The sequence below is a fragment of the Zootoca vivipara genome, chromosome 5 (assembly GCF_965207765.1).
Source record: "Zootoca vivipara chromosome 5, rZooViv2.hap1.1, whole genome shotgun sequence".
Lineage (NCBI taxonomy): Eukaryota > Metazoa > Chordata > Lepidosauria > Squamata > Lacertidae > Zootoca > Zootoca vivipara.
Genome location: NC_142588.1, coordinates 42,218,862 through 42,363,040, shown reverse-complemented (window position 1 = coordinate 42,363,040; position 144,179 = coordinate 42,218,862). Strand labels below are relative to the sequence as shown.

Genomic DNA, 144,179 nt, shown 5'->3' with positions numbered 1-144,179 from the left:
TGCTTGTTTGCACAAAACAAAAGACAACCCCCAAAAAACATCCTCAAAGCGGTTTACATAAAGATAAAAGAATAAAATCAAGAAAAATGGACAAAACTTTAAAACATACAAACATTTAAAATACTGAAACAGACACAAATTCACATCAGCATTTCTAAGTATCTGGGTAGGCTTTTACCTAATAATGTTTTTAGCAGGTGCCAAAAAGAATACAGTGGAGGTGCCTGGTTGATATCAATAGGCAAGGGAAATTACTATAATTGACAAATACGGGGAGATTACTATCAATTTCTGCCTGCCACCATCTGAACTTGCTGCAAAGATGGCTGGCAGCAAGGTCTGGTTCTTCAGTTTGTAAGTGGGGGAAGCGAGTCCTTAAGCAGTGAGAATCCCAGGCTCTGCAAAGCTTTAAAAGCCCGAAGAAGCATCTTACATTAGTCATAGGTTTGAATCTAGAAGAACTGCCTTGGATGAAGTAGTTTGCTGAACTGGAAGAAGTACTTTCCTCAGATGAAACAATCTCCTCTGAATTTTTCTTTTCTGTTCAATTCACCATAAATTTATTTATTTAAAATGTCCAAATCCTATGGATATCAACTTAGAAGTAAAGACCAAGGATTCTTACTCCCAGGTATGCTCTCTCTACATATCTGCTCTCCCTCACCAGAGGCTTCACAATAGGACATGTTCAGGTAATTGTTACTGCTCTCAGTTCTGGCTAGAGCCTAATAGCCCAATCCTATTCACAGGTATACCAGAAAAGTAGCCTTCAAAGCTCTAATCCCAGAACTGGCAATAATATAGGTGCAGACATCCCTGCTCATTACCTTAGTTACAGTGCAGTAATACACATGGCTAGAGAGCTACTCACCTTGCTAGCTCAAACCTATACTTAAAGGCTTTGCCAAGCTGAAGGAATAAGGTCATTTTGAGCCTCAGCTTTTTGAGTTTCTGAAGGTTTTTATAATAACTGACCACCTTGATTTGTGTTCCAGCACTTTAAAGTTCACATATTTCTTATTTGAACTTTGCTAGGTGCAGTAATTTTATTCTCACTCAGACTGGATTGGATCTGCTTATTCAGAGCTCATTAATTACAGGAAACCGGGCTGCAGCTCACATATCCTCTTCCACATCTTCCCCTTAGGCTAGTCAATTTATCTGGCATTTAATGAGGAGTTTTAGATTTTTGCAAGTTATCAGAAGTGGGGCTTGAGTGTGTTAGCTTGAGAATTCTAAATAAATGGTCTACTCTCAGACTTGTTTGAGGGCAAAGCATCTTGTCAAATTAAGGATATCTCTATTATTTTTACCTCTCCTACTAGTACTGTGAAAGGACAATAAGACCTGATTCCCTCCTTATTCCTATATCAATACCTTATTTGTGTTTATTATTGTCTGAAATGAAAAGTGACTTTCAGTTGTGGGTTTCAGTGTGCTTATCTTTCTCTCTTAAGTAAGTATTGATGATAATTGGGCATAGTTTCAGAGTAGTGTAGCCATTTTGATTTCCCAAAAGCACAGCCATCATTTTTCTAATGAGAAGAACAGTATAATTGGCAGTGCTCATCATTTGATCTATCTAGGTTACCATAGATCAATTATAAACTGCTTTAAATGGTCTTACTCCCAGAAGCTGCCTAACAATGAGTTAGGACTTCTTTTGTGCAATGAGCTATCAATTTCAGTGGCAAATGTATTTTTTCAGAAGAGATGACAGTCAGTGACAAATCATATTAAGGGCCTTTCTCATTGGTTATTGAGCATAATGGCTGCTGATTCTTAAAATAGAGTCAAATATGTTGTACATAATCACTTTAAGCCAGCAGTTTATCATATGTGCCTGCAGCATTTTTGTGCCTTGCATAGACTGGGATTGTATTCAGCATTTGCTGAGAAAATATAGGTATTTCGGAATAACAACAGCAATATAACCCCACTTTACCCATCTCCTCTGGTAGAAAGTGTGATTCACATAAATATATAGTGAGGTTGCAGTTCTGTACCCAGTTACTTAGGAGCAAGTCCTGTTTAAACCAATGGTACTTACTTCTGCATAGATATATAGAACTGTGTTGCTAATCACATCTGAATCCACTTGAAGGCAAATTAAAACACAGTCTTGGTTGGCAGAGTAGGCTGGCATCACTTACATGATCTCCCATCACTGCAGTTTCTGTGGCATATCTGTGGTAAGGTCAGTGTGGTGCAAACCAGTGAGTGAAGGCAATCCAGTGTACCTCCCAGTACATTCACGTCACACTGACCTCACCCCCATCTCACAAAACCATATGCAAAGTCCTGAACTTTCCACTTTATTCAATTATACTATATCCCGATGGTAATAATAGCCAAAACAGAGTAAATATCAAATAACACATTTTTGTCCCCAGTATAGAGTACCAAAGTACTTGTGAGATGTGGTAAAGATTAGGATTGTATGCAACTGAATAGTTGCACAACCAGAAGGAAGCAGAACAATGTCTGCTTGTACAATGGGACTTTCTACCATTCCTACCCAGGTGTCCAGAGGGCTGCAAGAAGCTCCAGAACAGTATGCAGAAGGAGGAGACTGGAGATAATTCCCTGATGGAACAATCTCCATGGTGCTACTTTGAATACAACCCTAGACTTCCATGCATTGACTCACCTATACCTCTAGATCAGGCATCCCCAAACCGCGGCCCTCCAGATGTTTTGGCCTACAACTCCCATGATCCCTAGCTAACAGGACCAGTGGTCAGGGATGATGACAATTGTAGTCCAAAACATCTGGAGGGCCGAAGTTTGGGGATGCCTGCTCTAGATTGTGGTTAATGTGAAGTGAATGGAGAAGAGAATTTGTATAAACACCAGCCATTGTAAGCATGCACCAAAGAGCCTGTGGAGAATGAGCAAAACTGAACAATATAAAGAGTGGATTTTGCATATTGCTCAATCAAAATTCATAGTCTTCAAATGGGGAATGTGCACAGCTTGGTTGCTTAAACACATACATTGCGGACTTAATATATTGCCTGCTCACTATGCAAATTTATCAGTTGGACTCTAAAGTGCACTCACTGACCTGTACATGAAATCTGTCCAACACCACTTGAAAGTTGCACATACAGATGGAGATGCAATATTCCCTGTTCTTGATGCTAAAATGTGCACATTTTCCAAGATGTTCAGTTTATGAGCACAGCCATTACTATTTAATAATATTCTCTAGTTAACAATACACAGAAAAATGGGTATTCTAGAATACCACACACACACACACACACACACACACACACCCCAAGTCGAGAATCATTAAGACTATAAGGACATAGCTTGAAACTTATAGTGCCATCCTATGCATGTCTGCCCAGAAGTAAATTTCATTTGATTTAATGGAACTTACCCAGGAAGTGTGCATAGCATGAATCACCAAACTAGCATTCTCTAGATGTTGTTGGACTCCAATTCCCATCAACCTCTGCAGGTCAGGATTGATGTGAGTTGTTGTTTACAGCATGGCGAGCATCACACTGGAAATTCCTGATATATATATAGGTCTATATTATTAGACTTGTATATTCAGCTCCATTGAATTCAAGGCTCTCTTCTCTGCTTCTGGAGGTTGCTAGGAGGAAGAGGGTGACTGCTAACAAAGAAAAAGAAAATAATATGGAGATACTGCCTTGAAATGAAATGAAATGCATTGTCTGTAATGCTATTTGTTCATTAGACCCACTTTGAATTTTCAGTGAGCTCCTTGATGTCCTCCTTGTCTTGTAGATGTTGTAAATGGACCATCCAGCATCTGCCCAGGTAAAAGGTGACAACTCTAGAATGCCATCAGATCTTTGGTTGTGTCAAGTGTAGGATGATATAGATATATGAATTGAAGGTGTGCTATTCAGATTTGGGGGGAAATGAATAGGAATTTCACTGTTGCCTTCAGTTTAATAGTATAGAATTAAGAACCTATATTATAAAGCCAGAAATTTTACCTTAAATGCAATTAATATATCTAAGATTGCAATCCTTTGTACACTTAAATGAGAGTAAGTTCTGCAACAGTGGTGTAAACATACATAGGATTATTTTATAAAATGGTGCTCATTATAAAATAGTCTACAAGACAGCATGTCTTCTTAACTCTTTTGTTTCCTGAGACAAAATAGCAGATGAAACTCTGAAAGAGCCCAGAACAATTTAATTTGCAAGGTCTGTTATTTTATCTCTTCTATCAAATGTTTCTTTCAATGACCGTGGCTATACATATTCTTTATACCACACATAAGATTTTAATGTGCAGCACATAAGATTGTTGCACAGATTTTTCACAGCATTAATTTTATGGTTAGGCCTGCTCAAAAGAATGTTCCTGCTTGTCTACATTTTATTGAAGCTTGCTCACTTAAGAAGGGGGGGGGGGAAAGCTGCATAAAACCTAATTACACATAGATAATTCATACATACAAATTCCTGACAAACTAGATTGACTTAAGCTAGCACAGAAACCCATCTTGATCAGGGGGATGCAAATTTCCCTCCATGGATGTTCTTTATAGCACAGGTTTTGCCATCATGGAGTATCAGAATGGTCAAAAACGGACTGTAAGTGTGTGAGTTAAATGCACCACTATTAAAACAGTGAAGAATCTTATGGTATTCTAAATAAGGGTGATTTCCAATGTTACTCAGAGGAAGCACATTTGAATCCTACTTTGAGTACAACTTAGTTTGAAATCACCCTAGGAAATTTACTAAGGCATAAGCTAATTTTGTTAGTCTTTAAGGTGCCAGAAAACCTTTTTGTTTTGCTATAATAAGCTTTCATGACCATGCCATTGAAGTTTGAAACCCTATGGCTTTTGCCCAACAGTGGGATTCAATATGCAGGCTATATTGTGTGTAGGCTTGCTTGAAAAATGTGTGTGTGGAATTCCTCAATATTATACTTTTCCACAAATTAGTTCATTTTAAACATATATTTATTTTACTTAAGACCAGAGTGGGTGCCAGCATCCCAAAAACCATGGGTGGTATTCAGCTAAGTTTTACTTAGAATAGATCCACTGAAATTAATGGACATAATTAGTAATGCTCATTAACTTTCATTAGTCTTCTCTCAGTAAAGCTTAGTTGACTAACACCCCATATATTTCAAAAAGCTTAACCAAACTTAATCAAATAGCTGTATTTTTGTTTGGGTGTATTTTTAAGCATTTTTACACATTTTTACAGTTAACTCAGTTTTCACCTTCTTTAATTAGGTTTTTTTTGGGGGGGCAGTGATGTGTTGAATCACATGACCTGAACTACAGAGGTATAATCTTGATCGGTTCAATTTGCCATTTCCTGGTGTTTCAATTGGCTTGTTTGTTCCACACCTCTAAAAAGGGCAAAACGGTTTTATGTTCAGATTTTGCCATTTCGGACCAGTGACATTTATTGGCTATTAATAATGCTGTGAATCTTGAGTACAGCTGTCATAAATCACAACTTTCTCACTTTGTTCCAAATATGTGTAACCTTCACAGTGCTGGGTCTTATAAAAATGCGCACATGTACTTGAAGACAGTGAACTAAATGGATATTCAGCTTGTGTCACCAGGTGTAACTACAAAGAGGATACTTCTTTACCTCAGGTCAGGTCCTGTAATTCTTTTTAGCTGACAAATCATGCCTTTGAGCAGGCAGGGATATAGGTAATCTTACCAGCACGTTCATATTGATCAGGTTTCTCCATTTCAAGCAACAGAAGGATGTCCAACATTACAGCTTAGTTTGGCTAGTTTTTATTTACACCCTAATGGTGGCTCAGCTAAACTTTTTTCCTCTTTTGCTGAGCAATGGACCCTTGCCAAGTATTGTAATAAACAGGGAATTATTGAAAGTTATCCACTGCGGTGCTAGGTCATTTCAGATGAAGGGATCAGTCAGAATTTCATAAAGTATTTATTTAACTGCCAAAAGAATTCCCAACCTCCCTTTCATGTATGTCCGAATTGATGGTAAGTTTCCGAGACAAGGCTGCGATTGTGGCTGTCACCAAACAATGACATATTTCTTTTCTTCTCTTAAATTCTCTGTATCATTCTCTATAAGAGGGCAATTTGTCTGTCATGCAGCTAAAACAGGGCCCAATCACTGCCCTCATTAAACTGACAGCACAGTTATTAGCAGTAAACGAAGCCAACGGGCAATGAATTTAGCCACTGTTTTATGGCGAGCGCCAGTGAGATTTTTTCAGTAATTAATTTGATAAATATATTAATTATGAATTGAGTTGACAGTACAATCAGATTGTCAGCCTTCCAGACAGGCTCTTGTGATAAGTAGCTTTGTGATGAAGTGGTCGAATTTCAGTACCTGTCATCCTCCAGTGTCAGTTTCTTATCTCTGTCCTAGCCATTCACTCTGTAATTTCCTGTGTGTTGTAATTAAATGGTGGCTTTCTGATTGGAAGTGACTCCTCAGCCTTAATCTCTCGTTCTCTCAGAATATATTGTTTTCTCTCCCCCCCACCCCCAGCCCTTTGTTTCAGCAGCTTTTAATGTCAGAAGAGGATTTTTCTTCATATTTATATATTTGTTGTGATGCCAGCATTTTTTCTCTCCATTTTTCTTTGTAAATTGCCTTCCAAAGTTTTGCTGAGGTACGACAAAAGCAACTGCAAATCTGTTCTACTTGTGTTTATGGTACAACCACTTCTTCAAAGCCCAAGTTAAAGAAACAAAACAAAACAAAAATCCATTGAAACGTACCCTTTTAGATCTGAGCTCCATTTCTGGCATGTTTTAAAGGACTTGAAGAAGGCATGGGGGCGCTATATTTTAGATGGCAAAGGGTCATTGTGCGTACTTTCTTTTCTTTTCTTTTTTACACAAAATGGAATTAATTAGGAACAGAGCCTGAGGTTATCTAGCTTCGGAGATACATGTCAAGATAAAATATATCAGAAACACTTCTTTAATAATTTAATAAGGCAGTTGAGATGTCGTAGCAACCTAAGAATTTCTTTTCTTCCTATTTCCCCCCCCTCTTTTTTGGCTGTTGTTCAGTCATTGCAAATTTAAACATGAAAGACGAATAAGGAAAAATATTATCAACAGCAGTATTATTATTTACGTGCTAAAACTCAGAGGAGGCGGAAGCAGCGTCCAATGATATTCACTACCTGTCATTATAGACCAATGTTTCCCAAACTTGGGTCTCCAGCTGTTTTTGGACTACAACTCCTATCATCCCTAGCTAGCAGGACCAGTGGTCATGGATGATGGAATTGTAGTCTAAAAACTGCTGGAGACCCAAGTTTGAGAAAGAGTGTCTGTCCTTGAACTAGATGGAACCATGGCTTGACTCAGGGTAAGGTACCGTACTTTCCTTTGCCTCTGCTTTCTAACTTCCATACCTGTAGGCAGAATTGGTTATGGCAGCTACACCATGCAATCCTGCTGATTATGTAGCACAGTTCACATAGCACAAGCAGCTGCTTGCAGCACAAGTTTCAAAAGCATGTTACAATGTGGCACAGAGGCTATTTTGTTCATTTATTTGATTTTGACCCCGGATTTCTGCTGGGCATTACATTGGCTATGCTCTAATAGCATGTAAACCCCACGTAGGATCTAAATTGCTACTTTTAGTCACACTATAAGACGTTGAGAGGCCCAGTGGGATATTGGGGGTGTTGTTATTGTCTTTGAACAGCACAGGCTTCCTTTGAAAGCCCCGAAGATTTATTTGCTACGTGGTGTGGAGGACAGGAGTTTGAAGCACACAAGTCCGAAGCCCCTTTGGATATGCAGAACTATGTGTCCAGTTGTTTAGATGCTGTTTATAACAAACAAATAGTTGTACAAGCAAATACCTGTCCACCAGCTTTCCCAACTCCTATCCAAGCACCAAAGAGAAGTTCTTAGCATGTTAACACCTGCCTGTCCACTCCACTCTGCTATATTTGTGCCAATTAGATACTTCCCAAAAGGAGGAGGAGGAAGAGAAGGAGAGAGAGAGAGATAATCTCATTCCTCAAACGACAACAAAGGTAAAACGGGGAGGGGAGATCAAAGAATAATCTTGTTGTGCAAATACTTCGGATGCCCCCCAAAGCAATTGAACAAAAGAAGTAACAATTATTTGGTTTCCTTTCTACATTCCTGTGTTTCCATTAAGATCCTTAGCAACAGCAAACATTAAACAAAGCATACTCAGGCTTTGCCTTTTTACTTCGGCCTGGATCTCACCTGGCATCGTGTAACATTAATACTGAAGACAGTACTGAGAGTTTTGCAGAGATTCGAGCAAGGAAAATGTTTCTGTTTGAAATTGTTGATGCCTTGCAAGCTCCAAGGGAACACTATGGAGCTTTTGTGCATCTGTCAAACATCACCGCTTATTACAGAAGAAGGAATGAAAAATATGCAGAATGCTTTGATGTTAATATCAACTTGAACTCCTGCAGTATCTGACTAGTTGATTCTCTTGTTTTCATTCTCAGTAAAGCTTTAACAGAGGGTTGAAGAAGAGTTTTGTTAACTGTATCGTAGGCTCCAGATTCAAATATATTTGTTATTCCTTTCATTTACTTATTCTTTTTTCTGCTGTCATGAAATGCATAGGATGACATATACTGTGATGTATATAATTACATCTAATATAATTAAACCCCAGACTTGGAGCCGTAAAACTACGTTGCATAAGAACATAACCAGAGCTGGTTGTATGAGGCCAGTGGTCCAGCTTCCTTTTCTCAGTGCCCATCCAGTTGTCCATGGGGACCTCAGTCCAACAGCACTTTCCCCTTTGGTGGCTTCCAGAAAGTGGTAACCAGAAGCATCCTGCCTCACAGTGGAGGGAAAGCATAGCCATCATGGTTAGTAGCCACTCATAGCCTTAACTTTCATGAATTTGTTGAATCCTCTTTTAAGTTAGTGGCCATCACTGCTGCCACTGGGAGCAAATTTCATAGTTTAGCTATACATTGTGTAAAGAAGTACTTTAGTTGGTCTGTCCTGAATCCTCTAACACTCAGCTTCATTGGATGTCCCCTAATTCTAGCGCTATGAGAGAGGAAGAAAAACATTTCTCTCTCCGCTTTCTCCACAACATGTGCAATTGGGGGCACTTCTATCATGTCCCTTCTTATTCACTCTTTCTCTTTAGCTTTTCCTTCGGTGAGTCAGCATGGCTGGGTAGGAATTTTTAGTGCTGGTTGTTTTGTATGTTTTAATTGATGTACGTGCACACACGGAGTTATTTTTTCTGGCGGAATACTCCAGAATGAAGCACTCAAGTCTTTACAGTGGTACCTCTGGTTGCAAACGGGATCCGTTCCGGAGGCCCGTTCGCAACATGAAAAGACCGCATCCTGAAGCACAGAATTTGCGCATGCGCATGACGCAATTTAGCGCTTCTGCGCATGTGCAAAGCGCGGATTAGTGCTTATGCGCATGCGCACGCACCAAACCCAGAGGTAACCCGTTTCAGGAGTAACCCGTTCGGCGCGGGATGCAACCTGAAAAGACGTAACCCACAGCGGATGTAACATGAGGTATGACTGTATTCTGGTACAAATGGTGCCCCATTGTGGGGCTTGCTTTAAATAAAAGAGGTTGGGAAGGAAGTAATGGCCCTAACTGGCTTCAGTGGGACTATAAGGAGTGGGATCGTGGCTTTATAACTATAGCAGTCTAGAAAACTAACAATTAAATTGCTATTTAAATATGAAGAAGAGGAAGAGGCAGATGTTGCTGTGGTAAACATTCAGTTTAGGTACGTGGTGCTGCATTTTCTCAGAGGGAAGAGAAGATCTCTTGATTGAGAGACATCATTCAGTTTCCCAAAATGCTCCAGAGCAACATCATGTCAGGCAGTCTGTCATAGTTCAATGCTTCCAGCAGTTGCCCAGATATGACACTTGCTAACTGCAAGGCATCCCAACCTCTGAATAGTTGAAGGTACAGTTAAATGGCAGCTGAATCTCAGTCTTAAACCTTGGAATTTTCAGTTGGCAAACTTTGCATTCCCAGATAAAATAGCCCATTAACACAATGCTGCAGCCCTGGTAAGGCTATAGAATACAGGGTAACCTCAAAGTGCTAGCATGTGAGAATAAACACCAGCTTTTGTAATTCCAAGTGGGCCTGGAGCTCCTTCTCTCTTCAAGTCCCAGAGCTGGGGAGGAACAAATCTGTCACAGTGCTATAACAAGCACTTCACTCAGCATAACTGATGCTTGCACTAAGGCTGAAAACTAGGGTAGACTTTCTTTCTTCACTTGCATGCCAGAAAAAAAAAGTAAACCAGAAGGTCAATTTCTTGAAATGAATCCCTGCTTCCTGAATACTGAGCTCCTAGGTATTTAGCTACAAACCTGTTTAATGGATCATTTCCAATTTTTCAGCAACAAGTCTTTAGAATGACCTCCCCACTGAAGTGTGTCTCACACACCCTTGTATTATATTAGATGTCATGTAGAAACCCAGCTTTTTGTTGGACTTTCAGAGATGCGTTAAGTCTTTTAAAAAACAAAAACCCACCTATGTATTATCTTTTATATGACCTTATTTTTGAAGAGTGGCAAAGGAATCTTTTGAATAAATAACTGGGCATTTTTCATTTGGGCTGGCTTGGTTCATGTAGCAATTAAAGGAACAGAGAGAGAGAAAAATTCAATGTGGTTCTGTGTTTGCTATTTTACAGGAACTTTGTTTGTCTCCATTGACAGAATTTTTCTCCTGGTCTGGCCAAATAGTGATAATCTTTGTTATATTGTTCTGCAGACAAGCATAGCATTAATCAAGCCAAACACAATTGAACATTGTTTCTTCACAATAAAAAGTCTTTAACTTGAAGTCTAGAGCATTCAAAATAGAGTTTACTTAACGGTGTTTGTTCAAAATGAAAATAAGACAAACAGAAAGGTTTCAATTTGCATACAAAACTAGTCAGGGAAACAGTTGTTTAAAAAAAGAATACTGCATTGCATGACAGCTCTTACTGATGACAGTTAACAGTAATAGTTTTCTCTGTAAATAATAATTAGCTAATAAGCTACCAATTCCAACCAGGCCACCTTTTTCATTTTGTGTCCCATAGAAGATGTTGCAAATTATTTTTCCAAAAAACACCACTCAAATGTTAAATCAAAAATTTGCAGGCCCTTGCATGAACGAATCCCAAAGTTCATATTTGTAGCAAAGCATAACTGCAGGCCAGTTTCCTGATTGTTTTCAAACAAAGGTAAGAAATGTTCCTGCAGTTGGCAGTAACACATAACTACATCTGCCAACACAGCTAGGTGCAAATATTGTATGTTAAAACTTTAATAAGAATTTGCTTCAGACAAGCTTTGTGCTGTTGCTGGTAAAGAAGGACAAATAATAAAGTATTTCATAGTAAAGAGGAAGAGGCATCATTCAGGAAAAAAATCTAGCTATATTTTTGAACTTCATGTCTTTCCATGAACTTTAATATGTCCGTCTATCATCTATCATCTTTCTATCTAATATTTGTTGATTTTGTTACTATGAAGGGAAAATAATCATTACATATATACATGTTGTCATCTGTCTGTCTCAAGAGACAATGGGGTGCACCTCCACTGGAGAATCAAAGTGCTTGCTGTGGCTGCAGAGACAAGTAATTCATAACTGCTGCCTCCCTTGAGTGAAGTATACCTGAAGGAGCGTCTCCACCCCCATTGTTTCTGCCCGGACACTGAGGTCCAGTGCCTTCTGGTGGTTCCCTCATTGCGAGAAGCCAAGTTGCAGGGAACCAGGCAGAGGGCCTTCTCAATAGTGGCGCCCGCCCTGTGGAACGCCCTCCCATCAGATGTCAAAGAGAAAAACAGCTACCAGATTTTTAGAAGACATCTGAAGGCAGTCCTGTTTAGGGATGCTTTTAATGTTTACTCAATTATTTTATTTTATTTTTCTGTTAGAAGCCACCCAGAGTGGCTGGGGAAACCCAGCCAGATGGGCGGGATATAAATAATATATTATTATTATTATTATTATTATTATTATTATTATTATTATTATTCATTGATCTGGTAGGTCGGCAGTGAAGTTCAGGCACAGCAGGCACACCAGTGGAGCCAATCTTATGCTCCTATTGTTGTGTCCAAGGTGCCCTGATCTTGCCACCCACAGGGCCTCCATCTTGACAGGTATTAGTCTCAGTTTAGTGACCCTCATCTAGCCTATCACTGTGTCCAAACATTGGCCTAGAACTTGTGCAACAGCATCTGATTCAGATGTTAGAGAAATGGACTTGGAGGTCATCAGCATATTGATGATAAGGTAAAGGTAAAGGGACCCCTGACCATTAGGTCCAGTCGTGACCGACTCTGGGGTTGCGCGCTCATCTCGCATTATTGGCTGAGGGAGCCGGCGTATAGCTTCCAGGTCATGTGGCCAGCATGACAAAGTCACTTCTGGAGAACCAGAGCAGCACACGGAAATGCCTTCTCGCTTGGAGCAGTACCTATTTATCTACTTGCACTTTGACGTGCTTTGGAACTGCTAGGTTGGCAGGAGCTGGGACCGAGCAACGGGAGCTCACCCCGTCACAGGGATTCGAACCGCTGACCTTCTGATCAGCAAGCCGTAGGCTCAGTGGTTTAACCCACAGTGCCACCTGGGTCCCTGATATTGATGATATTATGTTCCAAATCCCCCCATACTGTCCCCAAACAGCTTCATATAGATATTAAGTAGCACTGAGGACAAAATGGTACCTTGCAGCACTGTACAACACAACTGTGGGGCTAAAAAAGATCACCCAATGCTGTTCTCTGAAACAGACCCCATGGGAACAAATGGAAGCACTGAAGTACAGCATCTCCAATACCTAACCCACAGACGGAGGGATAGCATAGATGATGGGATAAAAAGCCAATGGTATGAAGCATGAAAACAAAGGCATTTTGGGAAACCTGACAGGGGATTGTGCAAAATGGGGTTTTAAAGGCAAGGAACATGAGTTAAGAGAAGGCACACTATAAGCATCCTATGTGAAGGTAAACTTCACATACCTAAGGAGCAATAACTCATGAGACCCTAAAGAGGATGGTATTAAGGCTAAAATGGTTACTTCGCCTCCCTTAGTGTACATTGATAATTACAATATTAAATAGACTTGTGGCTCCAAAAGAGTGTAAAATTTGTGGTTGGTCAGAGCTCAGGTTGATGATCACTATGAGACTGGCCCCAATAAATGCACTTCATAATTTGTTACCCGCCCTTCTAAATCTTATTTGGCTCTGGGTTATCAAAATCTAGCACATGGAAACATCCTGCCAGAATCTGTGATGCTATTTGCACCAGTCTCACTTAAAGAAGGCTTAGAAATCTGGCAAGGGAAGGTGTCTTGCTTTGATCATTTACTCTCCCTAGTTCAGTGATTGTTGTTGTTTAGTCATGTCCGGCTCTTCATGATAATAAAAGTAATTTGCTGACTTACATTACATGTCTTATCAAGTCCAGGGACAGCAAATCTAGTTATGTAGAATGTAAAAATCTAGTTCTACCTAAATAGGACAACAATATTCACTATGATGTTGGATTTTGTTATTTTTTTGCTAAAATGTTTTTTGCTAACAGGGCAGTCTCGAGCAGGTTGCGCGCCCTGGTGCTGAGGGGTGGAGATCGCTCTGGCACCCCCGCCCTCGCAGGGCACAGCATGGCTTCCGCGCGGCTTTGCCGCGTGGCGCCCACCCTACCAGCCCGGCGCCCTGGCACACCGCGCCACCGGGGGGTCTACCTAGAGCCGGCCCTGTTTGCTAAAATATTTCTTGTAGGGGATCTGCCATTGCTGAATTTTCTATCCTTTTAATTAGTAGCATAATCTGGCAATTTCTCTCCCCATTGCCATCATTTGAAGCTTATATCCCTACTTCACTAAACTGCTTTTTAAGACTATCTTGTGGCTTCAGCTAATAACCCAATTATTACTCCTTTAAGTTCAAACTTTCTTTAAACGATAGACAAAAATGCAGTGTCTCTGGTTTTGTTATGCTCTTGTAAATTGTTGGGGTTTTTTTTGCTCAGTTTGCAAATTCTAGATGTAAGTACAAAGATAGTACAACTGTTTCATTTGTTCCTGCTGAGCATGTGCTGATACCAAATGTTGAAAAACATGCCTGGGAGGCAATAAAGAATGAATTATGGTGGGCAATTAGACCTCTGGATTCCTCTGTGATCCACCTCTGAACCTCCAGTTTTCACTCTGGCTCTGCCCTCTGCTTCTACAAAAGCATCCAGGATTTTTTAAAAACATGGGCTGACACATTTCATCTTCTTGATCGTGATTAAATCAGGTTTAAGGATAGTGTGAGAAGCCCCACACAAGCTGGCTGGAAGGCAAGAGTCCTCATGAGCCAGTGAACCTTGCAATGATCTCTTACACCAAGAGATGAAGAGGTGGAGGACAAGGTTTGTGAAAGAACCCAGTTGCAAGTGGAGTGAGGGCCTGAGTCCTTGGGAAAGAAACACCACAGGGGTGCAGAAGTGAGACACTGTTTACGGCAGCCATGGCCAAACCTAGCCCTCCAGCTGCTTTGGGACTACAACTCCCACCATCCCTAGCCAACAGGACCAGTGGTCAGGGATGATGGGAATTGTAGTCCCAAAACAACTGGAGGGCCAGGTTTGGCCATGCCTGGTTTAGGGGGATCTGGTAAATTTAGAGGATGAGCCTCAACACTTCTTGTTGTAATTTTGAGAAATGCTACATGAAGACATCTTGATTGACAGACTTTCCCTCATAGGTGGATAGATAGAACTTTATTGTGCACAACTTTAAAAACTAGCAATAAGCTGTTCAACATGCAGACAAGTTCTTTGAGGTCCTTGGTTGCAAGTAGCCTGAAAATGTTGTAATTCAAGGTTATGGCTGTTCTTTAAGCCAAACATTGCCTTTTAATAGTTCCCAGTTGAAAGGCCTTCTTTCACTAACTTGTTACATTCCCTCTGCACGTGTGTCCACACGGGCATTTGTAATTGTCCGGTTTCTCAAATGTACTCTACCTTTTAAACTCACCAGGCCTCGTTGCTTGTCTTACCTGCTGTAGAGCACAAAGAATGGAGCCAGAGTGGGTGGAGGTGATGACAGTGGTGTTTTATCTGAGAATCTCTATGGGGATAAGGTTGCATGGTTTGCAATTAGACAACCAGGTACTGTGGCATGGTACATCATTTCCTTCAGCAGGTTATCATTTTGAAAAAATCAGAAACCTTTTAATATACAGTATAGGTAGCTGAATCTATTGTGCCTCCCCCCACCCCCACCCCCTTTAGCCAGCTTAAAAGATTGGACATGGTAGCATTTAACTCTTTAGACAGAAACAAGGACTTAAATTAAGCTCTTTTAGGCCCTGCTGCATATATACCTTGTAGCACTGATGTATGCAATCTGCTCAGCAAGGCAAGTGCTTTAAGTATTACTTAACCTGCTTGATTTAGAGAAAGTCATCTGGATTCATGACACAGTGCTTGAGTAAGATGCTTTGATTAGGGTCACTGAGTATATTAGTACTGTACACACAGCCTCTCAGATTGGTATTTTTGTCCTTCAGCATGTTTTCAGCCAAGGAGTTCAGGGCTGCATGCAGTGTCTCCCCTCCATACACAACCACACAAAGGCTATCCTTTGAATAGCCCTGTGAGGTAGGCTAAGCTGAGAGATAGAAACTGGCCCAAGGTCACCCAGTGAACATGGAGTTTATCGTCTCTTGACACCAGCATGTTCCTATGAAGATAAAACAACGACACTAATATCTTTGTTAAACAAATGCATCAGCATTTAAGTGTGAATGCACAGATCTTTTGTATGCAATTTTGCTAATTGCACGCATTTCTGCAATCAGCTACTCCTAGTATAATGCACCTGCATATGTTATTTACACTAATGTATGCATCTCTATTCACACTTTATCTAGTTTTTGTACATGTCACCTGGTTGAAGTAAGGGGTAAAGGTAAAGGTACCCCTGACCATTAGGTCCAGTCATGACCGACTCTGGGGTTGCACACTCATCTCGCATTATTGGCCGAGGGAGCTGGCGTACAGCTTCCAGGTCATGTGGCCAGCATGACAAAGCCGCTTCTGGCGAACCAGAGCAGCACACGGAAATGTTGTTTACCTTCCCGCTGTAGGGGTCCCTATTTATCTACTTGTACTTTGACATGCTTTCAAACTGCTAGGTTGGCAGGAGCTGGGACTGAGCAACGGGAGCTCACCCCGTCGCAGGGATTCGAACCGCCGATCTTCTGATCGGCAAACTCTAGGCTCAGTGGTTTAACCCACAGCGCCACCTGCGACCCTTAACAGGGTAAAGGGAAAGGGGTAAAGGTTATTTACATTAATGTATGCATCTCTATTCACACTTTACCTAGTTTTTGTACATGTCACCTGGTTGAAGTACCACACTGCAAAATTCAGAGAAGTCCGAATTTTAAAGGATGATTGCAATTCACTTTGCTTATTGTTTCAGGAAGTGTGAATTGAGTAGATTTGCCTTTAAGTGAAAACTGAACTGCATTTCTGCCCCATCCTTTTCCCTGACTACTGGCTGGGACTGGTGGGAGTTATAGTCCAAAACATATGGAGGGCACCAGTTTGGAAGACTGGCTTAGAGGGAAACAGAAATAAGACAGATGTCTGTCTCTGTGCAAGAGCAGAATCCCAGTGCAAGTGCAGAATCCTAAAAGGAGGACCAGGATAGTCATCTCATTTACTTTGATGGTGGTGTTTGGGCTGTAATCAGTTCACACAGTAGAAAGTGTGTTAAGACAGAGACTTTGTTCCCTTCACTCATTGACATCAAAATGTTGATTTTGTGTCCGATGGAGGTGGATGGAGGTGGGGGAGCAGAGGAGTAACCCAGGAGAGGGGACCAGTGATATTTGGGGTTTGGCACCGCCCACAAGGCAGTAGCCTGGGCAGAGTTGGGGGGGAGGGAAGGCACATAGTGTGGTAGAAGAAGATGCTGTTCTGGTGACTGTTGAGTCAGTAGACTCCCCATCTTTCCCCGCCCTGCTGTCTCCTAGAACCAGGAAGGGCTTGAAGAGGGAAGAGAAGTGGTGACTTCCATGCAGGGGAAGTCTAGGGTTACAAGTATGCAACCCATCAGAGGAAGGTATATAAGCTGGCAGAGCAGTGGGGTCTCCCTGTTGCTGCAACCACTCTTCAGGGCATAGATCTGAGGGACAGCTTCCTTTATGGCTAGAAGCATCCTTGAGTGCATGTGAATCCACAGCACCATGGGTGTTGCTGTAAGTGCTTCTTAGCTATCAGACATGTGTCTTCCTTAGCTGGGGTGGGCCAGGACAAGGCTGTTACCCAGGGTCTGTGCTGCCTTTTGTAATGAGGCCCAGCCAAGACTGTGCTGTCTTTATGGCATTTGATTTGTTTACACATATATACAACCTGAGCCTATGGTGGACTGGTTCACAGCATTAACACCCCCAAATGGCCTTGTTTCTCCCATAGCCACAGGCTTAGATTCAAACAGAAATAGAACATTACTCTCAAACTTTTCTCTGACTCTCTGGTTTGCTGCTCTACTTCTAGATCACATTACTCCCACTTTCAATTCCAATCTATGGCTTCTTCTGTTGAGCCCCCCCCCCCATTTGCCATTTCACACTGAACCCCTTAATCCCCCTTAATGCCCCATCACTCAGGCTATCAACCCACCAGGAGGCTAGCCTGGCTATTCCAAGAATTAGAAGCCTTTATTAAATTCTAACATTTACTGGCTTTAGGGATTAGAGGGGTCTCTGCATAAAGCCTACTTCCTGCCACCCCAAACTCAAAACAGTACATTGTCACCCAGAACTACTATGCCACTTCAGACTAAAACAAACATGAACCAGTGTCATCTATTCACATGCCACTTTGAATTCATTGCCCTTAATGACTTCGGTCGTATTTAAATAAAACAAATTCCCATTTGAAATCAAACAGAAACATCTTTAACAGTGCAGCCCCACATAAATCAATAAGCAATTGCAAGTTACGTAACCAGAATATGTATGTACATACAACTTGCCTTCTACAGGCATATATTGCTGCTATTGCAGTGTATGTTTTCACTTAGCCCTCACTTAGTCTTGCCCCAGACTTCTACCAGTAAAAGAACATTGCAATTTAGTGGGACTTCAGAAATTATCTGGTGGATGAAACTCATAGGGTGGGTCTAGTGGAGACACCTGCTTATGCAGGGGTAAGGGGACCCTTTTGGTCTGGCAGGTCCAATGTTTATCTCCCCCATGCTGGTGAGCCCACTTTGACAGCTGGGTGGGACCACCTCCCTTTCAATCATCTGACACACTATTGACAGCAGGCGTTTGAGAGGTGGGTTGCCCTGCTCATCTGACAAAACTGGCTCTCTGAATAAAGCAGGATTGAATTCCCTCATTTCAGGCAAGCTTTCTGAAGGAGTGGCTTTCTGTACCCCACACCTGACATCACATATGATGTCAGATGTGGGGCAGGTGGCTGAGGTTTCAGAAATAAATGTCCCATGGGCCAAATAGGGAGGCCTGGCGGGCCAAGTTTGGCCCATGAGCCACACCTACATGAATGGAATTTTCTCCGATTCCCTCTTCCTGCTGTAGCTCCTTTATGTCTCAGAATCCCCCACCCCAGGGGGCTATTTCCTTCCAGAACAGTGTGGAAGGTGGCATGATAACATGTGGCAGAGGTAACACAGGATTAGAGAAATTCCTCTTCCATCAGTGGATGCTTCTGCTGGTTCAAAAGCTGTTCCGTGAATGGAACAGCAGCATTAGATCGCACCCATTATAGTCATCCATTGGTTATCTATTTTCACGTTTTCTGTATGGTACCATCCACGTTATTCCATGTTTGTTTTATATGATCCAGGCCATGGGGACATGAGGACAAAAAATATCCTGATACATTTGTGCTTCCACAGACTGCCGCAGGATTCAAAGACAGACTCTTGTGCAAAAATAAAAATAACACCACTGCCTGAATTCTGCCTCTCTGGATATCTTTGATCTTAGTGCAATTTTTGTCTCGAGTGCTGGATGTGTCTTATCTCCTGTTTATCTGACTTCCTGTCAATTATGTCCGCTGTACCTGTCTATTGTAGGCTTTGTTTTTCAGATGCTATTCTTTGGTTGGTGCTTGAGTTACACTACTGCTGCATAAAGCATGATGGATTGATGACATTGCGTCCAACACTCACCATGGATGTCAGAGTCGTATCTTGTCTTGCATGCATGCTTATTGAATAAAATGGAATCTCACTCATTTAACTGTAGAAAGAATACAAAGCTAAGTGAAGCACTCTGTCTCCATTTAAAACCCATTTAACAGAATTGCACCTTAGCAAACAATGGCTTTTAAAAGGAAGCATTTTCATCTATATCAAACGTGCCCTACTGATTCCTAACTAAAGCTATGCTATTTATACATAGCAAAGTCAGAAGCTCTAAATCACATTGATGGGATTTAACTCAAATTTCAGGGGTTATTTTTTTATATTTTTGGTGGTAATCTAACTCGTTTTCAGTCTTTAATAGGATAGAAGGGCTGTACTTTTTTTTTTTTTAAAAAAAGAGAAATATATAGCATATACTTGTGTCAGTGAGTGTGCAACAATGAAGAAGCCATTTCTTTCAGGTTTTTTAATCTCTTCAGAGAGTGAAACCAGTATTTGCTGAAATAAAAGCACATTTTGCCAGAAATGTGATGCTAATCCTCTTAGTTTTAATGGTTTTGAAATGGTTTGTATAAGAAGGTAAACAGTGTAGTTGATTAATAGGAAGGAAGTCAATTGGCCATGTAGCAAATGTTATATGCTGCACCGTACAATAGCTCTTTATTTATACAAAGCGAGAAAACAGACCGGTCTCCTTTTTATGTTCTTATTTGAAAACCGATACATTGCCTTATACTGTACAGTTCATAAGCGTTTGATTCTACTATCCACAAAAAAGGCAAATGGTGCGCATTTCAAATAGAAGTCAAAGTCAAACAAATACCACTGATAACTGGTGTCATATCAATGTCTTATCTTCTCTCTCTATTGAAAATATTCAGATAATAATGAGGTGCTTCACATTTAAAAGTCTTAAATCTTCAAAAGCTCAAGGCCTAGATGGTCTTGATATGGGCTTATTAAACTTGCCGAGAGAAAGAGAGAGAGAGAGAGAGAGAGAGAGAACAAACACCATGGTTATCAATGTCATTTAACCTTTTAATAACCAGAAAGAATTTTCTTATGTGATTTGTTAACCCATGTTGTCCTTGTAAAACTCTGGGGACATTCCAGCGTCTCTCTTTTTTTCCTCATTCTGCTGCACAATGTACAGTATACTTAAACCAAACATAATTTTCTTAATCATTTACATGTGCTGTAAGTACGCAGGCCAGAGATCGCACACCATTTGCATGTGTTGACAGCAAAAACACAGTTATCTGAACTTGGCTGCATGAAACAATGGAGCCATCTATAATACAAATAAATGTTAACAGATGCATTCTGCCGGTTGAATTCTATCATCCAATGACTAGCTTTGTTTATTAGCAGAATTAAAATATTTATATACTACCTATTATGAAAACATATCAGGGAGCTTTACAGTAAAAGTCATTAAAAATACAATAACAGCAATAAAAGAAATCTGGTAGCATTAATAGGCAGTGCAAGGTGTAACTTAAAAAGTATGTTAAATGGCTGACATCAGTAGCCAACCATGGCCTGAATAAACAGGTAAGTTTTCATCATGCAAGTTTAATAAACAATAATAATGGTGATGAGCCAAAAGTGCTGGCCGTGCAATGGAGGTACTGAAGATGTAATGGAACTATGAAGCATTTGAAGGTCTGAGAAATAACACAGTGGGTAACCTTAAAGAGAAGTGGTCTTTTTGGACAGAAAGACAGGAGGCTTCCCACTCCAAGTACTGGCATTTTTACAATCTATCTCGGTGAAACTGGAATGGGGCAGGACACTGGCAAGATCAGGGCTCCATGGAAACACCAGCAGGAGCTCCAGATTGGCTTCACCACTGCATCTGAGCAGCCACATCACTGCCGCCACATTGCTGCCACTCTGATCCGCCCAGCACCGCGAGATGCAGTGATGCCAGTGTTCAGAGGGCAGCTCTGCGGCTTTGCCTCACCTCATCCCATTGGTCATTACTGGAATCAAAGCAAGGGGCATGGAATTCTCTGAGTGGAATGCTTACCCCAACTCAATGAGGAGTTGACTACAAAGATCACTAAGGCCACTTCATGGGTTCATGTCAGCAGCGAGCTCTGAAAATGTAATTTCATGATTCACAGTACACTTGCTTAACTACCATGCTGCATTAGTACAATGCTGCTGTGATTCCCATAGTACTGCTAGGCACAGGACCGGCTCTAGGTATAGTCTAGGAAGCCATGCTGCGCACTGTGAGGGCAGGGGTGCCGGAGTGATCTCCACGCCTCAGCGTCAGGGCGCCTGACCTGCTCGAGACTGCCCTGGCTAGGCATTGGGATTGTGAGACAATGGCTTGTCTAGAACCAGTCAGCTGACTGACCGTACCCAAAGGGTGCTCATCAATGGCTCCTCTTCATCCTGGAGAGAAGTGACTAGTGGGGTGCCACAGGGTTCTGTCTTGGGCCCAGTCTTATTCAACATCTTTATTAATGACTTGGATGATGGGCTTGAGGGCATCCTGAGCAAGTTTGCGGATGACACCAAATCGGGAGGGGTGGCTAATACCCCAGAGGACAGGATCACACTTCATAATGACCTTAACAGATTAGACAACTGGGCCAAAGCAAACAAGATGAATTTTAACAAGGAGAAATGTAAAGTACTACACTTGGGCAAAATAAAAATAAAAATGAAAGGCACAAATACAGGATGTGAAAAGGATCGAGGAGTCTTGGTAGACCACAAACTTGACATAAGTCAACAGTGTGATGCAGCAGCTAAAAAAGCCAATGCACTTCTGGGCTGCATCAATAGGAGTATAGCATCTAGATCAAGGGAAGTAATAGTACCACTGTATTCTGCTCTGGTCAGACCTCACCTGGAGTACTATGTCCAGTTCTGGGCACCACAGTCCAAGAAGGATACTGACAAGCTGGAACGTGTCCAGAGGAGGGCAACCAAAATGGTCAAAGGCCTGGAAATGATGCCTTATGAGGAACGGCTTAGGGAGCTGGGTATGTTTAGCCTGGAGAAGAGAAGGTTAAGGGGAGATATGATAGCCATGTTCAAATATATAAAAGGATGTCATATAGAGGAGGGAGAAAGGTTGTTTTCTGCTGCTCCAGAGAAGCAGACACGGAGCAATGGATTCAAACTACAAAAAAGAAGATTCCACCTAAACATTAGGAAGAAATTCCTAACAGTGAGAGCTGTTCAGCAGTGGAATCTCCTTCTTTGGAGGTCTTTAAGCAGAGGCTTGACAGCCATATGTCAGGAATGCTTTGATGGTGTTTCCTGCTTGGCAGGGGGTTGGACTGGATGGCCCTTGTGGTCTCTTCCAACTCTATGATTCTTTGGTAAAATTCAGGGATAAGGTGAGATTTAGGCCAAGGCATGGGTGCCAACTTGAGTAAAATATTGGGAGGGGGGTAGGTAAGCTCTGCCCCGCATAATTGATCCCAGGACACAGCATACACACCCCGTTTGAATGGCAATGCCTATCAACTGGGGGGGGGTGCGCCTAAAATATTTTTATGGGGGGGGGGGCAAGGGGCCTCAGCCCCTAGGAGTTGGCTCCTATGGGTTGAGGATTGTGTGACTCCTCTTCAACATGTTGCAGTAGCTTCACTGTAAGTATAGTCTGCTGGGTTATGCAAATCAATTCCATTCAAATATATATTTCTGCTTTTAGCATAGGCACAAGAATCCTTGATCCTCAGCACAACTGATGTTAAGGCTGCAATGCTGGCGTCCTTTGAGTAGGGAGTAAGTCCCATCAATTTTAGAGATACATTTCTGCGTAAACATACTTAGTCCTGCATGAGAAAGTGTTAAATATATTTGTGCGGATGTTACAACAACTGTCATTTTGTTTCATGGGAGTTTCGTTGCACCGCTTTACTCTAGCATTATTTTATTTTTTTATGTGCCATTCCTACAGACTTGAACTATGCAGGTGTTTGCCCTACACTTGACATTTTTGAGCCAAAGAGCATCTCAAATGACTAAGCAGTGATCCATTTAAACTCTGTGTCATGTGGGGTTTGGAGTGGTCTTTGAATTCAAGGAGAGCAAAAGCTAATCCTTCCATTTCTTCACCCACCGTTCTAAGGCATAAGTTCAGTCAATTTTTTTCTGGAGAATAATAATGTTTAACTTAGGCATACATTCTTTTAAATAGCCAGAGCCCCCTGGGTCCTCTAGTTAGTAAAGAGGGCTAGAGATCTCTAGCAAAAGTCTCACAGTGACCATTACCAAACTGTGATTTCCAGCATTTGGGAGGGAGGGAGGGAGGGAGGGAGGGAGGTGTAGACCCATGAAATGGTATAACATTGATACAAGTTTATAGAGTGGCTGTCCCAAACTAAGCTTGCACACACACTAGACATTTAAGGCACATTTGAAACAGCCCATCTCCACTAAGAACCCTAGACCAGGGGTGTCAAACTCAAATTCACCGGGGGCCGCATCAGCAGTTTGGTCACCCTCAAAGGGCCGGTTGTGTCTGTAGGACTATGTGTCCACTCTTTATTATCATAAATTATTGTCACTGCATTCAATTATTACTGTTTTTTGTAATAATGTAAGCTCATTCCCGCCCCCACGCGGATCACATTCCTGCGTCGTGGCGCGTGTGTGGGAGGGGATGTAAACGAGGGAAATTTGAACAAAAGGTGGGGATTGACGGCTTCGGGGGGAGGCTCAACTAATCCTTCGCAGGAAGGAGAAAGCCACTGCTGGGATTAAAAACCTGCAGATGGAAAGAGGGCTTCCCTCTCCTGCCCTGTGCACACCCAAACCCCGCTAGGCAGGATGCCACACGCTGCAACCCACCCCATGCTTTGGAGAGGGGCAGGAACATGCGGTGCAGCGCCAACTCCCTGCTTTGCTTTTGCATCCTCCCTCCTCAGCGCCAGAGTCCCTTCCCCTGGTGCTGAGGGAGGGCAGCGGATTTCCCGAGGAGGAAGGCGGCGGCAGCCCCAGCGGACGTGCATCTTCGCCTCAGAGCTGCTCTTCCCCCCACCCGCGCTGTTGTCGTCTTCGCCGCCGCCTCTCCCTACCGGGACTGCAGGCAGAGGAGGCTTGAAAACCTCCCCCCCCAAAAAAAATTCCCCTCCCACCTACTCAAACCGTGAGGCGACTCCATCTGGAGCCCTACATCACGAGGGGCTGAGAGGAGGAGGCGGCAGAGCGGGAAGAGCAGGAACCCGTGCCGTCGCCGCCTCCTCCCTCCCGGCCGCCCCCTGGGGAGCAGCTCCGCCGGAACTGAGAAGCCAAAGGGCGGCTCGGGGGTGGGGGGCAGAGCAAAAGCCAGGCACCCTCCCGAGTGTCTATGAGGAGAAAACGGGGGAAGAGGGAAGAGAAACCCAGCTCCATCAAGAGAGCGGCTGTTGCGCTTCGCCTACTTCCCTCTCAGGCTCACTCTGCGTCCCTTTCGCCCGCCCACCTCCCGGATGCAGCCGAGGAGAGGAAGGGAAGCGGCGGGCGACGGCTCCCCAGTGCCGCCTCACTCGCTCTCGGAGACAACAGCAAAGCCCGCCAAAAAAAAATCCAGCGCTGCTCCATCCCGGCACCAACTTTGCCGGCGGCGCCTGTAGGGCTTTCCTACCTCCTCGGCGGGCTTCCTCCTCCTCCTCCTGCATCTCACTTCCCCATCTGGCCGCTGTGCCACCGCCTCCCTCAGCCTCATTCGAAATTGAAATTCCCTGGCCAAGGCCGTCAGCGTGGCTCCAGCGCCCTGGCCTCCGCCTGCAGCCCCGCCCCCGGTTTTGACCCTTGGCCAATCGCAGGCTCCAGAACTACTGTCAGCGGCTACTGTCGACGGCTACGCGGGCCACATGACGAGGTCTGGCGGGCCGGATTAGGCCCCCGGGCCTTGTGTTTGACACCCGTGCCCTAGACTGTCTGGTTTACCCCTCACAGAGCTACAGTTACCAGAACCGTTAACAAACGACACTACCCAGGATTCTTTGGAAGTTATCTGGTGCATATGAAAACAAGAATGAAAATGAGAGTTTGCCATCATAGTTGTGAGATGTCTCGTACCTCAGATGTCCTTCATCACCCAATAATGTGAGGGCAGCTGTGTGCCATAAGGCTATCAGTGAGCCTCATGTGTTGCATTTTCTCATCTGGGGGTTTCTCACATCCCTTCAACTCAGGTATTTATTTGGACACTGTGGGGATGGACGGGAATAGTGCCCCTTTCGAGCATTAAGATCTTGTGAAAGTAGTGGTGGAACATCCAGGCATTTGGGCTGTGACTGCATTATGTTGACAAGTGATTACTGCCAAATACACACATCACCATGACGATGGGGTCCTCACTGCTGGGAATGAGAAATAAAGATATATGACCTTATGTTTGACATAGAGCAGGCATAGGCAAACTCGCCCCTCCAGATGTTTTGGGACTACAATTCCCATCATCCCTGACCACTGGTCCTGTTAGCTAGGGATGGTGAGAGTTGTAGTCCCAAAACATCTGGAGGGCTGAGTTTGCCTATGCCTGACAGCTAGTAGTCTTAGCATATTTGTACACCAATGATCTTAGGAACTATAGTTTAGAGATCCTGGAAACTACATTTAGCTTACTTGATAGGAATCTGCTTCATAGCCTTCATAGCAGAGATGTTTCAGATATGCTACCCATTCCAATAATAATAATAATAATAATAATAATAATAATAATAATAATAATAATAAATTATTTGGGTGGCTTCCAGCAAAGATTAAAATACATTAAAATGTCACACATTCAAAACTTCCCTAAACAGGGCTGCCTTCAGATGTTTTCTAAATGTGAGGTAGTTGTTTATCTCTTTCACATCTGATGGGAGGGCATTCCACAGGGCGGACGCCACTACCGAGAAGGCCCACTGCCTGGTTCCCTGTATAGGACTAGCTCAGTAAACAACTGGGGATAACTATGGCATCACTATGACCTCCTTCCTGCAAACTTCTTAGTGGCTGCTGGAGAAAATAGTAGATGGTCTGATTCAGGAATGGGTTTATGGACCACATTCTGTATGAGAATTATTAACTCATGACCTGTTAATCATAGATGATACCTTGGAAAACCACTTGGGGAAGAGGGTGGGATGTGCTGCAGATAACATTTGCTTCTGAATTGCTGTGCTGCACCTCAACTCACTTTTAGAACACTTACCCCAACCATGGCCTGGGCCCATAACAGAGCTCTCAATATCTGTTTACTATGAGCAATTGGTAATCCAGCCAGGAAGTAAAAGTGGCCCACCATGCCCTCAACAGGCAGTGTTCTATGGATTGGTTTGCAGTGCAATCAACTAATTAAAAATATGAAGGACAAATCTCTACAAGCTTACTGAAGCTTGGCTGCAAGTCAAATATCCCCATTCTGTAATTTCAACCAAACAGTGAAGTAACTGAAGAGTTTTCTAGCACTCAAGTTTCCTGTCATCTCTCCCCTGTTTCCTGAAATGCAACGAACTTTCTGCTGGATAGTAAGTCACTTGTCTTATTCCCTTAGGTGAAAGTCATTCTGCTCGTCTTCAATGTATATTTGAATAGCCTCTTCCTGTGTGAAAGGCTTCTGGGTCCTCCTTTAGGCATGAACAGCATCAAGTGGCATTCTGGTGCTACTTATCTTGCTCACCTGCCAATTAGCTATAAATTGTAAGAAGCATTGTACACACACAAAGCTGGACTGATTTCAGCTTTAATTACAAAAAAATAATTTAAAAAATCAGTATAGTGTTGCATCCTCCAACAAAAAAACAAAAAAAGGATCTGAATCCTTAATCCTCTTTGAAGTTGCTCTTAAAGATATATCCCATCGATTATTTTAATGCAGGTGATGATCTTCAGAGAGGGAGAAATCAGCACCTTATCTCTAAGCTCAGATAAGATGGGAAACATGTTTGATGGTTCTGTTCTAGCTTGTTAAAATGGCTTACTAAGAACACCACCCCCAACTTATAATGTGCACTTTTATGGTTCTGTCTTAAATGGTAGGCAATAAAGTATAATCATTTTGAAATTACATTAATGAATTGTCAGATTAATATACACTCACTGATTAGATGCCATTCATTATGAATCTCTTAGAAAATATTTGACTGCAGAGAGCTGGGGAGCTGGAAAATATACACTACAATACAATTTATGTGATGGGTTTTGGTCTTGTGGTAGACAGAGTTGTGTACGTACTCAAATTTTGCATGAAACAAAGATTGTTCGCTGGGGTTTGGCTGGATTAATTTATTTTGCAATAGGAGGCTAGCAGTTGCAGAAAATGGAGGCTTATTTGTTTGCAGAGATTGTCACTAGCATTGCAAGTAGTATTGCAATAGAGCATCGAAAGGGAGAACAGAGCGATCAGAAGAAGGCCAAAAAGTCAGCGCAGCAATGCTTGCCATCAGAACAAGTTTGACTCTGAAATAATGGGCTGGCTGGTGGCTGGCTGACGAATTAATGAGAATATCCAAACAAGTCAGAACTACTGAGGCTCATCTGCCCTTTGTTTTTAGTAGCATGTTCAATGTCCTAAACCTGAGCCAAAATGGAGAATGAATTCCCCTGGTCATTTCTGCACTCCCAAACCCTTGAAAATGAGCCAAGATTCATCTTAGTTCTACTGTGCTGTGTATCACTCGTTCTTTGTGACACAGTAATTTGAATGAGATGGGGACAATCTGTTCGGAGCGTTTTGTGCAAACCGTCTTTGGGTTGCCCTGAAAATAATTTGGGCTTTTGCAGCATTCCAGTAGAATGCTTGATAACGAAAGAAAATTAATACTGTGCCATATGAATACTTGAAAAGTGGTCGCTTGCCAAACCCTCCTAGTCCTTCTCTTTCCCAAGCTAAAAAACAAACAAATAAAATTACACTTTAACTTTGGGGAAAGGGAGTGGGTAGCAGATGGTAGAGGGTCCCCATCAACTTAGGAGAAATCCCACAGGACCCCTCCTGTAAATTATGTGTGGAATATCATTTATTGCCAGGAATCATGGGGCTTGTAGGAAATATACCTGCAAGGCCACTTCTGTGTCAATGAGAGTTTTCCATTGCCTGTTACCCACTCTCCCCCAAAGAATCTCTCTCTCTCTCTAGCTGGGAGAACATAGTGGCAGGGGAGGCCATGCCATCCTTAACTTGAGCTGGAAGATCGAGACTTTTGAATTGCAAGATCCATGGAAACTATAAAATGCTTGATACCTGCCCTATTCAGACATTCAGACATCAGCACAGACATTGAGGAGAAGCACACACTGGACCCTTCTCCTCCGCTTCCAAACTTTCTGTGTTAAGTGGGAAGGTCCAAAGGGGGATGGTAAACATATTTGATTACAGTCCTCCCTGTGGTTGGGTCCCCCGCAGGGGTTCAATGCTGTCCTGCTGTAACTTTTTGACAGTAAGGTTTAGATGCAGTGGGGTAAGCATGGAGAGCCCTCCATGGATACAATTAGTGAACAGCTGGAAAGGACTTATGCAGTTGTTAAGACCAGCCACAAACATGGGTCACCATGCCTTTTCTTCGAAGCATTGGAATAGCCCACTGGATTCTTATTGCATTTTGATACTATGTACTAACTTTTTACGTAGTAAAAGGGACGCTGGTGGTGCTGTGGGTTAAACCACAGAGCCTAGGGCTTGCCAATCAGAAGGTTGGCGGTTCGAATCCCCGTGATGGGGTGAGCTCCCGTTGCTTGGTCCCAGCTCCTGCCAACCTAGCAGTTCGAAAGCACATCAAAGTGCAAGCAGATTAATAGGTAACACTCCGGCGGGAAGGTAAACGACGTTTCCGTGTGCTGCTCTGGTTCGCCAGAAGCGGCTTTGTCATGCTGGCCACATGACCTGGAAGCTGTACGCCGGCTCCCTCGGCCAATAACACGAGATGAGCACTGTTGTGTACTGAGTCAACTTTAATAAAGAAGTGTTACTAGAGAACTGTCTTCAGCATATTATGTCAAGAGAGCTGAAATTACGAACCCCACGCCACAACAAGCGTTGCAACCCCAGAGTCGGTCATGACTGGCCCTAATAGCCAGGGGTCCCTTTACCTATACCTTACTGACTTTTTACTTGTGGTGTTATGACCGCAATTTGTGCGAGCCACTTAAATATATGGCTGTATTAAGCAGTATATAAAATGAATGAATGAAATGAGATGTCTTGCTATTCCATTTCTGTATCTTTGCGTGTTGTTGTCAATGTGCTCTGTACTTTCAGTGTTAGTGCTCCACACCTATGCATACAGACATCAATATACATGATTGCTGCAGTAAAATAACAATAATCAAGTTGTTGTTCCTTTGTTGCACTAGATCTTGCATCATTGCCATCTGTTTTACTCGTGTGGGGAGGTTAAATATTTTGCTATTCAAACTTACAAACCCAAAGTGCTCATTGGCTTGAGACTAAAAGCAAAATGTCAGAAAGACTTACCATTGACCTTCACTCATGCATTGTTGGCTCACTTGTATAACATCCTTGGTGAAAGATTACAGCATAGAAAATAATCTCCTTCTAAAGGACACCGCTCCTGGCTCCTTACAATCACTAATTCATACGGCAATAGCTGCTCATTGATGGCGATGCATGCATGCATACATAGGGGACCTGTGGTAAGAGGAACTCGCTGAAAGAAGGGGATTAAAATGTTAGCCTTGCCTAGTACACTCTTGAGTGGTCGGAGGTTGCCCTCTACAGACTGATTACAGTGATGCATGCAAAACTGAGAAGGAAGTTAGCAGAATTCCCATCTCATTTTACTCCTACATAGTTTGCTGCGAGTTATAAGAATATAAGGTGCAGAAGCAACACATGAGAGAGTCTTTCCTAGGTGCGTGGGTTTTTTGTTTGGCATCCGATATGGGAGAGACATGTTTTGTTGCATCTGGAGCACCTCATCTTTCATCTCATCTTTCAGGCCGAGGGAGCTGGTGTTTGTCCGCAGGCAGTTTTCTGGGTCATGAGGCCAGCATTACTAAATCACTTCTGGCGCATAAAACACTGTGATGAGTGCCAGAGCGCATGGAAACAACGTTTACCTCCCCACTGCAGTGGTACCTGTTTATCTACTCACACTGGTATGCTTTTGAATTGCTAGGTTGGCAGGAGCTGGGACAAAGCAACAAGAGCTTACCCTGTCGTGGGGGTTTGAACTGCCGACCTTATGATCGGTTCAGGCCTCAGTGCCACCTGTACAATGGAACTTCTGAGTAGACAGAACAAGATTGTGCTGCATTCCCTAATAGGAGCATTTCCCTAACCAGCATTGTCAGGGATGATGGAAGTTGCAGTCCACAACTTCTGGAAGGTTCCCACCATGTTGCGCATCCCTGATTTAAACAACATGGGGCATACTTAATTAGGGCATTAACCTCATTTAATTTAGTTGGAAGTACCTCTTAGGATTGGGACGCAGGTGCTGCTGTGGTCTAAATCACGGAGCCTAGGGCTTGCCAATCGAAAGGTTGGCGGTTCGAATCCCCGCGATGGGGTGAGCTCCCATTACTCGGTCCCTGCTCCTGCCAACCTAGCAGTTCGAAAGCACCTCAAAGTGCAAGTAGATTAATAGGTACCGCTCCAGCGGGAAGGTAAATGGCGTTTCCATGCACTGCTCTGGCTTCGCCAGAAGCGGCTTAGTCATGCTGGGCACATGACCTGGAAAAACTGTCTGTGGACAAACGCCAGCTCCCTCGGCCTTTAAAGCGAGATGAACGCCGCAACCCCAGAGTCGTTCGTGACTGGACTTAATTGTCAGGGGTCCCTTTACCTTTTTACCTCTTAGGATTACACTGCATTGGAGCTTTTTATTTCTCTCTTTTTAAAAACCTCATAATACCTGCCATTTTTCTCTGAGGTCTTGAACAAATGCACACTAAATGCTGGGACTCCCCTGGAATGTATGTTGCAACTTCTTGGAATGTTAGTAATAAGACCATTCAGTATTTAAGGTAGTTCTATAATTGCAGCTTCATTCTGAACAGAGCTTTGATAGTAGTAAAGAATTCATTTAATCCCAATCACCAATAAGATGAAACCCAGAAATGAAGGTACTAATGCGCTTATAATTATTACAGCATGCACTGTGATGATAAATCTCAGGATGATACTGCGGCTCAATGGTATGCTTTTATTTGATGAGCTAATATGCAACATAGTTGTAGGATTCCACTGTTCACATACATTGCGTATTAGTCCATTAACTAAAAACATACCATTGAGCCGCAGTGTTATCCTCATATTCAGTCATTCTCAGAGTTCCTTTCTCAGAGTGTTTAATCACAAATATCAACAGTGCAGTTAATTTGTCTTTCAGACACAATTTATTTCCATTTCTGATGTCATAGTCCTTCCATTCAATCTGCCTCTTTATGCCAGGGATAGGGAAATTGTGGCCCTCCAGATGTTGTTGGACTAGAACTCTCATCAGTTCAAGTCAGCATGGCCAATGGGCTGGATGATGGAAGTTGTAGTCCAACAACATCTGAAAGGCCACAACATATACCATACTCCAGTGCTTTTTTTTCTTAAAAAAATGTTTAGGGGTACTCTCATTTTGACTTTAGAAAATCACCGGGAAAGGAAATGAAGCCGCCATTGGAAGTGGTAACAATGAAACTGACCAATCACTGTGCTAGATTCCAACTCCTACTTCACACATTAAACGCTCACTTCCGTCTGAGACTCAGGAAACACCGGGACAGGAAATGAGGCCACCATCGGAGGTAGCAATGGAACTGGCGGTTCACCGTGCTATTAAACGGAATTGATGATCGTCATCAATTGACGATTTTTTAAAAGTTTATTCTCCCGTTAGATTCACAAAATGTTTAGGGATATGCATATCCCTGGTCCTGGTCCCCCCCCCCCCGGGAAAGAGCCTGTCATACTCTATTATTATTATTATTATTAGTAGTAGTAGTAGTAGTAGTAGTAAGTTTATATTCTGTCTTTCTCCCAAACTAGGATTTGTGTGTTTTCCATATTAGGAATTGCAAGTGTTTGTGTGTGACAGAGAAAGAGAGAGAGAGTGTGTGTGTGTGACTAGAGGGGAGCAGAGCATTACGACTGCTAAAATAACAATATCATGTAAATTGGATGTGCCGTCTGCAGGCTCTGGCAGCTATCTCTCAGTCTGACCCTTTACTAGCCTGACCATTTTCTCCCTTGTCCTATATTTTGCCCATATGCTGGAATTTGAGACAACATTCACCATTTACTAAGTATAAGAAATGGTTTTAATGCCTCACACTGACACCTGAATCCTATCAATTTTTCTCTGTTTCATTCCTACCAGTAAGCCAGCCAATTGGCTTGTGCAAGCAATTCAGGGGAAGAAATGTAATCGAGGTTCCTCTTTTCAGAAAGGTACTTCTGTCCAATTGTTTTTATCTCGAGAATACAGCTCTGAGGTCTGTTTCAAAAGATGTCCTTCAGCAGGCGGCATGAATTGCAAAATCAGTCACACAAATGGCCCACCATATATAAAATAACCAATATATCAAGTGAGCTGGAGCCAAGCAGCAGTTAAAATAACTACTAGATCACAAACACTAAGCTCACAATGCAGCTCAACAGACAGATACATTCTGGAAATGAAACAGCGCAAGCTCTTTGCGTGTGTGTTTTAAAAGTTTGATTTATAATAACGCTTCATTTTTTATTCAAGTTATGAAACATTCTGAAAAGCACATGCTAAAAATTGAAAAAAGATTGCCATAAATGTATAAAATCCAAAGTAACTATAAAATGGATGGGGAGATATTTTTGTCTCTAATGGCATACATGCTGCAGCTAAATAGAGTTTCTATTATGCAACACAACCAGCAAATGCCTTTCTATATAAGCACATGTTACCCACAGTTGCTTTATCACATGAGCATCCCCATTTTACAGTGGGCAGAGTATCAGAATGTTTAATCAGTAAACGTTCTTTATGCTGACTTTATACTGCTCTCTGATCAGTGAAGCTGAATGTTGCAAGATTCAAGGCAGATTTTTTTTAAAAAGTACTTCTTAAACTTGGGAACTCTCTCCCACAGGAGGCAGTGATGGCCACCAAGCTAACCAAGCAGGTTCTCCCCTTAAGGAGAGCATGGGTTGCGGAAGGGTTAATAAGACGTTCCCTGGTCTGTGGGGCGGGTCAGTTTGGATGGCCACTGAGGGTATTGTTGCTGGGGATAATGTTATGTTGCAATTATTTGATTGACAGCCACAGCCTATATATTGGGGCAAGCAGCTTTCACTTTTGCTTTTGGTGCTTGCAACGGATCTCCTGCCCACCCTCCCTATATTTAAGGGTTGTTTGTTTGCGCATGACGTTGCTGTGCCTGTCATGGGGTCGTCCATATTGATGCGGGGGCCTAGTAGGAATTGTGCCACCTAGCTGATTGGCTGGTGCCTTGTGGTTTTTGCCTACTACATAGCAAAATGTCACAACTTGTAAGGGTGGCGGTTAGGCATTGGTTCAAATTGGATGGTGGAAGGGTACGGCTTTGACTGGGCCTGCCTCTCAAAATTGCTGATGCCTTTAGGGGTATTCCGTTAAAGGAATCCTGGGGCTCCATATGTTTGTCTGTACCCCTGGTAGGGGCTAGGACCGCGCATGAGCCTCGGGGAGCATCTGGGGGAGAGGTCAAGGGCGTGGTGGCCCTGCCCCAGCCTCTCTCAGAGGGTGCTTACCTATCCTGACTTCCCCAGTACGCTAGGGGAGCCTAAGCAATCACTCACATCAGTTGTATTTAAATAAAGTTGTGGCCAAAATTAATGCCCAAAACCTTAAACTTAAATTGCATGTGAAGTGTGAGTTATTGGTGGGAAGTCTTGGTACCTCGGCACGCAATTATCAAATCTACCAATGATGCAAAGTTGGGGAGGGATAGACAACACCAAAGAAGACAATATCATGATTCATATTGTCTTCTTCCGGGTAGCCACTAGAAGATCAATTATGTAAGTTTTTTGTATCTTTAAGAATTGGTACTTAAATTTGCCTGCTTTCTTTTTTCTTCCTGTGACAGTCTCAGGGTGCCCTACAAGGCCTTTGCCTCTAGAGGGTGCTGGCTGAATCCCCCAGCTTGTCTTCTTGAGTCCAGACTTCCAAAAAGCTCATTTAAAATAAACTGATGCCATTACCCACTGAGCCACAGTGAGGACTCTCCTTTACATATTTAACAGTTTAAACTAGCAGCTCTTCCCAACCCAGGCATTTTGGACTGCAACTCCCATCAATCCTGACCACTAATCAGAACAAGGGGTTATTGGCTAAGGAATTAAGTGATAATGTTTCTGTCTCCTAACCTAACCTATATCCCCTCTTCGCAGCTATCCTGACCCCAGTCTTCTCTTTCTCTCACTCATTCAACCCCTTTTTTTCAGTTGTCATTTTCAACCGATGCTTCCCACTTCCCACTCTCTCTGATTCTGCTCCAACTTGTTAATCGAAGGGCATTTTATTCCAGTCGGATTTCATTGTCGGTGGCAAATAATGCTTTTATGCTTGGTTTTTACTGCTGTTTCTGGTTCTTTCATAGTGTTGTTTCTATGTTATTTTATATTTATGCTGCCCAGAGTGGTGCTTTTGCATCAGAAGCATGGGCTACAGGTGTTTTAACAAAAATAAATTCACGATGCTCCCACTTGTTCTTTGAAATTGAGGGAGTCATTGGTCCATCTAGTTTGGCATTGTCAGTTTTGACTGGGAACAGCTCCCCAGTGGTCTTCCCTAGCCCTACCTGGGCATGCTGGGGACTGAGTTTGTGCATACAAAGGGTTTGCTATGTCACTTTGCTATGGTACTATTGTCATAGCTTTTGTATCCTGTTAGATTGTGAGCCTGCATGCAGTTGACTGTGTGAATTATTTTTCCATCTCCGTGCAGCACCTTAGGAAATGTCAAGCATTCTGTAAATGCTTGACAGGGCTGGCCCAGGACATTTTTGCCACTAGAGGAAAACAGAGAAGGCCACCTTCCCCCACAGCTTCCACCTGCTCCACACACCTTCCATGCACCCACCTCCCTGCCCACCTTCTGCCCCTGGTTGGTGCTGTGTGGTGCATGCACGGTGGCACCACCAAGAGAGTGGCAGCTAACAAACACAGGAGGTGATGAGCAGTGCCACTGTTCCTTGTTGCCCAGTGCCTGCTGCCCCGAGGTCACTGCCTCACCTTGCCTCATGGGTGGCCCAGCCCTGGAAATGAAAGTCATAGGTTCTTTGAGGGGGGAATTTGGGGAGCCCTCAAAGCCTCACTTCACAGACGGCATAGTGGGTCCTCAGGCACACCCCCTTATCAATGGATCCTGCAACAGCAGTATCAACTCGTTCCTGGTCCTCCATGTCCTCAGAAATGCAGGTGATTTCTTATACTCAGAGCACCCCCTGGTGGGGAACATACTCAAAGAATTCTATTTCACCTTTTCGTCATAGGATTCCTGGTCTGTTTGTTTTGTTCTATATAGTGCTTTTTTCCCTGGAGGGATACGGGGGTACGCATACTCCTAAACATTTAGTGAATCTTTGGACTTTTGTCTATTTATTTTTCCCAATTTGAACTATAAAATGGTGATTTCCTTGAGTCAAAATGAGAGTACCCCTAAACATTTTTTTAAAAGAAAAAAAAGCACTGGTTCTATATAGTTCTTCTCCCGACTCCCCTGAAACACTACCCAAACTGAAATACAGCACTTCTCTGAACTCTGAAATGTAGTTCTTCATCCAAATAACATTTACAAAAATGCTTACTGGGGCAAAATGTACATAGAAATGCATACTGTTACGAAGGTTGCACATCACCCCCAATCTCAACCGAGTGGTGTGTGAGACTCCAGGGGTTTCTAGGCACTCATCCGCAGTGAAGACTGCGGTGTCTTTTAAGGAATATGGTTCAATTGCACATACTTACACCTGCAGTTTACCTGGAGAAGCGTGCAGATCTTACAGCATTCTCATCTCAAGAGGGGCTTATTCCCCACAGCAGTGCAGCATTGGAGTCCAAAGATTCTTGCATGCTATCCCCATGACTCTTTTCCAGCCTGCCAGTATGGTTCCAGCCTGGCCAAAAGCTCACAGAGGTATCCCTTTGATCTCCTTCCTCCTCCCCCCAGCATACCTTGCAAAACACAACACCTCCCCTTCCATCTGCTCGCCCCCCCCTCAAAACTCTAATTTCAACCCAACACAATTTTTATTGTGACATCACACCACACCCTGTCACCTTGGCAACCCCTGTTTTGCATGAACCCAAATACCTTATTAGACCTGGTCATTGTTTTATAATTCTTGAATGCTGGCGGAGGGGAGGGTTTCGAGTGGAAACACAAGTGATCCCATTGAGGCCCTTGTCTCACTGTGCAACTATTATATACGTCGAGCTCTTGAAATGAATGTGCTCCCTCTAGTACTGCGGAGTCCATTCTGTACCTTGGTATATCAAGGAACTAAGGGTGACAGAGCAGGCAAGAGGTTCATGGTGGAACGGTTGCAAGCACTCTTGAAGAAACTGATTAATTTTATCCATTTCAGTCTGTATTATACCTGGTTATGGAACTTGGCTGCCCTGATGTATGACTTTTATCAGAAGAAAGCAGGGGGAACACAGTTGTTCTTGATTTCTCAGTGGCTTTCAATACCTATTGGCCATGCTACCCTCCTGAGCTGACTTGGCTTGTTGGGTATTGGAGGCACTGCTTTTCAGTTTATTCCAATATTATCTCCAGAGTTGCTTTCAGAGAATAGCATTGGGTGATTTGTCTTTCAGCCACTGGTAGCTGTGCTGTGGTATCATCTTGCCACCAGTGCTATTTAACATCTAAAGGAAGCCATTCAGAGATTTGGAGTGAGGTGTCATCAGTATGCCAATATGGCCCAGCTTCATTTCTCTGTAGCATCAGAATCAGGAGAGGCTATGCAAGACCCTGAACAGTGTCTAGATCTGGCGGTGGGCTAGATGATGGCTATCAAACTGAATTAGAATCTGGCAAGAAAGAGGTGCTGTGAGTGAGTAGGTTCTGACTCATATACTTGGTCAGTTGCCTGCTTTGTTTGGAGTTGTAGTCCCATTGGAAGAGCAGGCTCATAGCCTGATCACTATGGTAATCTCCATGATACTCCATGATACTCCATGATTACTGTAATGCACTCTATGTGGGGCTGCCCTTGAGTTTGTCTGGGAAGCTGCAGCTTGTGCCTTATCTGCTCACCGGGGCAGATTGTCACCATCATGTTGTGATGCAACTGAGTGAATTGCACTAGCTGCCAATTAGCTGTTGGGCTAAGTTCAAGTTACAGTGGTATCTCTGGTTAAGAACTTAATTCGTTCCGGAGGTCCGTTCTTAACCTGAAACGGTTCTTAACCTGAAGCACCACTTTAGCTAATGGGGTCTCCTGCTGCCGCTGCGCCACCGGAGCACGATTTCTGTCCTCATCCTGAAGCAAAGTTCTTAACCTGAGGTACTATTTCTGGGTTAGCGGAGTTTGTAACCTGAAGCGTTTGTAACCCAAGGTACCACTGTATTGGTGCTTTAACCCAACCAGTATCTCTACTGGACTTGCCATCATCTTTAACACATTAAATTGTTTGCATGTATGGCATTGCTTTTTAATTGTTTTTAAATGTGGACTTGTTTTTTATTGCTGCTGTTTCTTCTGTGAAATTACTTTCAGGTATCAATCCATTTGTTGTTGTTGTTGTTTAGTTGTTTAGTCGTGTCCGACTCTTAGTGACCCCATGGACCATAGCACGCCAGGCACTCCTGTCTTCCACTGCCTCCCGCAGTTTGGTCAAACTCATGTTGGTAGCTTCGAGAACACTGTCCAACCATCTCATCCTCTGTTGTCCCCTTCTCCTTGCGCCCTCCATCTTTCCCAACATCAGGGTCTTTTCCAAGGAGTCTTCTCCATAAATGGAATCAAATAAATATATAGATGTATTATAGTACCAGGGTTCATGGATTATGAAAGTTTATGCCACATTCAAATGTGTTCATCTTTAGGGTACCCAGGGGCGTAGCAAAGGGGGTGCGATGGGAGCAGGCCGCCCTGGGTGCCACCCTGAAGGGGGGGTGACACTCGGGGTGCCGCTCACGCGGCAGCCTATATGGCCACCGTGTGCCAGTGGCACCTGTACAGACTGCACATGTGCAGCATCCCGTGCGGAGTGCACACGTGCAGGATGCCGCACATGCGCAGTCCGTACAGGGTGCCTCACAGGCGCCGCACCGGGTACCACCTGGTTTTGGCACGCCACTGAGGGTACCACAAAACTCTTTGTTTCTTCACTGTGACAGAGCATGTCTCCTCTGGACATTGTATTTCTAATGTAAAGCATCTACTTGCAACAATAATTCCTTTAAAAAAGATTACATTAAATGAATAAATAACAGAGACTGGACTTTGCCAAACTTAAACTACACCTTCAAAACAAGGAAAAGAGATGATAGCTCTTTCAGCTGCTTCATTTGCCTAAACTGAGTCACAGGATCTCCCACAGAGTGTGGTACGTGCAACTGAATTTTGTTTCAATACAAAAACTAAACAAATAAGTAGGTTTATTTTTAAAAGCTTATTTTATCCCTTCCCCCAAGTCACCAACTCTTAAAATAAAAAGTATTGAAATGATGCAATGCATACACCCACCAGGTGGTGCTTTTGGTCCATGAATGGAGCACTGCCTTCCTTTTCTGAATCAAACCGCAAGTGTGGAAGATGTATCAGTAGCATTGCTAACTGGAAGTCTCTCTTATTTTAAAAGAAGCTAAACATCCCAATGGTGGTCTGCAACCAAGTTAATAGTTGTCGTGGTCTGAAAACAATAACAAATCAATGTCACGCACTGTTAAAAACAAACCAAAGTTAATGAAATTAGCAGGTCATGTTGATATCAACAGATTGGGGAATTATAATTTCTGGTCTCTGCAGTTAAGGCTGCAATTATGTGCTCCTTCATCTGGACACTATACCTTTTTGATGCAGCCTAGAATAGGATTATCCTTTTCTGCTACTGCACCATACTGCTAACTTATGTTAAACTTGTGGTCTGCTAAGACCCCTAGATCCTTTTCACATGTACCATGGGCAAGCCAAGTGTCCCCCAGCTTCTTCATACCTTACAACTGTCCCTACTGAAATCCATTTTGTTCGTTTTGGCTCAGCTCTCCAATTTGTCAAGGTCACCTTGAATCTTGATTCTGTCAAGGTCAAGGTCACCTTGAATCTTAACTCTGCCTGAGTCCAGTTTGTCTTCAAAGACGTTGTTAATTGGTTCAGCAACTTCCATCCACTTGACGTGTGTTGCTAATTATTTTCCCCAAGAGTTAAATGATAACTAATCAGAGGCAGCAACAGTTGCGAATGGCAACAAATATCTGTGAAAGGAAGAGGAGCAGGTTTGCTCAAATGTGTTGCAGGTAGAAATGCTGTTTGTAAAAAAGTAAGAGCAGTAGTTTACTTGCTCAAATAAGGGAGTTTTGAGAATTTAAATTCTAGATTAAAATTGATTACTTAATTGAGAAGGGGGTGTAACAAAAACACTGGGGCCTAATTTGAATAGTAGAGTGCCTGGTATCTGGTGGGCAGAGCAAAGCACTGGTCAGGAGAGCTATGAGATCCAGGTGAGGGTGGGCTATGAGATTCAGGTGAGGGTCAGGTGATGCCTTATCAATCCCAGCAGGTATATAACAGGACGACCCGGCCTGCCCAGGCCCATCCCGAAGAATCAGAATCCGGCAATGGCGTACGTCTGTTCCTATGCCAGCAATGTAGTCGGGACACCCCAAAATGCCACCCCCTTGTCCTGCGTTGCGGCGCTCTCCTTACTTTTTGTGCCGGAAGGAGCGATGCCTTTTCAGCTTCCTCCCTGAGCAGTCAGTGCCCTGGCTCTGCAACATCCCTGAGCATCTGCCTGCATCCCTCCGCCCCCGAGCTTTACCATTGTTCCTCCCTCTGATTTCTCTCCTCCTCTGAGTCTTTCCCTTCCCCCTCTGGCTGCTTCAGAACCACTGGTGCTCTCTAGTACTTGATGAGGTGGACATCAGGATGATGGGGACTGGCTCCCTGTAGGGAGTCACCCTCACATCCACCCACCATAACCCCCCTCCCCTCCTGAGGCAGATGGCACGTGGGGTGAAGACTGAAATCCCAGAAAGTCCATTTCATCTATTCCTATGGGAGTGTTCCCAGTATGTGCTCTGGGACTGTACTTGGGGGGAGGACTGGAAGCCCAGGAAGTCTGTTTAATCTGAGCCTGTGGGAGTGAAGACCTGTTCCCAGTCCTCCTCCTCCCCCTCTTGAAAAATGGTGTCCCACCCCCACAGGGCCTCCTGCTGGTTGCCCATGTTCCACTCCTTTCTTCCGTGGGTGAAGAACTCTCCCAGTCTGCCTCCTGCTTATCACTCTGTGGGGTGCCTCTGGAGTCGTCCCCCTGCTTGGGGACTCCACAACTTTCCCTCCCTCGAACCTTGGCGGTCTGGGCCTGTGTGGGAACAGTGCATGGAATTCCTCCACCAGGCATTCCTCCTGCACACTGTCTGCTGACATCCAGGCATTGCATGAGGCTGGAGCCCCTTCCAATGCCATCAGGTACTCCAAACTGTCCTCTCCCCATTGAGAGTCCAGAATCTCTGTGGCCTCATTGACTGCTCCCCCCTTTCCCTTGGGGGTGCTACACTGTCCCAAAGCTCATTCCCCTCCCTGTAAGGGGAGTGCAACAATCTGTGAAACGGGGTGGATTCTCATAGACTCGGGCAACTCCAGCTGGAATGCCACTAGGTTGATCTGCTGCAAAACCTTAAACGGCCCCAGCCTTCTGGGTGCCAGCTTCTTGAATCTCCCCCCCCCATGGGGATCCCCTACGAAGATGGCCAAACCTGATCCCCCTTCCGGATGACCTCCCCTGGCCTCCGATGGCGATCTGCCCCCCCTTTTGTAAGTGTCAGAGGTTCTTGCGGCTACTCTTGAGTAACGATGCTCCACACCTGCTTGTCTTTAAGGTGTTTTTTTAATTGTGCATTATATTTACAGTGCAAAGAGTCTGGAAAACATGTCTGCTTAGTCTGAGTCAGAACCTCGCAATGGCTTCTTTCTGTTTCGTTCCCAACATAACAGCTTGGGAGCCTCCCTCTCGTCCTGCAGGGTTCCTTGCGCCTCAATTCAGGCATCAGGGGGAAGGGCCATCCTTCTGACTGCTCTCCCATCATTTCCTCCCCAGCTGCCTCCTTCTCTACTCGGTGTTGAGGCTCTTTTATGCTGCTAGAGCCTCTTCCCTCCCTCTCTGCTTTCTGACTCCTGTAATCTGACTTACTGCTCTGAGAGGAACTCGACCTGATGGTGGGGGGCAGTTCCCAATAAGCCCTCCCCCTTACAGTAAGCTTCATTGGCTTTCTTCATGTTCTCCTTGAGCTGCTGGTGCACCGCCTCCACTTCTGTCGCCCATTCCTCTGCTGCCGGACCCTCTGCTTCAACCGAGTCGCCCCTGGGGAATGCTTGCAGGTCCCGCCCATAATTGGCCTTTAAGGGCGTGACACCTGTGGAAACGTGCACTGCGTTGTTGTACGCAAACTCAGCTAGTGGCAACCAATCCACCCAGTCTGCCTGGCTCTGGTTGACATAGCACCTTAGGTATTGCTGGAGGATCGCGTTGGCCCTTTCTGCTTGATCATTGGTTTGGGGGTGTCTGGTGGTGGAGAGGCTGACTTCCACATGTAATAGGCTCATGAGCTTGCACCAAAACTGAGAGGCAAATTGTCTGCCCCTATCCGAAATTACCCTCGAGGGCAATCCATGCAGCCTGAACACGTGTTCTACGAAGAGCTTCGCCATCTCCTCAGCTGACACCGCCCGTGCGCACGCTACAAAGTGGCACATTTTGGTAAAGAGGTTTACTATGACTAGCCCGGCTGTATTGCCGTGTGACAGTGGCAGGTCCGTGATGAAATCTACTGAGACCACCTCCCCGGGTCTACTGGGTGTGGGCAAGGGTTCCAGCAGTCCTGCCGGTGCCGCCCTTTCCACTTTTGCCCTTTGGCAGGTGTCACAGGTCCTAATGTATTACCTCACATCTTCCTGCACCCTGGGCCACCAGAAATGTCTCATAACCAGTTGCGTGGTTTTGTCTCTCTCAAAATGTCCCGCTGTTGGGTTGTCATGCAGCTACCTCAGGACCTTACCCCTGAGAGACTTTGTTGGCAGATACAGGGCCCCCTGGCGAAAGAGCAACCCCTCTTTCTCCTCAAACCCCTGCTCCGCCCCTTTTCCCTCCCTCAGGTCCTGGAAAGTGTTCTGGGCAAAAGTGTCTTCCGCTGTGAGTCTGATGAGTTCCTCTTCTCCCCCCACCGCCCCCCCCTGTAGGGAGTCACCCTTACAGTATCATATGCAAATCTGATGAGCATCCCCTCAATTCCTTCTTGCGTGTCACTTATAAAATCATTGAACAACAATGGGCCCAGAACAGAACCCTGCAGTTCCCTTCTTGTCACTTTTCTCCAGGGTGATTCAACTAGCTACAAATCCATCTAACAGTTACCTTGTCCAGCCCACATTTTACCAGCTATTCCACAAAGGGGAGACTTTGTCAAAAGCCTTACTGAAATCAAAATGTGTTACATCCACAGCATTCTTCTGATCCACCAAGCTTGTAACTCTATAAAAAGAAAAGAAATGAGATTCAACTTGCATGCTGGGTCTTATTCATCAGCATCCTTTTCTAAGTTCTCCCAGACTGACTGTTTAGGACCTTTTCTAGATTTGTCTCCCTTGTTTCCGGTACTCTGTGCATTAGCATAGTGACAACTGAAACCATGAGTCATTCCCTCCAGGTGCTTGCTTCTTGTAGTTTTCTGCCCTTTAGCAGCTTTTAATGCCACCACCTCAGTTTCCTGTGTATCAATGAAGCTATTATCCCCAGTACCAGGTGTTCTTCTGTGTTTGTAATATTCTCTCCCTCCTCCTCAGGATTTAGTTTGAAGCTCTCCTGATCAAGTTCACAAGACTCTTAGTAAACACATTCTTGCCAACTGCTGTGAGGTACAACCCATCTCTTGCCAGAAGACTGTGGTCCAAGAAGCCAAACCTTTCCTGACAACAACACCTGTACAGCCAATGGTTTACTTCCACTATTTTCCTCTCTCTTTCTGGGCCACAACCTTCAACAGATTTTTAAAAAATCCAGATAAATGTGGAAATGGAACAGAATAGATCTGTGGATGGAACACAGATTCACATAAGAAGAAATATTTCTTTTTCTTTGTATTTGTGTGAAAAATTCATTGTTAACTATTTTTATTTAATAAAAAAATTCCTTCAGTAGCACCTTAAAGACCAACTAAGTTTATATTTTGGTATGAGCTTTCGTGTGCATGCACACTTCTTCAGATTTTTATTTATTCACCCTGTGTTAACACCTGGAGGGTGTCATTTGAGCCAGATATAAATAGATAGGAACAATAGACCTGATTAGCATCATTGTCCAATAAACTATTGTCACAGTCCACAAACATCTATCTTTCTATCATCTATCTATCTATCTATCTATCTATCTATCTATCTATCTATCTATCATCTATCTATCTATCTATCATCTATCTATCATCTATCTATCTATCTATCTATCTATCTATCTATCTATCTATCTATCTATCTATCTATCATCACTAAAATAAAAATAAAGTGACAAGTATTTAGCTGACATTTCACTAGGTGGTGCTCTTTCTTCACTCTGAATCATTGTTTCAATCATTATGGAGATTGTCTGCTGGAAAGGGTTCTTCGGATTATAATATGATGCTGCTCAGTACTTTTGCCTTGATTTGTTGAAAGCAATCTACATGGAGAAACAAGCCTGAGCTTTAGAGCCCTTCCCTTTTAGATACAATAGGATGCTCTCAGGCAAATTTTGTAAACTTTATCGAACAACATAAGAAACATGAATATAGTGAAATGAAGGGGAGGGATAATTCCATGAAAATGTAAGCCTACAGACTCACTTTTCATTCTCATATAGAGTTAGCATGTGCTACATCAGGCATAGACAAACTCGGCCCTCCAGATGTTTTGGAACTACAACTCCCATCATCCCTGACCACTGGCCCTGTTAGCTAGGGATGATGGGAGTTGTAGTCCCAAAACATCTGGAGGGCCGAGTTTGCCTATGCCTGTATTAGCGGATGTGAAGGGGAATGATTCTGCTTAGTGCTGGGTCCCCACTTTGTGCTTCAAAGGTTCCTGGCAACCAGCTCTTTGGGAGCTGCACTAAGCAGCTTGGGGCAAGCCACACCCTTTCGATCAAACCCTGTCTTTACCCATGACTTGCCCAAAATGGCCTCATGGGCCAAATGGGGAAGTTTGGCTCCCAGCCAGAGGTTCCGCACTCCTGATCTAGAGCCACAAAAATTCACAACAGGAGCTGTCAGTGGCAGACTTTGGGCTCTCAAATTTCAGCAGCACCCTGTATAACATTAATATTTTGTGCCCCCTGCAGTGCACTCCATTCTACACCATTGCTGTGATGCCCCCTACAGTGCCGGCACTGAGTGTGGCCAAACTGGTTGCACTACCCTAAAGCTGCCTCTAACCCCATAAAAGTTTGAAGGAAGTTTTGAAAGCAACTTGTAAATGAGTTTTAGCATAATTTAAAATGAATACCACAACTCTGGCTGAGGTTGAAAATTTGGACCATATAACCACAAGCAGTAGCCTGGTAGCAAATATGACCCCAAATTAACAAGTGTTTGCCTTTTATTTAAGCTGCTTACCATCTCTTACTTGGCTTTGACCATAATACTATCCCTGTTGTGTCCCACCACCAACACACATATAGCATTTTGCACAATCCTTGTTCAATATTACTTGATTTTTATTCCTAAAAACAATGCAGTCTTGTGCATTTGAATGTAGCTCTAACATAGTAAATAGCTACCTAGTCCCAGCCATTAGTACCAGTCCTGCTGCTCTGGGGATAACAGACCACACCCATCAATGCGGCACTGAAGTCAATGAGCAAGTTGAAGTGACACTTGACTTCATAGGCTATCAGTGTGCCTGCAGCCTTTCCTTCTTCACACAATTTCTTGGACTGGGAGAACTATCTATAAACGTCCATTACATTTTCCTTTCTTCTGTTCCTGTCATGATCTTCCACCCATTTCATCCCTTAATGTTCTTGCATTTTAAATTTGATATGCAGCCATTAAAACTTCAGTCAAATAACTTTACATTTAGCAGCAATTTGAATTAGCTTTCTGTTCTTTACCTCTTTGGTAACATTATGTTCTTCCCTGCCAGAAACTGTACCTGAGTGAGCTATATACAGCAAGTCTTTCAAAGGATCAGGTTTTACATTGCAAATGCATGTTCATTTGCCCAGGATTCAATTGTGTCAATATCCAACTGCAGCCTAAAATGGTACAGGCAGCCTACACACAGGTTTATCTCAACCCAGACTCAGATTCAAAACTGTTCCCCCATGAGTCTTTTGTTCTTGCCTTTGTTTCTGATATTGGATGTTTCCCTGCAATTGTTTCCAAAGACCATAGCTGCCAAGTCTCCCGCTGAAAAATGCGGGATCAGCAGCGGTGCGGCACCGGAAGTCGTTTCTACGCATGTCATGCGTAGAAGTGACTTCCAGTGCCGCGCTACCCATGTATGGGCACCGGAAATCAGGCACCGCCGGCACCGGAAGTCGCTTCTACAGTATGCATGTCCGGACATGCGTAGAAGCAACTTCTGATGCCACACTACCCGATTTTCGGTACCCAGGCATGGGCGGAGCGACACCGGAAGTCTCTTCTACGCATGTCCGGACATGCGTAGAAGTGACTTCCAGTGCCGCGCTACCCATGTCTGGGCACCAGAAATCAGGTGGTGCCAGGACCCAAAATGGAGCCTCCCTGGCAGGTAAGAAATCCGGGGGATTTATGGGATTTTTCCCAATCCGGGCTGCCAGCGGGAAATGGTTTAAAATACGGGGGGGGGGGTCCCGCGAAAAACGGGAGACTTGGCAGCTATGCCAAAGACCATGTTGATGTCTGCCAAGCAGACACTCCCATGGGACTTTACTCAGCTGCTTTCAATGGCCCAATAGAGTACAACAGTCAATGCCAGCTGCAAAAATGATGTTTGCCACTAGCCAGCTGTAAGCTTAGAATTGGGGTCCTTACCTTATTACCATTGCAGAGCCAGACACCTCCAGCTCTGCACACCTTCATACATCTCTATGCTTTATAGAAAATGGACTTTGTTTTTCAAAGACTCTGTGTTTTGTGCAGTAGACATTCCTAGCTCAATAACTGACCATCTTACAAATTCTGGGGTCTTCCAAGGATCCCCAGCCATGCATGAAGATGTATGGCTGCCTATATCTCTGGGCTAGCTCAGTCGGTAGAGCATGTGGCTCTTAATCTCAGGGTTGTGGGTTCGAGTCACAAACTTCTGTCCTTCTCTGTATATGGCTACTGGGGGGGGGGGGAGTAAACTGCCATCAGTTTTTTTAATATCTAAAAGGCTTTAGTTCCCCCACAGACCATTTCCCTCACAAACAGAAGATCACATTTATTCTTACTGCATTTGCCACACACACAAAGATGAAGTAGAAGAAGCAGGCTGGCTAGCTAGCTAGCTGCCATTGTGTATTAATTGTGCGTGCCTTTCCTCATCCGTAACAACAATAGGTATTTGTTAAACCAGCTTAGAAGTGCGGCATTTGACATGCTGGAAGGAAAGGTTTGCCAGTCACTTTGGCTTACAGATTTTATTGCTGGTGGCAAGAGTTCTTTTGTTTGCACAGATACGTCCATCTTAATTCTCTCCTTTCAAATCGAAAAGTCATCAAAGTGAAGAACAAGTTCTTCAAATGGATGGCAATTTCCCCAGCTGCTTGGTTTTGTTTTGTTTTTAAACCCCTTTATATCTAGATCATTAATTTATTATTAAATTGCCCTCCCCAAGAAAGCCAGAGCAGCAAATGCATCAGTGTTAAAACAATACAATGGGGGGGGGATAAAACTTATTAAAAATATCTAAACATTGAGTGATGGAAAACAACCACACAATATCATAGCTAATAATTTCAAGGTTGCCAGGAATAATATATTTCAGCCACCAATGTTCTAAAATTCACCCTGGAATAATAATGGAGAAAGATGCTCCTCGCCAGGGAGAGCATTCCAGAAATGGGAAACCACCACCAAAAAGGCCCTGTCACAGGTCATTGCCAACTGGGCAGTACTCTGGCCTCCCCTGCTGATTGTAGGGCCCAGGATGGTTGATTTTGGGGAAGAAACACAACAACACCCCACAGAGTATGGTTAACCACTGCAATCTAACAATGCAGACAAGAAACGTCAAGCTATGCTAGCTTGACTCCCAGTGCTTTCTCATACCCCAATCAACATAAGCTCTGGACAGGTCAATGCCTTGCCTTTCTGATTTCTCTAAAGGGAAAGGGAAAGGGACCCTTGACCATTAGGTCCAGTCACGGACGACTCTGGGGTTGTGGCGCTCATCTTGCGTTATTGGCCGAGGGAGCCGGCGTACAGCTTCCAGGTCATGTGGCCAGCATGACAAAGCCGCTTCTGATGAACCAGAGCAGCGCACGGAAACACCGTTTACCTTCCCGCTGTAGCGGTCCCTATTTATCTACTTGCACTTTGACGTGCTTTCAAACTGCTAGGTTGGCAGGAGCTGGGACTGAGCAACGGGAGCTCACCCTGTTGCGGGGATTCGAACCGCTGACCTTCTGATCGGCAAGCCCTAGGCTCTGTGGTTTAACCCACAGCACCACCCGCGTCCCATTCTGATTTCTCTACTGGTAAAGAACTACATGGGTGGGGTGTGAGGAACCCTTTCTAGCCGAAGAGCCACATTTCCTCATGGTGAAAGTTCCAAGGATCACATGCCATTAGTGAGTAGGACCAAAGACAAAAGTGAGCGAAGCAGTCTTGCATCCCAGTCACAAAAAGCTGGCACTTTCTACACATGTACCCACATTCTGTGGTCTCCATTCAGGCAAGCAGTAAGCATTATAACAGTTCAAGAATGCATTCCATCCAGGCAAAAACACCATAGGCGGGCAGAGAGCACAGACACTGAGGGTGTGGCCTGCGGAGAAGAGTGTGGCCCTGGAAGAGGAGCATGGCCTAGAGAGAACCGCAAGCACCAAACAGAAAGCCTTTGTAGGCTGCAATCAGATCCTGGACCTGAGGTTCCTTACCTTGATGCGGAGTTTCCCCTAATCTGCAGTTCTGTAATTGTCTAGGGATGGGCATGTCTAATTATTTCCAGTTCATGTCTCTTTGGCATGTGTTCATTCATAATTCTGCCCCATCTCATTTCTGCATTTTAAAAAACTAGTCAACATGAAAATCTGCTTTTTAAAGATGGTTTTAAAATGCAAACATATTTTGATGCCTTTTTGAGTTGAGATCTGCTTTGGAACATTCAGGAAGTGCAAAATTTCTTCTTCTTTTTTTAAAAAAATATTTATATCCCACCTTTTTCTCCAAAGAACTCAAGTGTGCATGGTTGTCCCCCTCCCTCATTTAATCCCCACAATAACCCTGTGAAGTAGGTTAGGCTGATACACAGTGTCTGGTCCAAGGTAACCCAGTGAGCTTCATGGCAGAGTAGGTATTTGAACCCTGGTCTCCCAGGTCCTAGCTGGACAATCTAACCACTACACCTCACTGGCTCTCAGAGGAGAACCAAGTTCTGATGTGCACAGTAATTTAAAAGGTGAAGATTGGTGAAATTCATATGGGGATTCTCAAACATTAAATTCCTCAAGTATCCTAGCTATTGACATCTTGTGATCCAGAATTACATTTTAAAATAATTTCTAGCAAGTGAATCCAGACAAGCCGTCTAGTTAGCATGGCTTCATTTGCAAACACCCTTTCTCTGCTAGGAAATGCATGACAGTTTCCTTCCATCCCCCCGATTAATTGTCAGTACACAGAGATGCTTGCAATCCTGGATCCATACATCACATTTTCAACCCAGATTCTGGATGCTGCAGAGTCGAAACGTGTGCCTCGACAGCTTTCACGTCACTCATTTTTTCCCCATCTTAAGTCCATTAGAAGATTCTTAAAAGATTTCGTGAATGAACAAATACAGAAATTATATGATGACTGGACACCCAGTGACGAATCTGGGTGACACATCACCGCCCTGTCTGTGGAGGATAAAATACAAAATGTACAATTGTGCTGCACTTATGAATTGATAGCACACTGGGCTGAGTGCTGACAGCGATGACAAATAGTGTTTCCAGAAGCAGTGAGAGCTGTTTCTTTGTGTATTAATAAGCTGCAAGGCTGAGGCTAAAGAAAGGGAGGAGGTTGGAGAACTGTAATGGGGAAAAAACACACTTCATCAGATAGAGATGAATGGTGGTTAGATCTTGACAAAACAATGCAAATTTAATATTTTTAAAGTTTAATATAAATTTTAATATAAGATTGAATATTTATTCAATTTATATTTTTATCAGGTTGCTTATAGGACACTGGAAGGGGGCTAGGGTTGCATATATGCCCTTCCAGAAAATTGCTTTGCCCATCTTTCCATCAGAGTAAGCTACCCTGGTTTCTTCCGGATGTTGCTGGACTACATCTCTCATCATCCCTAATGAGCAGAAATCCAGGGAGTGAATGCTTTCAGCACTACATTTCCTTCAGGGATGTATTAGAACAGGGGTCAGCAACCTTTTTCAGCCGTGGGCCGGTCCACTGTCCCTCAGACCATGTGATGGGCCGGACTATAGTTTGAAAAAACAATGAACGAATTCCTATGCCCCACAAATAACCCAGAGATGCATTTTAAATAAAAGAACACATTCTACTCATGTAAAAACATGCTGATTCCCAGACCGTCCGCGGGCCAGATTGAGAAGGTGATTGGGCGGGATCTGGCCCTAGCGCCTTAGGTTGCCTATCCCTGTATTAGAAGCAAAAATTTCCAAATCCACAGAACATACCCAAGAAGCCTCTGTAGCTCCAACCTCCTCCTCCTCCTGACTTAAGGCAGAGCAATTTACCTTCGGACAGCTGAGGTAAAGGTAGTGAGGGTTTATTATTTCCCTTGCATATTGGAGAAGTGCATGTGTGGAATAGCCAATGTGGTTCCTCCAGAGATTGCTGGACTGCAACTCCCATCCTCCTTGAACATTGGCAATGCTAGCTAGTGCTGGTGGGAGTTGTAGTCCCACAACATTTGAAGGTCACCACGTTGGCTACAACTGAATGTTTAGATTGGACATGAGTTTTGAATGATGGGGGGGGGCACTGAAATTACACTCCCAAACCATTTATCTTGGAAGTAAGTCAATTAATTCCCAAGTGAGTATGCACAGGGCTGTAGGCATCACTGTTAAAGGTAAAGGTACCCCTGACCGTTAGGTCCAGTTGCAGATGACTCTGGGGTTGCGCACTCATTTCGCTTTACTGGCCAAGGTAGCTGGTGTTTGTAACGTCTTAAGGGCATCCAGTGCCGTGGTGCAAGAATCCTCCAGCACCTCCCCCCCCACGGCGGCAGTAGTGCGCAGCTGAGGGGGGGAGATGGAGGATGGTGGAGCCTAGACGGCGCGCACCACCTTGCAGGGGGCTGGCCTGGGCGCAGAGCCCACCTCCCGCAGAGGGGGCTGCTCGGCCTCCTGCCCTGGACCGGCCCCTCCTTGGTGCCTCCCTCCAGCGGCTGCTCCGGGACGTGCAGCAGGCGCGTGGTGCCACTCTAGGCAGGAGTCTCGCTGATTCTGCTTCATGGAGGAAGCTCAATTGCTGCGCGCTACTGCTGCTGTGAGGGGTGGGGGGCGCCGGCAGCAGCTGCTCCCAGACACCAGCTGTTCGGCGCCCCTTCTACACCCCTGGTGGCCAGGCGCCCTGGCGCCTTGCGCCACCCAGCCCAGGCCTAGAGACAGCCCTGGGCCAGCATGACAAAGCCGCTTCTGGCGAATCAGAGCAGCGCACAGAAATGTCATTTACCTTCCTGCTGTAGCAGTACCTATTTATCTACTTGCACTTTGATGTGCTTTCAAACTGCTAGGTTGGCAGGAGCAGGGACCGAGCAACGGGAGCTCACCCCATCGCGGGGATTCGAACCGCCGACCTTCTGATAGGCAAGCCCTAGGCTCTGTGGTTTAGACCCTAGGCACCACTGTTAAGTCCCTTCAAATACATAGTACTGATCATATATTTCCCTTGGCATATTCTCATTGAGCAGCTACAGTACTTTCCAATATTGAGACAGAGGAGGCATGCATTCCTTTGCCATTCCACATACTCCAAGATGGTATAAAATACTTTGCTTTTCTTATACTTCCTCAGCCACCTGCTGCAGAATTTTAATTTTTACTTGTCAGGCACCACTCACAAAGCAGCATGAGTTCCAGGTGAGCTTTCTGATTGTGAAGGCATTATGAAGGCATGAATGCAAGCAAGGGAAGGAGCCAGCAGAGTGTCAATAATAGCAAACTAAGAACATGCAAGGAAAAGAGGCTGCCTGTGATTTAACTGAAGGCGCCAGAAAGGTCCTACTTTACTTGTGTACTTTTGCTCCATTCTTGTCTTCTTTATTGCACCTCTTTACTCTAAGCTTTGGCTGGTCACTGCCGGTCACTGTTACCTGATCCACATATCCTGAGTACCTGTGGAAAACAATTCTGGCTTTGCAGTGCTGAAATTTGAAAGTTGAAAGCCTGCCACCGTGCATGGTGAGGAGGAACACAGAACTTGAATGCAGTGAGGAAACTCAGCATGCTTTCCGGTAAACATATGTTATTAAAAATAAACTAGACCTTCCACAGTTTTTCCATTGCCAAATAATGTCCAGGGCTTGAGTGTCTTATGTATGGGTATCCAAAGAGAAGGAAATGAATGTTGTGGGACCATCTCTCTTAATATCTCCAATTAGTAGGTAACCAAATGAGTACCTGGTAGCTGCTGGAGAGTAGTTGACTGCCCTCAACTCCATAAGAGCACACACTTCTACAAGCTTGCACTGGAATTAGTTCCTTTGGGAAATCCATTCACCAGCTGCTAGGGATGAACAGAGGCATTGTGCTTCATTCTCCTCTGTATTTGCTGTGTACAGCCCTGTTTCCATTCTGCTGCAGTTCGTCTTCCACCAAAAACTATGTTATTCACCTTGCTGTCTACCATGATGAAATTGGGAGTGCAGGGGAGACACAAATTGTCAATTATGTTTTGTTTGCAGACAGAAAGCAGCAGCAACGCTGCCAGGGGCTGGTGGGGGTTATAGCCCAAAACTTCAGGAGGGCACCAGGGTGTCAGAGGCTGGATTATGAAGTTCTACCTTTGGGAAAAAGCAACCCACTAATCTAGAAGTGGAAGCAATTTTGCTTGCTATTTATGTGACAATCTGTACAAAGGAATATCAAAGAGACTGACACGCTTTAGTGTCACGAGGCTGTTATGAATAATCGCCACTTCGCCAATCAGCAGAGAAAAAGCAGAGGAAGCTGAAAAGATTTCAATGTGGGTGTGAAAGTAATAACACTTCCAATGACCTTTTTTTTTTATAAAAAAAAAGACCATTAGGAGAATAGCCATTTTAACCATCTCAGAATCTGACTTCTAAAACAGCCCAAATCTGAGCCCTAAAATTTGGAGTCTCAAATGTCATTCTTTTGGAGGATACAATAAATTATTCCCTCTCAGAAGAATCTTGTTAAATTTATGCAAGTTGTCTGGCACTGCTGTCTCTTTTCATTTATCCATAAAATATGTAATTTCAGTTTGCTTTACTCAGTCTTACTCCTGTGTTAATTAAAAAGCCAAGTAGGACACACACACACACACAAACACACACAGTACCTGGCATATTAGCATATTAGCTGCACAATATTTTCCAAAGAGTTATTTGGGGTTTGGATCCTGCTCATTTGCCATGGTAAGGAAAAGTAACACAGCAGATTGACACTAACAATGCAACCTTGTCATGAATGCAACTTGGGACTGGAGGAGACACCAGCTGCAATGATACCAATTTGTGGGAAGGGACACAAACACACTTCTCGTATTTATTACAATAGTCAAGAGCTCCCAATTGTAACATTTGCACATATTTTCTAACTAGATGGCCAGGCTAGTAGCACCAAGGGATGGATGTAGTTCAGTGGTAGTGGAAGCTTCACATTGTTCCTTGGGCTGCTGCAGAGTCTCACCCCAAAATGGCCCGGCCCCCACATTCCTTACACTCTCCCTGTCTCTTGTTGTTCAGCCCTCTGAGCCGCTTCCCTCTTTGATGGCATCAGGACTAAACAGTTTCATTTCAGGATGCCTTCACACAACAAATGCTTCTCCAATTTTATTTTCTGATGTTTTAATCTGTTTTAAATCCTGTACCACTGTATGTTTTTTGGGTTTTTTTTGTACGCTGCTTTGAGACACGTGAAAAGCATGAGAGAATGACAGCTGTGTTCTCGAGGCTTACTCCTTGGTAAATGGGCACCGGAGTGCAGCCTGACATTACTGGTGTGTGTGTGTGTGTGACACATGTTCTTCACAGTGTGGGAAAGATGAAATCTTTCTCACACATGATGAATAATGGCAAAACAAAATCACACTGAATAATGAAAATGAATAATTTGGCAAGAACCAACATCCAGCAAACCAACTTCTAAATACTTTTGAATATCAAGTCATGAATACCAATCCAGGGGTAGTAGAATAAATACCATTAAAAGGAAGTTTTGCAGCTCATGAAGTTGCAATGTTTTTTGTTTGTTTTTAAGGGACAGTGCATTGACTGTAGCATAAAAGAATAAGCATTTGGGGCCCTGTTAAACTAGAAAGGAACCCTGAAACTTCACATCAGCCCCTGAGAGTGATGACTCATGTTTGGTCTCTCAGGTCTTTGTAGTTCCCAATTACAACCAGCAATGTGTTAAGCTTCTGCTCTTGGATATGTGATACCAGCACAATGGAAAGATGCCATGCTTTCATTAACGATGTGTTAAGCTGGGATAGGGAACTCAACTAGCAAGCGGGTCACATCCTTCCTTCCCCCTAGCCCCCACCTGGACAATCATCTGCCATCATTATGAGGTCAGGTGGGCTCACCTTTGTTCTGCTTGCAAGAGGTTTCATTGATGGCAGCCACACCTTTACGTGCTTCACATCTGATATCACATACAATTTTACCTTTCCACAGTAGACTAATTTCTAGATACACCCACATACCCCCCTGTTCTCCACTCAGGCAGGCAAGAGTCAATATCAGAGTTTGAGGGCACAGTCCAGTCAGCAGAAACACTCTTGGAGGGGGCAGGCAAGGCTAGTGAAGGGTGTGACCTGGGAATAAAGAAAGGGGGGGGCGAGGTTGTACAGCCAAGGGAGTGTCTCAAGGGTAAATCAGAGGGGTCTGGAAAGCCACATTTGGCCTCTGGGATTAAGGTTCCCAACCCTTGTCTTAATGCATATTACAGCCAAGTTGGCAGTCTGTTACATGAAATTCATAGGAGGAAGGGGGAAATTATTGGTAGCATTTATCACCACCACCGTCACCATCGTTGTCTATTAGCTGCTTTACTCGTAAAAAATGACTCAAAGCAACTAACAAAAGATGCCCCCTTTCACTCTGCTGAATACTTACATCTTAAGAAGGAATAAAATCTCACCATGGCATGTAAGAGTTCTTTGCAAAGTGGCCTCTCCAAACAGCTTCTGTTTCCATTGTAATCATTAACATATATGTATAATGTAAACTGGAAAGAAAGAAAGAAAGAAAGAAAGAAAGAAAGAAAGAAAGAAAGAAAGAAAGAAAGAAAGAGAATTAAAAATTTCAGGTAACTTGAAACATTCCAGATAGACATGCAACCTGAGATGGTCTTGTTTGAGGGAATTAAAATCACCGTTTTGTTGATGTTAGCAGACAGCGAGTATGCAGTCTGTGGCTATTTATAACTCACAAACAAGCAGTCAGCTAATATAGCCAAGAGCAAGTGGTAACTGAGCAATATAATTCTATTAGCCAACATAGGCAGGCATGTTGTCTGATCTAGCCATGTGTAGATGTGTTTTTATCATCCATATGTTAAAAACAACCCAGAATCCCTTTAATGTGAACATTAAATTATACCATTCCAAAGACAGTGAGTCGCTGCAAGGGCTACAGGATGGCAGTGGTCTGAGCAATAGTTAGGGGAAGCCCTGAGATTATTATATATGACCTTGATTTGCTTATTTGTTTTTAAAAGCCACACACCACCTAGGGTGCATTTACTCACTAGGATTGTTGTGTTAGTTAATGCCAATGCTAGCACTTCTGTCCCCCTTGCTAACAATCCTTTTGCTTGTTGTGTTATGGAACTGTGGCATTTCGTATCAATACTACTCTCTCCCTGACAAACATACGCATATGTTCAGTACTGACCCAAAATAATTATTGGCGTTTCTAAAAGGATGAATAATTAACTGAACATACCCCCTCCCCATGATTATGGAGCAGAAGTGTCATTCAATGTATCCTGGCCCTTATCCTCGGATTTTAACCGTTCTGTCTGAATCTCTGTCTCTGAGGCGAGCAGCATCAAGCAATTTCGTATTCATTGATGCGGAAGGTGAACATCAATATGCAATATATTTACAGCAAAAATAAAAATAAAAAAGGCTTGAAATTGTACCAACCCAAATACCGCTTCCAGGTGGTGAAGAGAACTTTGCTTGTTTTCCCAGAACAAATCATTTCTGGCTCTGTGGAGGAAAATAGCTGCTTGTCAATGCTATACGCCCACGCGGCAAAGAGGTGAAATTGGCGCCTGAATTCTGAAGCACGGCAGATATTTCCATTCATTACAAACAGAACAGCTGTTTAAATGTGGGGTGTTAATAAGATCAGCAATGCAATTATTAGCTGCTGATCATGGCCTGATCCAATGCCTCTCAATGCCTCTAGAACTCCAGGAGCATTGGCACAACTGTGTATGTGAACTGAGGAGCAATCTAGTGGGTTCTGTGATGTGTTTGCAGCTTCCACCATGTCTTGGAATGGTTGGTTTTGCTTCTAGGCTATTGAACTTGGGCAGCTAGCAAGCATAGCACCTGTATGACTCTATGCCAAAGGCAGTGATCCTGCACGGTGCAGGTTGCTATCACTCAGAAACATACCCTCCAAGTGTCCCGGTTTTCCAGGGACAGTCCCAAAATCACAAAAGCCTTCCTGGCTTCTCATTTGATCCCAGAATGTCCCTACTTTCCCCTCCAGCACTGCTGCCATTGAGCTCAGGGAGGAGGAGTGACAATGATGGTGGCTGCTGCAGCAGCGGCCAGGGAGCATCTCATTGTCTCTCAGTGGCCACCACTGCCAATACCCTCCTTTGGGCAGCTTGTAGCAGCTGCTGGAGAGCAGGTGAGGAGGAGAGGCTGATTCTGAGGCCCAGCCCTGTGTGACGTGCTGGCTCTGAGGGGCAGGCAGAGGGCAGGGCCACCCTGTTGTTGTTTAGTTGTTTAGTCGTGTCCGACTCTTCGTGACCCCATGGACCATAGCACGCCAGGCACTCCTGTCTTGCACTGCCTCCCGCAGTTTGGTCAAACTCATGTTCGTAGCTTCGAGAACACTGTCCAACCATCTTGTCCTCTGTCGTCCCCTTCTCCTAGTGCCCTCAATCTTTCCCAACATCAGGGTCTTTTCCAAGGATTCTTCTCTTCTCATGAGGTGGCCAAAGTATTGGAGCCTCAGCTTCACGATCTGTCCTTCCAGGGAGCACTCAGGGCTGATTTCCTTAAGAATTGAGGTGGGAAGAAAAGGGGAGCAGAATGGAATGCAATGAGTCTTGCTTCTAAACAAAAAAATACTTTGTGCATTCGTGTTTCATCTTGCCCCTTTCTAAAATTTATTTATTGGTGTGTGTTTTTCTACCAAAGAATAAAATGAAATGAAATAAAATCAGGATTAAGGGGTTTAATCAGGACAGTGGAGGGTAGTGTGTGCTATATCTCCTTCCCTGCTTATCCAGTGATTAATCCTTGACTTGATTGTTCACTTTTCATATTGGAAAAAAAACACACACACATGGTATTCAAGGTGATTCACAGTCATAACTATGTGCAAATAATGCAATACAATGAAAACACGGAGACTATTGGAAACATTAATACAAAATTAAGGTCATTAGCAGCCAGATGCAGGACTTACACTAATATAATGGGATCACGAATGAATGGATTTATCAGATCTGCATTTCAATAGGGCTAATATACAATGCAAGTGGGTAAATTTAATGCTTTTTCATTCTGAGCAAGCATTTGCATTCCTAGAAATAAAAGTTTCACCCAGAGCAATGGCCCAATTCACTGGTAATAGCTAAACCCCATTTGCAAAGAAATGGAACGTAAAAAAGGGATCTAAACAAACTTCAGATGGAACCATTTAAAATTGGCAAGCGAGCAAATTGGCATAAAAGCCCCTAGAGAAGCCATGCAGCCTTCTTTAATTAAAAGATAATTAAGAATTATGATTAATTATTTGAAAAGATCACTTGCACTTTCTGTCTCTTTGGATGAATGTCAACTGAAATATACAAAAGGTGATGAGGAGGTTTGCCTTTTCTGTATTCAGCAAGATTTCATCTGGCAAATGATATATTATGGCTGGAGAAAAGAATGCAGAAGAGAAGCTAACGCATTACGTCTGTCAATTGTCAGCTGTATTTTCATAGTCAGGACTCTTGCACGTGTCCAAACTGCACATGCTTTCACCATCGTATGATGCATTCACCATATGATCTATTCTTCAAACACAGTACACTTTTGTTTTAATATAATGGGTGTTTTGAATCCAACTACTTTAACAATAGTAGATTATGAAACCTTCATTCCAATCAGTTTCCATGAGTTGGAATTATTTATTGAAACCAATTTATTGAAACCTGTCATTCAGGATTGTGGGAAGAACAATAAAGACAAACCTAAATGCAGTCAAATATCAAAGTGCGAATGGTTAAAATCTTTACATTGAAAATAAAGCACGGAAGGGAATGAAGTATATGCTTGACCTTTGTGAGAAAGGGATGTCGAACTAGACAATCCTTTGGCTCTTTTTATGTTCTTGACACCCAGATTCACTTTTAATACTACTTGTGCATTTGCTGGAGAAACTCTAATTCAAAATGTGCACATCTAAGCTGGCTATATGGGACGCGGGTGGCGCTGTGGGTGAAACCACAGAGCCTAGGGCTTGCCGATCAGAAGGTTGGCAGTTCGAATCCCCGCAACGGGGTGAGATCCCGTTGCTCAGTCCCAGCTCCTGCCAACCTAGCAGTTCGAAAGCACGTCAAGTAGATAAATAGGTACCGCTCCGGCGGGAAGGTAAATGGCATTTCCGTGCGATGCTCTGGTTTGCCAAAAGTGGCTTAGTCATGCTGGCCACATGACCCAGAAGCTGTACGCTGGCTCCCTTAGCCAGTAAAGTGAGATGAGCGCCGCAACCCCAGAGTCGGTCACGACTGGACCTAATGGTCAGGGGTCCCTTTACCTTTACCTTAAGCTTGCTATCTGATACATATATGAAAAGAGTCTGTTTTAGGTAATGCTGCTCATTCAGAAGCAACCCATTCAACTAATTGTTGTTTTAATTTGTGTAAAATGCCTTGAGTCCCATTCTGGGGAAAAGGTGGGATATAAACAACAACAACAACAACAACAACAACAACAACACTTGGCTTCTTTATAATTATAATGCATGGGTGAATGGTGGACGGCAGCCCAGGTGTATACCCTCAAGATGACTGAGATGGCATGGGCCTTACTTAAACTGGAGCACCACCTCGCCTGGCATTGCCCCATAAAGTCTTTTTCAAAACAGTTGTTTTGAACAGACACAATTCACTGTCTGCAGACTAACTGGCATTTCCCTGTTCAGTCAAGCATTCAGGCAAGCTGCTTCTGCAGCATGACTCATTTCCCCCTCTCTCGGTTGGATCCCATGTACTCTCTGGCCAGCGCAAACATAGAACATCACTGCAGTGCAATAGTTTATATTAAGCAATACAGCTATCATTGAGTTGCTTTGAGTGCCTCAACTGATGCCACAGAAGAGAAGAAACCTATTAAGATAATGCCAGTTTGAAAGAACTGTAGTCATTTAAAAACAACAATGAACGCAAATATGTCATATAGGATGGTACAATAATTGTTTCTGGAACGCAAACTGAGAGAGGAGAAATCTGGCCAAACTTGGAAAGGGGGGGGGGATTTTAGACGCCTTTTCACTTCCACAGAGCCTCTTATCTTCATATTTTTGTTTCTAGTCCCACCCAGCATGGCCTGTTTGTAAGGCTGCCTTCTTCCTGGGCTGGCACCAGGCAATTAAACAGCATGGGCTTCCCAGTGCATCTTTGAATATATGCTCATTATAGCAAAAAAATGGGAGGAGGATTGGGTAAGGTTGCTAGATGCCAATATTTAGAAGCCAGTGTGTGCGTTTCAAAGAAAGCAAAACAAAACTGCTCCTTGGCAGAGACGCAGCATGCACAAAACTGCTGATGGCCAAAAAGGAGCCTAATTTGAAATATTTGAGTGGCCGTTCAGTTTGTTCAATTGCTGGCTTCTTCCCTCCTGCAAATAATAATAATAGTAGTATTTTTTTTTGCAAGCTTTTAGATGTAAACTTGCTGAGCTAATCCACATCTAATTAGAGACTTTAAGTCAAATGCTCCTATAAATTGGTGCTGGAACCAGAACTGCTACCTCATCGAATATTCCTCTCCCCTTCTTCCCTCACCCCCCCCCAATTTTTAGTCCAGAAAGAGTTTCATTTATTTACTGTACTGCCGAATGTTGCACAATTTGGCATTTTCATGATCATTCAGACAAGGGGCTGCCTTCATTTGTCCATATGCAAGGCAAGGTCAGACCACCACTCTCTGGACATTACTTGGTTTTGAAAAGAATTGGGCCTATTGTTCCAATGTGAGATAAATACATATAATGACCAGTGATGCATTGCTATAAAAAAAAGGATTTGCCCTCTGCCACAGCCTCTTCCTGCTCACTAAACCCTGTTACCTGAATTTGCAGGAATGCCAGTTGCAAAATCTGTTTGGTGGACACAGAGCTTGGGATCAAAGGGAATAGCTACCTGCAAAACCAAAATATGAGTTTGCCCTTTAAAATGTAGTTTAAGAAATCAAATTACAATGGCGGTTGTTGAATTCTTAGTTACTTTTTTTGCTGTAAAGAAATGCAGTAAATAAAAAGCTGCATTTATTCAGTTTCTGCCTGTCATGCAGTTATGAAACGCACCTCAGTTCTGCTGGAGTGCAGAGAAGGGCGAGAGTGATTGTTCTGAGGAATACTATGGCATTGCTGGGCTCAAATGAATGCAGCAGTGACAGACTGTGATGCTAAGTCTTACCAGTTCAGCTCTGTTATATCTTTCTGAGTGGTAAGTGAAGGTTCTGGTATATCATTATGTGTGTTTCTTGACAAGTATGGAAGATAAACTACATATATATCAACATCAATCTCCCCCACACCTTAACAGAGCCATCTGCTTGCATGCTGGAAATGCGTATTTACTATAATTATCGCTTTGCATGTTGCACTAGTTAAATCAGGAATGGGTATAAAATCAGATTTCATTTACATGAGAGGCGGTGTGAGTGCTTTAATCTTCACCCAGCAGCCAGAATTCAGCCCAAGCAAGAACATAAATATGAAATTACTTCAGAAATACAATTCTCTACGAATTGTAACTTAGCTTCCAATGCATATTGATCATATTCTGATGATTTCCCATTTGAGTAATCCGGTAAGAAATGGTATACATGCTACTCACCAATCTAATAGCTTTAGGCTCAAGAAGAGCTGTAATTGACAGTGTGTCCAAGGACATAAGAAAACACTTGCGCAATCACACCAATGGTCAATCTTGTCCAACATCCTGTCCAACATCCAGGGGCCTTTGGGAAGCTGAAAAGCAGGATCTGAGAGCAGCACTCTGCCCACCCTGCCTCCAAAAATGAAGGTAGAACACAGACATTGTGACTGGTAGCAACTGGTAGCCCTATCCTCTGAGTATTTAATAATAATAATAATAATAATAATAATAATAATAATAATAATAATATTTATACCCCACCCTTACCAGTCAAGACCTGGCTCAGGGCGGCTAACAACAAGAATATCAAAGCAAGCATAAAAGAAACAATTCAATTAAAATGCAGATGAAATACAATGTTAAAATTCAGTTTTAAAATTAGGAATCTACAAGTACAACCTCATTTAAATATCTGTAGGATAAAGCCTTAGGGGAGGGTAACACCGGGGTCAGACTGAGTCAGTCCAAAGGCCAAGCGGAACAGCTGCGTCTTGCAGGCCCTATGAAAAGATGACAACTCCCGCTGGGCCCTAGTCTTCTGAGAGAGAGCGTTCCACCAGTTCGGGGCTAGTACTGAAAAAGCCCTGGTCCTGGTCGAGGCCAGTCTAACCACCTTGTGACTCGGGATCTGCAGTATGTTATTATTTGCGGACCTTAGTGTCCTCTGCGGGGCATACCGGGAGAGGCGGTCCCATAGGTACGAGGGTCCTAAGCCGCATAAGGCTTTAAAGGTCAAAACCAGCACCTTAAAATTTGTCTAATTCTCTTTTAAAGCCATCCAAGTTAGTGACCCTTGCAACTTCTCGGAGCGAATCATATACGGTAGCTTAACTATGCACTGTATGAAGCCTCCTTTGCCTTCCTTCCAACCTTCAGCTTCATTGGATGTCCACAGGTGCTTGTGCTAATGAGGGAGAAAAATATTTCTCATTCCACTTTCTCCACACTATGCATAATTTTATATAGCTCCATCATGTCTCCTCTTGCTCACCTTGTCTCTAAATGCAAAATTCTGCAACCTTTCCTGATGGGGAGTCACTCCACCCCCTTGATCCTTTTTTGGCTGCTCCTTTCTGAATATCCTTTTTGAGGTGAGGCAACCAGAAATGTACACAGTATTTCAAGTGCAGCCACACCATAGGTTTGTATAATGGTATTATGATATTGGCAGTTTTATTTTTCAGTTCCTTTTCAGCATGGGTTTTCCCATTTTCACATTTGCCACACATTGGGTCCATACTGTCATCAAGCTATACACTACAACCCCAAAGTCTTGCTCCTTGTCAGTCACTACCAGTTCAGACCCAATGAGTGTATATGTGAAATATAGATTTATTTATTTTTGCCCCAGCATGCATCACTTTTCACTTGTTTGTATTGAATTGCATTTTAATTTTTACTACCCATTCGTCCAGTTTGAGGAGATACAAAAAGACAAAAACAGTCTTTTTGTTTTGTTTTAATAACCCTGAATGATTTGGTATCATCAGCAAACTTGGTTACCTCACTGCTTACCCTTAACTCTAAATCACTGATGGACAAGTTGCACGGGTCCCTATACCAATCCTTGGGAGACTTCAATACTGTACTACTTTGGGATAACTGTCCATTCATTCCTATTAGTTGCTTCCTGTTCCTTAACCAGTTACTGGTCCAAAAGAGGATCTCCCCTCTTATCCTGTGATTGCTAAACTTACTCTGGAGTTTTGGGTGAGGTACTTCATCAAAAGCATTTTCTAAGTCTAAATACACAGTGTTAGCTGGCTCACATCTATCTTTATGTTTGTTGATACTCTCAACTTAAAGTTCCTGAGACAGGACTTACCCTAGCAGAAGCCATGCTGTTTCCACTTTTGCAAGCCTTGTTGTTCTGTGTGCGTGGTAATTTTGCCCTTGACAATGCTTCCCACCAGTTTCCTAGGACTGTTTTGCTGCAACAATTAGGAAACTGCTCTAATTTTATTGGAAAGCTGAAATCCACTGTTTTATCTTCTGCGATACAAAACTGACCAAGTTTGCTTGAGGGGCTGTGAGAGCTGCCCTAAAGGTGCAGGTTAAATTGAGGTTCCAAAACACACAGGGAACTTCCATTGGTACAACTGACCTCTTTATTGACTTCCAACTTGTGCAAATGGGCTACAGAAGGGCAGAGCTAGCAAGCTCGTCCCTGCTGCTCATGTACATAATGCCTGAATAGGGCAACTGTCTCTTAACAACTCCCCTTGACCTGTGGGGTTGTATGTGAGTAGGAAAGATTTGCCCCAAGTAGGGCTTGTCCTGTGTAGCATAATATCTTTGAAAGAAAATTGAAGGAGGGTGGCCTATGTGGTTAGCTCTTTGAGTAAAGCACTTTCCCATAGTGTGGCGACTATTTCAACCATGTGAAAATAGCCTCCTTTTGTATGGGGTTAACGAGACCATGGTTGAAATTGCCCCAGCTGTATGGAGAGCCATTTCACACTGTTCTTGTGGATTTCAATAGGCCTTGCATGGAAGAACTTCTGTGTGGATTGTAGCAGCGGCTGGTGCCCATTGAGACTGGTAGGGCAGAAGCTAGAGAGACTAACAGCCGGTGGTGCCGGAGCCAACTCACTCTAATCTTGTCCCAGTCCTACCTTTGGCTTAATTCTACAAGGGCAACACTGAGACTGTGGAGGAGGAAGCTGACAGGCAATGCCATCCCCTGGACTGTTTTTAAGCAAGAAGGTTAGGAGTTGGGAGCTTGCTGATGGCAAACTGAGGTTGGTGAGGCAGTACCCCATTCACCCAAATGGCTTGTCCCCCACTGGCAGATTGTGCCCTAATTGGATTCCCACCCCCACCCCAGCTGAAATTCTCATTACACCTTGAAAATACCTGGTAAACAATCATGAGGGATGTAGGCCCTTGATCTGCCTACTTTTGCATTTGTGGTTATTCTTTTGCTAGCATCCCGGGTATCTGCGAAAATGTGAGTGGCCAGCATGGAAGAGCAGAACACCCACTGTGTGGAAATGAGACAGATTTAATGAGCAAGTGACACATTCCAATTCGTCTCCTCCAGTAGCCAGCAATCAAACATTTTTTTATTTTGTTTTATGTGTAGCTTCAGTGAAATCCAGCAGATCGAATGCTTAGTAAGATCTCAGCAGCTCCTAATTAAGATCTTTCCGTCACAGCATGTAAAATGTCAAGTACCAGAAGACATAGGATTAATACATTATTTTTAGTGGCAATTTGGCTCATGCCTTCAGAATTTCTAACTGGGCATGAATAAGCTGAATGTTATCGTGTTGCAGGGAGGCTGCTCTGAACTGAGTGCAAGTTCTGAGTAGTCTCAAAACTTGCAGGAATAGTTTATTCCTTCATTTCCTTTCAGTACTGTTGACACACTGTGAAAACGCATAGGGCACTTTAAATTATTTAGGAATGGAAATGTAGGAAACTTAATTAGTCTCTGGTCCATTTAGTTCAATATTGCCTACCTTGACTGGCAGCAGTTCTCCATGATTTCAGATCTCTCCCAACCCTACCTGGAGAGGCCGGGGATTGAACCTGGCACCTCCTCCATGCAAAGCAGATGCTCTGCCACTGAGACTTTTTGCAGAGGGTGGGGCAGGTGGGGTGTGACCTTGTCCCTGCTTCTTGATCTCTCGGTAGCTTTTGACCATGTTATCCTCCTGGATCAGCTCCAGGGAATGGGAATTGGGAGTTCCACCCCTACCTTTGGGACTTAGTCCAGAAATTAGCATTGGATGAGTGACTTTTGGTCCATTGATGGCTCTGTTATAGGGTGCAGCAGGGCAAGATCTCAACCCCAATTGTATTAATAAACTATATTAAGCTGCTGGGAGCAGTCACTAGGAGGCATTGGAGCCACCAACCTGGATGGCTTTACAGAGGATTAGACAAATTCATGTAGGATAAGTCTGCTCACCCCTTTAGGTGCGGCGGCATGCAGGACGGCAGAGGCTCCACTGGGGCCCCAACATGGGAGCCATGCTTCAGTGCCCTTCCAGATAGGCAGTGGGGGCATAAGCCCCTGTCGCCTATCAGGAGCTGGATCCTAGCTTGCAGCCTGCTTTGGCAAATGGGGATGCAGATGGGGACTTGGGCTGTGCTGGGGGGCGGAGCCGACAGAGTAGGAAGGCTTCCCTCAGGTCTGCCCCTTGGCCATTTCAGCAGCCTGCACCTGGGGCACTACCAGTTTGTAGCCACAATGGCTACGCTCTGTCTCCATGGTTGCTACAGGAGGGGGAAAGTGCTCTGTACTGAGGCCCTGCTTGCAGATTTCCCACAGATATCTGAGTAGCCACTGTGAGAACAGGATGCTGGACTAGGTGGGTTTCTGGACTGATCCAACAAGCTTCTTCTTGTGTTCCTATTTGTATTTCTGAGTCCAGATATATGAACTTCTAACATTGATTTGAAATAACCAGCCAGGTCTTGACAGCAGGCAAATAATCATTTTATAAATATTTTTGGCATGGCAAATTGTGGTGCATTATACAGGAGTGCACATGAAAATGTTATTGTTGATAACCAAATCCACATGGATTTTGCGGATAAGGATTGCAAAAAAGAAATGATCAGTAATCTAATGTCCTGGTTGCAGATCTTTTCTCAAAATGCCATATGGCTTTTGCATTCCAAAGTAGTAATCTTCAAATGTATTTTTGAGTGGAAGAAAAAGAAACTTTTGTTAAGGTTACAATGTTACTAAATCTCAATGAGCTCACTAGGGATTATTTATGAGAGCCGACATATATAGGATTTCACCGCATGAATAAATTCCAAGATTTTAAAAACATGCTGGAGTTTTCTTCCTAGAATTGTAGGAATCTGATATATAAATGTAAAGTCTGGAATTGGGATTAGATAGAAAAGGACATGGTCTCACTTGGAATACATTCTAGGTCAGCTTCTGTATGTCACCCCAATTCAATATAAGAATAATCTTGTTCTTTCTGTGGGCTGTGGTTTTCCCAAGTATGGAAATCCCTACCTTGTTTCTCCAAAAATTTAACCACTGCCTCACCACATAATTTGTTTGGTCAGATAGAAACTGTTCTGTCATGAGGCGCTCTTGCCTTTTAGTAGAGGAAATGGGGATCTTTCAAGTAATTGCAATCTTCGGCCAGGCAAGCAATCGTTAACTTGTGAATAACAAGTTCCAGGAAAGGTAAGTCTCTTCCACTTATGGTACTTTCTGCCTGTCTTGGCAAAGATTGTCACATCTAAAATCGCCTTCCTTTTTATTATGTCATAAAGAATGTGGCCTGCCCAATTAAAACAGTGTTCTAACCAGAAAAGAGTTGGCCTATTTAACCTTACTCATATCAACCATTTCTTAAGAAGTTGTGGAGAAAATATTCCACTGCTTCCAGTCTGAGATGCATAACTGGTCTTGTAATTCAACACTTCAAAATCAATTTGCAATAACCTCAAAATGAAAGGTTCAAAATGTGAGAAAGAAAATGAATAGCTTTTCTTGAGCGCTGTCATACTCATTAATGGAAAGTGGGGAAAGAATATCAGATGAACTGTCTCGTTGACTAAGCTAGGCCTTGGGAGGGAAGTTGCATAAGTGAGAACAGCGATACACATGAGACTGGCCACACATGTCCTAATTTCAGAACACAGTCCTCTGTTGAGGGGCTGTCTATTCCAAGCCTAGTTTAAAATAAGGACCTACAGGAAGGGAGAAAACAAGGGCCTTAAAGTTGCTCATTGACAGTTACTACCTGGACAGCAGACTAAGGAGGTGTGCAGGTCACCTGCTCACTATGGTAACATGTATTGGGTGATATATAAGTAAATCATACTCAGAGTTGACCCACTGAAATCAATGGACTAAAATCCATTTGTTTTCATGGGTCTACGCCAGGGGTCCCCAGACTACGGCCCGGGGGCCGGATGCGGCCCAATTAGCCTGCCAATCCGGCCCGCGACGACCCCCGCCGCCCGCCGTTGCCGCCCGCTCTTATGGTGCGCAGCGCGGCAGCGCTCTTCCGGGTTGGGAAAAAAGCGTCGAAAATCCTTTGTGCGCATGCGTATGGGCCTCTCCCGACCCGGAAGAAGTCATTTCTGGTGCACTTCCGGGTCGGGGGAGGCCCACGCGCATGCGCACAATGGATTTTCGGCGCTTTTCCCACCCTGGAAGCGCGCCGCCGCGCCAGTAAGCGCCTGCGCGCATGCGCACGGGTGCGCACTCCCCCGCCCGTCGGCCCGCACAGGCGCGCGCTCCCCCGCCCTCCGGCCCACCGCGCGATCGGCGTGGTGGGAACCGGCCCAAACGCCGGTAAGTCTGGGGACCCCTGGTCTACGCCAAGTATGACTTCCATGGTGGACATACTTATTTCACTCATTATAATGCACATCAACCTCTGACTTTTGTCTTCTGGGTTTCTGGGGTTTTTCCTATTGTTATTCTGTCTCTCACAGCTACAATAAACCTACCATTAAAATTATGGACTGGTCATTTCTTCATCAGAGGGCAAACGGGCAAATTTAACAGGGGATCAAATACTTTTTCCCCTCACTGTACATTGCATATTCCAGGGTTTTTTTTATTCTTCAAAGTTCTTTCTCTGTTTAATTTCTGTTAACTTCTATTCTGCTGGAAATACTCAAAACCTGCTAGGTTATTTACTTGTTTATACTGGTTCTTAAAATATTCAATAAATATTTTCCAATCCTCCTGATATTCTTTGCCATCTATTTCTCTTACCCTTTTTGTTATACCTGCCAATTCAGCATATTCAAGCATTTTAAACTGCCACTCTTACTTAGTGGTTACCATACTTGTTCTCCACTTTTGTGCCAATAAGACTTGAGCCGCAGTGGTGGCACATAATAATAATACTTTTCTTTTGTTTCTTAGGGACTTCTGTTGTTAACATTCACAAGAGGAATGCCTCAGGCTTTTGGGAGGAAGGTTTTGTTTTAGTTTTTTTTATAAAAAAAATCATTATAAATTACTTCCCAGAATTCCCTGACTACTTTGCAGGACCACCACATATGGAAAAAGGATCCCTCTACTTCTTTGCATTTCCAACATTTACCTTTTTCTTTTAAAAACATTTTTGCTAGTTTGGCAGGTGTTAAATACCATCTGTGGCTCATTTTCATTGTATTTTCCTGCAATGCATAACATGCTGTGAATTTCATATTTGCTATCCATAAATTCTCCCACAGCTTGTAATCAATATTATGACCTACACCCTGTAAGCCAGGGGTCAGCAAACTTTTTCAGCAGGGGGCTGGTCCACTTTCCCTCAGACCTTGTGTGGGGCCAGACTATATTTTGAAAAAAAGAAGAAAAAAGAACAAATTCCTATGCCCCATAAATAACTCATAGATGCATTTTAAATAAAAGGACACATTCTACTCATGTAAAAATACGCTGATTCCCAGACCGTCTGCGGGCCGGATTTAGAAGGTGATTGGGCCAGATCCGGCCCCCGGGCCTTAGTTTGCCTACCCATGCTATAAGCAGTACACTTTATCTTATCTCATGCGAGGTTCAAAAAAACTACACTAAACACAAACTTTTAAAAAGGGGGCATCAATAATACTCCAGCTGAGGATGGATGGAAATGTATTTGTTGAAGACTTCTCATATAGAGGATTCAATCAAACATCACTGTGAATTGCCTGTGTGGAAAAGTTCACATCTCAGGTATGACTGGGTATGCCCTGAAATGGCTCTTGTTATCATTCCTCCCCCCCCCCCCCCAAAAAAAATTAAAATGTAAATAGTCGCAAGGGTAGATGCTTACATTTCACTTAGGAGATTCACTGCTACAAACAGGGTACACTATCAAAATTGATTAGTTCATTTTCATCCAGATCCCTAGGCATTTAGGTATTGTCTTCATTGCAGAATGAAGTATTAAAGTGCCATCTGCTAAGAAGCTAAACTAGTATAATCTGCATAACATGAATTGTTGTACTAATGAAAGGCAGTTCATTAAAATTACCTTTTAATTAAGAGACTGGTAGCCGGTGTTCTTTATGTTACAATGGTTTGGAAGAAAGAATTCTCTTGATCTTGCTCTAATCTAAAATTAATAACAGGTTTTTGAAAAAAGACACACACAAATATGACAGGAGTAAAGGAAGCTGCCGCTGTTATTCTGTGGAGAGCTGATCTACTTCAAGTGAACCGATGCATTAAAAGTGCCATTTAATTAACAGCTTCTCATTGTTAATAAACAGATATTTGTGCAGATTGTATTTGCTTTGTTTCTTTGGGCCCACCTTTCAGAGATGCTGGCCTACTGACTACAAGTGGTGTTCTGAAAATGATAGCTCCAGTTCAGAACTGCATTAATTAATTCTCACATTCTCTGTGCTTCTGGAACAGCAATGCCAAAGGGAATCCCTCAAACCTTTCCTTCCACTAACTGCAATTTCTGCCACTGTGTGTTTTGCGGACTAGCTTCCTGCGACAGCGGGTAATTCTGACACCTTGGGCACTAGTTCTATGTGCTTGTATGGTTTTTCCTTTTCTTTTTTGAATCACAATTAGAAATATTAATTTCAGCCTTATTATTTAGAGGTGATCCAGCCCAGGAAACCAGAAGACCAGACTTCTCAGCCTAGCTGATGACCTTGTTGGGTGGTTGGGAAAAAAGATCTGGGATTGCAGCCAATAACAACTTTCTCCTCCTCCTGCCAGCTAAAACGATTCTCACATGTGATGTGCAGAAGCAACTAGAGATGGGTGAATCTGTCAATCTAAGTTTTTCATTTTTTCATTCTTAAGTTCAGTATCCCACATCAGTTTGCAATTTTTAAAAAAGTCCTCATGAAAATCGACCAGCATTTTAGTGTGGAGTTATCCTAATATACACAGATTTGTATCCAATTGTGTCCAATAAACACATTTTTTTTGCAAGGCAATTTCACTAAATATAATGCAGTTTTGTATCTTAGTTTCACTAATATATGCATTTTTGTGAACAGTTTACTTTTGTATATGCATTTTTGTACCCATATCCTGGCTGGAGAACTGCATTGCAAAATACAGGGTGAATTTTGAAAGACTGTTGTGTCTTAGTTCTTGTTTTGTTTTGGGAAGTGCAAAAGAGGGAAGTTCATCTTTAAATGTGAAGCGAATCAAATTTCTCCTCCATACATACAGAAACTGATTGTATAGCATCTTTTTCTTCTAGATTTTCCACCGTGGTCTACTATAGGACTACTTACTCTAGAACAGAATAGGCCTTTCTTCTTATCAGTCTCTTTGCAAGAGGAAATAGATGGCAAAGATCATACGAATTGGAGTGTGCAGTGAATTCAGATGATTTTTTCTGCATAACCCCCCAAACACACCATATAATGAAAATGCCAGGGTGGGGAGAGGGGACAGAGACAGATCTTTTTGTGATGGACAGGTCTACCTTTCCTTTTCCAGGGCTCTCCAATCACAATGCTTTGGGGAAGGGATGTCTAAGTAAGTAAGTAAGTAACCTTGTTCTTATTTTTTCTGTGCCCTTGGTTGTTCTGCTGGTAGTGCTTGCTTGGAAATGCTGGACATTCAAGTCCTTCTGCCTCTGTGTCACATGCCCGCACATCCATTCCTGTCAAATTAGCTTGGCATTTTGTTTATGTGACTTTTGGTGCCAACTGAGGAGAACATCAGCCTGAAGCTGCTTTCTTGCCCTTCCCATTCATTGCAACTCCCTAGCCCTTGCACCTATTGTTCTAAAAAAGAAAGAAAAAAGAGTAAATTACCTTCCCAGTAGCACTTCTACAATATATGCCATTTTCATAATAAAATTGTTGGCCACAAAGATCCCAGAAGAGAATCAAATCCCTTTAAGAACTTCCCCCTAGAAGCAACTTTAAAGGCCAAAGACACACACACAGCAATCTAATTGACTGTAATTTGGAAGGTTTCTTACCCTGGATCACATCTGCGATGTATGGTATTTTCATACAAATTGCCCATAAAATACTAATTTAACATCTCCCAAAGTGTAAAGGCTGCCAGGGCTGCAACTATCCTGTGAAAGTTGGTGGGATTCATCCCATCAGAAAAGGCTAGTATTCCTGCAAATTTCATCAACTTCTGCTAAAAAAAGTTGTACAATTTCTTATTTAAAAATAATAACTTTAAAGGTGTCAAGCACAAACACATTTGGATATTTTGCCTGTAATTTGACAGCCTTTACCACTCAGAATGGGCTAATGTGCCAAAAAATGTCACCTATTACTGTGAAACAGAAAAAGAAAGTTATAGTTGTTCACCCCAACAGTGAACGAGGAAGGCATGAAGCTTTATTTATTTATTTTTAATTTGGAACAAATCCTTTCTCAGTGACACTTATTAAAGTTTGTTACACCTGCACTCTAAGAAGAGGAAAACATTTAATCCGGCATAAGGTTTCATGGCAAGAAAGGAGCAGGGTTCTCTGGTTGCTTGAAATGCAATTTACTCCAGGCCTGACACATCTTGGAACAAATCCTTTTCTCATGGACACATTTTTAGCTCATAAGCACGGCAAGGATACCTGCCACATCTGGTTGTTTAAAGGCATAAAAAACTAGGATGGCTCATGGCACTTCTTGTCATCCTTAAAACGAAGCTTTTGTGAGTCTATAGAACAGGGTTAGCCCATGAGTGCCCTCCAGGAATTATGGAATATAACTCCCATCATCCTTGACTGTTGGCTGGGATTGATGGGAACTGCAGTCTGCTGCATCTGGAGAGCACACATTGACTGCCTCTACTTTAGAGGAAAGGGTTTTATGGTTGCAAGGAGGTATGCATAATTATCTTCGAAGTATTCTTCCTCATATTTCTGCCAAAATTGGGTGGCTCTCAACCCATGCCTGAGCACGAATGACAGAAAGAGTCAGCCCATACCTTTAACTTTCCAACTATCCCTGCAAAGTAGGCTTCCAATCCTCTCACCTGCCCTCTTCCCTTGTCTTCAGTAGTTTCAGGTATAAGAGGAAGTGGGAGCTTTTAAAGGTCCAGGTTTGATCTCTGAACTGACGGCTTGTGGTCCAATTCAAAGGGAAAGGAGACTTCAAAGCTGTGATGTCTGGAATGAAAAGACTCATTATATTCTGTTTCATACTATGAAATAAAGGGCACTTCTCACATAAAGGTCACTTGGCAACTTTAGAGTGGAGAAAGGGCACAGAAAAATATTCCCCATTTTGGACATACAAACATGGTTGCAATGGGCCATACTATAAAACTCTCTCCCTCTCTCTCTCTCTCTCTCTCTCTCTCTCTCTCTCTCTCTCTCTCTCTCTCTCTTAAAAAAAATGAGTTGAAAGAGAGTTTTTTTAATCACCCCAGTCACCCAAGAAGTGGCATACCACACACAGTCCCTTCCAACAACCCTGTTAAGTAGATTAGGCTCAGAAGCCCAAGGTGACCCTGTGAGCTTTATACTTAAATTAACATTTGAACCCAGGTCTTGTCTAGTATCAATGCACCATGCTATTGGGAAAGATAGCAATCTGGAAGCCAAGTCTTCTGAGCAACAGTTGAAAATCCTGGGGGAAGATAACAGGGAGAGCATCCTTGAAATAATATCAGAAGAGCTGTCATGTGAAAGATGGTGCAGGCTTGTTTCTGTAGAAGGCAGATGTAAGGAGTGGACATTTCAAGGAAGCAGATTGCAGATGAACATTAGCAGAACTTTTCTGGACAGCCATCTGCCAGAACTGCCTTACTTGCAATATCCCTGCATTGAGAAGCTAGTTGGACTAGAGTGACCTTCAAGATTCTTTCCAGCTTTAAGATTCTATGATTTTACCTATGTGTAAAATATAATATCCAATGCAAAGACATAAAGGATGCCAGAAGTACCAGTATGATGTGTGTGTTTAGGGGGAGGGGGTTGTCCTTTAAAAGGTGGTTCCTTTTACAAAGTACAAGCAACCTCAGACATTGCGTTGCTCAGGAATTCTAAGAAACCCAAAAAGTCAGAGCTGTTTTGAAAGCTTTGATCTGCCATCTTGATTCAAAATGGTGTCCAGTTGAATCCAAACATAGATGAAAATCTGCTCTTTGATCTCAAGACCCATCATGCAAAATTTGGTTATGATATCTGAAGCATAGGGGACAGACAGTCCAAATGCATAGAGAACAGGCAGACGAACAACAAAAAATATAGTGGAATATATCCTTACTTAACATTCTCATTGGAATAGAGTTTCTATGAAAGATTAATAAACAGCATACACCTCACTAGACAACACACACACACACACTTGTTACCTTGAGTCCATCACGTCCTAAGACTGGCAGAAACAAAATAATCTGGATAATAAAATGTTAATGTATAATTATTAGGTTATTTTGCTCTGAACTCAGAACTTGCTGCAGATAGTACACAAGCCTTTTTATTCAATTAGTAAGTATAAAGCACACAAAACAGATGTGATAATTCAGATAAGCAAAACACTTTTGATTAACCCACACACATACATAATTACACTTTAGGAAGTTAGTTCTTGTTAATGAATAGCAAAGCCCTTTATTTCTTTGCTGACTGCAGTTCAGACTCTTTGGTTTTGATTTACATTATTGTATCCTGCCCTGGAAAGGCAGAGGAACCAGAGACCAAATAGCAAACATGCGCTGGATTATGGAGAAAGCTAGAGAGTTCCAGAAAAACGTCTACTTCTGCTTCATTGACTATGCAAAAGCCTTTGACTGTGTCGACCACAGCAAACTATGGCAAGTTCTTAAAGAAATGGGAGTGCCTGATCACCTCATCTGTCTCCTGAGAAATCTCTATGTGGGACAAGAAGCTACAGTTAGAACTGGATATGGAACAACTGATTGGTTCAAAATTGGGAAAGGAGTACGACAAGGTTGTATATTGTCTCCCTGCTTATTTAACTTATATGCAGAATTCATCATGCGAAAGGCTGGACTAGATGAATCCCAAGCCGGAATTAAGATTGCCGGAAGAAATATCAACAACCTCAGATATGCAGATGACACAACCTTGATGGCAGAAAGCGAGGAGGAATTAAAGAACCTTTTAATGAGGGTGAAAGAGGAGAGCGCAAAATATGGTCTGAAGCTCAACATCAAAAAAACCAAGATCATGGCCACCGGTCCCATCACCTCCTGGCAAATAGAAGGGGAAGAAATGGAGGCAGTGAGAGATTTTACTTTCTTGGGCTCCTTGATCACTGCAGATGGTGACAGCAGTCACGAAATTAAAAGACGCCTGCTTCTTGGGAGAAAAGCAATGACAAACCTAGACAGCATCTTAAAAAGCAGAGACATCACCTTGCCGACAAAGGTCCGTATAGTTAAAGCTATGGTTTTCCCAGTAGTGATGTATGGAAGTGAGAGCTGGACCATAAAGAAGGCTGATCGCCGAAGAATTGATGCTTTTGAATTATGGTGCTGGAGGAGACTCTTGAGAGTCCCATGGACTGCTAGAAGATCAAACCTATCCATTCTTAAGGAAATCAGCCCTGAGTGCTCCCTGGAAGGACAGATCGTGAAGCTGAGGCTCCAATACTTTGGCCACCTCATGAGAAGAGAAGAATCCTTGGAAAAGACCCTGATGTTGGGAAAGATTGAGGGCACAAGGAGAAGGGGACGACAGAGGGAGAGATGGTTGGACAGTGTTCTCGAAGCTACGAACATGAGTTTGACCAAACTGCGGGAGGCAGTGCAAGACAGGAGTGCCTGGCGTGCTATGGTCCATGGGGTCACGAAGAGTCGGACACGACTAAACGACTAAACAACAACAACATCCTGCCCTGGGAATGCTCTGCAACGAAGGCTGAGTTAAAAATATATCAAAGAAATGAACAAATAAAATAAATTCTTTACAAAAGGATATACACAAAGAACAATGCAAATGCTAACCATAATCTCAAATAGAACCAGTCATTGACATGGAAAATGCATGAAAAGTGACCTTTACCATTAGATTATGTAAAGGTGTGAAACATATTCCAGAGATATGTTGGTTATGAATATGCTAATAGTATTTAGCATACATATCCCAGTAGTGATGTATGGAAGTGAGAGCTGGACCATAAAGAAGGCTGATCACCGAAGAATTGATGCTTTTGAATTACGGTGCTGGAGGAGACTCTTGAGAGTCCCATGGACTGCTAGAAGATCAAACCTATCCATTCTGAAGGAAATCAGCCCTGAGTGCTCACTGGAAGGACAGATCATGAAGCTGAGGCTCCAATACTTTGGCCACCTCATGAGAAGAGAAGACTCCCTGGAAAAGACCCTGATGCTGGGAGCACCTTGGAGGGCACCTTCCTGGTGTCCAAAACCACATGTGTCTCAGCGCCTGGCACCATTGGTGTAGAATAATGAGCCATGGGTGGGAGGCAGGGAGCAGAACTCTAGGTGCCCTGTCCAATACGTCTGTGGTTTTTCTGCTTGTGGTCTATTACTGTGCAGACGCTAAGGAATTACTGAGGGGCCCAGGGTGTGTGTACTGAGGGGTCCAGGGTCTAGTGTTCAGTGTGGGTAAAGGAGAAAGGTACCCTTTATTGGGAGGTGGGGAAAGTGCACATTCCACCCAAAGGAATATGTTGTTCTACAAGGCATCGTACAGGAGCTCAGAGATGTTCAGTCCAGTGGGGCAGAAACTTCAGAACAAAAACATGTCCTCTAAATACAGCATCCCTTTGAAATGGAAGCATGACAGCGAACCATGCCATCCGAGCATTGCAGCAAAAATGAAGAAATGGCATTTATGTGACAGAATAAATGGATGATTTCCCAAATGCCAGCTGCACAATGGGGACAGAGACAGCTCCTTCTGTATGACACACAATTCGAAAGCACAAGTGGTAATACTCAGTTTGTCTCCGATTCCTTCCTAAGCTCCTAGAGCAATATTTTCTTAAGGATTAACTGTTCCTGAAATAGTTGCTCTGGTACTCTTAATCAGCATCAAGCTGTCATGCTTGTTTTTCACCTCTGTGCTTTCTCCTGAAATGGGCATTGTTGCAGCTTCGCCCCCCCCAAATAAATAGCATGTACAATGTTCACCATTTCTTCCCATGATGAAGATACACAGATAAGGAGGGATGAAAAGCTACTGCAAATTAATATTGAAAAAGGACCCTACTTTGATCAGCACAGTGGAGTGTCATGCAGAGTGTGATACAGCACACTATAGGTGGAAATTGTTTTCAGAGTGGGAAGAAAATGAATTTGGAGCCTGAAATTCTGCATACCAAATGACAGGAGAAACACCATCTGTGAGGGAGGCTGGTACTAGTGCCTTTCAAATGAGAAGTGATATCCCTGAACCCTGAGTCTATAAACAGAGGAGATCAGACACTTCTTTTTTAAGTGTGTGTGTGTGTGTGTGTGTGTGTGTGTGTGTGTGTGTGTGTGTACCCACACACATCCTTCTGGCTCTCTTCCTTTTGAATCAATGCAAATCTTAAGCAAACAACTTTACAGCTTAACTTCTAACACACCTCCTCACAACTGTGACAAAGGGGGAATCTAAAATAAGGCATGTATTTCCATAGCTGCCAAGTTTTCCCTTTTCTCGCAAGGAAGCCTATTCAGCATAAGGGAAAATCCCTTTAAAAAAGGGATAACTTGGCAGCTATGATGTATTTCAGAGTGAGGAGTACGGGACAATGGGGATAGGGAAAGGGATTGCAGGGAAACTGTGCTGTTAATGATGGTAATTAGTCTTAATCACTTTCTAGGTAAAAAATTAAAGTGGGGTTATCACCATCAGACTCAAGCCAAGGTGTTTGCCCGTATATCTGAGTAAGCATCCTTTTGGCTCTCTGTGCATATATTATGTCCTGAATAAGATGTAATAGCAAGCCATTGTTTGTTGTTAAATGCATGAACCGGCCCAAGTCTTAGACTTGCACCCAGCTGAGAAGGAGTGGATAATAATAATAATAATAATAATAATAATAATTTTTGTGGTTTGTAGTTGGGTCCAAATATGGTGAATGGTGGTTAGGAGAAGTCATTAGCAGGCTTAGACACAGCAACAAACCATGGTATATTAACAAGCCAGAATATGAATCAGGATATGATATCCTAGTATGTCAAGAAACTTTTATTGTAAAGCAAGGGTGAGGAACCTTGTTTCCGGGGCATTGGACCCAAACCAACTATATCTGACTCCTGTCCGCCATGCAGGGAGTCTCACAAGGGTTAACCACCAGTAGGGGGAGTCCCGTTGATGTACATCAACTCGGATCTCCCCTCAGGGTCACAGGTGAGGTCATGCCACAGCCCTAGCCTCTACCCGGGCTTCGGACAGGAACCATGACCCCCGGATTCCTTTAACAGAATACCCTTAAAGGGGAGGGGCAGGTGATGGCCACAACCTCCCCTCCCATCAACAAAGCTTTTCCAATGCCTAACCACCACACGAGCCAAATGGCTCACCACCAAATACCCTCACAACTGCAACCAACACCTAATGCCCTCAATAACATCGGCCAGCCAAACATCATTTCCATCATCATGGAACATCATCATGGAACAAATTCTCATTACAAAATGTGATGTCAGGGTCTGCAATCACATGGCCATTTAGCATTAGCACTTTCTGTGCCACCGCTTGATTCACAAGTTTCCTGGCCTTGTTGATGGCAGCTGGGCGGAGACTGCCACACCATACATGCCTCTCCAGTAGAGACGACCAAATCAAAGTCATGTTAGGGTATGAGGTCACCAACTTATCCAAGTCCTTATTTATATTCCATGCCAAGTCCAAGCCTTTCTGAAAGGCCAAGTAGTTCTCCCCCAGATGCATGATCAGAGCATTGGGAGGGCCAAGCAAAGCTGCTCTAGCTCTCACTGCTGGCAAAAATTCTTCCCATTGCATTCCATGACTAGAGATCCAGGAAACTCTGACGTCTTCAGGCAATCCTAGCTTGCATCCCAAACCACTGATAATGGTGTGGACACGAGCCCAGTGGACAATGCTGTGACCACAGATCCAAATGTGAACGCCAAAAAACACCTAAAAGTAAATAAGTGACAACGAGTGGTTAGAAGGCGATAATGGCCAATTACATATTCTTGCATAAAACAAGGACACTTGGAGGTTCTGGAATCACAGAATTGTAGAGTTGGATGGAACCTTGAGTCCATCTAGTCCAGCCCCCTACAATGCATGGATATGCAGCTGTCCCAAACAGGGATTGAACCTGCAACCTTGGATTTATCAGCACCGCAGGAGAGTGCGAGGCTAGTCCGCAACCCCTCCCCCCTGTGAAGGAGACCAGCTTCGCAGAAACTTCTGGCTCCAACCTGTCTTCCACTACTGTGACCCACATTGGGGAAATTTTGTTTCTTTATGCAACTCATCTTTTGCTGGTTAAGTTCCAAACATATTTCAAGAATTCATTCATTACAGAAGGGCAAAAGTTACTGGATCCTTTACAGAAATTTCAAAGCATGTTGGCTGTAGCAACTGTTTGCAGAGCAGTTCTGTTGGCCTTCAAAGCACCTCCTGTGGCAGCTGGTCTCTCTCTGTCCCTCGAGTGATTGTTTAGTATATTAAATGCTGAAGTTGTGATATATCACTTTTCTCTACTTCATGTTTTCATTTGCCTTCAGTATTTCTGTCAATTAATACAATACCATCCAGGGAAAAAGTTATTTTCTAGAGTTTCTGTTCCTTATCTCTGTCTTTAAAGCACAATTCTGTCAGGAGAAGTAGAAAATAACAATGAGTGAATTTAAAAAAACCTGAGAGCACTGACATTTGTCAAGATAGCTAGGGAAAGTTTTCTTAGACCATTGTAAAGTTTGGGCATACTAAAGGAACAGGCTGTCTGCTGTGAATAATGGTACTAGCAGACAATAGTTAATCATTCTTTGCAGAGAAGTAGATGTTTTAGAATATGTACAGAAACCAATGTCTGTCTTTTTCAATCTGTGAAATACAGATTCCTAGTCCCAGTCCTAAGCAAACTGACTGAAATTCAGACCTAAAACGATCCCTTAAGGTGGGAGATTGGTTCTTTGAATTGATATTTGATGGACTGAAAGTGTCTTCACACTTTCAAAGTCAAGTAATGTTTCCCATGTACAGCCCATCGTTATAGCTACATTTCCACCCGTTCCCAACATTTGGTATCCATCTTGCTACTCCAGCATAATTTTTGTCATGCATAATTTTTGCCAATGGCCAATAGAGAAACGATACAGTGTGTGTCATATGGGTAATCATTTTTGTGTTAAGAGTCAAAGAACTAATCAGCCCCATCAGCAAAAACTCTGCGCAAGGATTTCTGCTTGTGCAATGGGACCTTCCCCCTTCTTCTCCCCCTTCCCTTGAACTCCCAAAAATTGACTGGGAGGGGTGTCAGGATAACCCCTAGCACAGTGCACAGGGGAAGGAGAGGAGGGATCTTCCATTTGGCAAGCTGAATTGAATTAGGCTGCTATTTGGTGAATTGTCCCCACAATATTCAAGTGGCCAAATGTTATTCCTGCAAAAGAAATCCAGAATAAGTTGCAGACAAATTACCACAGTCTAAAAAAATCCTTCCAACTTATTTCCAGTCTCTCTCCTTTTACCAATGTCCTCATGGATGTAGCTCAGTGGGAGAAGAATGGGTATTGAAGGGCTGTCGTGCAATGACAGAGCATCTGTTTTGCCAGCAGAAGGCTCCAAGTTCAACATTTCCAGGTAGGGCTGGAAGAGACCCTGGAGATTTGTTGTCAGTGCCAATAATGCTAGCTAGATGCACCTTTGATATGAGGCAGCTACTCTTGTTCCAGTGCAGCATACCACTGTGATTCTCCAATCTAATCCCACTCCAGTCCAACTCCTGACTCTTCCTAACTGTGCATGTGTAATAGGAGAATCTTCTTGAAGGAGCGTCTCCACCCCCATCATTCAGCCCGGACACTGAGGTCCAGCTCTGAGGGCATTCTGGTAGTTACCTCACTGTGAGAAGCGAAGTTACAGGGAACCAGGCAGAGGGCCTTCTTGGTAGTGGTGCCTGCCCTGTGGAACGCCCTCCCACCAGATGTCAAGGAAATAAACAACAATCTGACTTTAGAAGACAACTGAAGGCAGCCCTGTTTAGGAAAGTTTTTAATGTTTGATGTTTTATTGTGTTTTTAGTATCCTGTTGGAAGCCGCCCAGAGTGGCTGGGGGCCCCCGGCCAGGTGGGCGGGGCATAAGTAATAAATTATTATTATTATAAATTATAATCTCATTTTAACAACTGTCTGAGGACTCAGCTCTACAGCTGCAAATAAAACGTTTTAAGTGTGTTTTAAGTCCAATATACAATGTGACACTAGATGGCGATGGGGAGTCTTATGGAAAATTCAATTTATTTATTTAAAAAAATGCTTTAAAATAAAGCAGTTTCAGAATGGTTTTTATATGGGTGTAGATTCCACCCGAGAAGACATGACAATTGTAGTAAATGTTCTTAAGAGGGGATTAAAAGCTCAATTTAGCTAATTTCAAGATATGTACTCTGTTCTGTTCATCCAAACAATATCAAATACAGCTTCCAGCAGTGAAAGCCATTGACATGACACTCAGGAAAGTCTCACAGCAAGTAGTCTTATTCATTAATGGATAAAACGATAAAGGTATGATCCATAGAATTGCCAAGGAGACAAAAGAGAGGGCTTTGCTGAGAAGGACTATATAAGGAAAGGAGAAATCATTACGTACCAGAGGCAAGTACATGTTTGTATCAAAATAAAAATGTGTGTGAAACATATAGGAGCTTCTATTGTTCTGCTCATCCTTTCAGTTGACGCCTAGGCGATACCCATGTTTGTCTACAGGGAAACCACATCTGTAGATCGTTGGTACATAGTCTCTGCATTTGGTGATCTTTTGACAATAAAACAGTTCCATTACTATATTTATCACAACCCAGTCTTCCTAATGATTCCTGTCACATCTGCCCATCAAGTAAGGTAGAAGGTCAGAAAAAAGGTCACTGAAAGGCAGATACCCCACTGCCCAAGTGAAAGCTTCCCCAAGAACATCATGGTAACTTGTGGTCCAAGTGGCCTTGGTGGCTAGCAGTGTCTATTTCCAGCTTCAGCTGGTTTGCCAGCTCTAGTCCCTTTTGGACTGAGGTGACTGGGCCACTGTATTCCATGCTCTGGTAACCTTCAGATTGGATTATTGCAATGCACTTGGAAACTTCCAACAGATGCAAAATGCAGCAGCCAGATTTCTGGCTGGAGTTCCATTTAGAACTCACATAACTCTGACTGAAAACAGCTATCTTGGTGGCCAGTTTGTTTCAAGGTGCTCACATTAGCTTCTAAAGTGTAACAGCCAGGGGTCTTAGACTTAGGTGCTGAATATCTGAAAGACTGTATCATTGCCCACAGACACTCTGGGGAGTTAATATCAGCAGAGAGGACACCTCTTATTAGTTCTTAGTTCCATCACCCTCATATGTTTGGTGGTGGTGGGGAGAAGCTCTGGAGAGTGCATTTTCTGTGGCAGCCCCTAATTTGTGGAATTTCCTCTCCACAGAGGTGATTCTGCCACCTTCATTGTGTAGTTTTCATCCCTGGCATCCAACACCTGAGATAAATATATTTAGGACTCACCCTATTCTCTTGGTTGTAATATATTTTAATTGATTTTAATACTGTGTTTTTAAACCATTGTAATCTGTCCTGGGACGTCATGAAGAAGGGCAGATGAGAAACTTAAATCATCACCATCACTCTTGGGGGGTGATTCCCCCTCCTTTTTAATAGGCTGACATTCAAGCCATGTTACAATGGGAAGGAATTCATCAAGCACCTAGTGGGATTTAAAATATAGCATGGGATTGGGACACTATATGTTCCCTCCTAGACTACAGGCTGTATGTTATGCAGATCTGCTCTAAAGTAAATAATGCAGGATCACATTTGTTTCAATGATCTTCTCACATGTATTTTTCAACCAGACAATGCTTACAGAATTATCAGGCTATAAAACTGGATGGGCGTCTCTTTTTAATGATGCATGCCTTGTTTAAAAACATTATTTTTTTTCAGGCTGAAACGTGGGACATTGCTTTTTTCAGTCCATGGAGCGTTTGTGCTCTGTAAAATGTCATTCAAATCAAAACACTGGTTTCAGATGCCTCATAACTCAGTGGAAAAATGTGAACGCAGCCAGGATTCTGAGTTTCTGAAAAATGTTTGCCTTGGATCTGCTTACTGCTAATGGAAGGCGGCTACTTCTAGAATTACACGCTCTATAAGTCGCTGCAGACAGATTCTAGTTTAAATACGGGCAAACTACAGACTCATTTAATCACCACATTTAATCATAATAACATCCTGACGGGCTGATCTGTCCCTCCTCTTTGGATATGGTTTCTGTAACATTTGCAAGACTAAGTAAACAGATTTCTAAATTCTGTTCTAATGTTCCACGGTCCAACGCCTAGCTACTGCATACACACACACACACACACAGACACCAGTTCAAGAATTTAAACTTTGCTACTTGCCTAAAAAAGCAGCATAACCACAAATATTTTTCCCCTCCTGGAACAAAGGGTTCTTGAACTTCCACACAGGACTTTAAAATCATGTCAGCTGTAATTCTCAAGACCTCAGATACAATATAGGATTTTTAGCATTAACTGCTTGGACAGTCATAGACTAAGCCTGGCAATAAAGGAATGGATAGATTAGAGGTAGCATCTTGAAGTAGCAATCCAATCCAATTTATTTTATAAAAAAATAAAAAGGAAAACTGATTGGCAGGAAGGAGGGGGAAAAATCAATTACAGATAATAGTTCTTTGCTACAAACTTCTTAAAACTGCCAACTAGATTGGAAAGCAATAATGGAGAGGAGAAGCCAAAAGTTGCTGGTCTTCCTGGTAGGACAGTAATGAGCCTCCTTTCCTTCTGTTCCTGATGTATGGCTTTTGCTAGAGAACAGCTGATCAAGAGAGGTCCCTAAAGGAGGATAGTGGTCCTCCTTAGCTCCTCTCCCAATGGAATGACTGATCCTTCAGGTTTAAGTTTAAAGTTGTGTACATCCCTCCCGAGGATTTTGGCAGATGCTCTAGAGTTCTGTTCTGTGATGACTCTGTAACAGGTGGGTCCTTTTTCCATTTCCTTTAAAGTCTGTGCAACCATCTGCTACAAAATGTGCTCTAACGAAACCAGTCATCTCCCTTGCTGCCAGTGTTCAGACTGTGGGTTCCTATGTTTATATGGAGCTAGAATAGGGAGGTTTATCAGCATCCCAAGAATTTCAGAAGTACAACAAATATTTACAAATATATAGAAAGAAGGAGACCACCACCCCCAAAAATAGGGCAACGAGAATTTAGCGTCTCAGTGGAAACTGAATGCTGAATGGAGGAAGAGGAGAGAAACAGATAATGGGTTGTAGGTGGAATGAAGTGGCTGGGAACCTGAGCAGGCAGACTCTATGCTGCAACATTTTGTTGCAGGTGTCCCCTTGTAGTGGTCTAAAATGAATCACTTCAAGATACATTTAATATTACACTTGTCTTATGCAATGTGTATGTGTGTATGTGCTGTTTATTTCTGCCACTGCATTTATCCTCCTCCTCCTCCTCTCTTTCCCTCTTAGTCACAAAGGAAGTAACCGTGTAATGCAAATGATAAATATAGCAACACATAGAAAAAGAAGGAGCACAACACAGATTAGTCACTTCCCCCCATTGTGGCTATTTTAAGAATGACTGCGTGGATTGCCTCCCCCATTTTTTGTTTTGTTTTGAAATGTATTGCTCTAACCCTGCCCACATTTGTGCCTGCATCGGCTCCATTTCTTTATGTGGGCTTTATCCATCCGTAGCTCTGGGGTAGGAATAGTAGCCTTGGCATGGTCATTTGTGGAGATTTTCAGGCACAATTAAAGTGTTTAGAAGAGCAAAGTTCTCCCTTAGGAGCCCAACAGTTCCACATTTCTACTGTGAACTGTGACTCTTTGAAGTGCTCTAAGGCTGACCTATTTGTCCAATTGGCATTTCCCCTTGATCTTTCTATTGCTTTGAAGTAATACACGCACACACATCCCCCACCTCAGTTGTCATTTGGTCTTAATAGAAAAGGACCTAGACCTAGAGCCAAACCCATTTCTGTCTCACTGCATATTCTGTAATATATGCACAGGCACCAAGCCTTTCAACCATATTCATGTAGAGTGTTCCTCTCCTCATTTCACTTGCTAACTTTTTTTAAAAAAGAAAATAATTATTTTAAATGATCTCTATACTTTGAAAAAACAAAAACAAAAATACAGAAAACAACGATGACACAGAGTTCTAAAATAAATGTGATGGATAGATTATCTCTTCAGTGGCTTTCTGACATCTTGGCTCATAGCCAAGCTCACATGACAGTTTTCATTTCCCATCTAGGCATGTGAAATGGAAAAGATTTAAATTGTTTTCCAGGTGGTGGCTGCAGCTAAGAGTCCAGAATAAATAAAACATGGCTGTTAAAATAGGCTGTTTCCAATATAACACTGGATTCACTATTTTTACCTGAATTTAAACAAGGTATAATGGTGGTTGTGTCACAGGTCAGAACAGCGAAAGGCTGTGCATACTGTAACACTCAAATGTGGGGGTAGGGAATCTCCAGCCGACAGGCCAAATTTGGCTTGGAATGGGTCCCAATTCAGCCCATGAAGTCATTACCTCCAAACTATGCCTACCTGCCCCCCAGCTGATGTCAGGTGCAGGGCAGATAGATGTGCCTGGATTGGATGCATGGCAGAGTTTCCTGTGGGGTACCAATCCCATCCTTCCATGCCTGATGGGCATGACTTCAAGCCTGCTGGATTGACTGTGTGACTGAGTGGGGAAACCTGATTGTGCAGTTGATACATGCAAAAAAGAACTTCATCAGCCCTATGCTTAGAGCTGGCAGGCTTTGGGGTGGCAAAGCTCTTCTGCTGCAGTTCACAAACACCTGCCAACCAGCTAGCTTTGGGACATTTTGGAAGTGCTGCACAAGGGACTTTGACCTGTTTAGGTAGGGTTAAGGGTGGGTGGGGACATGTAGGGACCTGGTCTACAGAGCCAAAACATTTCCCCACCCTTGCTTTAATTGTAGATACTCATTCCTGGTGCTGAATTATGGTGCTGGAGGAGACTCTTGAGAGTCCCATGGACTACAAGAAGATCAAACCTATCCATTCTTAAGGAAATCAGCCCTGAGTGCTCACTGGAAGGACAGATCGTGAAGCTGAGGCTCCAATACCTTGGCCACCTCCTGAGAAGAGAAGAATCCTTGGAAAAGACCCTGATGTTGGGAAAGATTGAGGGCACTAGGAGAAGGGGACGACAGAGGACGAGATGGTTGGACAGTGTTCTCGAAGCTACGAACATGAGTTTGACCAAACTGCGGGAGGCAGTGCAAGACAGGAGTGCCTGGCGTGCTATGGTCCATGGGGTCACGAAGAGTCGGACACGACTAAACGACTAAACAACAACAACAATGCATAATTATCTTCGAAGTATTCTTCCTCATATTTCTGCCAAAATTGGGTGGCTCTCAACCCATGCCTGAGCACGAATGACAGAAAGAGTCAGCCCATACCTTTAACTTTCCAACTATCCCTGCAAAGTGCAACATGAGTTTGACCAAACTGCGGGAGGCAGTGCAAGACAGGAGTGCCTGGCGTGCTATGGTCCATGGGGTCACGAAGAGTCGGACACGACTAAATGACTAAACAACAACAACTCATTCCTGGAATAGTGGGAAGAGTAAAATGAAACCCTGTAGCTTCTAGGAATGAGAGCTGATATACCCTACTAGGGTACAGTGGTACCTCGGTTTGAGTACACAATTGGTTCTGGAAGTCTGTACTTAACCTGAAGCGTACTTAACCTGAAACAAACTTTCCCCTTGAAAGTAATGGAAAGTGGAAGTAATCCGTTCCAGACGGGTCCGCGGAGTACTTAAACTGAAAGTACTCAAACCGAAGCGTACTTAAACCAAGGTATGACTGTACTGATATTACCCTAGTGCAGGGTGGTGGGGAGGCAAAAATCAAGTATGTGGGGGCACATAGTGTTTTTCACTGACACCCCCCCCCAAGGCCTCATCTCAATTAAAGACAGGTACAAAATAATTCTCAGGCAGGTCACTGTGCAGTAGGCCTGAGGAACAGAGAGATCATCGCAGACATTTGTTTTCAGAGCCAGAATGGACATTGCAGCCAGCAGTGCTCCATAAGGTGTCATGAATGGGGTACCACTGCTCACAGCTTCCCAACAAAGTGGGTGGTCGGCACTTACTGAGAGGTAGAGGGGAGGGCCATGGCACATAGAGCTTGGTGTGACGCATGGTGTGAAGCCAATCTGATGCTCCCTCCACAATTCACCACACCAAGCCCACCATTTCTGGCCCCCGCCTCAGTAAGTGCCAATGATGGGGGAAAGCAACGGTGCCTCACCTGTGCTGCCTCATTGGCTGTGACTGCTTGCAGTCCTTCACACCCAAATCTACTTCTGGTTTACCCCACCCCAAAGCTTCTTCATTTTAGCAGCCTAAAAGCCATTTGGAGTAATCAAGCGGAAATGAAAGACCACTGCAAAAGATCCTGGTCTAAGTTTGGCTCACTTGTGATCAGGGAAGTCCATGATAGGGATTGGGGGAATTCAAATTCAGTTTGAATTGTAGTGAGAACCTACCTAATTTGCACTTCCTGAAATAATATGTGAACTGAAATGCAGCTATCATTGAAAATTTCGCTTTTCCAAATGTTGCGATTGTGTTCCCCAGCCAAAATAAAGTATACAACAATGCATATATAAGGGACAATGCATATGCATTTGTAAAGGACAAGTTGTTGGTGTCTGTCTGTCTCAAGAGGCAGTGGAGTGTGCCTCTAGGGGTGAAGTCAAACTGGAAAATTGCAGAAAAAAATTGTATATTAGGAGAAAGACACCCTAAAATACTGGTGAATTTTCATGAGGACATTCTTACCAAATAAATAAATAAATCCCACCCTCATAAACGAATTCAGCAATGTGGCAAAATAAGCTTCAGACTGGGAAAATGTTCTCTTAATACCTGAATTTGAGAGATTTGCCAATCTCTTGTACCTGATTCAGATCTGACACATCTGCCATAAGTCCCAGAGAGCTGCAATCCTTTCCCTGGAATAAATCCCATTGAACACAGTGGGACTTACTTCTGAGTCAACATATATAGGATTGCATTACACATGACACTATGGGGATAATAATTCTGGCCTAACTCACAGAGCTGTTAGCTAAGGATTACTGTGATAATCTTTTGGAAGCTCCGTGAAGACTCAAGAAGGGCTAAACTTTATTATTGATGTATCATCCTGTCCATTGCAAGCTCTTTTGTTGACTGCAGTGTGATTAGAATGCTGCATCTTAAAAGTCATCCATGTCCTACCTGCTCGCATATCCACAGAGTGTGCCACCTGTCGGTTGGATGCTGCATCCTGCAGTGGTATGTAAATGCACTTGAAGAAATGGTGCTGTTCCTTCCTATATCACTATCATGACCTCTTGGCTCTTGGATCATGGACCATGCATTTGCATAGTGGCTGTTGAACTCCACTGTATTCATTTGCACAGCTTCTTTGTGACCTTCTTCGCATGCAACATTCTTTATCTGCAGGCTTGCAGAAAGGAAACCATGACCCTTTGCTCTTCCTGTGGTTATTCTGTTGCTGTGTTATCCTGAGCCAAGCCACGATTTGGCTTAACATGTCATCTGACCTCAGGCTGGTGGTTCAGCTCTCCCAGACATACCATCAGCTGCGAACCATAGGACTACCGTATTTTTTGCTCCATGAGACGCACCTGACCATAAGACACAATTAGTTATTAGAGGAGGAAAACAAGAAAAAAAATTCTGAGTCAAATGTTGTACTAAACTATTGGGAGAGGTTGGGAGAGGTTGCCGGCAGCTGCGGCAGAGGGAGGAGCAGCCGTGCCTTCGCTGCATAAGACGCAGACATTTCCCCTTCCTTTTTAGGAGAGAAAAAGTGCATCTTATGGAGCGAAAACTACGGTAATTATTGTTGATGACAGATTTTGAATACCTGGGCCTCTGTTTTGGGCATTCCCATTTGGAGATGGCCAAAAGGTTGAGGAAATCCAACAACATTTGTGATTCACAAATCATTTTTATTTATTTTTTGACCCCAGTGTCTGAAATGTGGTCTTTGAAATGGGACTTCTTTAAACTGTGAGAGCTATGTGTTTGTCATTGCTTAGGGTGGGTGGGTTTCCTAATAAGTTGAATGAATAACTGAAATAAGTACAGGGTACATACACAAAAAGGATTTACTGAATGTCATTGCAAGGCAGTTGGCAGGTACTCCAAAATGCTATGTTATGTTGCATTCCAACTCCGTCCACACACAAATATCTACAATCACTCATATTGTCAGGAAATGCCCATCTTCCACCCTACCTTTTCCACCTCCATTTTCTTCCCCAAGATCAGGGAGGGCATGTCTCTGTGGTTGCCTTTGTGTAGAGGGTGTATGATTTACTCCTACACTTGAGTAGAGGGGAACTGACATCCTGCTGTCTCTGCGACACTCTTGTCTCTAAGTTCCTGTCCCTTTCCTTGTAAGGAGAGTTGGGTTTTACAAGTGCTATCTCCCTGTGGGCTCAAAATTCCTCTCTTGGGAACTGACTGTATCCAGACAATCATACTGACATCTATTTAGCACAAAAGTGAGAACTTTTTTATTATAACATTACGCTGCAATTTAAATGCACTTATCTCTATAGTTATAAGGGATATACAGTGTCAGATAACAACTACCCCCATGATCTTCTGGAATGGGAGGGGGATGAGTAAAGGTTAGAAGAGGTAAAATTATAGCACTTTCCAGATACAATGTGTTCAAAAACTCAGATAATTTAGGTGTCAATTTTAAAGGCTCCTTGTCAAAAGCTTCTCTTGTACTTTTCTCTGATTAGAATCATGATTGGTGAGTTTCCCTTGGTTCAGTCTGGAATATGAGCTTCATTTGGATCAGACCTAAATTATTTCATTTTAAGCTCCGTCCCACTCCAATCTCCATGTCATGTAGACTTCCTGATCAATGCTATTTTTCTAGAAAAAGAGGTGCTGGAACCATGAATGCTTCCCTTGTGTGAAGAGGGAAATGAACAAATCTAAGACTTCTGGATCTGAAGATTGGGAAAATGTTCTATGTTCTGTTAAACAATATTTGGATGTCATCCTAGAGTGTTTTTTTTTTTTTTGAATAATGTTTTTAAATGTAGCTGAGAGATGGAAAATCGGAAGTCCATTTTTTCCCTTCTTTTTTCTTTCTTCTCTTTCTTTTTTCTTTGGTGTCCTCTGCTCTGGGCCTTTATTTGGGTCCAAGGATTACATGCACAAGGATTACATGGCGGGTGGAAGGACCCTGAGCGAGAGGCAGGGAAGGAAAAGAGAAGCTCTCCCAGGTGAGAGACTGGGAGGGTCCACCACTTTTTGTGTGTGACAGGGGATAAGCTTTAATAAAATCTTATGGAAAAAACATACAGATGATTGGGATTTTGCGCCCGTGCACGTGCGCACACACACACACCTAATGACAGTCTGCAGCTATATAATTCACATTCAGGAAAAAAATATACTTATTTCTACGTTGTTGAAATCCCTATATTTCCATTACTAACTATATAAATATTGGGCACTTAAGAGAAATCCTGATAGCTGCATCATGTGGAGAGAAATTGTGTGTTTGTGTGTGTGTGTGTGTGTGTGTGTGTGTGTGCCATTGAAAGAATGTGCCTGAAGTGGCTGTGTGTGCACATAGTGCAACTGAAAATGAACACAGTTCAACACCTAATTGGTCATATGGAATAAAGCGCAGAAAGTGTTCAGAAAAACTGTCCACAGGAAAGAGCAGTGCCTTCCGCCCCCACAGATCCACCCACAGACAATCTCCTAGTCAAAGATTTGTGTGGGCTGCTGCTGCTGAAGGATGAATTTGATTCTCCATTCTACTCTAAAAGTTATATATATATATATATGAAAAATCCCTTAGAAAGGGCAGAGCATCTAGAGACAGCAACTGTATATACTGAAAAAGGTGGAGTTTCTATAATTCATGAAACAAAGCAAGACTTATTTATCTAAAACTGGGTATTAGTATACTTATTTGGGAGAATGAATAATAAGGTAAAATACTAGCTATTGCATTGCTGTTCTTTCTGCCTTGGGGGCAAGTGGGCTGAGGTTTTTTTTTTTTTTTAAAAAAATGGATAGCTCTTTGGGTGAGGAAAGCCATCACTCCTCCCATTCTTAAAACAAGGGCAGAAGCTTCAAGAGAGTCATGCATTTTATTACTTTTGAAACAATTGTTGCATCCAGCCTTCGGCGAAACCTTCCAAAATGGCTTGCCCATGGTCATGTAGAAATGTGTGTTTCATGTATCCCACCTTCCACCAGGTCCTTTTTTTTCAAACATACAAAACCTTCACCCAATCCACAGATTTCACTATCCAGGCTTGCTACTGCTCTTTTTTTCACAAGTCTATAATTGAATGCATGGAAGCCAGAGCAGGATCGTGCATACTGTCGCTACCCACAAGCTTGCCCCTCCACCAGCCCTGTGTGCACAGGGGTTCTTTACGTGTGTATATAAATGATGCTTACAAGCAGAGCATGTTTTCACTCATTCGCTGCATACGGTTTCAGAATGTGTGAATGGGATTTCTCACACCTACATACAGTTTCCAGCCCCTCTCCCCACTCTCACCTCTCTCTCACAAAATACAATATTTCACACAAGGGCTATTATACTCCCATTTACTCTGCATCCAGCGCATGCCTACCACTGGTTCGGGAAGCGGTGTGCAAACCACATTAGGCAAAATCTGCACCCACCACACAGCATTGCTCCCCCCCCAAAAAAACGAGCTTTAATCTGAATTGGAAAAAGAGTGACCTTGCTGGATTTTAACCCAGTACACAGCCATATAATGACAACAAGCGCTCCCATGGCACCATGGCTTTCTTTGTGGTGAATGAGGATAGTTATTATCTATAGATGGTTCAGCTGATAGAGCATGAGGTGCTTAATCTCAGGATAATGGGTTCGAGTCCCACATTGGGCAAAAAGATCGCTGTATTGTAAGGGGTTGGACTAGATGATCCTTGTAGTCCCTTCCAACTCTACAATTTGGTGATTCTGTGAAGATTCCATTCTCTGTCAGCTTCTGCCCTTTCCCCCGTCTCACAGGCATTCTTGCCTGGATGTGCTCTCATTAGCCTATCAATATATCAAAAGCAGAATGCCTTATTATATCTCCTAAACCTTCCTGATATCGCTGGCCTGTCTCTACACACCTGTCTCTGCACAACCTCGGAAAACAGGGAGGATATTTAGATTCAGCTGGATCTGGAGAATTTATTGCTCTGATTTGCTCAAAAACAAAGCTCTGCTGCACAATGTGATATGAGACAAGCCTGAATATGATTCAGGGATAGTTAATTGGCAGGCATCTGTTTCAAGTAGAGAGCTCCAACTTTTCGTAGTAAATGTAGGCTGATGATTTTGGGAGAAGAAACATAATTTACTCCTTTGAAATTCTGAATGTTTAAAACCATTATGAACTGGAGGAGACCTTTTCACCCCCAAACCAGTTCATTAATAGGAGCTGAAGTCTTGTCCAATAGCACAGATACCTGGAGAAGCTGTGAAAGTTGCAAAATATGGAGTTTTTAAAAATCAAGATGCTAGTCCCTTTTATGTCTGCAAAACAATGTTATGGACCACATAATATTGACTAGAGTGTGAGTCAACAGGAGACTTTCAACAGGACTTCCAGAAGTGTGGATGGTGGAGGCTAGGAATCAACCCTATATCCTCTTTCCTTCCCCAATGTTTTTGATGTTCCCCTCACCTTATGCACTTGTATCTTCTTTTTCTTCTCTTCCCTCAAACACGACATTCTTTTATCTCTTCCATAACCACAGTCCTTCACAAAAGATGCTGATTTCTGTGAAACCATTCATACGTGCAAATAAAGCAAATACATATTAATCTGCATGTCTTTATGAGGATTGTAAATGGATTCTCTTTATTTCAGACTTTGGGCTGGGCTGGGGAGTTACAAAGAAAGTATATTTATTCTCTGAATAGTTGTGTTTTCTTTCATTCATTCTATAAAGGAGTCTTAGAAAACTTTCAAAGTCACAGAACTGAAATCCCGAAAACATAAATGAATAAGATAAAATAACACCATCCTCCGGAGCTAAGCTAGTCAACATAAATAAAAGGAGACCCATTCCTGTTATGGATGTAGTGAAATATTTTTATTTATTTTTTAAAAGGCTGAAAGATGGGACTTTAGCATCTGTTGTTTGAAAAGTAACTGCTAAAGATATTGCATGGGTGGTTGGGATTTCTTTTCAGATTCTCCAAGATCCCCAGATATCAGGGGGGATATCATCTGAGGGATGCAAAGGGGGAAAGGAAAAGGAAGCTGGTATGTCAATCACACCAGCAAATCACCAGCAGTGTGCATGTGTTAATCCATTAATGGGGGATTTATCTGTGATCATAAAAGCAGGTTAGTCAGCCTGGAAGCGTGTAGGTGGGAGGGGGAGAGAGAGCGTGGAGAGAGCAAGAGAGAGAGAGAGGAAAAGAGGTAAAGAGAATAAATACACTGGTTGAATTGCTGGAAAGCTTTAGAACCAATAATCAGGGATCTCGGACGAACTGCCTCCTGTGAACATCCTGCTTTCTTTAGAAGGAGACTGTGGCTTGGTGCTGCTGAGATACATATTTTTTAAAACCCTCCTCATAGTTTGATAGGCATCCCCAATGCTTTTTGTGCATGTCTCTAAAAAGCGTTGACGTGGAAAGAAGCAGCAGCAGCAGCAGTAGCAGCAACAGCAGAGAGGAAAAAACTGCAGCTCTTCTAAAAATACTGAGGGCATGCAGGAGTGTGAGCAGGCTGGGGAGGAGGAGGAGGGTGTGAGAGTGCCTCACACCATGTTTTCTGGATGCCAGCTGGGTGCAGTTTTGGAAATGTTCCTCCTGTGAATGGAGGCACCATGAACATTTGGGAAGTGATCCTGGCTTTCTTGATTGTGGTACTCATCCTTGTCTCGCTGCTGTCCAACGTGCTGGTGCTGATCTGCTTTCTGTACAGCGCAGATATCCGCAAGCAAGTCCCGGGATTGTTTATCCTCAACCTGACCTTCTGCAACTTGTTGATGACTGTTTTGAACATGCCCCTGACCCTGGCTGGGATCATTTACAAGAAGCCGCCTGGAGGAGACCAGCTCTGCCACATCGTGGGTTTTCTAGAGACTTTCTTGACCACCAGCTCCATGCTGAGCATGGCAGCTCTAAGCATAGACAGGTGGATAGCGGTGGTGTTTCCTCTCAACTACCATTCCAAGATGCGTTACAGAGATGCTGCTCTCATACTGAGCTATACATGGTTGCATTCTGTGTCTTTTCCTATAGTGGCAACTTCTCTGTCTTGGGTGGGCTTCCATCACCTTTATGCCTCCTGCACCCTCTACAACAAGAAGCTGGAGGACAGGACACAGTTTGTGGTTTTCACAGGGGTCTTTCATTCTCTCAGCTTCCTCCTCTCCCTCATTGTCTTGTGTTTCACATATCTAAAAGTGCTGAAGGTGGCACGCTTTCACTGTAAAAGGATTGACGTGATCACTATGCAGACCCTCGTGCTGCTGGTGGACATCCATCCCAGGTAAGGAGATACCTGTGCCCTTGACTGCCAAGGGCACACACTTCTGAGGATACCTGCAGAGAGGCAAGATTATGTTCATTATCAGACTCAATTGCCATCCGTCTGTATTTCATTATTTTTAAATGTAGCACTTGCCTATTTCTAATCTGCATGCTTATATTCTCAGGTCTCCTTGTAGCTACAAAATTAATTGCCAATTATATCCTGCAAAGAGAAAAATATGTCATCCAGGAATCCTTGGATGTGTTTGAGGGCTCTAGTGGAATCAAAAGGTTTGCAGATCCATGCATCTCCTTTCAGGTGGTGTGTTGGAATCTTTGCTGTTTTCACTTACCATGAACAGATTCATCATGCCGGTTCATTAAAGTTAATCAGTAACATCCATGGGTGTTCGATGAACTGGTTCAGGCTGAAATTCCTTGTGTTCCTTAAAACTATGCAGTGGGGAGATAGCACACTGAATACCTTTCTGCTTTCTGTGACTTTGTGAATGTCACTTTGGAGTCAATAACTTTATTTTCCTTGAAGGAAGGATGCCCAGAGAAATAATATTTCCAAAATAAGCATGAGCAGCCAACTAGGTACAAATAAATCCAAAATAGTATTGAGATTCAAATTAGTACTGACAAGCAAAGGAGACTCGAGACTTGTTCGAGAGACCTTAAATCAACCCATATTTTCTAGGTATGGGAGTCTCAAGACAAGGGAGGGGAGGGGAAGCAAGCAGTGACTAGGATGGGGAGGGATAACTAGGGGGAGGTACAAAAGGGAATGTCACAGAGAATGAAGAAGAAATATAACCAGGGGATCTTTGTAGTGGAGGTTTAGAAAGCAGATGTGAGAAGATTTGACAGGTGGAATGTCATCTGACTGACTTTGCTAGAGTAGATTTTGCTTGTGGGAGATGAAGGTACAATGAGTTTGTTGAGATTTTCAGTTGGGGGAGAAAAAAAGAAGGGAGAAGTGTAACCAAGTATATGATAGGGAGAAAAAAAGATTCTGGTGTGACTGAGAATGTATGGCAAAAAACAAAACCTCACCGGAAGAATATAGGAAAGAGAGATGGGTTTAATGAAGGTCCCAGCTATGCAACTACTCATAATTTCTCTCTCTCTCTCTCTCCCCAACCCCCCACTCTGTATCTATACATTGATGAGGCAATAGTAATGTGGTATGGTGGCTTCCTAAAAAGGCTGAGTTAAATTTCGATCATTTAGAACCCGTGGAAGACAGGAACAAAGTAATGTAGCTGCCTATCTTTCCCCTTCACTGTGAGTAATAGCAGCTGGTCATGGGAGAGGAGGCAGGGAGGCAAGGACTTGATGGGAATATATATAATTTTGCATGCTATTTCCTTTTCTTTTTATTTCATAAAATTTACATACCACTTGATTGTACAAAAAAAAACCTCAAAGCAGTGCACAATAAGTCGAAACAATAAAACTATCACTAAAAAAGAATACAGCCATAATTTAAAACATACAGAAAGTTAAAACCAGGATACAGTAGTCTAATTTTATTAAATAAACTCATACAAACTTTTGAAACATCTGAATAGGCTTGCTTAAATAAGAATTTATTCAGCAGGTGCTGAAACCTATACAGTGAAGGTATAGAGAAAGTGAATAGAGATAAGTATTTATCATTCTTTCATAATACTAGAACCTGGGGCATCCACTGAACATGAATTATGGGGGATTTGGCATGGACAGAAGGAAGCACTTCTTCAACTAGCACATGGTTAAACTATCACATGAAGTAGGCAAGTCCACTAACTTAGATTTGCTTTAAAGGTGGATTCAGGAAATTGATAGGGGATAAAGCTACCAATGGCTACTAGTCATAATGGCTATATTATCTCCACTGTGAGAGGCAGTGTGTCTCTGGATACTAGTACCGGTAGCTGGTAATCATGAGTGTGCAGAGAGCAACTGTGCTCATTTTCAACTTTGGGCTACTAAGAACATCTGGTTGGCATCTGTAAGAAACAGAATGCTGAACCAGAGAGGCTTTTGACCTGATCTAGCAGGTTTCTTCATGTTCATATATAAAAATAATATTAATAATGGAATCAGGTCTCAAGAAAGTAAAAAAAAAAAGAGAGTGCACAGTCAGATAAAAGAAATAGAAGGCAATAGTATTCATATAACACTTTAGAGCTCAAAAGCCTTCAAAACATTACTTCATAACCTTAATATCAGCCTAGTAAGGCAGACCAGCATAATCACCCCCATATCCCCTGGTTGAGCGGCAGCGGTTTACCTAAGTCTGAGTAGTAAGTTTGTGGCAGAGGTGTTATCCATAGCTCAATATCTTATGGCCCATCTATGCATGGCATTGCAGACCTGTCAATGGATTCAAATTTACTTGGAAATAGCTGTGGGGGCTTAAAAGGGCAGAGGTGAGATACAAACTCCGTGGCACAGCAGGGGGTAGTTGTACCCATCCCTTCAGGGTCATTTCTCTAGTTTAAATCACTATTAGCCTCATTGAGGGAGGGGGAGTGAAAGGTATAAATTAATATGAGCGCCTGTCTTCGCCCTCCACTGTGGCTAAAAGCAGCTGCCAATTTAAATCAGGACAATAGCATGTTTCAACTAACCATAGGACAAACTGCAGTTTGCTTGGATTCAGAAATAGGAAGAGAGGAGCTTATTTTTGAGTAAATGTATATCAGATTGTACTTTTTAAGGAGCTGATATCAAATATATATCAAATACATTCACTGATATTTGATCTATATTTCATTTAGCTTGAAAATAAAGCTGGGTGATCTGTGACCAATCAATAGCAAAATAGCAAATGGATAGAGCAAAGGGGTAAATAATCAAGTCTCTGAAAAACCAAATCATTCCTTATGCTAATTTCCTAGTGGTTCTTATTTTTACATGGATAATAGGAGTTTATTTTTGAAGCGTAGCATTCAGCTCAAAGTGTGACTTCTGGTAACCATGGTTAATTCCAGGTGTTATAAATTTTATATTCCTTCTCTTGTTAATATGGGAGGCTAATATGCACTATATCACCGTAAATGTCCTTAATTATAGTCTTTCTGTAATACCAGACTCCCTGCATAACACCTAAGGTAAGTTGTAAATCCTCCCCAAAAGTCATTTTTTATAAAGGAATCATTGACCAAATTTGTGCAGCCAGAATGAATGATGTTATGCCAGATGTCAGGATATGTCTCCCCCTGGCCCGCCTCCAGAATTGGTTGTACATCATGGTGCAGAGTCATTTACAAGCCTTTTGTTTAGGGCTCTGCAGCAACCGGCAGTTGAGCAATGTTAAGTAGGAAGATGCCTTATGGTGCCTTAAATTGGAATGGTCAAAGGAGTTTCGTTTAGTATGACTGGGAGGCATATGGAAGGACTCAGGCAGCTTTAGGTTCACTCAACACCTCTGTCTCCCACTCGTTGGTTTATGGTCAGAGGGAAATGGAATAAAACTGATCCTTCTGACTTTCCAAACTCAGATCTCTCTCACTTGTAGCTTTGCAGCTAAGCTCCACGGCATCACCGTATCAAAAACTCTTATATCAACCCTTATATCACACTGAGAGCCAGTGTGGTGTAGTGGTTAAGAGCGGTAGACTTGTAATCTGGGGAACCGGGTTCGTGTCTCCGCTCCTCCACATGCAGCTGCTGGGTGACCTTGGGCTAGTCACACTTCTACGAAGTCTCTCAGCCCCACCTACCTCACAGGGTGTCTGTTGTGGGGGAGGAGGGGAAAGGAGATTGTTAGCCGCTTTGAGACTCCTTCGGGTAGTGATAAAGCGGGATATCAAATCCAAACTCTTCTTCTTTCCAGCCTAGTGCCCACCAGACATTAGGGACTGTAACTCCCATCATCCCTGCCCAGTGGCCATGCTGATGGGTGTTGGAGCCCAAAACATATAGAAGGCACCAGATGAGTGAAGCCTACTTATGGTCTTCCTCAGCCATAGCATGGGGTCTTTAGTGATCACATTAAGGATAAGCAGGTTAGTTGTTCTCTGAATGCATGACTCCATAGCCCATGCTGTATAAAAGTCAACAAAGCCTCGGTGCTCATCAGTGTGTATGGGCCCACCTACACATGTCTTAGAGGATTATGCCCTTATTTTTGCTTTCCAATGCTCAATTCACCAAGCTAGCAAGTTAGGACAGTTGGGGTTTAAATAGACTTGGGTTGTCTCCAGTGCTTTTTTTTTCTTTAAAAAAGTTTAGGGGTACTCTCATTTTCCTACTCATATTGAAATACTGCTCCTCAATGAGGCCAAACTTAGATTCACAAAATGTTTAGGGGTATGCGTACCCCCTTGTACCCCCAGAAAAAGCACTAGTTGTCTCCACCTTCCAGCCCCCCTTCCACGTTATGAAGCTTAAATCAAAGTTGATCAGTAGGACTAACCTTTTTTGTTATGTGGTGGCATAAATGCCACTGAAATCCATATGTTTTTCATCACCAATCATATTTCACAGCATTTCTGTGCCTCTTAAGCACATTTTCAGTCCACACCTTGAAGGGAAGTGAGAACAAAGTATATAAATGATATAACTGAGAAAGAAAAAACTCCTTCTGGATTTAGGTTGGATTGGATCATTGACATTTTGCAGTATAATACAGACTTCCTTCTCCATATGATCTGGGAGGCGTTCAATAACACTATCTAAAGTTTGTTCAAACGGGAGCTTTGATTTCACAGGAACATGCAGGCACAGAACTGTATAGACAGCTAATTATAAGGATTATACATAAGGAGCACCATGAATTCAGATAAACATGGTTTTGAACAGTAGAAGTTCTGCTGTATTTAAATAAAGCAATAGTTTGAATCTATTAGATTTGCATCTGAGCAAAATCTGACGGTGTGGAGAAGCTCACTTGTGGGGGTCCTCCATGGGTGGTGGGCATCTACTTCCCCTGGAATTTGTTTCAATCTGGTCTTTTACACACACACACACACACCACAATCTTATGGAGTTACTCAATTTTGCTAAACTGTTAGATTTTGCATTTTCTTTCTTCTTTTTTCAAAGAAATCTAAGCGGGAGAACCTGTTGGAGCTAGACTTTACCTACCCTCTTATTTTGCCCCTGCAGATGCTTTGTGCCCCAATGCTAAGGGGTACAACTTAGGGGTGGGTAGAAAGAATGAATGAATGGAAGAAACCAGAAGGAGATAGCTTTTCAAACCTTTCAGAATGGTTCAAGGATAAAGATCCTGGGCTCTTCCAATTTGTCTCGAAAAGAACTTGGGTAATGTTGAAATGCAGCGAGCTTCAGAGAAGGGCTATGGCTCAGTAGTAGAGGACATGTTTTGTGTATGACTAGATACTAGGTTCAATTTTGTGATGTCTCTGTATAGGGTTGGGAAAGTCTGCTGCCTGAAAGTTTCTTCCCATGGATATCTTGGTTGGCCACTGTAAGAACAGAGTGCTGGACTAAATGGGTCTTTGGACGGACACAGCAGGTTCTTCTTATATTCCTGCGTTCTTTTTTTATTTTTTTACCTTTTGATTTCTTACCACCCTTAACCATAAGATCCCAGAGCAGGTTACAAAAATAAAATATATCATTATAAAAGAAACAAGGGAATAAAACTGTTACAAAACAAGTATAGAAACAATTAAAAACAGACTAACTAAATAATCTATATGTAAGAATAATAATAAATAATAATAAGCAAACAAACAAACAAACAAAATAATCCATATGTATAAACAAACAAAAATAGTTCCAATGCAGCTGTAAAGATTACTTTATAGAACTCCATTAGATGCCCAGAGAATTTATGCTGGAGATGTAATGCTAGAGCTGCATACAAAACTCAGAATATTCTTGCTAGAAGTAGTTCATGAAACAGAGCAATTACTGGTTATCTCCTGCGAATGAACTTTCTAGGATTTAGTTTTACCAGAAGACAGAGAACTAAATTCATTCATAATATGAAACAGAGAACTAACAGTTGATCTGAACACTGTGAAAATGCTTTTTTTAAAAAAAAAACATTTTGAAAAATACATTGAATTTTGCATAGCTCACTTTTGCCATCTAGTGTCACATTTGCACATTGCACTTTACAACACATCTAAAACGTTTTATTTGCTTGCTGTGTAGTTGAGTCCTGGGTCTGAGGCACTTGCCCCGAGGCACCCATGAAAGCCTTCATGGGTGCTGGAAGTGGTGCAGTTCCTGTGTTAAACAACCTCTCATACATAAAAGGTAGCTGAAGACAAAGCAGCCACATGCAGTCTTCTTCACCATGTATACTCTCACTTTTGTTCAACACTTTTGTTCAACAAGGCACTTGCATTGCACCTGATGAAATTCCTTGTGCTACGCAACTATGAAAGGCACCGGAGCCTTGTCTTGCTTTCCACCAGCAGTTTACAAGCTGTCTTAAAGGGCAGGCCCACAGAGAACATATTACAGTAGCTCTATCTGGGTGTTGAAGCCAATTCCACAATATTTAAACATGTTATGCCTGGCCGCTAAGAGTTCTTGCGAGGAAAACACCTGCAAAGACTTGGCTATCCAATTAACACTTGTGTGGTTTTCTTTTTCTAGTTTAAGTTTATGGCACTGCCAAAATACAGGCATTTTGTGCAGCTTGAGCAGAGCAAAAGGAAAGAAATGTCACATATTAACAGGATTATGTTCTCTAGCCAATCTGAGGAGCAAAACATGGATGCTAATTGCCATGATCTTGCAGCCTCCTTCTTGAACTAACTTCATTTATCTGAGTTTTCAGTGCGCTGCTGCTAGCCAAGTGACCCCGGCTGCCACAACAGCTCTTTTGCATTTTGTACTTCCTATTTTAGACAGGAAAAACGAAATCTGTGACCATCTCAAAGGTTTGTTTTATTTTTGTTACACAAACCTATTGGTCCAAGAGATGATACCATCTTAAACTATTCCAGGCCTAGAAAGGAAAGTCTATGACCCTTACCCCCTTTGCACATTTATGCAGCATAGATTTCAAGGGTTGCATTCAAGGAGATGCAGAAAAAAATGAAAATGGTTGCATCACTATTTAGAGGTGCAGAGCAACCCTAAGCCCTGATCTGTACAGCTGCTTGGAGTTAGTGGAGGGCACCTTCACAGGGTTCTGCTGGTGTAGGGATGGGAGCTGCTGCACTCACCGAAAGTGCATTGGAGATCATGCAATCTCTGGTATTTCCCATAAGAAGTCGTAAGAACATAAGATGAGTCTGCTGCATCAGGCATGGTTTGGCATGGCATTGAGGGCCAGGATGGGTTCATCATTCCACAAACCCCATATTGATGGGTCTGCTAGGCTTCCACTGCCCTAAGCCCATTCCATGGGAGTTGGCCAATGCTGAACCTTGCATAAAATGCAAGCCAAAAAAGCAAGGTCTCACTGGGCGACCAAGGTGCAGATTCCAACTAAGTAGATACCCAAAACCAAGCATGGGGGTGCCAATCAAGTTGAGAGGGGAAACAAATCCTTCCTGGCCCTGACAACCAGCGACCCAAAATAGCTCAGGGAAGGCTCTAGCCCGAGGGTAGGTGGGCGGGAAGCTCTCAAGCCAACATGGCCCTGAGCACCATAGGAAGCAGCCTTATATAGCATTTCCCTTCCCTTTGCAAGGGCTCATGGGATAGCTATGGGCAAGATGCTTGCAAATAAGGCAGTTTGGCAAGATCTATGCTCAGATTCCTCAGGCTGTGAACTACTATATCCACCCAGTCAATATTGCAGGCACACATTTGCTTTGAAACACAGCATGGACAAAATAGTAAATAGCGAACCAAATCCTCTATGTAGGCATGTCCCCAGATCCATAATGTCTCCCTTTCAGGAGCATATACCCGTATATTCCGGCGTATAAGGCAACCCCCAACTTTGCCAGTTAAAATATAGAGTTTGGGATATACTCGCCGTATAAGAAATACGACCCCGCGTATAAGACAACCCCTGACTTTTGAGAAGATTTTCCTGGGTTAAAAAGTAGTCTTATATGCAGGAATATACAGTACGTTTACAGGAGTCATATTCTGAAACAGGTAACGCCTGGGTCACCTGCTCTTAAACCTGGCCCAAGCAATCGTAATTTACCCAAAATTAACAAGTCTGTTCCAGCTCATTTAAAAAAAAAAAAGTACGCCAATCAGGCAAAATGTGATCTGTTAAATTATCTGTTGCATGGAGACTGGCTTGAGAATAATAAGCATAGCATATATATTTCTACCTCTTTCCATCAATGTGCATCATCAGTCATGTAGACATTTCTTGCTTTAATCAGCGGAGTAAGATTTTGGCCCTACACATTGCCCAGACATATGTTGCAAGTGTCCACAGTCTTCCTGCAAGCCTACTCAAAATGTTCTGAAAGGAGCAGCTCAGGGGTAGCAATCCATTATGACATCACACCTAAAGAAATGACTAATGTAGTACGTGTGACTGATTTAAAGAGTTTCATTTAACCCTATTTAAATGTCAAAGGCAACATGAACTAAAAGGCTTGTTTCTCTTCAGCTACCTTTCTACTCTGCATACAGAAATAGCACTCATTTCAGCCAAGTGTTTTATCAGGACATCGTGGCTATTTTAAGACCCTAATAGCTTTTCACATGGCTGAAAACAGCCTAGAATTGGCTCAACTCTGGACCACCTCGGGCCAATTGCATGCCATGTATATACAATATTCCTGCACAAAATGTAGCAACATAGAAATCATACGCACTATTCAATCTCCAAGATGTTTTTGCCCCTCATGGCTCTTCAAATAACACCCCAAAGAAAGAAGTCAGACATGGTAGTGTTCAGTTAGCAATTATTAACAGAAATATTAAATGAAAGCATTAAAAGAACCTAGTTCATTTGGATAGCACAATAATATATGATCATTTATTATTTAAGTATTCAAAATTCACAGTGTTCTGTTCACAGCCAAGTCTCTTCTTTTGTCAGGCCTGTGCAATTTCTAACCTATCAACCTGGCCACAGCCTTCCAGCTCTGTATGGGAGCCTGAGGGGAGCTGGATAAATGTTCAGATTTTGCAGACTGCAAAGCAAGCATGTAGGCAAGGACACCACAAAATACGGCTGATTGGGGTTATGGTCTGCACATCTTTAACCCTAAACCTCATTCAATACTTTGCGTTAAGGCCAAAATTCACGTGACATTAAATGTGTGTAAGTTTTTTAAGTGCATGTTTTTATTCTTTAAATAGCAGTCATGAGATGAGGGGAGGAGAACCACAGTATGTAGGGCAGGTCGATTTATCCCTTTCCCTCGATGCAAAGGTACCATCATTGCATACCCAACAACATTCCTCAGATGAAAATAGGGACATTTATCCCTCACTCCTGCAACTGACCCTCCTCCACCCCCCCATTCCCCCCCCTCACCTTGCAGAGCATTTCCACCACCACCACACCAATGGGAAACAACACACCATCCTGAAAAAAACCCCTCCCCTTTCTTCCTGCCCAGGGCAACCTTGCTCTCTGCCTGAGCAAGCCGATCGGGCGCCTGGGGTGGCATGTGTGCCCTGTGCTCAGGGGCGGGGCCAGCCAGGGCAGGACACCGTGTAGGGCCTCCAAGGAGTCTCCCTCCCTCCTCCCAGAGACCCTACAGCTGACAGGGAGGCAGTGGGCAGACCTTTGGGGGCGGCACGGAACCTGCAGGCGCCCAAGCCACTGCATCACTCCCAGGAGAGATGCATGGCTTGGGTGCGCTGCAGGTCCTGCAGTGAATGCCGCACGGCATTTTGTCACCCCTCTCAGTGGTGACACCTGGGGCGGACCCCCCCCCCCCGCGCCCTGTTCCTCCACCCCTGGAGCTGGCACATCATGCGAGGCTGGGTCTCGGCAATGACAGCTTGTTTTCCTCCTCTCTCACTCTCCTGCAGCCACTGTGAGCTGTCCAAGAGAGAAGGTGGGCAGCGGCGGCCATGGGGTGCTTCCTTGCAGCTGCCACTGCTGCTGCCACTGGCTCATCCTCCTCCTTGAGCTTGGAGGTGGCACTGGCGGGGGAAATAGGGACATTCCAGGGTCAAATCAGAAGCCAGGATGCCTTTCATGATTCTGGGATTCAGATTTCAAAACTCTTTCCACCTATGTTGTTAATTCAATTACAACTATAAGAATGTAATGATAATTTTCAAAATATGATCTTTTCCTTAGTATGTCTAATGTTCACTTTACTTACTAGAAGCCTGCTTATTGAAAAGGTATAGTTTGAAAGCATTGCTTTATATTAAGAGATGAATATGTTACTCCTATTTGAGTTAGGTGAAAGTTTTCCCCAAACTACAGAATTCTACAGAAGGGCTTCTATCAATGCATTTTCTATGTCCCAGCTGAGTGTCATTTCACTACAAATCCTGGATGCTACTTGCCATAGTAGTTGGCAACATTAGGCCCCAATCCATCACAAAGGCGGATTGCTCAGGCAGGCACAATCTGTGACCCAGTGAAATAACTAAGGTAGGATGCAGGATTGGGTAAAAATCAGGCCAAATCTTTATCTACTATGGTGGAAACCAGAGTTGGCATGGCAGTAGGGCAAGGATTCTGTTCCTCATTCCACCAGCCCTTGCTGATGGAATGGCACTCTGTCAGGGAAGTGCCCAGCCCCCCCCCTCCATGTGAATAACCCAGCACTGAGCCCTGGCGTGGTGCAAGGCAAGCATCCAGGGTCTCACTGGGCAACCACCCCGCAACTCCACATGTAGCTGCTGGGTGACCTTCGGTTAGTCACACTTCTCTGAAGTCTCTCAGCCTCACAGAGTGTTTGTTGTGGGTGAGGAAGGGAAAAGAGAATGCTAGCCGATTTGAGACTCCTTTGGGTAGTGATAAAGCTGGATATCAAATCCAAACTCCTCCTCTTCTTCTTTGCTCCCCCTCTGCTCCCCCTCAGCCCCTTTTACTGTGTCAGCACTCTTTGTTTTTGTGCACGTTCAGGCAAATGCCTGAGCATGGCTTCTAAGTCAAGGTGACGAAATGCTGTTTGAAATGATAATTTGCTTTCATGTTTATGTCAAAAAACAGTGTAAGAGAGCGATGCCTAGAAGAACAGAAGAGGCGGAGACAACGAGCAACCAAGAAGATCAGTACATTCATTGGCACTTTTATACTCTGTTTTGCACCGTATGTAATCACAAGGTAGGTTTAAGCTAGCCTTTTTTTCATTTCCGCCCACAGCGCACTCCTGTTATTTGTATCAGCAGACGATTAAACTTCTGCTTGTCAAAATTATGTTAAGCATTTTTCACTGTGCTGAGAAGCGTTGCCATCTTAGGTGCCCCCATATTATGGTCCCCACTGTGGCCAAAGATTTGTTAGTGAAAGGGATCAAATCCAGCATCCCAGTGGGAAAGTCTTTGATATGGATTAAGGAAAATACAGTTAGACTCTCATCAAAGACGATCACATAGAATTCAGAATGTTGTCCGCAGATTTCAGTGGGTACGTTGTGCTGTGTGATGCAGAGCAGATGTTTTGGGACACATGGTGGCTACTTTAAATTAATGCACACAGATGTTTCAAGTTTATAGTAAGCATCTGAGTGAAGGGACTGCCAGCATTTTCTGAGTCCTGGTCCTTGTTATCAAAATGGCATCCTTCATGCATAAGGGGGAGATATCATCAGTTTTATAGAAACTCCCAAGTTTGGCCAAAGTACAAAAACAGCCCCAAATGCCCTTAGCGGTGACAGAATACTAATGACTTGTTCTATGGTGTATGATGGATGGGTGGACAGAAAGCTCAACGGGAGGGGTAATGCAAGAGAATATACTGAATAGGAGAACAACTCACTCCATGGGTTTTCATTCAGGACCCACTGGTATCTGTTTATTATGAGGTGGAAAAAAGTAATCCCAACACATTTTTCCAAAACAAAACAAAACCCATGCACAGAAAAGACTGTTTGGGCAATTTAATCCTGATAATATCCAAGAGGAATTTGATACAAACACAGATGTTTCTTCACCCCCTTCAGCTATAACTGGTGATACCCCTTTTTTTGCACACCACCCCAACATTTAGAATAGCCCCATTTTGGAACAACATTTGAGGTTGCCTCTCCATATGCTTAAGATGCATCGGTCTTATGAGAAAAGTTCATCACAAACAGGTCATATCACAGCTTTTCAGACCTGGAGCTACAAAACCAGTCGTTCACAGCTTATTCCTGATTAGTAAATGCTAGAAGATGCAAAACAATGTTAATTTTGAACGACAATAGTAATAATAATAATAATAATAATAATAATAATAATAATAATCACCACAGTTCAAATAAATATTATGAAATTCTTTGTTGAATTGTGAACATTTTGCATCCAGTATCAGAGAGGTTCACAGAAACCCCTGCTTTGTTGCTATGTTGCTGGGAAGAAGCAAAAAGGGGGGAGAGAAAAAACCTCTGCATTTTATAAACCTCACTCAAAATTGGCCTGGTGGAAATGAATTATTGAAATGTGGATTACTGTGCTTCAGAAGCAACATAAGAGGGAATGAGCTAAAAGGCTATGTTAGCTTCTCTGAACATTTGGAATGTGTTGATTTATTTTTGACCAAGTGCTTCATGGGAAAAATGATAATATCTTGGCACCCATTAAACTTGGAGTGAGATTAACAGCAATGTTCAGCGCCCCGATAAAAGTCAAGACTGTAGGGAGCTTGTCACTCACCTTTCTTCCACTTCCATTTTTTTTAATGGATGGATACTCAGAAGTGCTTATTAAATAAAAATCAAACGTTTGCAGGGGGGATGTAGTTCAGCAATACGGCATGTGCTTGTCTGGTTGAAAGCGCTTTGGGTTGCCTTGGGCAAGATAAAGCAGCTAACACTTTTAATAAGCAATTTAATAAATAATAATGCTTTGTACCCAAGAGGCTCTAGATTCAATCCTTGGTATCTTCAGGTTGGGCTAAGAAAGACCCCTTTCTGAGACCCTAAACAGCCACTGACAGTCGGTGTAGGCAGTATAGACAATACTGAGTTAGATGAACTTACAGTCTGACTCAATATATGGTTAATATGTCCACATTCAATGTCCATTGATTCTAGTGTGAAAGACTGCCCCCGTGCAATCCATTGTTAAATGTCAGTGTTTATTAAATAAGTGCTTATTAAATAAGTGCTTATTAAATAAGTGCTTATTAAATAAGTGTTTATTAAATGCCAGCCGCTTTTAAGTTCACATGTAAGTTGCTACTGATTTTACAAACTAGGTAGTGTTACTAGTAGTGAAATCCAATCCATGTATGCAGTGCCATTTTTCTAGAAAAAGAGGTGCCAGAACTCACCATCAATGCCTGCCCCGTTCTCTTATAATGGAAATGGCAGTCACCCGAGAGGTGTCAGAATTGAGGACTCAACTATACAGCTGCAAATAAAACATTCTAAGTGCATTGTAAACTGCAACATACAAATGTGACACTAGATGGCGACAGTGAGTTATGGCAATTTCAATGTATTTTTCAAAAATTTTTTTTTTAAAAAAAGCATTTTTAAAAGCTCTACCTGGAGATGCTAGGGACTGAACTTAAAACCCTCTGCATGCTAGGCAGATTCTCTACCATTGAGCAATGAACCATCCCCAAAACTACTATTAGCTGAAAAACTGCTATACAAACTGTTTGTATGGCTGTATGGGGAAAATAGAGATATTTCACAGTTCAGCTGGAGTTGTTCAGCTGGAGTCATACAGGATCAATTGCATCAGAATATGGATGGAAATGTGCATTTTGATGTGCATCTGAACATACACCCAACTGAAAACAATGTAGGATGAATAAAGCCTGCTTACCAGTTCCAACGAGTGTGTGTGTGTTTTGTGTGTGTGTGTGTGTGTGTGTCAGTTGTGGCCCAGTGTGGCCGCAGGTATTTCAGAGCGGCATCTGCTTGCCCTCACAAGAGCTGACAGCCCACAAAACTCCTCCACTGGCCGCATGGGAGGGCAGGCCCCACTGTGAAACTTTAAAATTTTAATTGCCCAACTGCAGGCAAGTTTAGGGGTAGGATGGTCAGGGCAGACCTGGGAGAAGCCTCCCCAAACCTGGCTTCATTCAGCCCCATTTCATTAACCCCCATTTCATTGGTCAAAGTTTCAGGATACCTGGTTAAAAGAGTCCAGGGGGATGGATTCTGTCCAAATGCCCAGACAAGGGCTAATAAAGGTAAAGGTAAAGGACCCCTGACCATTAGGTCCAGTCGTGACCGACTCTGGGGTTGTGGCGCTCATCTCGCTTTATTGGCCGAGGGAGCCGGCGTACAGCTTCCAGGTCATGTGGCCAGCATGACAAAGCCGCTTCTGGTGAACCAGAGCAGCACACGGAATCGCCGTTTACCTTCCCGCCAGAGTGGTACCTATTTATCTACTTGCGCTTTGACGTGCTTTCGAACTGCTAGGTTGCCAGGAGCCGGGACCGAGCAACGGGAGCTCACCCCATCGCAGGGATTCGAACTGCCGACCTTCTGATCAGCAAGCCCTAGGCTTAGTGGTTTAACCCACAGCACCACCCGCATCCATAGAGCCATAGAACTACCCAAATTTGCGTTCCAGAGGGATTACATAGAATTGATTAGCATCATAGGGATTGACCCTGAAGGAAAATCGCCCAACAAGTGGGTTAGCTGGTTCAGGATATACACCCAATGCTTATGCCAAAACCTACTGATATCTGTAATCAACAATGTTAGGGCCATTTTGATTCCGTGCTTGTAATCCCTTGTCATTATTTCTCTTTATTTCTCATTCCCTCTCCCCATCCTGATGGCTTGGGCACACTGTGCCTGGTTCCATAAATGACACCTGCATTTGGATAAGCATCTACTGTAATTTACGTCCATGAGCATATGCTTGTGCACATAGAGCTAATTATCTCAGTTAGAGTGCAAATATATAAATTATATCCAGTGGGATATAGGACACAGACACAATTTTAAAAATAAAAACATTATTAGTTGTATTTCCAAGTGTTGTATGCTATGAAAATTTGAGGGGAAAGGCAGGGCACTCAAGGAAATGTAGTAATAAGTGTCTAAACTCCCCCTCCCCTTTGAAGGCCATTTCTTCTCGATGTTCTTTTATAAAAGGTTAGTTGGAATTCATAACATTGATTGATAGTAAGTAAGATATAAACCACTTTGCATCTTAGTGTTTCAGGGTATTCACAGAGCTTTCATCAACTTCCATCAGAATATCAATAACTCTACCTTTCGAGCAGGGAAAGTATTCAGATAGCAATGAGAGTATGAATTATGCTTTTTCCTACATTGTGACTTCTTTAACCTATTCAGTGAAAGCCTTTCTAGGAAAAAAAACACCACAGAATGGCCTGCATAAATTGAAATGCTTCTTAATGGAGATCTTACACACAAGAGTGGCACTCGTAGCATGTGACAGAAAAAACCCATCTGGAATCTGACAGAAAGTAATTATAAGAAAGTGGAACTAATTGTTCACTTAAAATCAATAGTATACCATTACCTTCCAACGTTCCCCTTGGGTAAGAGTGCCTATAAATAAGCTCAGCTCATGTGTCCATTCCGATTTACCTCTGCACTAGCAGTAATGGTGTGCAAGGGGACTGGTGCTCACCTAGGGCACGACCCTTCCCTACACAGGTGCAACATCTGTGGGGGGGGGGGAGAAGGATCCTAAAGGGTTCAAAAATGGCCTCTTTTCATCTCTCCTCCCAACTCTCAGTTTATATTATATTGTTGGGATTTATTCCCCGTCTGCAGTCATAGGGTTATTGTGTATCATATGACTGTATGTGTTTTCATTCCCACAGAGTGGAAGTGACGTAGACAGGATGTTTATCTTGCTGTACTACGTGGGACTGTTGTCTTGTCCCTTTGTTCTTTCTCTTTACTGGCTGTGATGCCAGAGAGAGGGAGCCATGATGTAGAGCTCCCAGTTTGTTTATATGTAAATAAAGCAGTTAAGCCTTATTTACTGACTTGTGTGTTGTTCATCACGTTTGTGAGAGCAATCGCATATTTGGCCTGTGGGACCAGTCTAACAACTGGCCCCCGGGAAGGCCGAATTAATGACACATGTTCCCACCCCTTTAATGCTTGGGGAAAAGAAGGAATTTTAACAGGTGTACCTTGCCATACAAACTATTAAAACAGCAGAACCCTGCCCTTGTTTGTATCTGGTAACTGTAGTTGCTGTAAGCAATTGCACACTTCAGCAATTCACTATGTCAGCCCAGGATAGAGAGCATTGTCCAGTTCAGAGGGTCCCCAGAATTATTCCTTGAGACAACATTGCTATGGGGATCTCACAGGAATTATTAATAGGAGGTGGCGCATTTCAAATACCTGCTTCCCCACAAGTCCTGAAGCCAATCCTGAAAATTGCAATTTTGAAAATTGCAGTTTCAAAATACCATTTCTGAAATTCACTGCTCTTTGTGCTAGCTTGCCTTTTCAGAGACAAGCAAAAACATTTCCCCCCCATCTCCCACAGAAATTGTTTTGTTTTAGTCTCATTTTTATTATATGTTTTTGGTATCTTGTATAGTGTTTTAATTAACTGAAGCTGTCTTGGTTTTACAAAGATAAGCAGCATATTTTAAATGAATAATAAATGTGCTCCTTCACATGGGAATTATTTCAAATGCAATTGAGTCAGCTATACCCATTTCTCTGGATAATCTTTTTCTTGAAATAAGGAAAGGTACATTTATAGAGATGGCTGCAACTATCTCCCTTAAAATGGCCAGTCCCCAGTATGGTTTTCCTCTGCAATTGTGTACTCGAGTAGATACGGAGACAATAAGCACCATATGTTTGTATGTGCTAACTATATCATGTTGGTGATATAGGTATTCAGATATAAAAGTATGGGTGTTTTTTTGCATCTGTACATATGCAGTCAAGTTAACTAAATGGGAACCTCAATGTCAGCTTTCCACAACCTCATGTCCTCCAGTTGTTTTGGACCACGAGTCGCATCAAAACCCAGTCAGTATGGCAAATAGTCAGGGATTAAGGGAATTGTAGTCCAAAGCACCCAGAGGGCACCACATTGGGGGTGTCTCCTGTATTTTCAGAAGCAATTTAGCTAGACTGGTGACTGGGAGTGGCTGCCGAGACCATATAACACCAGTCCTGAAAGACCTACATTGGCTCCCAGTACGTTTCCGAGCAGAATTCAAAGTGCTGGTGCTGACCTTTAAAGCCCTCAATGCCCTCTGCCCAGTATACCTCCACCCCCACCGTTCAGCCCAGACATTGAGGTCCAGCTCCGAGGGCCTTCTGGTGGTTCCCTCCCTGTGAGAAGTGAGGTTACAGGGAACCAGGCAAAGGGCCTTCTCGGTAGTGATGCCAACCGTGTGGAACGCCCTTCCACCAGATGTCAAGGAAATAAACAACTACCTGACTTATAGAAGACATCTGAAGGCAGCCTTGTTTAGGGAAGTTTTAAATGTTTGATCTTTTATTGTGCTTTTCATATCCTCTTGGAAGCCGCCCAGAGTGGCTGGAGAGGCCCGACCAGATAGGCAGGGTATAAGTAGTAAATAATAATAATAATTATTATTATTATTATTATTATTATTATTATTATTATTATTATTTACCAGATGCTGTGGATAAGCAATAGCTGTCGACAATTGTAGTATTCTCAGAGGCTTTACTGCTGGTGGGAATAGAATGTTTGAATTTGGGTCTAATTAGGAGGTTCTAGTCCTTATATGTTTATCTGACAATCATATTTACTCTTTTCTTAACAGACTGGTAGAATTATCATCCATAGTCCCAATCAACGCACACTGGGGAGTTATTTCCAAGTGTCTGGCTTATAGCAAAGCTGTTTCAGATCCCTTTGTGTACTCTTTGTTACGACACCAGTACAAGAAGACATGGAAGGACATAATAAACAAGATACTGAAAAGGAGCTCAATAAATTCATCAGCCCTCACAAGTGAATCACAGAGTCGAAACATTTTGCAAGCAACTGATTGAAGAGCCGAGGTTAAACTATTTATTCAATGTAGCCTAATACTGGAACAGTCGAGGAACAATAGCTGGTGCCATTAGGATGATAAGCTGACAATATTTTGGAAAGCCTGACTTTTAAGTCTTCAGCAACTTAGGTAACGAATTTCATAGCAAAGTTGGCTGCCTTTTAGTACTGATATCTTTAGTACTGATAGTATCTTGTTTGCAAAGATCCCCACCAATTTCACAAAATGTGTGGAAAAGCAACATTCTAACCTCAAGGGGGTTTAGATATGGATAATGATTAAAGATTGTGTTTACATATTTCCCCACCACCACCCAAACAAACAAAAAACTGGATAATATTTGTGCCAGTTTTGATGTGTGGCAGCAAATTGACATCTGTGACCATGCCAACTATGTGATCAGGGGAAGACAATCACTCCTGGTTTTTCCTGAGATTGCCCCTACTTAGTCACACATACCTAATTACACATAAACCTGTTCAGATAAAACTTTAGCCTGCAATCCTATACACACTTACCTGGGAGTAAGTCCCACTGAATATAATAGGACTTCTTTCTGAGTATGGCTACATAGGATTGTGCTGTTGGTGTTTCATCCACACCCTCTAGGTTTGCACTGGTTTTCTATGTGCAGAAGGAAGCTAATATTGAGCCATGGCTGTGTTTACATTTGTCAAATGACACTCTTGCCTGTGGTAGGCTGAAGAACAATTGCTTTCATACATCAAAAGAGACACACCTGGGTGACTCTTAATTTCAGCTACTGATTGCACTGCTTCCAGTCTGCAGACTTATGGGTCTTGGTCACCCACCATTCACATGGTTGACCACCAATAGATTAGATGATAAAGTCCATAGTCTGCATCTGTTTGGGGGAAAGGGGGATATTCTTGCAGAAAGAGTACAAGTCTTTTCACAAGACACTTCTGATCCTCCTCAGTTGTGTGTTAACAAAACTATAACAAAACAGTAGGAAGCTGTGCCTCATTTTGCCCAAAATGTTTCCATGTTGTAATGGTTTTCTGACTGTGAAAATACCTAAAGTGTTGTTGCATTTAAAGTGTCAGTGTCTAATGTCCGCAGCGCTCTGGCTTGCGTAGGCTGCTGGCAGTCTAGAATGTAATGCTCTTCACAATGCAATAGCTAACTTTGTTTTCTGTCTGATCGTGAAACCCTGGTTGGTTGCTTCAAGAATGTGTACAGAAATGTTGTATAGGTTTCCTTAATCAATGCTCAGAACTAGATATAAGTGTTTGCACAGATGCCATAAGGATAGGATTAGCTAAATCTATTTTTTTAAAGAAAGAAAGACTTACCTAAGAAGTTTCTTGTTGTTTATTTAAATGCTTGTTATAAAAATAATAAGTGTGACACTTATAGCCAAATTTATTTTTTTGAAAAATCTCTGGGAATATTTTATTTCCAGTGAATGCAGTACTCCAAAACTAAAGAACACTGGGAATTGCTTTTCAAAAAGTTAGTTTCTAAAATAGAAACTCAGTTTTGAGAAATGCAGACGGAAAAGGGATTGTTCAGGCATCAGCCCCAACTTCTCTTTCCCTCTTGTGCATAATCTGCTTTAAAAAGTGTGAGAATCCCCTTAATTACTGATCCCACTCCTGTACACATATTGCTGTGTGTACCTAGTGGTGTGCATACAGAAGGGGCTGGGTCAGGCCTCAGATATTTATTGATAGGTTTGCTCAGAATCATTAAATAAAAACACTATGTCAAAAAAAAGCCTTTGTTTACCTTCTATGCCTTCTGTAACCATGATGGACAATTTAATTTAAAGCAAGCAAATAACACCCATCCTACAAAAATGCTATAAGATTTGTAAGAGAGTCTCCCTTCCATTTTCTAGTTCTGCTGTTTTTGTTTGGTACCCATATTTCCTATTGATTTTTTCCCAAACATTAGCGTACAAGGGACTTCTCTGTCAAAGATGCATAGGCTATTTGCCTTTATGCTTTGTGTTGAGTTTGAAGGAAGAAAATCACTTTCTCTTAGAATTAGACAAACAGCAATTGTGTGGGCTATTTTTTCTTAATCCATAATTGATTTCAAGGGAGATGCTAAGTATATTCTTCAGTGGCATTGTGTGTGCGTGCGCACACACACACACACACACACACACACACACACACAAACAGTACATATGAATGTCTTGATCTGAACTGATGCACCTAAATAATTTCCATGAACCTTTATGGATTTCTTTTCTCCAAAATGCATCGTTCAACTGCTGAAGTCTGATCCGAAAAATGTTGCCTCAATCCACAACTCCTAGAAACCGCAGTGCTCAAAGAAGTGTTTGCAAACATGAATTGCCCTGTTTATTGGCACAATGATCTTCTCCCTTTGAAATGAATTGTGAGCACAATGGCAGTGCTGTGGATGGAAGTGTTTTCTTGTGATCACTTTCAAAGCTGTTCAATTAATTACCAACTGTAAGCTGAATTCATATCTCTAAGCCTGTCATGGGGATATCTCCAGCTTCAATGAAAGTAAGTAAGAGGATGGTTGTAACTGAATTTCATTGGTGTTATAAGTTGCTTCTAATGCTAAACTGCAAAAGATACTAGTAACAAGATTTCTTAAGTGTTCTCTTGCAACCAACTTAGTATTTAATCAAAACAAATACTGCCTTCTGTTCATTTGATATTCCACCATGTAAATCCCGTTTTTCTTTCAGTATTTGTTTGGCATACTTACCACTTCATAATTAAATGGTTTTATATATTTGACTTACAAGGCCATCTTCCACTGATTCATACAAAAGTAGCTTCATGGATTATTTTGACACTGTAGCTTATTAATAACATTCCGTATAAGCCAGAAAGTAATAAAGAAGGAGGGGGAAGCCCAAGGACAGCACTTTTGAGCAAATCATTTGTGTGGTGGTCGGTTCCAGATAATAATCGAAGAATCCAGTCCTGTATTTACTTCTCTGTAGACATACAAAGGATTACACTGCAAAACCTATTTGGTTTCAATAATCTGCCACAGTACAATTTCTTGAGAGACATACTTCCTCCTCCTCTTTCTCCTTCTCCTCCTTCTCAAATTTACCCTTTGTGCCACTCACCCAAATTGTCTGCTACCAAGATCAAAGGATAATAGCATTAAATAGGCCAATCATTTCCCCAGACTTTGCCTGTTATAACATTAGGATATGGTTTACAAATCTTCGAATGTGGCATAGTGAAAAACTTAAAAGTGAATAAAGATACGAGATTCAAGAAATAATACTGGGAATTTTTGATCCAGCTAAAGTGAAGCCCTTTCAAGGCCCATTTAATGATATCCCACTGAAATCAAAATGGCATTATAAGTGTATCACTTAGGCTGGATCCTGGTTTCTGTACTTTCTGTGTTCCAGAAAACTAACATTTTGCTTTGGTTTTAGTATGTTTGATGAATTGCACATATACCTAAGAAAATATAGCATGTGGCAATATACTATATAAATAAATATAAAGGAAGAATAGGGTTTTGTCAGCCAGACCCTCAGCACTGAAACAATGAGACCTACACTGGGAGGAGATGAATGACTGATACTATGTTTTGTTAAGCTTATTGGGATAGGATTGTTGCTTATTAATGCCTCAGTCCAGAATCCTGTATGTATACCACTGTACATATAAAGCTGTTAAATGTCCCCCTTTAATTTCATGGGGTGGGGACTAAATTCATGGGTTCAAAGAAGGGCCTTTTCAGAGCAGTTTCTTCTACTGAAACAGAAAGGCAGCCTCATGAACAAATCCCAATGAGTTAAAATAGCTTATGGGGGGAAAGTCCTGCATACGATTGTTTTCTGAGCTGTGGCATTCACAGCTAAGAACAGGATTTCAAGCCAAGCCAAAACTACCTTTAGCTGAACTGTAGAGGACTAGACAGTCCTTAAACCCTAATTTTGAACTAGGTGGTATAAAAATGCTTCCTAAATTGTGCAAAGTCAAAGGGTTGTATCCAACTAAGTTCTACTCTGAGTACATCCATGGAAATTAATGGGCCTAAGTTACTTATATCAATTAACTTCTATGTTTTAACCATGTTACTTGTTTGTGATCAGCTGAGTATTCCAAAACGTTTGTTGCTACTGCTAACACTGACCTCAGGGAAACTGGATCCAAAATTGATTGCAGTTAATTCAATCAATGATTTTTAATCATGTCCAGTGTGTGTGTGTGTACACACACACATATATATTGGTTTTCATTTTTTGTTAAAGTCCTGGTGGCCAAAGAAAACAGAGGGAAGAATCACAAAAACTGGGTCTTCATGGATAATGGCATGCCGATGGTACTCCTGGTCCATGTACAGGATTATAGCTGTGTCAGGGAGTGGTGAACTTCATCCTCTGCTATGTGATGACATCACCCTCTTCAATTGCATTGCCCAGGATCGGTCATTAGGAGTTCTGTATTCTGACGAACCATCATGCTCTGATTCTTTACTGGAGGGTTTTCTATCTGAGGTGAGGTGATTGAAAGAAATAATTTAAAGACTTATCAGAGAACGGAAAAGAACCTATGGGCGTGTTTACACTCACTTAATAACATAATGTCATACCCTCCATAATGATAATTTTACTATTTATACCCCACACACCTTACTGGGTTGACTCAGCCACTCTGGGCAACTTTCAACATATATAAAAAACTTCCCTATACAGGATTGCCTTCAGCTGGCTCGAGGGTTGGATAACTTCACACCCTCCAACATTTCTCCAATGAAAATAGGAACATCGTAAGAAAAAGTGGGACATTCCTGGATCAAATCAAAATCCAGGATGCTTCTCTCAATCAGGGATGTCCCTGGAAAATAGGGATACTTGGAGGGTCTGTAATGTCTTCTTGCATCTCTGAAGTCACACAAATGTGCTCCAGTGTTCTGCCAATGGCTCACACTTCAACATGCACTTATATTTGCCTGTCCTCATAGGAGGTGACTATGTCTATAAGACAAATCCAAGCCATAGCTGCCAAGTTTTCCCTTTTCTCACGAGGAAGCCTATTAAGCATAAGGGAATTTCCCTTTAAAAAAAGGGAGAACTTGGCAGCTATGATCCAAGCATGCCATTGGCATGGCTAAAGCTATTCTCTGAACTGACAATACTCGTATGGAGAGAGGGGGGGGGGGGTTGTAAAAAAATAAAAAAATAAATTAAGACACATAAGCAACCTCTCAAAAATAAAACCAAAAAATGAAAGATTCCCTAGCTCAAGGAACTTTGAAACTAAGCATAAATTATTTTTTTACTTTAGTGGACAAGCTCCAGGCATAGGATGCAGGAAGTTTCCAACAGAGTTTTCCTTTGGCATGGATTCACCATAAGAGTGATAAAAGGTAGAAGGAATAGAAACATTTTTCTATTCAATCATATATTGGTTGAATGTGTTATTTTGAGCACTATATCTCCCTTATGTGAAAAATAGCTTGTAGCTCTTTTAGGGTACATTTCTCCTTCAATTACCTCTGTAGGAGAGAAAAATATTTTAATTTGTTTACAAAAAGAAATTCAGGCTGCCTGAATCAAAATAGCATGGACACACCCAACTGCTGAAATTCAGTGGAAAGTAATATTTCAACATTTTGCTGATCACATTTTGGAGGGTGCTAGAAAACAAATGTGGTTCTGTAGCCCCTTCCCTTTTAGGCAGGCTGAAATAAATTATAAGCAACATTTTAAAAATGAGCATCTAAGTGGTTGGGGGAGACAGGGGTTCGTCTCTGGAGTATTTGTTGCTAATATTCTATGGCAAGTAGTCTAGGTTTTCTATCATATGTATGGTTTAATTTCAGGGCTGATATATTGTTAACAAATGGCTGGATAACTAAACTATTTACCGTAGAATATCAGAATCAGCATAAAGCTCAGAAAGTGCCTAACCAGTGCTTTTTTCTGGGGGGATGCAGGGGTAAGCATACCCTTAAACATTTTGTGAATCTAAGTTTGGCCTCATTGAGGGGCAGTATTTCAATATAAGTAGGAAAATGAGAGCACCCCTAAACATTTTTTTAAGAAAAAAAAAGCACTGTGCCTAACCCTTTTGCTTCACCCTGCACAGGAGACAACTCCTAAGGGCTGATTCCCTCAATGAAATATTTGATGGGGATGACCCCCTCCCCTCCAAGTTGATGGGCATTGCCATTCAAAGGGTGTATGTTTGCGTGTCTTATGATTACGCAAGGCGAGACTTATCTGCTTCCCCCCAATATTTTATTCAAGTTGGCATTCGTGTCCCCCTGTTCCTCCTTCCAAAATGTATTGGCTGAAATGCACAGCCCTGGCTTCTGCTTACTACAGTCTGTATTTCCACATTGTGGAAGACCCTTAGGATTTTGAGGAGATAGTGCCCAGCAATTGCCCCTGTCATGACCAGCTAATGCCTTAAGATCTTGTGGGATTGGGATCTTTAAGAAGCTAATTCTGTTTGTTTCCTATTATTCTATATAATAGTAGTTTCGTGCAGCTGGTTATGTTGAGATGGCACCATGAGGATGTTTTAGTCTTTCAGCTAGGTTTCAGCTGGCACCTGGAATAGGGCATATTCTAGGGCCTTAGAAGTTGTTTACGTTATCTGTCTCCCAAGAATGAAGTAGCTTTTATCTTGGGGGAGAACAGAGGTGTCACCCAAACCCCACATGTGAATGTTATGTGTGGCTTACGTAACCCCAATAATATCTAAGTCCCAAGAGCACACCAGTTGGTTGAGCAAGGCTATCTGGATAGTGATGCACACTGGCCACCAGCTCAGCCTCAAGAATCGTGTCCATTGCTGACTGACATCCCAAGCCACCAGAGGGCCTTATGATAATGGCAATGCTATGTAGATTTATTTGGACTGTTTAATAAAATATTTAACCTTCACCCCATTTGTGTGTTGATTCTGTTCTGAATCCCCAAAGAACCCCTGCCTCTTTGGCAGAATATAGTCAAACAGAGAAAACATTGGAGACAAGGCTATTCTCCCAGCAACTCATGGGAGAATAGCCTTCCTCTATCTGCTGGTCTCATTTTTAAGAATTCACTTTCCTCCAGTACTGCCCCCCCCCAATCAACACTCTTCATATTTCCTTTCAACCCTAGAGCCCACTTTCCACCCAAAGATTTTAATCACAAATCCCACTCTTTTATTTCCGCTCTCTCTGTCTCTTCCATCTTACCTTTCCACATGGTATCTCTTTGTCTGTCTGTTTGTTTCTCCCTCCTTCTTTCCATGTCCTTTCTGGTGCATACACCATCAATAGCAAAGCTTTGCAGGAGCAATGTGTCATAAGATGTCTCTGTCCACATTTCTTGTAGTGTGGCTCATTGGCTTATTAAGACAAGTTAAATTTACTTAAGAAAATATATGGTTTTATTATTTGTACCCATATCCAGAGCTTGACTTGTACAAGTGTGTGGTGTGTTGTCTTGGCCTTTCCATTCAAGTGGTCACGGGGTAAATTCTAGTGAGCACATTGGAATTTCCAAATCAACACAAAATCCCTGGATACAGTAATCATGCTGCTGTTCCATGCCTACACTGTTTTGTAGGGTCTAAAAAATCTTCTAGTGATACAGGATGAAGGTGTTTTTGCTTTTGCTTCCTGGATGGTGCTGATCACAATTGGTGAGTGATGTGCAGTCCTTAAGCATTTAAGTTTTCATTTTTTGAAAATACTTTGGCTTTCCCTGATAGTTTCTAGAAAAATAGGAGGATAATAACCTCGGCGAAATATTCAGAAACCAATGGTATTTTAGACAACTTTGCTTATGCAATATTTAGTTTTGTATTGACAATCAAACAGAAGACATAGAAGATGAAATAAAAAATCTTTTTTCACTACTGTAAGTCAACTGATTCTGTGATCAACTGTAGCTGAGCTTTAATGAGTTTACCCATAATATTTAGAGTATTTGTAAGCAATGTGTTTGGAGGATCAGGAGATAATTCCTTTGGGATAACTGAATATTTAAACCCATATGAGTGGGCTAAACAGAATAATAATTCAGCCTTAACTGTCCCTTGTTCAATACATGATTAATATAATTTGTGTTAGTCTGAATATTTTTTATGTTATATGTTCATTGATGGACGGGTGTGTGGAAAGAAAGAGCAGGGTGAAGCTTTTTAAGCAGCTTTAGACTTTTAAAAAGATATATATAACCGTGATTTTCTGTTCACCATAATAATTGTTGAGTACATGTAAATTCTTGTTTATGGATTTTGTATGTTATAAAGTTATTTTTAGAGAGAGAGGGGGGAATAGTATTGAGCTGATGAGCTATAATGTTTGTGACAATTTGTCACGAGTATGTCTATATTTATGCAGCAGGTTGTCATCCTAATGGGCCATGGTTGCATTTTATTGAAAAACAGATATACAGGTGATGTTATAACCTGAGTCTGATGCCATGCATGCCAGTGCTAGTATCTCCGTGTAGTAAAACAGACATGTTATTGCACATAGCTACTGTATACCCAAAGGCTCGAGTCAATATGTTGACCTACGTGCTGACAAAAAAATATGTGAAAAAGTTTGTTTTGTCAATGTTCTTGTTGGGGTGCTATAAAAAAAATGTCTTTCTTCATAGAGTTTAAAGCTATCTGTGTTCGAAAGGAAGGGGAAATCGTCCCCCCAAATGTGCAAACATTAAAAGCATAAAAACCCTTCTGGTTTTACTGGAAAATTTCAAAACTAACAAAAGAAACTGGCCAATTAAGTGGAATTACTATATTCACTTGGCTAAATGTAGTAGCATCTATTATATTTTCTGCCGTTGATAGATTTATTGATTCTGGTCCACAGCCTCATGAAATCAGCAGAAAGCCTCCTGTTAATATGTTTGCCAAGCACATCTATTTGGACCATTTGCAACCAAAATCTTGACATTGTACCTTGCTAAATATAAATGCTAGGACCTTGCTTTTGGAGAAAACTTAGAAAGGCAAAAACAATTTCTTAGTGCAGGCATGGGGAACCTGTGGCCCTCCAGATGTTGCTGGACTCCCTCTCCCATCATCCCTGACCATTAGACATGCTGGCTAGGGCTGATTGAGAGTTGGAGTCCAACAGCACCTGTAGGGCCACAGGCTTCCTATCCTTGTACTAGAGCTTCAGTCATGCCATGTGGTGCCCTCTAAATGTTTTGGACTCTCTCATTGGCCCCAGCTAGCAGGGCGAATGGTTAGGAATGATATGAGTTGTGGTTGAAAACATCTGGAGGCCACCAGGTTAAGGAAGAGCTGTCAGGGCTATTTCTGGGGCATTAGTGGATCTCTCAATTCCCAGACCACACTCCTTGCTCTATAAGCTGTTGGATGCTCCAGTTCACATGTCCAGTGAGCACACCTGCTTACGCCACAGGGCTTCTACTTGCATTGCATAGAAGAGCCCTTTTCAGAGACTCTTTGCACCTAGACCCCCCTTTCACACTCCCACCAGACACACAGCTCCTGGGGGCATGGTTAGTGCACATGAGTGGCAGGCACAAACCCAGCTAGGGAAGGGTGATAGCTCCATGAAGAGCATCTGCTTTGCATGTAGAAGGGAATGTCTCTGGTCTGAAACCCTGGAGAGCCACTGCCAGTCAGCATACCTAAAACTGATCTAGTTGAACTATCAGGCTGACTGAGTATAAGGCTGTTCCATTCCCTGCCTTGTGTTAAGTGAATTGGCACTTGTGGTTCTAGCATATGCTCCATACCATCATGATAGCATAATGACTGTAGACTCAAAAAATTGAATAAAACTCAAGTCCATCCTTTCTAAGTGGACTTCATTGTGTAAGCTCTGGAGTATGAATATTGCAAGGATTGGAATTTGGATTCCAACTCACGTCAACCCCAGCATGGCCAATGGGTACTGAAAGGGAGATGGAATCCAATAACATCTATAGGGCCTGCTCTATAAGCTTAAATGGCTACGGTAGGAAAGACTATAGGAGTGGATTCTGTTTAGGAGGTAACTGGCTTCAGAATGGCACATTTTTCTGTATCACGTCAGTGGCAGACATAAAGAAATCCTAAGTGGTCATACCTTAATGAAATCATTGTACTGTTATGAAGTTGTACTTCATAATAACCTCAAAGTAAATTGGTGCACAACTGCTAGAGCAGAACAAAGAGAGCTTACCTGTAGGAAAACGTTAATTGATCACACATTGCCTTGAAAGTAAAGGGGGTGGGGATAATGGATTTGCAAACTGTATTTATAAACCTAAGGCATTTTCTTCTATGGCTATTTTTGTAAAGACCATTTCAGGGTGAAATACTCATATCCTTGTGAGTTACGTATCACTCTTAGAATTCTCAAAGGAATGTAACATTTAATATTTATTCTAGTGATATTTGATATATATTGTCCCAGGCAAATACAATTCTATTTCACTGAAGGCTTTCACGCCTAGGATTTAAGATCTCACTTTATGTGTTACTAATACCCTGGTACTCATTCATTCATGCAGTCTTTATTGGCATAATTAATACTCTAGTACAGGCATGGCCAAACTTGGCCCTCCAGCTCTTTTGGGACTGCAATTCCCATCATCCCTGACCACTGGTCCTGTTAGCTAGGGATGAAGGGATTTGTAGTCCCAAAACAGCTGGAGGGCCAAGTTTGGCCATGCCTTGCTCTGGTATTTTCTTTTTCTGCAAGTGTGAGTGTCAATGGTATAAATGGCATAAGGAATCTTGAAGCTAATTTACATGCCATTTTCATGTGGTGAGGTGTTGGCTCCTAGGCAAGTGGTGAGCAGGAGCATATCCCCTGGAAAGTTGTTGCAGAGCAAAAGGTTGGACAAGGCTCTGAAAGAAGTGTCCAGACATTAGAGATCCATCAGTGGAATGTGGCCTTTATTTGGACTTCCCCTATCAGTCACTCAACTAGGCCAATAATGCCTTTTATGATAACCTAGCATTTATCACAGCTTGTCAATAATGAAATTAAGTGATCAATTTCTCAGTGGCTTAGAAATGAAAATGAGTTCAGAAACTATTGGGAACCAAACATGGATGTACAGAAACAGAAGGTGGTTGAAGGGGAGGATGCAACTTTGAGGTCCGCGTCCACCCCCACTTCACTGAAGTATCTTTCGAAACCCATGAGTTTGCATTTCTCACTTCCATTCTTACATTTAAACCTATAAAGATTGGGAAACCATAACTATTTGGCATAGTTCTGCATATCAAGGGAACAGAATTCATGGGAGCCTGCCTCACACGATAAGAAAATTCTGGTTGCAGAACTAAAGTTATGGGTTGGAATCAGACTTCACCTTCTTCAGGCAGAAAGATTCCTTCCATCAATGGAACAGTTTCTGAGCCAGCAGGACCAATGGTCTGGAACTGTGCAGGGGATAGTGGTGTGGACTGTAGTAGAGTTTCTCTCACCCCCACCCCCACCAGTTGAAGAGTGTTTCTGAGTTGAATTCTGCTCAGGGCATGCTGCTCTTGGAGGAAGAAAAGTCTAGATGCAACTCATTTTCAGGTATTGGCCAAACAGCTGATGCCAACATAATTTCTCCTATTCTTCTGTATTTCAGTTATATAGAACCTTTCGCATAACTAGATTTTCATTATCATCCTTATTTTGATTTCCAGTCATTCTTGGATTCCACAACAATAAGAAGTGATTGTTTTGTGCATTTACCTGATTATGTATTTTTAAAAATAAATAAATAAGGGGCCTGTGTTGCCTGTTCTGTTTACAATGGCTTGTGTTGTGTGAAGGCGTATCAACTGTTGTATGATATTTTTCTTATATAAAATTCACAGTCAATGCTGAAAAGACTGTATAAATGTGTGTGTGTGTGTGTGTGTGTATTGGGATTCTGGTAAACTCTACTGGTATAAAAATGTGGTTCTAACTACATGAACTTGTGTGAGCAATTTTTATCATAAAAGTTTACATTAAAAATCAACAACCATGCTGGCTCAGTTTATATCATTATTAATTAGAACACAATTGCAAATAGGAAATGATTGATAAGACCTGTGTGGGGACTGGCAATCATCACCGATGTCATATTAAGGGCCAGACTCAGTGTGATATCAAACACATAATTATCCCTTGTATGCTTGGCATTTGTTTATTAAGCAGCCATTATGCTTAAAACTGGCCTCTTTTGTTTTGATTAAATAAATAGAGACTCAGGGGAGGGCAATGTTTACTACAGACAAAACCTTCATGGACAAAGAACAGCTCAGGAGGGGTTGACTCTGGGCTGGAAACTAGTGGTAGACCAAAATCCCACCTTCATTTTCACGTGATCATTTGCTCTCCTGTAATCCCACTATCTAAGGTGCTTTCAGTTGTTTTCAAAGTGGTGGTGGAATACATTTATAAGAATTTTCCATGGGTGATAGGCCTGCAAGGGGCACTTGCAGGAATTTTTCTGGGGGTGGGTGGAGTAAAATACTGAAAAGGGGTGTGTGTGTTAGTTTCTCACTCAAAATGAGAGGAATAGTGCCCGTTCATTTTACCTCTTATCTCAGGTTCTACTAACACCACTTGTGTTGAAACTGTGAACTATGATTTATTTCTCCACCCTATAGAGAACCATATCCTCCTGAGTATCTTGCTGTGTGAGATCTGGCACCAGAAGTGAAACTAAGGTGGTTTTTTCTTCTTTTTTTTACTTCCCCTTTGGTTTACAAACTGTAATACTAAACTCGGGGAACCTAATTCAAACTGGGATGACAGCCGAAGGGAGGGCATGGTTAGTATTTTCCTCTCCAGCTACTATTTGAGGTAGATGAAATGACTAATTGCAAAATGACTAATTGCTAGCTGGCACCTTGGGAACCATCGGCATCAATGCGAGAAGATCGTTAACAAGCATCTTTCCACACTTTGTTTATTTTCTCATTTCACTGTAGTAAGCAAACAAAACAGCTTCCAATTATTGTGGGCAGAAGACTAAACAGCTGGCTTTCACCAAATATCTCCCAAATGTCACAACTCTAGAAGCAAAGTGGTTGGCATATGAAGTTCTCTGATGCTGTGTAAACTGAAGAGTCCCCCCCCCCGCAAGAGTACATTACCAGCAGCTGGGGGAGAGTGGTTGCATTCACATAAGATTGCTCACCATGGGGACCAGTGTCTCATCCTGCTTCTGCTCGTCATGTCATTTAGATAAGGAATGGTGTCAGAGATTGGCATCACTGGGCACCTTTCAAGTTCCACCTCTCTGCATGGGGCCCACAACAGACACCCCCCCCCACGCACACCTAGGCCCCTAATGCTCCTCCTGTTTGCTATTGCTACCTGTTTATATGTCTACATCTCTTGCCTAGTACTTTCAATTTATGCATCCAGTATGTCTATCAAGGAATCCATTCATCATGGCACTTCTCCCATCCCTATCTAGGTAGTCCAGGCAGCTGCTCGTTCTTGAAAGCAGCCAACTCTCCCCCAAATTTTTCTTAGCAGCATCTAAACCACTGTTTTCCAAACCTGGGTCTCCAAATGTTATTGGACTATAAATCTCATAAACTCTAGCCATTTTAGCCATTGCTTGGGGGGTGATGGGAGTTACAGTCCAACAACATCTTGAACAAGCAAGGCTGAAGAACACTGATATAGCTGTCCAATGAATATTCCAGAGTCTTTAAAAATCCAAAACTCGCAATGTCAAGAATAGTGCAATAAGTTAAGAAAGAAATTCAGACACAATAGTCAGATTTATGCGCAACTTGAGTGGAAATCAGACTGAAGGGAAGGAGAGATTAACCGCCACCCCAAACACACACTCTCTCACACAGTTCTGCATCCCCACCCCCACCCCAGTTCAAAACCATTTGTATTTCTTTTCATTTATTCATATTTTCTTGGCATCCAAGCTGTAACGACAGAGAACATTAGAGGAAGGAAATCAAAATTAATTATGTGGCAGTAAACAAAAGCTTATTCATGTTTAGCACTTTGTCAGCAGACAGAAATGATGCTTGAGAGGAAAACAGGATTAAAATATATTAACCATTCTGCTTGTCATGAAATATAAGTGCCTTTGACAAGTGAGAGACATTCAGGAGGTGTTTCCTAATGAAATATGATAAAAGAACGGCCGCACTGGAAGAAAGAGGAGGCCTTTGAAGAGGCAAATAAATCCTCACATGGCCCACAACCATGCTGATTCAGTGTTAATAGGTGAAGGGAGCTATCCTATGCTCCTTGGAAGGGTGGTTGACAAAACATTCATTTATTGTTTATTTCATTAAAAAATATACCCCTTGATCATGAGAAAACCTCAAAGCAGTTTACAACAGGTAAAACAATAACATTTTCAATAAGAAGAATTAACACCAATAAGACTTTTCAAAAAGTTAAAATAATGATAAATTCAATATAGATTGAAACTTTCCTAAACTTTCTAGATATCTGGATAGGCTTGTCTGAACAAAGTATTTCTAGCAGGTGCCCAAGAGAGTTCAGTGGATGTTCCAGCCCAATATCAATGGGCAAGGATTTCCATTGTTTCTGTTCTTGAACTACCACTCTCATCATCCCTGATGGGAGATGTGGTCCAACAACATCTGGGGACCTAAAATTGAAAAACAGTGTTCTAGAGTGGCTGTTACTGGAGGGCTGGTTCTCGATGTGGGGAGGAAAGGTCCAAATTCCAGCTTTGTTATGAAGTCTGACATCGGATTTGACCAATCTTGAACAATTTAATTGGAAGACTTCCAAACTGATCTGAGTTCATTTTCAATATATTTTACCTAATTGAATCTTCTTTAATTCTCAGTCTGTCGCTTGATAGAGATAACATCTTCCCTTTTCATTTCATTTTGCCTTTTGTATCTTCCTGGTAAAACATTACTGTCACTGAACCTGCCATCGCTTATGTAAATTTCAATACTGACAAAGGATTTCCTGGTGAATATTCATATAGATGCCATCATTAAAGCGTACTTAAGCTTTTGCAAATTAATTCTGCAGAGGGTTTTGGTTCCCCCCCCATTTGCATTTGCATGCAATGCATTTAGTTATGATGAATCCCATTCCTTCCAAATTAAAGCTGCTATTCCAAAGTATTCTTCAGTTTCTGCCTTGGGGGTGATATTTTTCTTTTCTGTATTATATCTAATATCTATTCAGTGCTAAAGATTACATCTTCTGGCTTTCATAGCAGATCACATTATCATCTGGCTGTAATCCAACCTCTAATGAAAGCAATGACAAATCTGCGGGGACTTTAGCTAAGCTTTGATTTTACTCTACAGAGAGCCATGTTTAATAAGGCTCTTTAAATTTTTCTCTTTGCCAGTGAGAGCTAGTTCTTTTAAACTTTTCACTTTTCCCAAATTGGGAAGGAAAGGAGATATAGCCAATCAAGTTAAGTAAACAGGTTCGCAGCCATGAACATCTGCAATCATTAACAGTGTGAGCATTTTCTTTGCCATGCTTGGGGATGTGTATTAACCACATCCATGGCTTTGAATAAAACCAACTTTGAATGGAAGCAAGCCACTTCGTGTATGGCCATGATCATGATCAAATGGAAAAGCCTTGAGATTTCAGATGGTGCAACTTTCAAGGGACCTAAAGAATGAACTCTCAAAACTGCAGGCCTTTTATTTAAACATTATGTTGAACTCTAATATGGTGGGGCACAAGATCTTATCCCCATGTGACCACCTCCATCCTCTTTGTGCAGTCATCAGGATGCTTGGAATACTATGCACATGTAAAGACAGTGCCTAGAATCCTGGAGCTCTGCTTGGCATATGACTGTGCTGAGCAAGGGCTTCTGTGAGCATGGCAAAGGAAGTCAACAGCATCATCACTTGAACAACAACAAAAACGACATCTTTGGCATCAAAAAGATAAGAAAGATGGTGCAAGGACAATAATATCTGAAGCATCATGGCAGAGCAAGCCCTGTCTCTAGTTACTACCCATCTCTCACATAGGGTGAAAGCCTTCTCCCTCCAACTGCCTATCTTAATTTTCAGTATTCATTAATAACATTTGTAGGTTGTCCTGGACTTCCATTAAAAGAGCAGCTTCCAAATGTGATTAATTGTCAGAATTATGATAGCTTGAGATCTAAGGAAGGAAAAATACATTTATCCAAGCTCTTTGGTTGCCCATTTCCTTCTGAAATGTTGTGAATGTACCCTGTTAAAGTTTTTCCGTGGTTAACCTGGAAATTATCCCACATGTTGCACATGCATTCAGCAGGCACTCTGAACAGTCCTTGTGTGTATTTCTGGGACATTATATTGCTTTGTTTTATTTTTAAAAGGTGCAATTATGCTCTTTAGGGCATCATTTGTCATTTTGCTATGGCTACTGGTGAGTCACTTGCTCTTTAGACACCTGCCTCCTAGGTGTGTGATTATAATAATCTGAAGCTCAAAAACTTGTTGAGCATAATCACTTTGTTAGGTTCTATTCAGTCAAAATCACAGTCTTGCTTTTGTGTCATGTAGCTTTTGCATAACCATTTTTTCCCACTGAAAATGTTAACACCAATCACAATCTGGACTTTCCAGACAATCACAATCTTTGCCTTCTTGTTTTTACTGTTCCTTTCACAAATAATGGGGTGCACCTTACTGAAGCAGGCAGGTTGTGCATGGAAATATCCTCTAAGACTCAATGCAGCCTTGTTTCTTTTTCTTCCTAACTCAGCATATACACAAGGGTACTTCTGTGGGAGTGATTCTGGGGTTGATGTCGGCAAGCCGCATCAAGCCTGGCAGGAGAGCTGTCAAATGTTAAAGGTTCTTATCGCGTGCAATGCTGGCAAGCCACATTGTACGTCGGTATAAGCATACACGTATCTATAGGTTAGGTCATTAGGACAGAGCAGGGCAGCAGGTCACCATAGGACTGGGCAGAGGTGGGGAGAACAGGATGGAACTGGTTTGGGCAAGTTATAACAAGGAAAGCAGGTCCAAGCCAGAGAGGTTGAACCCAGGTCGGGAGGAAAACAATGGAATGGGGAGGAGATTCTGGGAGGCTAGCAGCAGTCACAAGATTGAGGGGAGGGGGATGTGTAAAGAGTGCACATGTGACAAGGAGGTGTTTGAGGGATACGTGAGGATCAGGCACTTCCCTTATGGAGGGAAAGCTGGGTGTTGGCAGGATGTGACACAGGGGGAAGTTCCACCTTTTCTGGGATGTCCTGGCTGTCATTGGAGGAAGACTGCACTGGTTGTTAATGATTTACTTGGTTACAAAATCTCAATAAAAGGGGGCTCCTGCTTTTGCTCTGGGTCACCCCCGGAATATACTACCTTTGTGTTGCGTCTGTTTGCCACCTCAGCATTGGTGGCGACCCGGACGTGATCGCCCTATTCATAAGAGACTGAGATAGTCTGGATCCTCAGCGCAGCGCGCTTAACGTGAGTATGGGACAACAGGAATCAGCTCAGCGACTGCAGCACGCGGAAGAGTTGAAGGGGCTTATAGAAGCCTCTGGTCAGGTAGTGCCTAGTGTGGAATCACTAGTGGAATTATTGGAGGATATAGAGAGCTATTGCCCATCCTACCCGGAAGCGGGCTCTTTGAATCTGCGGGATTGGGAGAGAGTAGGCACAGTGTTGTTGTCCTCCCCCCGAGCCCCCATAGCGACTGTGTTGTTGTGGCAAAGGTGTAGAGACGCGATAGCAAAGGTAGGGATTGCATTGGGATCTAACCGAAAGAGATCAGTAACCGGCAATCAGGGACCATCCCTGCCCGATTCTCGGCTCCAAGGGGAGAAGGTTAAAACTTCTCCAGTTTCAGCCCCTAAGGCAAAAACAGCTACAGTAGCTGCTAATGCAGAAACAGCAGGGGTTCAGGATGTTAATTCCTTGGGCTCTCCATTGGCCCCTGAAAAGCCGATGGTGAGCGCAGTGTGTAAAGGATTTCAGATGGAAAGAGATAAGGGAGCGTTGTCTAGCGAGGAGTTAGAAGCGGGAATGCAAGCTTTCCCTGTAACTCAGGTTGTTAATGCCCAGGGACAAGCTCAGTACAATTGGTCTCCTTTGTCGTATCAGATTTTGAGAGAACTGAGGAAGAGTATCGCAGAGACTGGGCTGCGTTCGTCGTTTACCCAAGGCTTATTGGAGAGCGTGAGCACAGCCCATAATATGATACCTCAGGATTGGAAAGATCTTTTTCGAATGCTTCTTACGTCTGCTCAGTATGTTGTTTGGGATGCAGAGTACAGAAAGGAGGCTTTACAGGCTGCTGCCAATGCAGGAGGGTTGTATATTGCAGATCAGCTGTATGGGGCAGGTCAGTTCGCTACGCTGGCACAGCAGGCTGTTGGAATTCCTGCTGCTGCCTATCCTATCATTAATGTGTGTGTACTTAAAGCATTTCGCAGGGTTCCAGTATCTGGCAAACCTTTAAAATCCTTTGCCAGTATCAAGCAGGCAGCAACTGAACCCTATGCAGATTTTGTAGACAGGCTTCAGGAAGCTATCTCTCGGCAAGTGGACAATATAGAGGCTTGTGGTGAATTAATGAAGAAGTTAGCTTATGAGCAGGCTAATGCAGATTGTCGTAGAGCATTGCAGTCAGTGGTTGCACGAGGAGATCATCAGCTGGCAGACATGCTTAGAGCATGTTCTGATATTGGTACTAATGTCTATCAAATGGAGACTTTGGCATCTGCTTTGCGTAAAGGTTTTGGTGAAAAGGGTGTAAATAAAATGGGGAATTGCTACAATTGTGGACGCGTGGGGCATTACCGCTCAGATTGTCGACTTCCAGGAGGGGGCGCTCATAGGAATGGAGGAGGGCAAAGTTCTAAGCCAAAAAAGATTTGTCCCAAATGCAAACAAGGTTTTCATTGGGCAAATCAATGCCCTAACTCCTCGGGAAGTCAGCAGGGAAACTGAAGTGCGGGCAGACAGCTAGCCCTAGACCAAATGCTGTCACTAGCGCTCCAGTTGTTTCTGATGTTGCTAAAGCGAAATCAGCCACAAAAGGTAGCGCAGGTATAGATTTGATTAATCAGGAGGATAGATTTGTTTCTTTCCCAGGGGTTGTGGTTCTCATGCCTTCTCAATTGAGGGGACCCTTGCCACAGGGAACTGTGGGTTTAATTCTTCCAAGGTCTTCTGCAGGGAAAAAGGGAGTTTTTGTCATACCAGGAGTTATAGATTGGGATTATGAGGGTGTGATACAGATACAGTTTGAAACCAATGTTCCTATGACATTAAAGCAAGGGGATTCTTTTGCACAACTAGTGATTTTACCTTATGTCCTTCCGGCTGGGGGACAGGCTGTTGTGCGTGGAGCTAAGGGCTTTGGGTCTACTGACCGCGCCTTGCACCCTAATATTTTGGCTGTCACTGAATTTATTAAGGAACAGAAGCCAACCAGGACTTATTTGTTAAATGGTAGATCCTTTGAGGCTGTGTTGGACTCTGGAGCGGATGTTTCGGTGATAGCAGCTTCCCAGTGGCCTCAGGATTGGCCGTGCAGTGAGTCTCCAGCAGTGTGGGGAGTCGGAGGAGCCCAATCAGCACGGCGCAGCACAAATTGGTTAACGGTAACTTCCCTTGAGGGAGGCAAAACAGCACGTCTCAAGCCAGTGATCCTTCCTATCCATGTAAACCTGTGGGGAAGGGATCTTATGATTCAATTTGATACAAGATTGGTGATAGATGATTGAAATTCATAATGAGCTATTCAAAGCCCACTGCTTTGCCATTAGTATGGCGGTCCACAGAACCAATTTGGGTGGAACAATGGCCTCTTACCAAAGAGAAAATTTTAATTCTTAGAGAGCTGGTAAAGGAGCAATTAAGTGCTGGTCATCTTCAATGTTCTCATAGCGCTTTTAATACCCCAGTTTTCCTGATTAAGAAGAAAAATGGAAAATGGCGTTTTCTCCATGATTTAAGGCTAATTAATAATATTATGGAGCCAATGGGAGTGCATCAGAGTGCTTTGCCTAACCCCAACTTAATCCCACGTGATTTTCAGGTCATGGTGGTGGATTTAAAGGATTGTTTTTTCACTATTCCGTTATGTAAAAAAGACACAAAGTTTTTTGCATTCACGATACCATCAATTAATAATATAGAGCCTAATCAACGCTATGAATGGAGAGTTTTACCGATGGGTATGAAGAATTCTCCGTCAATATGTCAATATTATGTTGCACAAGCATTAAAACCATTTAGAGAGCGCCACCCAGTGGCGTATATTGTGCATTACATGGATGATATTCTTGTATCAGCACCTGTAATTGAACCTGGGTGGCTGGAGGAATTATCCAATGATTTGGCTAAAGCTGGCTTACAAATTGCTCCGGAAAAAATTCAGTTAAAGGAGCCGTTCATATATTTGGGTCATAAATTGTTGCAAACTTATTCTCATCCTCAAATTCCACAGATCAAAATAGAAAGGACAATGTCTTTTGTTCAGCTTCAGCAGTTATTGGGTGCAATTAATTGGCTGCGTCCTTATGTGGGACTTCCTACTAGCATGTTGGCACCCTTATTTGAGGCTTTAAAATCCAAAAAGGAACCAGCAGAGTTGATTTCATTAACATCTGACCAGAAAGCAGTTATACAACGGGTTAATGAGGCTCTTAAATTGATCTGGGTAGATCGTTGCCAGGAAAATGTTCCCCTATCATTGGTTATTATTTCTACGCTTAAAATGCCCACTGGAGCTTTGGTCCAAGAAATTCCGGCACAGGATAAGAAAAAGGCTTCTGTTTTGATTGTAGAATGGCTTTACTTAGCGCACACACCATCTGCAACTATTTATTCCTTATCTCAGATGTGTGCAGACCTGGTCTACAAGGCCAGGGAGAGAAGCAGGATTTTAATTGGTTTTGATTTGGTTAATATAATTGTCCCTCTTCCAATAAGAGAATGGGAGAGGATGGTCAATCTTTCCATGCCTTTACAAATTGCTTTAACAGACTATGTGGGTCGTATTGCCTATCATGTACCTTCTGATCCACGTCTGTTAGCATTTAATCAGGTCCCTCTCACAGTGCATTCTGTAGTGTCACAGCAACCCTTAAAAGGGGCTGTCACTGTGTTCACTGACGGTGGACCCCAGTGGGGTGCGGTAGCCTGGCTGGATCAAGGTAAATGGATAACTAAAATCACCCCTCCACAAAGGTCTGCTCAACGATCGGAGCTTGCTGCAGTGATCTTGGCTTTACAGGAATTTGCAGCGCAAGAGATGAATATAATTTCAGATAGTCAGTATGTCACTCAGGTAGTTCTTGGTCTTCCAGGAGCTTATGTAACTCCCAGCCTGGATGAAAATCTTTTAGGTCTTTTTCTTACATTGCAGAAGTCATTGCAGTCTCGCATACATCGGGTGTACATTGCACACATAAGGTCACATCAATCTTTTCCTGGTGCTCTGTCTGAAGGTAATGCTAGAGCTGACAGAGCTACTAGGGAACAAATTTATGCAATGACTCCCATTGATAGTCATGCTTTTCACCATCAAAATGCAAAAGGTTTGGCTAGGCAGTTTAAAATTCCATTGGAACATGCGAAGGCTATTGTGCAGCAATGTGCTCAGTGCTCTCAGATTGTTGCTTCTCCCTCCACTGGAGTAAATCCAAGAGGGACAGAGTCAAATTCAATTTGGCAGATGGATTGTACTCTGTACACTCCTTTTGCACCCTGGAGTCATTTGCATGTGACGATAGACACTTATTCTAATTTTTTGTGGGCTACCCCCCAGCGGGGGGAAGCTACCAAGAATGTGATAAATCATTGCCTTAGGACAATTGCAGTTATGGGACGTCCGAAAGTTCTTAAAACTGACAATGCACCCGCATACACTAGTCAGGCATTTGCAGATTTTTGCCAACAGTGGGAGATTGAACATCGTTTTGGAATTCCCTATAATTCACGTGGACAGGCTATAGTGGAAAGAGCTAATTTAACTTTAAAGACTGCTCTTGACAAACATAAAAAAACAGGGGGAACTCATATCCCCCCTGGACTCCCACCTAGACAAGAATGGCTGAACAGAGTTCTCTTTACTCTTAATCATCTCAATATTTCAAATTCAATTTAACTTCAGCTGTGGAGAACCACTTTGGCAAGAGGGAAAGTTTCCCTCACCCACTGGTTCGCTATCGTGTTTTGCCGTCCCCTGATTGGCTAGGTCCAGCTCCACTCCTAGTGTGGGGCAGGGGACATGCAGCTGTTCTTGATTCCTCAGGAAAAGCGATTTGGGTTCCTGCGAGGTGTGTCAAGCCCTGGAAAGATGGCGTGGCGACGAGGCCTGAATCCACCGCTGTCCAGCCTTCAGGATCCAGTTCCGGACTTGGCGTCGCTCCAGATTCAGGATGCGCACAGGGATCGGGACCGGGCTCCGCGCCAGCATCACCAGCCGACGTGGGGGACGATTAAAGCACTGTCCTCGCAAGCTGTCATTCTGCTCCAGGCACATGGCATGGACCTTACGCCAGACAATCTTTTGCTCGCTGCCTTTTCCTGCCTTGCTGCAAACTCCGAGAGACTGCGCACTGGCAATGATCCGCGTTCGCAATAAGGACAGTGAGAACTCTGATTAAAAGTTTGCACAAGAAGTCTTCCTTCCGTTGAAGGATGCAGTTAATTTCGTTTCAACGTTTGAAAAGGATTTTTATGCTATTGAGCCCTCGCAAATCGAGAGACTGAGCTTTCTTGCAGCTGCTACATTTAAAAGACTGTTACAGTATTCTATTTAAGTTACTTGTAATCTTTTCTACGGTAGGAAGGTTGGATACAATGTTATTTATGTTTTATATTGAGGTTTACATGTTGCAAGGTGTGGAATGTTTACTGTTAAGAGGTTTTGGTTTTGACAGCCCATGCCCATAAAAGCGGCAACTGTTTCATTCTTTGGAAAGGTGGATACAGTATGCACAAGCACACACTCACCCCATTAGTCCCAGTTGTACATTTTAATAAAACTAAGAAAGGGGAGATGTGGGAGTGATTCTGGGGTTGATGTCGGCAAGCCGCATCAAGCCTGGCAGGAGAGCTGTCAAATGTTAAAGGTTCTTATCGCGTGCAATGCTGGCAAGCCACATTGTACGTCGGTATAAGCATACACGTATCTATAGGTTAGGTCATTAGGACAGAGCAGGGCAGCAGGTCACCATAGGACTGGGCAGAGGTGGGGAGAACAGGATGGAACTGGTTTGGGCAAGTTATAACAAGGAAAGCAGGTCCAAGCCAGAGAGGTTGAACCCAGGTCGGGAGGAAAACAATGGAATGGGGAGGAGATTCTGGGAGGCTAGCAGCAGTCACAAGATTGAGGGGAGGGGGATGTGTAAAGAGTGCACATGTGACAAGGAGGTGTTTGAGGGATACGTGAGGATCAGGCACTTCCCTTATAGAGGGAAAGCTGGGTGTTGGCAGGATGTGACACAGGGGGAAGTTCCACCTTTTCTGGGATGTCCTGGCTGTCATTGGAGGAAGACTGCACTGGTTGTTAATGATTTACTTGGTTACAAAATCTCAATAAAAGGGGGCTCCTGCTTTTGCTCTGGGTCACCCCCGGAATATACTACCTTTGTGTTGCGTCTGTTTGCCACCTCAGCATACTTCAAATCATCCTGGTGCATTTCTGATCTCATCAGTGGTCAGTGATAAGACCTGGCTTTGTTTCAGGTGATGGTAATTTGGAGCTGAGGCTCCAATACTTTGGCCACATGATGAGAAGAGAAGACTCCCTGGAAAAGACCCTGATGTTGGGAAAGATTGAGGGCACAAGGAGAAGGGGATGACAGAGGACGAGATGGTTGGATAGTGTTCTCGAAGCTACCAGCATGAGTCTGACCAAACTGCGGGAGGCAGTGGAAGACAGGAGTGCCTGGCGTGCTCTGGTCTATGGGGTCACGAAGAGTCGGCCGCAACTAAACGACTAAACAACAACAATGTTAACGACTAAACAACAATGTTACACGGTTGCAATGCATTGTTGGTTTTGTAATCTTGGGGCTACAAAAACGACAAGCTGTCAATATATCTCATCAATGTACAGTATCCTTATAGGAAGTGGTCTCTTTGGGATATGTAGGGGTTGACATATCAGGAGAATAAAGGTATCACAGGAATGAGTTGGTACCAATAACGGAATACTGCTGGAAATGCAGCACACAGTCCAAAATAACACCGGTTTGGGTAAGACAACCTGTTGTAAGTCATTTTTTCTGTTTTGTTGTACTCTAAATTTTGAACTTCACACTGTTTTGGATAGAATACACGAGCAGGAACCTTGAGTTGTTTATTCTGCATTTTTGGTATCTGTGTAAAACATTGAATTCCACCCACCACAGATAAAAGTCCTGTTCACATTTACATGATTACTTACTTCAGTAGAGCTAAGTCAAGAGCCCTTGATCTGCCAGCAGTTGTTGATGGTCTTTCAACATATTTAATTTCAACCTCTGATTCACCTCTTGAAAGTTTAAACAAATCAGAGGGTAATTGAAAGTGTAGCCCTCAGCATCCCAAGTGTTTTAAAAAGTTTCACAATTTGGGTATGGGGCGTTTTGCTGTCAACATGGCCTCAGCATACAATGTTTCTTTAAAAAAAAATCCCATGCAAGGTCACAATCTAAATATCCATCTAAATATGCATATACTATTTCGAGATAAGGCTTCCATTAGGGCCGAGCAGACTGAAGACAGGATGCTTTCTGAAAACATTTTCACCACCTTTGAAAGCCACCCCTTTCTGAAATTCATTTGGGAGGCGTTTTTCTACTAGGGTTGGGAAGGAGGAGCCCTGACTGACTCCGGCTACAAAAGCTGAGGCTTTGGGGCTAGGGTTTTGTTTAGAGGGTTTTGTATGTGGCAGCAGCAGGGGGGGGATTGTTGTTATTTATATTAATTTTTCATATCTTTATTTCAGATTTTATAATTATATATGTGGAAATTGTTTAATTTGGTTGTGTACTTTTTGATGTTTTATTGTTTATTACTATTGGTTATGTTGTAATTATGTAATTTGTCATATTGGAAGCCGCCTTAAGCATGGCTATATAATGATGGAAAGACAGTGTACAGATAAAATGATGTACGTATGTTAAAAGGAAGGGTAAAAGTCTTTGTAACACGGTTCCCTTCAAATAGCTTCTCAGAGTGAGAAGAACAATACCTTCTGTGTCTGAACTGGCTTTGTGATATAATGTAGCCAAAACTGACTGGCAATAGAGTGTTACCACAAAGCCAGTTCAGAATGAGAGCTGGAAGCCTTGCTCCCACTTTGAACTGACTTGTGTTTTAATCATATACCCATATCTGATTGGCTTCTTGGTGTTAGTGATATCATCCCCTGTAGTGGTGTGTGTGGTGAGGTGGAGTCTCCATCCCAGCAGAGGTGTCACTGTTGCTCACCTGGATGGGCTAAGGCTAGGCAGTGGCAAGGTTGGGGCAGCACAGGTGCACTCTTGGCACCAATCCAGCACTCCAACTGTGCAGCTCCAACTTGTCAACACCCCACTGCATCCAGGTAGGAAGTATGTTGTGAGTTTCCTGTTTGACTATTGCCAATGACTCCAACACTATGATTTGTCATGAAAGTGCAAAAGAGGAGGCCAGGAATAGGGTAGAGACAGCTTATAAAGTTGATGGTGTGCCCCAGTGCAATGTAGGCCTCTTGTGAAAGAACAAAGGATGTTGTAATGTTCATCCATGAAGGTGTATGCAGAAGAACCTTCCCTGCTAAAATGCAGCGCCAAAATTGCCACCAAGAGAGATGGAGAGCTTCATAAACAATGGCAATCAAGATAAAGAGAAGGGAGTCTGGAATGCACATTTCGGTTCCTTCAAACCTATCTTACATGCTACAAATATTGGATGCTTAAACATTTGCAATGGCCCCAACTTTTGCTTTTTCAATGGACTGAAAATCTGTGCCCTGAGCCGCTGCGTAATAGACAAAAATTCACAATTGAAGCTTTTCGTAACTTACGAATGTGGTGGGGGTAAAGACTGCCTGTTGCTTTCTGCTGGTGTCAAAAGCTGCCAAACTCTCGACATTATATGGTGTGGTTCAAGTGGTTCTAATTGGCAAAGGCAGTTTTAGAAATATATTCCAAAGGGATTTCTGAGAAATAAATGAGCTTTCCAGATTTCCAGGTCATCCTACAATACCATATTATAAAAAGCAGAAAACTCACTGGATTTCACTGCACAATCTGCAGAAAGCCGCCCCGCTCCTTGCTTGTGACCTAAAAATAGAGCTGTATGTTTCAATTAGAAGCTAGTGATAAAACACGACAGCATTCTGCACCTCATCCTGTGGTGTGAGCTTGCTTTGAATGTAGGGCAGAGAAGTAGAAAACCAACACTGAAATCACCTGTAATCACCACTTTAAAATCGACACAGGATCTTTAACAATTAAAGTTTGAAAGCGACAAATAAAAATAGCCTGTTTAAACCCCTTGGAAGGAGTAGACCGCATAATAATTGATTGCATGTTCATTTTTAGAAGATTGACCTTTCCTTCCAGTTGTGTGATGCGGAGATTTGCTTTCAGTACTTTAGCTATCATTTGCCTTTGTTTATTCCATTAAAGGAAAGGGGGGGAGGGGGGGAAGCCTCTTCTCTGCCCAGCATGGAATATCACTGCTGATCTCATTTGGTGTCTTCTAATAATTGCAGGTTTTAAGCAAGCTGGAGACATCAACTTTTGCAAGAATTAAGCATGCAGTGAAAAGGAACAAGGGGGAAAATGAGTGGGAGTATGGTAATTGCATCCCTCCAAAGGCAGGCAAAGTGAAACAGAGCAGCAGATGATGTCGACATCTAAAAGAAAATACAAGGTGGACAAATGTATCTACAGGGCAACAAAGGCTTTCTAAAGGGCACTAAGAGGTGAAAATGATTACATACACAAGATCATGGCACTGGCATTGCTGTAGAAGTTAGGGTAGTGAATGGAAGGGAGGAGTCTGCTCTGACTCCACAAACATTTTTGCAGGTTTGTAAGAAGCACTGTGACAGAGTCTTTTTTATTTAAAAAAAATCCAGTAAATTCCCTTTGCTCTGTCTTCTCTATGTAATAGGCTACAAACATGCTCTTGCTTCCAGTCTTATTCAGCAGAGGATAAACGTCTGAACCTGAACTATGTAAACAGTGGATAGTTGGGTAAATTGTGTACAATACTTGGACTTTGCCACTTCATCCTGCAAGTGGAGAATTGTATCATCTGAACAGTTTCCCGCATAGCTAGCTAGCTAGATGCTAAATCTTATATAAAGCCTCTGCTGCAGTCAGGCAAAAACCTTGAAAGAGCGTGTGGGAAATGACAGTGGTCTGGGGAGTGTCCAGAGAGGGGCAGAGAGAGCTCTATGGAAGCCACATTCAGTTCCCAGGCCAGAGATCCTCCTCCCACCTCCAGAATTAGCAGATTCAAGGAGTGGCAATTAGCAGATTCAAGGAGTGGGACCTTCTGATTTCCAATGCTGCAGTTTATGGAATTCCCTATTTTTGGCCAGGTTTTGAAACTTTTACTGCAATGGGTATTTGGTGTTGGAGATTTCTCTAGTGGTTAAAATAGTTTGACACTAGTTTTAATGTCTCTCTCTGGGCTTATCCATACTTTCTTTTGTTTCATATTTCCATATTGCAGCTTAAAGCAACTGGAGGCATAAAAACTAACTCCTTTTGGAATAAAACATTGTCCAGACCCGTAGTTTGTTATTCAAAACTTTATTTGCAGAACTTCCTTCAAAGAGAACAAAAACATCAAAGATACATCCAAATAATTCCTTACAATATATTGTGCATGTCCGGCACAGGCTCATCATCTTATAAGAAATAAAATATAATTTTGAACAGACGTAGAAGCAAAGGTCTGTCTCTCTTTACAGCCTCCATTTTGCCCGGAGCTGGATTCACTCTCTGGAGAGGGTCTTTTACACATTCTTACTCTCACAGTGTAAAGACAGCTCCCTTTCAAAATGGAGATTTGCAACCAAATGCCCACATCACATGTTCAAGGTAAACTTTCAGTTTTAGAACAGATAACATTTACAGTTAATTATCAACCAAGTAAGCTCAGAGCCCTTTAGTATGCTGCCATGGAAAAACCCCAAGGTTAGCAATACACAGTTAGCCATTCTCCATTTCAGTGTCAATTAAACAATTATACAGGTCAGCACTTTAAAGCTCTGTATCTGAGCCCCTCGCCTTTTCCTATGAAAACCCACTATCACTGAATTGGAGTAAACGGCAAACCACATACAACTTGAATTGCTGTTTGTTCTGATTCAGTGTTAAAGAGTGGGGAAAAGTGGTGCGGCCAAAAAGGGGGGGGGCGCTCGGACACAGAGCTTTAAAGTGCTGACCTGTACCTACAAAGTACAGGCAAAAGGAAAGTGTCTATGAGCCTCCCCCCGCTATATATATTTATAGTTTGATTTGTACTGTTCTTGTATATTAATATAGTGTTGTTGTTTATATTGTATTCTTGTTTGGTTAGATTTGTAGAAAATGGGGTAGAAATGAATGAATGAATGAATAAAGTTTCTTAATGGGGCAATTCTATAACGTTCCACTGAAGATTGTTTATCCCTGACACTGGTGCACATCTCTGAGGTTTTTTTTCTTCACTGCTCTGCTTAAGCGCAACATACCCCAGCTTCTCTGTAAAGGAATGGCTTTCAAGGGAGCTGCCAGATTTAAAATATTTCATGTTAGACTTCGTCTAGAACATAGCATAGGACACCACTGTATTTTCAATGAACTTTTCAGGTATCATTAATAATAAAGACTATGTTTCTTCAGGCTGAAAGTGCACTTCTGAATACAACATTAAATATGAAGAAGCAGATGCTGTACATGAGATTTGCCAACAGTTACACCACACATTTCATGTTGCTGTTGCTGTTGTCATCATTATTAATTTCTTGTATGAATTACTTTCCATGAAGTATCCCAAACAATATACAAAAGGCTGTTATTTACCAATGGCAATCATTTCACAATGCTGTATTGATTAGTTGAGTTCTGATCATCCCGGCCAATGCAATTTCATTTAAGCCCAATATAGGCTTGAGTGTTTTGTTTTTTTTCAGCAATCATGATTTAGAGACAACTATGCAAACAGGTCATTCCAGGGTGTTTTGGTTATAACCTCTTAGCAGTTATTTATAATTATCTGCTGTGTTTCTCAATAAACAATAGCCCACAAATCAGAGATAGCAACGCTGCTGTGGAAGCCATACTTTCCACCTCCCAATGATGGCAGAGGTGAGGGAAGAGCCTTGCTTTTGCCAAGTCGCTAATATCCACAGCATCTTCTGTTGCCCTCTTTGAATGGAGAGTTATTATCTGTGAATAACTAGCAGAGTGCATTAGCCTTGTGTGTTGCTTCACTGCGCACACTGCACATGGAGGGGGAGGAAGACTGCACATTCTGGCCACACCTCCAACTTTGCCTACCAGCTTCACCCACACCTGAAAAGGAGAGACTACGCCTGGGCGCATATTATTATTACACTAGAGGCTGCTGCCCCTGCTCACTCGCCAACCCCATCTACCCACAAACCCCTTGCCTACCCATCTCCCTTTATGCCTGACCAAACCTCCCTCCCTTGATACCTCACCCAAAAGAACCTGCCTTATCACCTCACCCAAACCATTTACCACCATGCTGAAAATCCTTTCTCCTCTTCCTTTGCACCTCACTCCCCCAAAGCCTAGCCCTTCACATCCCTGCCCCATTTTCTTAGCTGATGCAGATTCCCCAGCCTTGCAGTAAAGTGAGGTCGCCATGATGAAATCCAAGAAGTGATACATCAAGGTTTATGGAGAAAATAATGTTCAAAGTTATATTTCCCCAGTGTATATACAGCCCTGACATTTGTTTGCAACATCTTTATTCCACATGCCACTTTTCTAAATAAATAAATAAATAAAAATCCTTGATATTTTTCTTGTTTATTATACTTTATGGAAGTGAAATAAGCAATATCTACTTCTGGTTGTGCTGTCATTTTGTCTTCCCAGATAATAGCTCTCCTCATACAATCAACAGATTTGTCCCTGATTACATTTTTATTCTGTGGAAAAATAAGTGTCGGGAGTTTATATTTAGGCATGGATGAAGAGGGATTTTTTCATAATCTATTTCATATTTCACACAGCATATTTATTATTTTAGCTACTGACTTAATTAACAGTGGCGATTTCCCCCCGTATCTCATAGTTGGATAATAGGTTGGAATGCTTGCCACTTAACTGTGCCTGGCGTGTGATAGAAGTTTCTTCACCACATCTAACAGAAAGTCACCATCAGACTGCCTAGATGTTCTGCAACATTTGGCATAAGTAATAACTGAGAGAGAGAGAAAATACCCATTTCCCACTTGTCATTTTTGAGAAACAAAGATTCAGGTTATTATTGTCCTATGGTCCTTTATGTCACTGAACATGAAATATCACTGTTGCTTTATGAATATACTGCAGGCATCCACAAACTTCGGCCCTCCAGATGTTTTGGACTACAACCCCCATCATCCCTGACCACTGGTCCTGTTAGCTAGGGATCATGGGAGTTGTAGGCCAAAACATCTGGAGGGCTGCAGTTTGGGGATGCCTCATATACTGCTTGTTGGCGGCCAAACCACGAACACCATTTGCTTTTAATTAAATTTCATCTGCTTGTGATAATTTAATGGGCCCAAGAGCATTGCCCCTATTCCACTCACCCTGCACTCGGCTCTCACCTGTGGCTCCTAGAAGCTGTTACCATGCAACAGCGGCCACACCCAGGAACTGCTTCGACTAAACGACTAAACCAGGTGAGGAGAGACGATGGGTGTCAAGCCCTCGGTGAGTTAAGGACTTCCCCTGCATGCAAAGATATGCTCTGGCAGATTGAGCAGACAAAACCAATTGTGGGTCCAATGGTCATGTGCTGTAGAGGTAAATGAGTGGTAGATGGGGCTTATCAGGGAAGGTAGCCCATCTAGGCCATGCCTCTAAACGTCAATGGGCCAACTCTGAGTAAGACCAGCATTGGCTACAAGTCAATGTATCTCACTGTGAACAGAGGGTGAGGGGTCATGAAAGCCAGCCCTGCCCCAAATATCCCCAGGGGCTCTATCACTGCCTGTGCCACCCCCAATTGGGAAGATCTGAAGGAGATTCTAAGTGCATTTGAGTGAACGTGCTTTCAGGACTCCCACAAGTAAGCCTGATAACGCAGGATTTCCAATTGTGGGGAGGCTTCTATGTGTGTTCCCACAAACTCTGTTAGAATCTTCCTTCATATCTTTTCACACAATATGAAATAATAGAATTGTAGAGTTGGAAGGGACCTCAAGGGCTATCTAGTTCAACTCCCTGCAATGCAGGAATCACAGCTAGGGGGAAGGTTGGATAAAGATAAGGAAATGGGCAGTGGGGCCAGAGCTTAAATCTTCTGTTCCATGAACACTTGGTATGCTCTCTTCAGGATCAGTCCTTCCCAGTGTGAAACATGTTTACTAGGAAGTGTCACTGTTTCCGAATGCCTAGGGTTCAGGTGGGTTCAAATATGCAAATTTCTCCACAAAAGACTTACTGTGCTTCTCATTAAATCTGAGTTGATTAGTTCTGATCCTGATGCAATTATATAAAAACTGTTTTCCCAGGACTGTATTAGAAGTACAAATATTGTTCATTCTCAGCAAAAAAAAATTCAATTAAGAGAAGAACACAGCACATTCCAATTATATAATACCTCAGGCTTCCTATGACTCACTCAAACCTATTGGCTCAAAGTATACTAATGGGTTTAATGAAGCATAACAACGTAAGCAAGAGTAGACAAGATGCCACAGCGGTCACATCTAAAAATTTTGTGGATTCCCTATAGTCTTTACACTGGCTGTTAGCATTAACTGATTCTCAAACCATATTCTAGAATCTAGATTAGCTGCAAATATAGCAGATCTGTTTTGAATCAGAGCTTAATGTATGCAGTCAAAGTGCGGTAATAAAATGCAGGCAATTCATCCACAGAAAAAGATTCTGGAAATTACTGGCAATTTGAAAGGAACATTCCACTTTAAGAATTGGAATGTTAAGTACTTTACAGAAAATTTGACTTTAATGCCTGGGGTTTAAGCGTATTCACAAACTGAACTTCTTGACTTACATCACACCATTGGTCCTGGCTTTCTAGGGGTTCCTTATTGTGTTCACCAAGAGAGCCAGTTGAGGAAAAGAGCGAGGAGATAATCCTGGCACTGGCACTGCTGGTGATGAACTAGGCGTGTTTGTTGCCAAGTCATGTAGTAGCTGATACCTCTCCTCCAGAGCAAATGGGCTGTGCCAGAAGGCCTCTAGGGGTGAGACATTGGAGTGGATGCAACTTCTTCCTTAAGATTCACTCCCAGGCTATCATTGAGGCCTTACCTAGTAGCAGATTGTGTGATGGGGCTGCCCTCACCTGACCTCCAGGGCACAGAATTGCTGCCGCTTACTGAGAAGAAGCAGAGGACCAAGTTGGTAGGGAGGTCAGTGCAGTGCAGTGCACACACACAAGTGGAGCCCAACCAGTGTTTCTGCTGCTGTGTTTGCACTGTGCTAACCTTGCCAATGCCTATCCCCTCTCCTCTCTTTCCTGATAAGCAGCAGAAATTCAGCCTCCTGGAGGTCAGGTAAGTCC

At 42.7% G+C, this 144,179-nt stretch overlaps 2 protein-coding genes and 1 long non-coding RNA gene across 3 annotated transcripts; all 3 read left to right on the top strand.

Annotated features, from left to right (window-relative positions):
* The first annotated feature begins 92,929 nt into the window (after nucleotides 1-92,929).
* Nucleotides 92,930-116,780, top strand: GPR26 (G protein-coupled receptor 26). The gene is made up of 3 exons (XM_035137293.3): nucleotides 92,930-93,648; nucleotides 104,653-104,766; nucleotides 111,361-116,780. Exons 1-3 carry the CDS (start codon nucleotides 92,930-92,932, stop codon nucleotides 111,590-111,592), a joined length of 1,065 nt encoding a protein of 354 aa, XP_034993184.2. The 3' UTR covers nucleotides 111,593-116,780.
* Nucleotides 116,781-128,712: 11,932 nt separating this feature from the next.
* On the top strand, nucleotides 128,713-135,075 carry LOC148685656 (uncharacterized). The gene is made up of 2 exons (XR_015950214.1): nucleotides 128,713-128,942; nucleotides 133,741-135,075. It is a non-coding gene; the product is annotated as an uncharacterized LOC148685656 (long non-coding RNA).
* Nucleotides 128,936-130,754, top strand: LOC148685657 (endogenous retrovirus group K member 7 Gag polyprotein-like). Its single transcript, XM_088670443.1, has one exon. It carries the CDS (start codon nucleotides 128,949-128,951, stop codon nucleotides 130,425-130,427), a length of 1,479 nt encoding a protein of 492 aa, XP_088526569.1. The 5' UTR covers nucleotides 128,936-128,948; the 3' UTR covers nucleotides 130,428-130,754.
* Nucleotides 135,076-144,179: the final 9,104 nt, after the last annotated feature.

Coding starts and splice junctions, on each gene's coding strand:
- GPR26 (XM_035137293.3), top strand. CDS start 92,930: ATGCCAGCTGGGTGCAGTTTTGGAAATGTTCCTCCTGTGAATGGAGGC. Junction 93,649..104,652: donor CTGGTGGACATCCATCCCAG/GTAAGGAGATAC, acceptor GTCAAAAAACAG/TGTAAGAGAGCGATGCCTAG. Junction 104,767..111,360: donor GCACCGTATGTAATCACAAG/GTAGGTTTAAGC, acceptor TTTTCTTAACAG/ACTGGTAGAATTATCATCCA.
- LOC148685657 (XM_088670443.1), top strand. CDS start 128,949: ATGGGACAACAGGAATCAGCTCAGCGACTGCAGCACGCGGAAGAGTTG.